The 136,715-nt window shown below is 36.5% G+C and overlaps 2 protein-coding genes across 3 annotated transcripts; both read left to right on the forward strand.

The window, feature by feature from the left end:
• The first annotated feature begins 2,114 nt into the window (after positions 1–2,114).
• Positions 2,115–3,725, forward strand: LOC122139501 (exportin-5-like). The gene is made up of 4 exons (XM_042737665.1): positions 2,115–2,375; positions 3,247–3,368; positions 3,452–3,527; positions 3,684–3,725. The coding sequence occupies exons 1-4, from the start codon at positions 2,187–2,189 to the stop codon at positions 3,723–3,725; spliced, it is 429 nt and encodes a 142-aa protein (XP_042593599.1). The 5' UTR covers positions 2,115–2,186.
• Positions 3,707–112,832, forward strand: LOC109069047 (exportin-5-like). Of its 2 annotated transcripts, none has more exons than XM_042736308.1 (26): positions 3,707–3,766; positions 34,347–34,529; positions 34,672–34,698; positions 44,455–44,640; positions 66,112–66,188; positions 66,946–66,975; positions 67,076–67,169; positions 67,258–67,341; positions 67,433–67,555; positions 67,636–67,726; positions 69,233–69,361; positions 72,364–72,479; positions 72,577–72,732; positions 73,451–73,492; positions 73,578–73,667; positions 73,813–74,012; positions 74,165–74,264; positions 74,371–74,552; positions 74,714–74,814; positions 75,173–75,269; positions 75,385–75,521; positions 78,217–78,314; positions 85,417–85,463; positions 110,171–110,274; positions 110,359–110,418; positions 112,735–112,832. In XM_042736308.1, exons 1-24 carry the CDS (start codon positions 3,761–3,763, stop codon positions 110,196–110,198), a joined length of 2,424 nt encoding a protein of 807 aa, XP_042592242.1. In that variant the 5' UTR covers positions 3,707–3,760; the 3' UTR covers positions 110,199–110,274; positions 110,359–110,418; positions 112,735–112,832. The 2 variants fall into 2 exon arrangements, with proteins under 2 accessions (XP_042592242.1, XP_042592243.1); XM_042736309.1 differs by having other exon boundaries at positions 72,406–72,479.
• The last annotated feature ends 23,883 nt before the right edge of the window (positions 112,833–136,715 follow it).

The raw sequence follows: 136,715 nt of genomic DNA on the forward strand, positions 1-136,715 counted from the left end.
AAAATAATTGCTTTGGCATATTTTTATCTACTATGAAAATTAGTCATTAACTTCATTGCTTTTGGACAAAATAGGGTGTATATGGGTCCTGTAGCCAACATAATGTTTAATTACTTTGTATAATTTTTAAAAAGGTTTTTATTTAATGAAAGTATTAAATGAAATATTATTTATAACCTTTTTTTTTTCATTCTTAGGCCTGAAATGGAGGAATTTTGTTCAATATTGACAATTAAACAATATTTTGATAAATTATGTGCTTGGTTAAATTTTGGTTGGTTTAGTCCTGTCATGGATAAATAATGATGACAATAAAACCACCAGTAGGTGGCAGCAAGCCCTTGTTTTGATAAATTATTTATTGAATCTTTCAGATCAAATTACTTCTATTTGAAATTTGATATTATATTTTCAATACTATTTAGGGCAGACAGGCTGGATAGTAGGCTATGCACATTGGGACACAGGGAAGTGTCCATCTGAATGGACCTTTAATCACTGTCTTTAATCACTTTAATCACCTTTAATCACTGTCTCACTTGATTCGTTCAAAAACTGATTAATTCAAGGAACGAAACACGGTGTTACTACTTTTTGTACTGTTGTATAAAATAATAGCATATTTGTGCTCGCGCATGTAGGCCTACTGATATTCAGAAAAGTACATTGCTTGTGCACTGCAGTGAATATAAAAACATAAAAACTCATATATGGGTATTTTTTCTATAATTGCTTGAATTATATGGTTATTTTACCTGTATTTCTAAAAGGCTTCATCACGCAGTGAATGATTTTGGACTCTCAAGACTTGTTTTTGTTTGGTTTTTGCAATGTCGATGACTTGATAATGTCAGCTTATCTCTCAATCCACATACAGCACAGTAACATTATGTCAGGGAAATGTTTTTAAATTCTAATGACAGAAAAATAATACCTTTTCTGTTGTCTTCTTTTTAAAGAAATTCAAAAGTTGCGACTGAACTTTTGCGATTGAACCCCCCGCATCCCCCCTCAATTCGAGCCCTGGGTACAGATGCCCTGAGGGGACTTCTTAATCAATGTCTAACCTAGTGATTAACAAATATTTAATTAATGTTATCTGTGTATTTAATTTAAAACAATTTCTTGGGTAGTATTAATTCAATTAAATGTATTGTGGAACGTATATGTGATGAGGATGTTTGTGACAGGATGAATGACAGGTTGGTATGCAGTGATGGCACACTATCCCTTCGTCTTAATGTTTATAATATCCATCCTAAATAGTATGTGAGATGTGTGTCCCAAAACATAGTATGCTGAAAAGAGTATGCCAAAAGTCCCCGGATGGTCTACTATTTCAGGTCAGTTTTTGAAGTGTGGATCCATGCACACTCTAATGGCTAAAATTGCCCACGATCCATTGCATTTTTGCAAAGGAATCGGTCCAGAACTACAAACACGAATAAAGAGGTTTACAAAAAGGGGTTTGAGTTACTAATAATCAACATTTAACCTGGTAAAAAATATTTATTTATTTATCCGTGTTATATTTAATCTGCAAAAGCAATGTGAACTTTTCTAAGCATCCATTTGGTCATTAACTTTTAAATCCATCATTATGCAGAAAATTCGAGCAGAGTTCTCCGCATGAAAGACCCGCGACTGGCAGATCAACGAGCTACATGTGGAGGATGTTAACTGTGACAAGATGATTGACAGGCCAGTTTACAGTGACAGGGTGCGTGTAACAGGTGCGACAGAGCGGTCCTTTAAAGACGCAATTGTGTGACGTAGTATGTCCCAAAGCTTGCCCAGTCTTCTACTACACACTCAAAAGTGTGTACTTTTTCTTCACCAAAAGAGTACATACTTTAAGGGCGTAGTTAAGTAGGCACATTGAGACACGGGGCGGGCACAGAACACATTGGTATGTCCCAAATCCTGCCTCCTCTTTGCTACAAAGTATGGGCTCAAAGGTATATACTTATTCACACAAATATTAGCTACATACTGTTAGGGCATATAGGCGAATTGGGACGCAGTTTGGTATTTAGAAACGGTTATGTTAACGACATTTTTATTTTATTATTATTATTATTTTTTTTTAAAAACTACAATCCCCATAGGTCAAGTAACTTCCGCCATCTTGATTAAGGCGGTCCACAGACAGTAGGCACCTACCACGTTTTGTTTAATGCTCGCCTATGTATGCTGAGCTAGTAGTAGAGTGTGCAGTACATTTTACAGATCTACTGGTGTTTTACATTCCATCTACTGGACGTTTTAAAGTCATGGCTGAACCGATACGTTCGTTGTGCGATGAGCTTATAAAGGCTGTGAATGTGATGATGGAGGCAGAATCAAGCCAAACATACCGCCTGGAGGCCCTAAAGGTGAACTATCGTCTAATTTCAAATATGATTAAAAGGCTATTATGGATGCATTGAATTATAAATTCATATTATGTAGGTCACGTAAGAATAACGGTTTGGCTAACGTTATTCCAGTTAATCGTGCCTCCGTTTCATTCCCGTTTTTTTTTTCTTCAAAAAATTAATACGCGCAAATCGTGATCTTAATAAGTTTTGATGTTCTTGTTTGCTGCCTTATCATAGTAATCTTATCAATATCTATCAAGAAGCATGACGACGGTAGGAATAGGCGACATTTATTTAAGTAACGTTATCTCGCATACATAAAATGTTGCATGCCATGCGCCTTTACATCCTCGCATTTACAGATGCAGAGCATTCGGTACAGTATGCACAATGACACAAACGGTGCATGTTAACAGACACTGAGGTGAGGTGTGCCACACAAATATCCCTCTTCATGTGAAGCTCACAGGAGACGATATTATTTCTAGCTGATCGTATCTGAAGTATGGAGCTCCTCACTTAGGAAAAAATACAATAAAACTACAACCGCTAACATCTTCCCATGTTTTTGTAATCTGTAAATAAAATGCAGCGATGTCTCAGATTTATTACAACTGATATGTTGCTGACTTATTTTGATTTTTTTTTAAACAATGTGCATATAAAATTTGTTGTGTTGCCCCCATAATTTAATGTAAATTTAATTTGATTTTACTGTAGTATTGTTTGTTTACAAATAATTTTTTTTCATGAAATAGTTTTTTTTTTCCCTTTGCTGTTCTGATCAGTCATTTGAGCTGCACATACTAAAATATGAATTATATGTAACGATGCAGTACAACGATATGCTGTTAAATTCTCTAATAGGTTTTTTTTGTTGTTGTAGTTTATTGAAGATTTCAAAGAGAAAAGTCCCCTCTGTGTTGAATGTGGTCTTCAGTTAGCGGAGAAATCACAGACTGCAGTGGTCAGACACTTTGGGCTGCAGATACTGGAGCATGTAGTCAAGTAAGCATTTTAAACCCTTTAGTCTGTACGTATACACCACAGTGAATGCTGAGCATTAAGCTGAACACATTTTTTATGAACAGGTTTAAGTGGAATGACATGCCACCACAAGAAAAAGCTCCAGCTGAAAAAACTGCACTATGGGGCCTGTTGTCAGATGTAAGTATTTTGGAAGTCTATCTACTAAATCATCTTATTGCGTGGTTTATTGAAATTGCTTATTCATATTATGTCTTAATGTCCCTGTTTTTAGGGTACACATCCAATCATTCTGCAAGAGGAATGTCATGTTAAGGATGCCCTCTTCACGCATAGTTTGAGGATGATCAAGAGAGAGTGGCCGCAGCACTGGCCTGACATGCTTAAGGAGTTTGGACTGGGCCCTTACTGCTATGGGGGTATCTCAAGATTTTTGGCTTACATAAAGGGTGATGTTGTAGGACTGGGGTGCTAGGTCATGCTCCTGAAGATATGCCTTCATGTCAGAGTTTAGTTACAACCCTCCTCTTAAGGGCAGTCGTGGCCTAATGGTTAGAGAATCAGTCTTGTAACCCGAAGATTGTGGGTTCAAGTCTCAGGTCCGGCAGGAATTGCCAGGGGGTGGAGTGAATAACCAGCTTTCTCTTCCACCCTCAATACCATGACTAAGGTGAGACCCTTGGACCAACGGAAAATTAAAAGTTTCGATTTTCTAGGCCGATATGGTTAGGTACTATACTCTCATTCTGGCGTAATAATCAAGGAACTTTGCTGTTGGTTTTAGTACACGATGTAACACGTTGTAGCCTATTTTCAAAAATAGTGGAGTGTTCCTTTAATGTTGGGCCAACACTTCACTTAATGTTGGGCCAAAATGACTAAAAATCTTCATTTCACATTAACGATATATATCACAATGTCAGGGCTGTACTTTTTTTTTTCACATAGGACTGGTGCTACAGAGGTTGAAAAGTTTTGTAGTACAGGCCAAAAAGTTGTAGCAACAAGTATAAAAACGTCTGTTATCATGTCTGAAAACAAACAAACAATAATGGAGGTCAACACTTAAAGAGGCACTGATGTTCCATACAGAGCACAAAAAATACAAACCATTACAAAAATTGTTTTTAGACAACGTTTTCTTAATTTGCTAAAAATGGAAGAGTGCAGAAACATAACAAACATAAATAAGAACGAAGATATACATTACAAATACACATAATATACAAATAAAGCAAACAGTTCTTTATTTTTCAGGTGCAGTATTTAGCAGTAACATTCAAGAAACTGAATGAACAAATATTAAAATAAAACACTATATACATACACTATATACATCAATTATACTTTTGTAAAGCAACTGACTGGTAAGTTCATCAGTTAAGAGCAGTGAGTGATTTTTCTCTGTTTTGTTGTTTTATTAACATTAAAAGAATAGTTCACCCAAAAAGGAAAATTGTGACATCTGTCTTCAATTCTGTCATAGTGTGTTTCATTTTTATACCATCATTTACTCAAGTTGTTTTTAAACCTGAATTAGTTTATTTCGTCTGTTGAACAAAAAAGTTTTATTTTTTTGAAGAATGTGGGTATCCAATCAGTTGCTGGTCCCCAGTGACTTCCATGGTATTTTTTCCTAATTTCATAGTCAGTGTGGACCAGCAACTGTTTGGTTACCCACATTCTTCAAAATATCTTCTTTTTTGTTCAGCATAAGAAAGAAATTAATACATCTTCATGACAACATGGGAGTGAGTAAATAATGGCAGAAATTAATTTTTATATCTTCTTTTTTGTTCAGCATAAGAAAGAAATTAATACATCTTCATGACAACATGGCTTTAAGAGCTGCACGCGTTTTTCTCTCTCAACTGTTTATGTTCATTTTAGACATAATCAACTGTGTTTATATGTAAACCTTGTAGGGCTGGAAAATAATTCAATATCGATATGTATCGCTATAAAAAAAAAATCAATAACGGTGATATGGTTTTTAAACTACATTTCCGATATTTCGATATACCAGTGTTCCCCATACATTGATTTATTTGTGGCGTTTTGACTTCGTTGAATAAATATGAGACTGTACGTTTCAAAATCAAAACATGTCGCGGTGTGTTATATGAATGTATCTCGAAGGGAACCGACTGTTTCAGAAAAGTTTCGATGGCATTTTCATTTTATCTTGATAAGCGAAGCTGTGATGATAGCATAGGCAACCGATGGAGCTCTCTTTGATTATAGCCGTTTTACTGGCGAAACTTTTTTTTTTTTTTTTTGGACGTTGGTTGGTCTATTTTTTTTTTGTTCTCCTTACTCTCACAGCGCCTCCTGCTCACAGCGACTCCTGTGGCAGGAAATTTTTGCATTTAAGCCCGGCTCCAGCACACATTGTTTTTTTTTTCATGCAACAACTCAAGAGCACTCTTTATACTGTTAAAGCACATTTTGTTTCCACATCTATATCCAAAAGTACTGCAAAAACAGTTAAATTTTGAATATTTTAACTATTTAAAATATACTGTTTAAATTTTTAAAATGTAGTTTATTCTGTGATCAAGAGCTGGATTTTCAGGCTCATTACTCCAGTCTGACATTGATCTTCAGAAATAATTCTATTATGCTGATTTGCTGATTATCAATATTTAAGAGAGTTTGAGTACTTTTTTTTCAGGATTCTTTGATGAATAAAAGATCCAGAAGATCAGCATTTATCTGAAACAAAGCTTTTGTAACATACATTTTGATTACATTTTGATTTTGATTACCCTATTCACATTCAAAAGCTTTGAGTCAGCATCATGTCTTCTCTTTCTTTCTTTTTTTTTGGAAAGAAATTTTTATTTAGCAGAGATGCTTTTTAAACTGATCAAAAGTGATGATAAAGACCATTTAATAATGTTAAAAATATTTCTATTTCAAATAAAGGTTTTCTAAACTTGTCAATGGGGGCATGTCAATCAGAATGCCTAACCAGCTGATTTCAACAAATTATTTTGCAGCAGCAAATCGGAATATAAGAATGACACATTTCTGAAGGATTCATGTCATCAGAGTCATGATGCTAAAAAATAGAGCGTTTGAAATCACAGGAATAAAAATACACTTGTAAAATATTTCCAAATATTACAAACAGTTTATTTTAAATAGTAAAATATTTCAAAATGTTACTTTTCTTGCTGTATTTTGGATCAAATAAATGCAGGCTTTGGTGAGCAGAGAAGAGAATTCTTTAAAAAAGACATTAAAAATCTTACTGTTCAAAAGCTTTTGACTGGTAGTATATATTAGCCTACAGTTTGAAGTTAAAGATGGTTAATTTTAAAATTATGGGATGACTGAAATGATTTTATGACAGTGATTTCACATTTATTGTTTGTATTGAGAGGCTTAACTCCCAAATAGTTATAGGTGTTTTTTTTTTTTTTTTACCAAAAATATTAAATGTCTTTAAAGAGGTGTCAGACTTGGCAAGATTCATTTTTCATAAAATGTATATACAATGAAATCGGGTTGTGGGGCGTTCTTGGCAGTTGTTACGAGGCTTTTTTATAAGTGTTCCTATCGATATCGGAATTATATCGTATCGAACCGAAATTAAGAAATATATCGTGATAGTAAAGTAAAATTTTGGCCATATCGTCCAGCCCTAAAACTTGTGTGTTTTTGACAGTATTATATGCGAAATAAATCAGATGCGAAAGAAAATAATCCAGGGTCTTTTTGAAAGGCTCCTAGTGTGAAAAAGCGTGTGCAGTTTTCAGATGTGAATTAAATGTTTAAACCGGTATGGCTTTAATAAAGGCTAGATGCAAATAATGTAGTTTTGTGCATTGCGCAGTTGCAGTGTGCAGTGGTCCGTTTGAGAGTAACTCTACTGCTGAGCTAACACTGATGTGAATGTAGTGTGGCGTTGTGCAATTATAGTGAGATGAATGGAGGGGCGGCGCAGAACTGGCAGCTAAAAGAATGTGCGCTGTAGCATGATACAAAACGATATATTTATTTTTAAAACAGACAGTGGAGACATTTTAATTGTCCACACATCAAAAATAGTCATACTCGCACCCCCCTAACAATCAAAGTAATAATCAATCTCACAAACACAAACAAGCACATGAAATCACTTCACACTATTTAAGTGGCTGTGTTTGTGAACGTGCAAAAACTGTATCGCATGTGTGCTACAGTCGTAAATTTATTCATCGCTCAGACCAGTTTTTTCGTAGCATGTGACATATATGTACAGCCCTGAAGTTATTGTTCTTGTTGCTTTGTTGTTTTGGTTACTAAATAAAATCAATAGGACAAGTACTATAAAATATCATCCTGTGTTTTGATTTTTTAAGGGTACCGTAGGTCTATTTAACCATAAACATTTAAGTAAGAAATAGTATAAGAAATCAAATAATTAAAGGTTAAGGTGATTTACCCTTTTTTAACGTTTAGTTGGTGTGTAATGTTGCTGTTTGAGCATAAACATTATATCTGCAAAGTTACGACACTGAAAGTTCTAAGCAAACCGAAAGTTCAAATTTGGCAGTTTTCATGCCTACATTTATGGCTCGTAGGGTCTACAACGAGTTACTTAACCGTTTTGGTGACATCAAAACCCTGAAATTTACACAACACCTGCCCACCCGAACATGCAACAAAAGGGGGCGGTTTCATGTTGGTGCTGCTATTAGAAAAAGAGGAAGAGTTTTTGGAAAATGCCGTCAAACCTAGGGGCACACAAACAAATCTGTTCATATGTTGATTGGACGATTCGGGTCTTCTAACGATTCTAATGGATTCATAAGCTTTTAAAATCAGTGTCCTTAAGCCAGCGTTTACTTAATCCTGTCGCTCGTGTCCCTCTGCTCTGCATCTCTCCTCTCTCTCTCTTCTCCTAAGCCCCAGCCTGATTCAGATCATCCAGCTCAGCTTCCATCACGAACTGTGTTCCAATTATACACTATATGCAGGGCTTGACATTAACTTTTTTGCTCACTAGCCAATGTGGCTAGTGGTTTTTCAAAGTTACTAGCCCCACACCATTTTTACTAGCCACATTTTTGGTGTTGAGAAAATTACATGATAAAAGTTGACTATGGCGTGCTAATATTTACTTGAACTCGATTTACAAACACCTTTTAAATGTAAAAACCACTGTACACACCCAAATCAAGACTACATACCACATGAAATGTATAACACTACAGGTCATTATCAGATATTTGGATGTTGTGTGTAATGTTTATTTTTATATGTGATTGTTGTGTGTTTAGCTCTTTTTATGTTGTGTGTTGTGATGTTTTAAGTCATAGAAGGAGTAGCTTCTTATTACATATAATAAATGTGGAAAACTTAAACATGAAAAAAAAAAACACCTTTAGCATTAGAAACACTGCCCGTGTAAATATCAGAATCAGACTCAGAATCACTTTATGGAAACACGCACTGGTAAATTCTTTGTTACATAAGTTGCAATGGAAAATAGGTCAGTCTCGAAACCTCACAGAGAAAATACATGCCATTGGTTCGGACAAAAGTTGCTTGTATCGTCATTACAATTTTGAGGGGAACTTCCTCTCATCATAAGGAAACACATTTCAGTTTGTGTCATTTTTGTGCTCAAGGCACTAATAATGGACTACTGGTTAGGTTGCAACCCTCCTACGGACCACCTTGGCAATTGAATCGCCAGTGGCTAATAAAATACTTTAGTTTACTAGCCAAGGACTGATGTGTATTGTGTGTGTAATTATATTTATATATATATTTGTAAAATTCGCCATTTTTTTTTTAAATACACTTTTTAACATCAGTCATTCCAAGCTTTAATAATAATCAAGTATTATTTACTATAACTTAAGTAATTAGAAGTAAATTTGATAAACATGTTGTGAATGCATATTATAGTCATTTAACTACATTGTTAACTTGAGAGGTGGTTGTTTTTTATGTCATTCAAGTTTCTGACAAAAAAAAATTGGGAAAAAAAACACTAACAAAATACCGATAGGATACTAATGATAAACGATTCTAATAATAAGACAAACTACTAAAACCACTAAGGGCTTACTAAGGAATTAATAGCTGCTGGATACGTGAATATTAATCAGGTTGTTGTGGCGTTCGCTCGAACTGATTTGCTGAAATCAAAAACAAGTGGGGATAATAGGTGAGTTGCCAGCCAATGAGGATTACCGTTTGTCGCATTAAACTCCCACCCACTACCAGGAAAACCTGGGCTGTTCTTAAAAGCTGTTATTTTGACAGGAAAATACAAACAAAGAATATTGTTTAAATGTAGTGAGTCAATCACTCTCTCCTCTCTCTCTCTCTCACTCCATTCTCTTCTCTTCTGCGTCTTGTGTGTGAGAGAAAGCAAACGGCGATTTGTGTTGCCGTCAATCGACACTAGAGTTTACGGTACCAACAAATACAGGTGCGCTGTTGTAATCCATTGAGAGAAACTGAGAAATATCACAGATCGCTTGATGGAGAGAGAAACTCTGAAAGCACTCACGTCAGAGTCAGAGTGCTTCGCGAGTGAAAATATACTCTGTGGTTAAACTTATACTTAGCCTCCCAAAGCACACACCTGGCCATTATTTCAACCCGCAAAAAGTGGCTAGTTGGAGTCACTGTGTTTACCCGCTACGAGCGCAAATCCACCCGCATTTGTGGCTGGTTGGCGGTGTTAATGTCAAGCCCTGACTATATGTGTATATAAGACAGATAGATTAGGCTATTTTTCCGCATAGTTTACGAGACAGCATTATAACATGCACGTGCCGTAGTAGCGAAGCAATACTTGTTGGCACACACGTCTTACTGTAAACAAAGTAAAACAATTACTTTACAAAAATGCTACAACGCAATCATGTTTTATGCTGTATTACAGCTTTAATCAAGGATAAACCATACATTATATTACAAGGGCACCTATTATGCCCCTTTTTACAAGATGTAAGATTGGTCCTGTGGTCCCCACAATGTGTCAATGATCCAATGGCAATCATGCATCCTGCGGTATAAGATTTCATCAGGATGAAAAAAAAAGTCTATTAGAAGTACATAAGCAGTAGCATTTACAAATACATCGGATCTAAAAGATGAGACAACATAACAAACAAAGAATCACACCATTCAAAACGGTATTGTGAGAGCGTGCTTTGCACAGGTCTGCGCATCCTTTTCACTAATATTATTGGGTCTCGATCGGGCTTAAATGAAAGCATATTGATGTGCCATTGTTTACCAACGTCCTCTTTTTCTTTGTTTGATTAACATTAAGGAAAACAGAAGGAATAATAGGCTGCAGTCACGATAAGACACCGGTTATGCACAGAAGCAGTAGATGGACTGCTTCAATTTTTCTTCCCCTAATTTTTGGTCTGTGTTTATGTTAGGGATGCGCATATTGACCGCTAACCAAAAGTAACACTTCTACCGATTATCACTACTGCTAAACGGGTTAAATGCCGTGGTTTTGCACGTTTTTTTTTCGCTCAGATATTTTTGGTTTCTGCATGTTAAAAGAAAATCATGCTTACATATTAAAGTATTTGTTTACCTATGGGCACGTGGTCGGCTACAATGCAGCGCGTATACAGATTACATATTTCTCTGGCAAGCACCTGCTTCCCCTTTTTACTTAATTAACTGATGTAGTATACGTAACACAATGGCAAGTGGCAATATTAGATAAATGGTTATCAGAGAGTGAATCCGTGAGTGAATGTATGTAAATTCTGAATGGATTATATAGTGCGCAATGGGCGCACCCCTTATAATCACTGGAAATCTGTCACTCATCTTACTGTAGATCATTGCGATCTCACAATTAAGTTAATTAAAATTAATCAAAGAAGCTTTACACCCGCGACAATTAATCTGTTATTTATATAATTCTCACTTTCCTGTTTTAATACGATAATTGGTGAATGTGTTGCAGAAACTCAGCAGAACTTCACTGAACACCGGCATTTTGGGTGGTGAGTGGATTGTATTTATCGAAATCAACAGATATGTTCGTGATTGGCTATATTGCTTCAAGCTGCTGCAAAACATGCCTTGAAGCTAAGGAAAACATGACCAGTGGATGAAAAGGCCATATATCCCGTGAAATTTACAGGATTTTTGTGATGGTGCTTTTGTCGCCAGATCTCACAGTTAACGACGCAGGTCCCAGTGCTCCAGGCTCCATCTGTATCTGTGGCCTACAGCATGTCGACATGTTTAAAAAACAAAAAAAGAAAGAAACGTACAATGAGATGGGCAAATATTTTTTATGTCTGATGGGAAAGGAAAAGACTGCCGTTCTTAAAAGTGCATGTAAGATTCAGTGTGTTTTTAGTTTTGTCATCTTAATTTCTTAATTCATTTATTTGATATATATTTTAGTGTAGGTTTATTTATTTATTTATTTATTTATTTATTTATTTTTTTTTTTTTTTTTTTTTTTATGATTTTATTTATTTTTTATTTTTTTTTTCTTTTTTTTGAAAATATTATGCATTTGAATTGGCATTTTAAATTTGCAAAGTTAAGCTCGTAATTATTATCCAAGCTAATGGGCCACACGCAGGTTGTGCATGGTAGCATCATTACTCCCTGCTGAGAAAAAAGCTGGAAATTCCTAGTTTCCATTAAGCCATTACAAAATTCCTTTTTGTTTTTTTGGCGTGCGTGGCCAGGATGTTGTTCTATTGGTTTGCCATCTGCTATATTACATCCCACCAATAGAATCTGGGCATGAACATACATTATAGTTTACATTAAAAACCAATACAATTCCATTATATTTTCGTCCATTCAATTTCAGTTGGGTTGGTAGAGGAGGTTTGTAATAATAATATATGTATATATATATATATATATAATTTTTTTTTTTACGACAGACAAAGATATAATGGTAACTTCTTTTGGGAATTTTGTCCTGAATTTCACTGGAAAGATTTGTTTTATTTGCTATAAACCAGAACTGAGATCGACGTGGGTTTTTTCTGGCCTGTGGTGTTTGAGGTCAGGATTAATGATAAACGCATTTTAGGATGATATCTTGAAATTTTCCCCTCATTTTGCATGCTAATTGTCACGCTAATAATAAATTGGGATTCACCAAGCTTAATTTCTAAACGTATCATCATTTGTGGTACCGGTGGTGCTCGAATATTTAATTTTGTGCACTGCACGGTAGTAAATAAAAAAATATCAGGTGCCAAACAAATCAATAAATGGACCAAGTATTAAATATATAAGCAGGTATGTACCTGTATATAAAAGTCAATCCATTTATAAAAGTTTTAAGGCATTTATCAAAGCAGGGAATTTTCAAGTTTTTTGGAACATAAATGTAAACTTAAAATATACATTTAAATAAAAATAAATTTTATAAATAAAAAATCAATTAAACTGAAAATATAAAAAAAATAAACATATATAAAAAATAAATAATAGTAGTGCTGCCGACTTACAGCAACCAACAACATTGTGTTTGGTATAAATGACACAGAACATCAAGAAACTGAAACCCCTTTGAATCCTTGTGCTTTAAGAGCGGCAGTCGATATTTCCCCATCAGACATAAAAAATCATTTTATCTCAGGTGTTCTTAAGCTTTGTTTTTTTAAACAATAATGGAGCATGCGTAATTTTATACAGATGAATGGGCACTATACCAACTGTAAGATCAATGAAACATATCCACAAAAATCCTCATAAAAGTACTGGAATATGGACTTTTCATCCACTGGTGTATTTATTCAGGAGGCATGTTTGCATGGTGAGCAATATAATGAAATCCACAGACATATCTATTGTGATTTCATAAATGCAATCCACTCACCACCCAAAATGCGATTGTTCAGTGAAGTTATTTTCCCCCTCATTTGCATGCTAAATTGTCACACTAATAATAAGTGGATGCACAACATTTCTAAACGTATCATCATTTATTGAGAACTGTTGCGATTTGAATTGCGGATTTTAAAATTTGCAAAGTTAAGCTTCAATATTGTCAATAATGTGCAGCACAGTATGAGTATCATACCTGTGAGAAAAAAGCTGAAATTCCTAGTTCCATTAACACTATTACAAATTCCTTTTTTGGTTTGGCATTATTCCAATAGGAGTAATGTGTTCTATGGTGCCATATGCTATATGTACATCCCACCAAGGAAATCCATAGAAATATGGACACCATTATAGTTTACATTAAACCAATACAATTCCCATTATAACCTGAAATCACATTCATTTTCTAGTTGGGTTGGTTTATGGGTTTATATATAGACTATAGTATATATATATATTATCTATCTATACTATAGTATATATATAATATATATATATATAATTTTTTTTTTTTTTTCGGCAGACAAGATTATAATGGTATAACTACTTTTACAGAAATTTACATTACAGAATTAACTGGAAAGCAATTGTTTTATTTTTCATAAATAAGAACTCGAGAGCGACCGATATGGGTTTGTTCTATAGCCTATGCCGATGTTTAGAGCAGGGTCAGCGATGGTCCGATATGTGCTGCCGATCTTTTTTTTTAGGGCGATATCTGAATTCTCCCTATCTATTGACTATGCTAAATTGTCACCCTAATAATAAAGGGGTGGACGCACACATTCTAAACGTATTCATCATGTATTGAGCACTGGACTTGAACCATCTCTCGAATCTTAATTTGCGCACTGCACGGTATACAAATAAAATAAAAAATATCTAAGAGTTAACCAAACAAATCAATTAAACTGACCAAGTATTAATATATACAACAACAGGTATCCTATATATATCTTAAAAAGTCAATCATTTACAAAAAGTTTTAGAGCATTGATCAAGCCAGAATTTTTTCAAGTTTTTTGGAAAATAAATGTGTAAAATTAAAATAATTTAAATAAAAGAAAAAAAATTTTATAAATAAAAAAAATCAATTAAACCTGAAAATATAAAAACTAATTATATATAAAAAAATAAATAATAGTAGTGCTGCAAAACACACTAGAAACCAGCAACAATTTGTGTCTGGCTTATAAATTGAAACCGAACATATAAAGGTGCATTACTAACTTCCAACTACATAGCATCTGTTCATTACTTTATTAGATTAAGTACAGTCAACCAGAACAATATAGAACGGTTACACTGGTCAGTCAAATCGACCGTAGATACGAGTCAATCTGCTGTTATGGAAAGGACGTTTGCTGTAGGGGCTGAAGAGGATCCCCCGTCATAGCGTCTGTTTACATGGTAAAAAAAATGGGGCGCAAATATATAGTTTAACTTCAGAAACATTGCGAATAGGGAACATTTGGAAAATGCACAGAAGGGACGTGAGCAACAACCTCCAAAAGGGCTCTGCCGGTATCAAATTTTCCTGTTGCGATTTAATTGATAATATTTTGTCACGGTATACTGGTGCTTAATCACGGTATTAACTTTGTGTCGTCTGCAAAGAGGTTTTAAATACACTTTTGTATTATGAACAAAAATATGGTTAGGCTGAACATTTAAATACAATAAAGCAATACAGAAAATTCTATTTAAAGTTAAATAGTTTTCTACACACTAAAGTGCAAAAGAAAACTGTCTATAGACCAATAGTATTCACTTTACAATAAGACCATTGTGAAGCACAACCTTAGTTAATGCATTAACATCAAGGCAAGCAAGTGTAATTATATGAGCAATAATAGTGTGAACACAAGGTTAATTCCAATGTGCTACATATTTAGCTTGTTAAAAAAAATAACTCAGAAGAAAAATAAACACATAATAGAACAAGGCAATTAAGAACTTTTGAAATGATACAAAACGAAAATTACTTAACAAGCGAATTTCAAGAAAGTTTACAAATACTCAATGATTTTAAATAAAATACATGCAATACATAAAAATATATGTTCTCAGTTTGGACATCGCATAGTGAGCTATGCAGTAAATGCACATGCTATACATGAGCAACTAGTAAATGTGCTATAGAGCTATTAAAAGCTTTGTAAAAAAAATACATAGCTTTAGTCATGTTAAACAAATTAAGAATAACATAAGTTGTTTTCTTTAATTGGGCTACAACAATGTGTTACTAATTAAAGGGAACCAGCGGATTGGTTTATGTATTTATTTATTTATTGGCAGTTTGTTACAAAAGCATATAGGCCCCAATGTAAAGTGGTGAAGTTACACTTTAAGTGTATAAACACTTAAAACATATCCTAGGGCAGTTGTGCCAGAAAAAAAAAACAGAATGAAAAATACATAGCTAGTTAAGTCGAAATATTAAGTATTTGCTCTGTGATGAACCACCCCCAAGCTAAACCGAAAATATGTAGGACAGTGTCAAAGTATTGCCAAACCAGGTTTCAGCCCACCCGCAGCTGCTTTATATGGGCTTTACAGGCTAAGGGCTGCATTTTAGCCGCCATCTGCTGGTAGAGATAGTGAATGTGGCGTTTCAATCAAGCGACATATCTCACATGTCAATACTTGTTGCTTTCTCTTTACGTGCTTGTTTACCTCAGAGCACACGATTCTTTCAAGCAGCATACAGCGGTGTTGTGCATTTTTGAAGCAGTTGATGGGAAAAATCTTCTTAAAATGCATTCCAAATCTGAATAATTTGTAATATATAATTATTCACGAGAGTCTTAGAAGTGCCCACGCTAAACAAATCGTGCCATATTAATTACCGTGATATATCGCTATTACGAAAATACAGGCCCAGTCTACTTCAAATAATCTAGCCAAAACCCGCGCACAGCTAGTCCTGTCTGCGCACGCATGCACTGTCACAATCTAATGCACTGTAAATGCAGGATTTTTTAAAAACAAATAGCTTACCGGAATGCAAAAATTCAAAAAAATCGAACATTTTGCAGAACAGGAATCAAATAAAGTACGGTCCATTAATACCGCATAAAATGTTTAATGTGAAAAAAGCGGTTCACTGACTGTGCAGCACAGCCACATGCGCCACAGTTACGTTTGGGATAATTTTATATTTAATACTTTAGTGTCATTTGAAAACATTGCAATTGCGTTTTAAAATACAAACAACGAGCACACACGAACCATTTAAAGAGGCGCATTCAGCGGTTTCCTTGACGGGAAAAAGTCAACAAAGTAAAAATGATATCAACGTACAGCACGCTCCCTTCATTTTATCAAATGATCATAATCACATATTCATTTTACAGTCCTGCTACTAGCATTTTATTCGGAATCTAAAACCCCTTTAATTCAGGAGAGAGAAAGCTTTTTTTCCGAGTGGCTTTTGCACATAATAATACCGCTGCAGACGCATTTTGCAGCATTAAGCTTATTCATTGATTGTTATTTTAAACGACGATAGATCATGGAAATTATCAAATATTGACGTCCCTAAATGCAAATGAGTTGGATGGAAACCTGGCTATTGTCTGCATCAAACCATGCTTCTGAACAAATGTCATTCACCGTTCTGTGCTGCTCCAGGACAGCTGTCTCTCCGAGAACGGTGCTGTCTGTGAGCGGGCGGGAGTAATGTAGCCCTCAATCACGCTGCAGTGTTTCTGAGAGCTGCCACCTCTCCCACTCCCCCATTTACAGAGTGAAATTCTCTGTACTACCTTTATCTCCCAGGACTGTTGTTGAATCTTCCAAAAGTTTTGGCTTGGGGGCCTTCACATTTGCGGGGCAGCAGCACTTTCCACCGCACCAATAACACGGGGCTGCCCGCCGCCGTGCCTGAATTTAAATCGGCGCTACTAAACATGGATATCGGCCGATGCGATATATTAAAAAATGACAAATATCGGCCCGATATATCGGTCGACCTCTATAAAGAACTGTATTTTCTTTAGTCAATTATTAAAGTATTGCATATGTTACATTGTATTTGGGATTTTAAGAGCAAGTGGAAAATGTGCTGAATGTTTCATTTCATCCAAGTGAAATTAGCAAGCAGTTAGACTGAATTTACATTTGTTTTAAACGCGGAGCCAGGTGTGAGTCGACGCAGGTTTCGCGCATGCGTCAAGCCTCATCCATACTGCCAGATGCGCTCGTGGAGATTTGCGGTGCAGGTCTGTGCGAGAATATAACCGAGCGTTACGAAGCAGGCTGCGTGAGTGCGGCAAATATGAATGGCTCGTCCGTGATGCGGGATTCGCACCGCGTGGGGAAGAGAGGAGTATGAGAAGAGCATTCAGAGACATAGGCTGTGGTGCGGCTTCTTCTGTAATTGGGAATAGCGAAAAGCAATAAGGGATGCTCTTGATATGCATTGTGACGCAGCTCTTGCAAATTACCTTTTTGTGTTCATTGTCTGTTGTTTCGAAGCGTAAGTTACATAACGTGTTTTCTTTAGTTTTAATTTGCCTAACTATTGATCTGACCCTGTAGAAGCCATAATCCCACTCTGTCTCTCTCCCGCTCTAGTTGTTTTTTTGTTTTTTTTACGGTGGGTGTTTACACAGGCTTGGCTAGAGCTGTGCTGATTGGGAGAACGGAGGTGCGCTCACTTCTTGTTAGTAGCTGTCACTCAAGGCTGCAGTCATATATAGTTCTGGAACAGCATAATATCGCCATCCACATCGCAGGCTTTTTGCAACTCTCAAATCGTGATTTCGATTCGATTTCAAATAATCGCACAGCCCTATTTCCAATTCGCTAACCCAGCAAAACAAAAAAACGCAAAAACTACTAGCCTTATGAATACAAGTTCAAGGATTTTTAAAGACAAGTGAAAAGTCAGTAATAAGAACAAATGAAACAAAATTAAGAACAATAGCACAAATAAATAAATAGACCAAATATGCAAATTAAATAGTACTTTGTTTTAGGTCTGTTGGTGTTCCGGTACAGAAATCGAATAATCAAATGTAAAACCAACAGCATATTTCTTCACTGTATAAATTAAATGTAGATTAATAATTTTTACACCAACAGCAGCTTGTAGATTAGGTGCTGTCACTTTTAGACAAAAATGAAGGGACCAATACAATGATACACAACTGATTTCGTTTCTCAACTGTTTACGTTCACTAAGTCATAACCGACTGTTTTTTCGGAGGATTCTCGCCAAGTCAGGGATATTTTGATATACTTTTGTATGTATATGTCCGTATTGTGTCTGAATATGCATGTTGCCTGAGACACGGCTCTCTGTGTGCGCGCTTGCTCATGAAAGCACTCAGAATTAAAGTTATGTACGACTTGTGCTTGAATGCTTTGCATTGTGGGTTGTGACAGTGAAGACATTTTCCCACCAGTTAATCGATGTGTGACAACACCAGGAATACCGGTATCACCATGGGATATTGTAGGTGTTCCCTTTTTTCCTCGCTTTCCTTCACTTTTAGATAGCTTGTAAAAGTGGCATGCTCTCATTTTACTTTCACGTTCAAATAGTGGCAATTTGGCTTAAAGCAATTGTTCATTTTTAGTTTGTTTGAATATTCCCTCTTTTTCTCGCTTTCCTTTGCTTTTAAATAGCTTAAAAGCGCTGTGCGCATTTTCGTTCACTTTTCAAATTAGCCGCAGTTTCGGCGGTCAAATGCTTGAACAACAAAATACAACGTCAAACTCACTTAAGCCTGTATATAAACACATAACTTTTATTAACAAAAACAATAAAAATACACCATGCTAAAGGGTAGGCTGTGCCTAATATCAAAATAACAAAAAATTACATCAAGTTTAAATAGGTATACAAAACTCGAAATAGGCTAATTAAAAGTCAAACTGGCTTTTCAAAATCCAAAATATTGGCCAAAAAGGCGCTTTTGCATTTTCATTTTAAACTAAATCATCCGCCATTGTCTTGTCTGTCTCACCTCACTCTTGTCAGTCAGCTCGACTCACTCTCTTCACTGGATTTTTCCCCCCTTCTGGTCTATGCATCCCTACCTCTGCTGAATAACTTTTATCCCCGGGGATAAAAACATCATGCAAACCCGCTCTGACGTCCAGATCTGAAAAAATCAAATGATTCGCGATACGCGATTTTCCGATTGAAGCGCATCGAACAGTGAATCATTTTGCGACGCAATGGTTTAAACTGATTTGGAGTTTCAAAAAGCTCCGTTGTGTTCTTTGCTCGCTTTCTCTATGTAATTTGTTGTTTGAATAACCGTGGGACATTAAATCATTACAATTAATAGGCCTAACGTAGGCTTACAATGTTTTTATTAAACTGAGATCACACTAAATACAATTTCCATCGTATTAAGAACATTTCATAAAATTTTTCAAAAGCACCCCCCCCCCCCTCTGTTTATTTCACAAATCGCACCCTGCTTATAACCCTATGCTAATAACGTAAATTGTCAATAATCTCACATTGCACGTTTCTGGATGACGCTGTCCTGTATACTTCCTAGTTTGTATCGCCGTGATAAACAGTCAAACAAACGTTTTACACATCAAAAATAAAAATAAAAAACACTACTACAATATGGGTTGTGTGTGATTTTAATGCAATTCTGGGTTGCAATAAATGCTAAATATAACACACACACACACACACACACACACACACACACACACATACATATATATATAGAGAGAGAGAGAGAGAGAGATTACATTTATTTTCCATTATTTGTTCATTTGTTGCTCTTTAAATTTGCTTTAAGTTTTACTTAGTTTACAGAATGCTGCTGATGGATGCTCCCAGCACTTTTTATGTTTGTTGTTATTATTAATATTAATGTTGTTATTATGAACAGTTCTCAGAATTAAAGATGTGTTAAAATAATTTAAAGAGAGTCTTTGTCAGAGGGCCTTTTTATTCTTAATTTTGACATTAATTTTCATTTTTTACACTAGACACATATCGGTTTCAAATATCGGTTATCGGTCTCCTTGATCTGTAATAATTGGTATCCGGCATCGGCCCTGAAAAATGGCATATCGGTCGATCCCTAGGCTGCATGTGTGAGCAAAGATAAGCAAGTGCTATAACAAGTCCCAGTTTAGCTTGAAGGCAGTACACGTAGCAAGGTTTTTTTTTTTGTTTGTTTTTTTTTATAATAAAAAGTAAACTGAAAGTATAATAGAAAGAGAATAGAGCAAGCCAGTGTTAGAGGCCTTTTTTTTGCTTTTGTTATCTTTATTATAAATAAAAAGAAAACTAATAGATAGAATATAAAAAGATTAGAGAAGCTTTTTTTTTTAAGAAAAAAGGCAGTTAGTAAATGAATAGAATGCAGGTCTAAAAAGGGCAAGTTTTCAAAATAATAGAATTAGGATAGAGAGTGCTAAAGTTAGAGGTTCAAATGAAGATGGAAGAGATGTGTTTTTAGCCGATTCTTGAAGATGGCTAAGGTCATTACAGGAGGGTCTGGTATGGGCAGGAAGGAACATTTAATTTAAAAGTCTGTGAAAGTGATTTTGTGCCTCTTTGGGATGGCACAATAAAGCATCGTTCACTTGCAGAACGCAAGCTTCTAGAGGACACATAAGGGAGGTCTGAAGTAATGAATTTAGTTTAAAGGGGTTCTTCCCTCCTTTATAGCAATCAGTCTGCTCTTACAATCTAATTAGTATGGTAGTGATTTTACCTGACTAATACTCATTCACACTTTCACATGTGCTACTGATATGATTAGTCAGTTAATGTTGGCTGGTTATTTTGTGCCAGGAACCAAAAAAAAAGTGAAATTTGTGTTTTTGTGAAAAGTTGATTTTTTCTTTTAGTAATTATATCAAATGCATCTGATCACTCTACACAATAATCTAGAAACAACGTGAATGAAGACCACAACAGCTTAAGCAGTAAACTTTGCCAAATACACTGTATGTCAAAAACTTTTGACCATGTCTGTACTCACGCGTTGTGTTCTGTGTGAACAGCGCACACAGACAGTCATGTCTCTGACACACGTGGGCCGCCCTGAATGGGGTAAATACATACAAAAATAGCCTATGTCAAAATAGCTGTGAAAAATAATCTGAAACTTAATAATATGAAATATAAAGGTGAAGAGTGAATATGCAAATGTTATTTTAACGCGCTTTTTTTTTCAATTTCTGTACCTTGAACATCTACAAACATAAAAACCTAAAGCGACATTTTCATTTCTATCTTTGTGCCATCCACCCTTTTTTCCTGACGTAAAAATGGGCGCCGCCATTTGTAAATTCTATGGGTCTATCTTCCGGTCCTCTCATTTGCGTCCAGCTATTTTTTAGATGTACAAAACAGTTTGTTTTGCCACTTGATATTGACAATTGATGTGTCCTTATCATATTATTTTAACCTGTTTATTTAATTAAGAACACACTTGTTTGTATTGCAAACAGTTTTACCATTTACTGCACATTGTTATTCTCGTTATTTACCTATAGCAGCTAATGAAATGGAAGTCTCACCGAGAGGCTTACTTCGGGTTGAGAAAAAGGTGGATAGGCCTATATTTAATTGTGCTATTACTTTTAAATTTGTTCATGTGTTCTTATTTACTGGCTGTTCACTTGTCTTTTTATAATGTTTGAATTTTACAATTATTTATAGCTAGTGGTTTTGCTGTGGTATCGAAATTAAAATCGAGAATTGTAAAATGTAATTGGTATCTAAAATATTGGTGTCATATAAGCTCATTTATTGTAATACAAGATAACAGAAATCAAAAACAATGATGATAGCAACTATTTTATTTTTTGTGGCAGTGCCAGTGAAAATGTTGGCAGGGCAAGTAAAAAATGTAGGAGACCGGGTCAGTAGAAAAAATCCTTAACGTTGAGCCCTACTAAATAATGTCTGTCGTTAGTCATTGGCTAATACATTTTTAGATTTCACTTTCCACTGTTTAAGATAGAGCCTAGTTATCTTTGTGTTCCAACTGTCCAGGTTTTATGATCATGACATCAGCTTTTTTTTTTTTGCATTTTAGCATTGGTGTCTGTGATTTTCAGCAAGTGCAGCTCTTTTATGGACATAGCTTTCTGAAGGTCACTGTTTGTTTTATTTTTGATGGAAACAAGGTGTTCAAGGTGAATATTGAAGTTTTGTCACTTTGCTGCAGTAGTTCTGTATTATTTAGACATAGTCGTTCTTAGTGTTTGACGGTCACTATTATGGCTGCATGATAAATCAAAATGACATCGCAATCGTGACTAGGCAAAATCTGCAATTGTCATGTGAATCTTGTCAGTGAGGCATGGTTCTCTGTGACCAGTAGTAAATCTCCATCCGAAGGCTGGAGGGTGCTCTCGTGCAGAAACTCCATATGCCCTGCAGAAGAAATCCAGGAAATCCCTGTAGTTGGATTTAACTGCTTTCATTGATTCAACATGACTAATAAACACAGGAATACTTACAGGAGTTCTTATTATAATTATGAATGCAGTTTTTGCTTAGCTTGTCCGTGAACTACAGCTCTGTGTAGTAAATGATCTGAAAGCACGTGATGGAAGTTTACTATTAATCACAGATAAGATGCGCATGACAGTCGCATTCAAATAATTGTGCACCCCTAGGCACGATCATCAGTTTTCTATCACTTTTCCTCTTTGCTGATGAATTCCTGCCATGCTTTGTGTACACTGTTGCTCTGAAAACATCAAACAATTGGGCTGTTTAGGTTACAGGTGTTTCTGCTAAATGGGCTTCCATGATTTTATTTTTTTATTTTTTATTTTTTTGTAAAGTCTGACAAGTCACCCATTTCACGGAGTGATTGTACTTAACACTGCTGAACACAACTTATACAGTAGGCAAAATATTTATTTGATCCCCTGCTGATTTTGTAAGTTTGCTCACTTTTGAAAAAAATGAAAGGTCTGTAATTTTTATGGTAGGTTTATTTTAACGTATAGAGACAGAATACCAACCAAAAAATCCAGAAAAAACACATTATATAAAAGTTAGAAATTGACTTGCATTTCAGTGAGTGAAAAAAGTATTTGATCCCCAAGCAAAACGTGACTTAGTACTTGGTGCAAAAACTCTTGTTGGCAAGCTCAGAGGTAAGACAAGAGATTGTGGGTTTTGTTTTTCTATAAAATCATCAAAAAAAATTCTTGTTTGTTTGCAAAGATGTTTGCTTCATCTGGATCCTGCTCTTTGTCTTGTTTCTCTGAAGCAACCACATTACACAGTCGAATGGAATGGTACCCGATTTTCATGTCAGCATCTTGAGTTTTTGTGTGTTAACTTCTGTATTTTACAAGAGCGTTGGCATACCATTAAGAAACTTGATGTGGGCTTCAGCAACAGTTCCTAAAGCAAGCTATGAGGTTTTGGTCCAGCGACACCTAGTGGTCACGACATATAACAATTTACAAATGCTTACAGTTTTTGTGAATTTTGCCGTTGAATCTCACCTCTCTCTATTTGTTCCTCATAGAATCCAGTTGTATTTATTTTTGACAGCTAGCCATTTTTTTTCATCTGCTATGTGATTTAGGTAAAAAACATGCTTTTGTTCACTTGTCCTGAACTCATTTGTCTGATCTTCACCAAAGGCCTGTGTACTTTGCACCCATTCATTTTTCATTTTTTTAACCCAGAAATTAAATACAAAAAATGCATTTTCTGTAATGGCTCAAACTCTGATGACTGGAATAAGCAGACACAAACCGATTTTTATTGAAAATTAGTTTTTCATTACATTAAAAAAAAAAAAAAAAAAAAAAAAAAAAATGGATGGCCAAAACACACACCACCAAATTTCACACAGCTCATCATCACACCATGCTGGCAAAAATGTAATTCTTTTTGAATTCTCAAACCACTTTCAACACAAGACAAACAAGACCTGCTAAAAATTTAAAAGCTATGTATTATTTGGGATTGGTCAAAGGGCTCTTTATCGCCTTCATAAGCAGGGTATGGTCTGGTTTTCTGATGTGCATGAAGTTTGGTATGGTCATTGCCAGTAGGTGGAAATACCCAAAGTTCACAGGGGGGGACTCTAGTTCATGGTTCATTGGCTTGTAATCATAGGGCAACCACTTTAAAGGGCCGTACACACCGGGACGAAATATCGGCGCGCGTTTATTCGCCAGCGTTTTTCAACGCGTTTTTTGTGTTCACACCCAAGCGATTTTCGCTGACGATGAGCCGAGTGAACATGCAAATTCATTCCCTGACATTAGATGGCGCTTAATGTAAAACAGAAATACTAGAAATACTAGTTCTCTTTTATCAAGATTTTTGTAATCGCTGTCGCGTTTGTCATATAGTTCTTTGTCGTTCCGACACCAACGAGACCAGCAACTCTACATTCATCTTGCCTTGCATCTTCTTCGTCTTATTTCTTCCCGGCAGTGTAGACGCTACTTGGCGTATATCTTCTTCGCCGTTACGTATGTGTGCTCAGCAAGACAGTTTTGTGTTTGAGCGCCCCCAAGTTGTGTTTTTACTGTAACTTCAGAAGCTCCAGACACGTGTGCAAAAAGCGAGCCATTCTCATTGGTCGTATAGTTTTTGACGCGGGGCGTCAAACCAAAAAAAAACGAGCCTGAGGCGTTTTTAAAAAAAATTACGCTTTTACGCGTGCTGTTTTGCGCGTCGGTGTGCACACGCCACATTGGCGCCCTTTGTTTAGTCACGAGGCGTTAAACGTCGGCGAATATCGCGCATGCGAAATTCGTCCCGGTGTGAACAGGCCTTAAGTGCTAAATAGCATCTCTCTTTAAAGGTGGTATGCACCTTTGTCAAATGGTACTATGAAGAACCATAAGAGAAACCCCATTCTCCTCCTTAGATTTTAGATATGTTACTCCACTCTCATATGTTCGCTATGAATGTGAATTTACTACAATGGCAAAAGCTGTTGTGAATCACTCTTATGTTTTTCTGAGATCAATAAGTCTAATTTGGGGGCCCTGGAATATTTCCTTATGGGGGGCCTTGGGAGCAAAAATGAATTATGTGTGGCACAAACAGAACCACAGAACCCATGAGAATCTCTGCTGGGAAATAATTACCTGTGTAATTCTGCCCAAAACTGTAGAATGTTTTGGATGGCTACATCTCAGCTGTATTCCCTGTTTACTCCCCATTTACACTAGTGCATTTTCATTTTAAAACGGCAAAGATTGATTAATGGAAATATTGTAGAGCATGATATTATGTTATTATGATGTTTCCGTATTCAAATAAGGTAATTTTGTGCCCACATTCAAAATAAAGATTTTAAAATGCAGGATAAGTGTCACTAATTAAACAAGTATATGTTCAGCTAATTGTCAGCCTCTGACATGTATGCTTCTCAAAAACAATTAGAGGATATGCATATAAACAGCTTTTTAATTAATGGAGTAGAATAATCATGGCTGATAGTAATACATGCAAACAAAAACAACAACAAAACAAACATACTGGATGCAAGAACAGCTGTTACTTGCCCTACTGGTTAAGGAAAACAAGGATATAATCAAAGGAATATTTGGAGTTGGGGTAACCTCTAAAACCAAATGTTTCAGCCATTTTAGGAATAGTTTGTCGCTTGGTCTTAGTGACTTTGGAGTCCTCTTGACTACCCCTAACTCACAAATTTGGGAGCTGGTTTCAGAGCTAAAATGCTTTGTGAAATACTCTTAGAGCTAAAATGTAGGGGTCCTAAATTTAGGATTTACACACTCATTATTTTTTAAGATAATCCTAAATCGGTGAGTCATGAGGTACTTTTAGCCTAAAGATGTTTTGTGAATACAGGCCCAGTTTTCAAAAAAAAAAAAAAAAAAAAAAAAAAAGACATGCACTGTAAGTCCACCTTTTATTTACCATTTATTTACTTTTGTTTAAAAAAAAAAAAAAAAAAGATTGTTACTTAGACTAGAGCATGGGTGGGCTAAAGGGGCTGAAGCCCCGAATGTTTTCAGTAAAGCCCATATTGTTTTATTACTATGCCCTGTAGGCATCATCACTGAGTTTTCATGCACATTAAAATAATTTCTAGAACTGCAGATTTGTTCTCTGCACATTTACTAGCATCTACTAATACATTGTCATTTACTCCTGACAAGAACCGCCTACTGAGGCTTGTACCTCTAACTGACACGTAAACTAGCCAACCAGCGATAAAAGTTATGCCAGCTGCTTCAGGTATTTGTAATTTACTGTATAACTTATCGCTATAATACCAACCTTGCTAATTTTTTACTGAGGCCTGTCACTGTGAAGCAATAAATATAAATAGCCTAGCTAATTATATGTAGCCTCTCTCTACTCTTACAGTGGTGAGAAAGATGAACGCAAGTTCTTCTCCATTTTGATGTAGCTCTCACTCATTTTTGGGAGATGCATGATAGAGGGTATACAACATATACATAAATACTTGGAAGTGGTTGTCTTCCCTGTTCTCCTTGAAAGTATCGCCAACTGCAAGTTCCTATCTGTGGTTACAGCAGTTCTACACAATAAGATCTGGGTAAAGTTGTTTCAGCTGGGTAGAGACTCCAGATACCACGGCCTTACTTGTTTGATGCACCATCTGAAGTGAAAGAGGTCTAATTGCATTTGAGAAACTCAAATGTTCACTGACAAGCTGCGCAAAACGTGTGCAAAATATGATTGTGGTTTAGCGCAGCTTGTCAGTGAACAACAGCTCTGTGTTGTAAATGCTGCTCCACCTGAAACCACCTCCACACGTGTAGAGATTTACAGCAGATTACAGAATCGGCTTTACTGATTGATGCGCATTCATGCCAATATTTATCGTGCATCCCTAATTTATACTCCGATAAACTCACATATCACAGCCTTTTCTGGACTGAAGCACACCTCCCAGAGTAAAATCATTGGCCTCCCGGAGATCAGCTAAATCCTGCATTAAGCTAAAAGGCTGCCAGTTTTTGGAAATCACATATGCAGTTCTGAAAATTTTGTTTGTGTTCCAAATGTGCATTCTGTCTTTGAACACCTGTACTTTAAAGTGCCCCTATTATGGGTTATGAAAGGTTTATATTTTGGGTTTTGGGCGTCCTCAACAACAGTTTGGGCATGCATGAATCATTCAACTGAACACTGAATCATTCAAAACACGATTGAGTGTTGCTGTGAGATGCGCTATGTTTGTGATTCTTTGTTTGGATTCATCGGATCTATTTTCACTGCTAAAATAGACATTCTTTCATCATTATTTCGTCTAAAATGTAAGTGACTTATATTATAAACTTGTTTGTTGAAACTGTCATATCAGTGTCACATTTTGAATCGCGAGGTGATGGTAAATTAAGTGATGGCCAATTGTCAGCTCTCTTGGTCGTCAGGTCGTGTGATGTATGTTGCTGAACTGTATTCAAATGTTATAAATATAAAAACACCACATTTTGAAATTTAACTGCAGTATGTCAATTTAGTTTTTATTTGGTGTGCTGCGCTCATAGACTTTAAAAAAAACGGCGCTCATTTGTTTGATTTCTCCTCGAGAAGCTGCGCAAGCCTCAAAAGTTTAAGGTCCTTTCACCCTGACTGAGTCCGAAACTGTCGTATTCGTTTTTTCATATTCGTCATTTGGTGGCTCTCAATTGTCAAAAACACCCCTCAAAATAGTTGCTACGGATCCGAAAAATGCAGAAAATTGAACCATCCGAATTAATTTTTATGACGAACGGAAGTTTCAGAGGCTTCAAACGTATACAACGTGAGGTCATATTTAGTTTTTTATATATATGAACGAATAAACTAGTCAGAATATAGGCTACCGTTTAAAGCTTTCCTTTAGTTTTGTGAAATGCTCACACGCACGCACCGCAGCCACGCACACACAAACATGTTTAAATACATTTATGTTGTTAATAAATAACAATAAATGTGTTGTAACAGCAATATCTCCAAGTTTTTGTTTTTCACTGTAAAAATGTCATGATTTGCTAATGCAAAGAGAGTACCGCCACCTTTTCCCCCCATTTCAAGCACTGATTATAGCACAAACAAATCATCCTCCTGGCGACTTTTTTTTTTTTGTCAAAAGTGACAAATTCAGCATCTTTTACTGGTGTTTTTGGAGACTCAAAAGCACAAATCACTCTGCAGTTAGGCCTACTGTGCTCAATGAGCAGCGGGTGCAGCCATGAGCCCCTCTCTCGTCCAAAAGCACTCACAGGCGGTCAGTCTCTCAGTAGCCTCGCGCAGCAGTCCCAGCCTGCAGTAAGAGCAGAGAGGAGACACACACGCCCCTCCGCGTCCAGGATGCAAATTAATCGCGCATGCGCATGGCCGCCGCAGTCCCGCCCTGGCTTACAGAGCGGGGTGTAAATGTAAATGTTCACCTCACTCTCACACAAAAATAAATCACTGCATTTAAATTGACTCACGACATAGCTCTCCATTCACTATAGTCTAGTCTCTTGCCAAGTTCGCTTGTGCCAGCTCTCGCTAGTAAGTTATTAATTTGATTTACACAGGCCTTTACTACAAAACCCCAACAGTCTTTTTAAAGACTAAACCCACAAACATTCTCTTTAAAGATTAGATCAAATCTCTGCCCTAGCCAGTAATTTTTTTTAACTGCTAGGCAGTAGCTACACTTAGCTAAAACTACCCACCAACAGTCTTTTTAAAGACTAAACCACAAACAAACACACACACTGACGAGGACTTCAATCGTTTTAAGTATTAAAATAAAATCTGAATTGTCTTCAAAATAATTATTTTGTTCGTTTAATTAAAGATCGTGCCTAAGTCCCGACTAATTAGCCCCTGATACGTCTCTCAACATAGCCACACACACAGTTACATATTGCCTAAACTTTATTGTAAACACATAACAAAAATGGAGAAATTTCTTGTGAGGACCAAAAAGCCAACCGACGCACCCCCAGCTGCAAAAAAGCTTCGAAGGTACGATGAAAGCATACCTGCAGTTTCGGGTTTACAGTCACGGCTGATCTGAGACCTCAGTGTGTCGTGTGTGCCGGGTGCTGGGCAAACGACAGTATGAAGCCCTGCAAATTAAAAAAAGACACCTCCGAACAAAGCATGCTGGCATTAAAAATAAACCGGCTGAATATTTTAAAAGAAAGCTTGATGGCCTCCATCAGCAACAGGCAACCATTTCAGTACACAGCACTGTGTCTAAACAGTGTTTAGAGGCATCGTATGTAGTGGCCAAAAGAATCGGTAAACTGGGTAAACCTCATACAATCGCCGAGACTCTTATTTTGCCAGCAGCGCAAGACGTGCAGAATAATGATAGGCGATAGTGCAGCAGCCAAACTCGGTGCAATACCCCTGTCCAATGACACAGTCACTAGGAGAATTGTAGACATGTCCAATAATATCAGAGAGCAACTGATAGAGTTTTGTAAAAAAAGTTTTCCTTACTATGCGCTGCAGCTGGACGAATCCACTGATATTGCTGGCAGGCACAGCTCCTCACCTATGTCAGGTATGTCATTGGAGCCCCAACTGCAATGAACCAGGCTTTGGGGGGGGGCCCAGCTTGCAAAAAGGTTGAGAACCCCTGTCTCTATAATATGCATTTATTTTTTTACGTTTTTTTTTTGCTCAACAACTCCCAAACGATTTGCTCATGATTCATTTTCCCAAACCCCTCCTTTACATGACCCTAATCTGCTGTGATTGGTCCTTTCATCATGCCTGTAATGCCTGATTAAGCAGCAGTGAGTGCAGTTTCTGCTTTGTGTACAGCCATTACCAGGGAAACCGTGCTATTTTACTGCTTCCAAAAAGCTGGGCATCTAGTGGCAAAGAATGAATTAAACATTTTCATTCAGACCATCGCGAAGCTCGATACTGATGGTCAAGTTTTCCCAGGTCTGCGTGCCCGCAGTATGCTGTTTCACGTTTGAAGTTAACATGAAACGGCTTGGCATTTGTTTTGAAAATGATTCCTTTAAATGATTCAAGTCGACTCTTTCTTTTGAGAGCAAATAACTTTATATCTCACAGTGCACTTTCAGATTTAAAACTTTGCAGGATATTTTCATTCACTTGGAGCTGTTACAACACTGCATGAAATGTAATTTTCTAAAATCCATAATAGGGGCACTTTAAGTAACCTTCCTTTGCTTTTCTTATGATTTCATCTGTAGTCTTATGTTCATGGCTTTCTCCATGTAGTCAGATTTTCCTCCGCAGTGATGGCAGTTGCACCTCCTATGTGACTCCACTACAGTGTATTTAAATTGCGCCACCCTTTGTGTCTCCACTACTGCATATTGTAAAGTCCAAAAATGATTTGGCCAACCTTGATCCCTGCATATGAAGGTGTAGTCCAAGACTTCCTACACTACCATATGTTGTCACATCCAAGCTTGCCATTTCTGGTTCTGTAGCTATGGATGCCCTTTATAGAAAAAAGCTTTTTGCTTCTCTGTCCAGCAGCTTGGGAAAATACAACCTGCACTGCTGGAAGTTCCCTGATCTTCACTTTCTCTAGACTGTTCAGGATTTTATTTATTCTGCTTATTGGGGATTGGGGAAGTCATGGCCTAATGGTTAGAAAGTTTGACTCCTAACCCTAAGGTTGTGGGTTTGAGTCTCAATACCACTACTAGAGGTGCCGGGTTGAGCGGCAATGCAGGTTAAACCCCCAACTGCTCTCCGGTACGCTGTTCATCTTTAGGGTGCGAGTGTGCTCATTATATCACGATGTCAGCCTGGTTTTCCTTAATCTTCTTTAAAAGCGCAAAAGGAGCAACCGTAATCTAAAAAAATGCTAGAAAAGAGAGCAGTGTCCACTCGTTTCTGTTACATAATCAACTTGTTCTGAGTCTATTGGATATGGTGAGGAATTGAGATAAATCAGGAAGATTACTTATAAAGCAGAGCTATTTTGTGGTAGAAGTGATGGTTCTACCATACTTGTAACAGGGATTAGAATTTACAGTTTTAGCTATATGAAATTTGCTAAAGGCTAGATAATGAGCTTGAGATCATCGCTTGGCTGGCATAATTTCAACACCATCAACATCAATTCCATGTGACGGTATTAGGTAGAGTATGTAGAGTATGATTTTGACAATGGGTAGGTCCTGACACGTGATTTTGTCTAACCCCAGTAGAGTTCAAAATGTATTAGTTTTGAATAAGCGAGCAGATACTGATTTAGCTACTTGCTCTACGTTTGTTTAAAAATTAACAGGCAAGACAACTAGCAGTGAATGTGCTTTCCATTAAATGAAATCACACAGTGAACAAATCCTTAACAAAAAAAAAAAAAAAACGAATCTTTGGCAATGAACGTGCTTTGTTTTAAATAAATCACACACAGTAAACAAAACCTTTTAAAACCAGTAGGCTACTTGTAACAAATACAGTTTTTCCACATATTCTGCACACAGGCTCGATCAAGATTTTCTTGTTTTTCCGTTGCCATCTGGTTAAAACCCGAAATGTGCCCATATTTATAGGCGATGTAACATTTTTTTTTCGCAACGAGATCCATCGTTTTACCCTTTCTTCACGAAGCCGGTGTTCCGTCACCCAACCCTCTTTGGAATAGCCCGGAACACTGTTCGCGTCCCTAGCCGACGTTTGGATCCGTGAACATTTTTTATTGGATCCGGCCACCTCAGTCCTATGTCAACTATGGGCAATTAATCGCCTAAATTAAAAAAATTTAATAATATTTGTGTAGTTTTAAATGTTGTTATCGATAGAGATACGCATATGGGGTTATTATTTCATCCGCAACCACATCAACAAAACTCATCATCCGCGCCAACGTTTTTTTGAGCAAATTGTCAAAGCCGCACCCGCCCGCCCCCCCCCCCCATCCGCTGATTGTTTTGCGGTCTATGGACGATGTCCAATGCTTTGCTGATGCGAGCCGCGAAAAAAAAGCCTTGTCTGTTCTAGAAAGGATGCAGCAAAGATATTTTAATGCTAATGTATTAGGCATAGGCCTACGCTGAGTTTCATTTACGATGAGATGCGCTCTAGTTCACAGTGCAGTGCAAGTGAACGCGGTGCGCTGACGCTTCCATGTCACGGTTATCATTGTCTGCTATATTTGCTTTTTATTTATAAAAATACATGCAATTGGTTGATGAAACATTTATTAAAATTAAGATAAAATTTGTACAAAACGAAATTTGTTTTTAAGAAGGGTTTTCTACAAAAGCAAAATTTAATGAAGTGGTAAATATCATGTTCTGACTATTTACAAAACTTCATTAAGTGGTAAAAACCATGTCTCCCGATATATTGCGCATCCCTTATAATCCTATCTAAAAAATGAAAATAATTTTTGATAAAAAATTTTGTATGTTTGTAAAAAATATTTTAATGACACGGTTTTGGCGGTTATAGAGTTCTAATGACGGTGTTCAGCTGTTATCGCGGTTTTATGGTTACCGTCACACCCCTAGCCAGCACTAACTCGGATAGAAAAGAGCAATTCTTCAAATCAATTCTGTTATGGTGCCCTGCTGGCTGTATACAGTAGCCAGTACAAACATCACAGGGGATTTATCATTCTAACACTTGTTTCTCTGGATAATGTTATATGAAGCACCATTTCTTCAATCTGAAGCCTGCCCTCTGAGAAATACTGAAAATATTATAAATTGTAGCAACACCTTCCCCTTTACCTTTTGGATGCGGCTCATGTTAAAAAAAAATATCTTGGTGGTAGACTCATTTAAAATAATGTAATCATCTCGTTTTAGCCAGGTTTCTGTCAAACAGAGCACATCTATGTTATGATCAGTGATCATATTATTTACAAAAAGTGATTTCGTAGAAAGGGACCTGATATTCAATAAGCCAAGCTTTATCATTTGTTTATCTGTATTACATTTGTTTTGTATTTGCTGAACATCAATTAAATTGTTACTCTTAAATTGGTTTGTATGGTTTTTTTTTTAATTTTCTAATTTGGGGAACAGACACAGTCTCTATAGTGTTATATATAGGTGAAAGAGTCTCTATGTGCGTGAGGCAGCTAGCAGACGGTCAGTTTAGCCAGTCTGTCTCCTTCCTGACCTGGTCCCCAGTTAGTCAAGTGTAAACTCAAAGATTATGTGCCATATATCTAGATAGAAGAGCGGCACTACCCCAGGAGGGATGAAGATCATCTCTTTTCAACAGGTCAGGTCTGCTCCAAAAACTCGTCCAATTGTCTATAAAACCTATGTTATTCTGCTGGCACCACTTAGACATCCAGCCATTAAGTGATGACAGTCTGCTGTGTATCTCATCACCACGGTAAGCAGGGAGGGGACCAGAGTATATTACAGTGTCTGACATCGTACTTGCAAGTTCACACACCTCTTTAATGTTATTTATTGTGACTGAATTAGTATGTCATCAGTTATAATTAAACTTTAAATGTTATAAATAGTTTCCTGTTTAACAATTAAATCTTTGTCTATTTTTGTAATAGTTTTTTTTTTCTTCTTTGTTTTATAAAAGTATTATCAGTCATTGCGTTCACTAGAAATATTTGAAGTGTGTATTCACATTCGGTAATGTAAATGTATTGAATGACTTTAATCTACTTGTTGAATCAGGCATTATGAGGAGTAGCAAAGATTTGGCACAATTTATATAATATTCTCATTAACCTCAAGAAGCTTTCATTTTATCCTAAACACATTGAACAAAAATAAGCTGTTGGATTGATTTTGCAGCCCCCTGAAGTGTCATGTTAGTTTATTAGAATTTTAGTAATAATAAATTTGACAAAAGATGATGCGTACAACTAAGCAGTTGCCCTTGTGAAGGTTAAAATTCAAATATAAATATCGCCCCTTAATGAAAAGGTTTATTTCTCTCACTGCTATGAACTGACCACCACACAGAATTGAATATGAAAAGTGTTGGGAGTCAGCTAAACACAACAGCCAGCCAATGTTCCAGCACAAGACCTTGTTATGACCTTGTCCAGTTATCATTATTGATTTTTTCAATATTGCACACAACTAGTTTTAACTAAGCTCTGCAGGCATCTTCAGGAGTCAGAGTGTGGACATTTTGTTGATCTGCTGCTTAATGACCCTTTTGCATGCAATTTTAGCAAATAGTAACTTTAGCAAATAATAATCACAAATATTGTCTATATAAATTAACAGTCACATTCTTATTTTCTTCAGGACGCTCAGACGGAACTTGTAATGCTTGTCCTACTGCGGTTAGCTGAGGATGTGATCACATTTCAGACATTACCCACACAAAGACGGCGAGATATCCAACACACCCTTACACAGAATATGGACAGTATCTTCACCTTCCTGCTTGGCATACTGCAGCTCCATGTGAATGAGTACAAGAAGATGGTTAGTTCTTGAGATAATCATGAATAAATGACAAAACAATTTTTTTTTTTTTGGTATATTTATTTTTTAAAGTTTGGTGCATGCAACAGAATACTGTCATGGTCCTATAAATTGACTGAATGGATTTATTGTTGTTTTCTAGAACTGCATTGCTGGTCAGGAATTGAAGGTGAGTGAAGTTCATGGACACCTACAGTATTTAGGCTTTTCAGAATTTTGAGTCATCTCACAATTTTGAACAATGAGTTCTGTGTACATTTCACACTTCTGACTTGTTTCCACCACTGGGGAAAAAAAAGGTTGATGTGAGATTTTCCCCACAGTTCTGTCTTTTCATTACAATTGAGTTTATATCTCAAAATTCTGATGCAATTATCTTTATTTTTATCCCATGCAGTGTTTCCTCTAGGTTTACAGCTTTGGTCTCCTAAGTTGAAAAAGAATCAGAATCACGTTTATTGCCAAATACTGTATGTATACATGTACAAGGAATTTGTCTTGGTAAATTGGTGCTTGACAAAGACAAAAGAAAAACAAGAATTAAAAATAGAACAATGAGATAAACAATTTTAAAATAAGACAAGTAAAGGCTATACAATAAAAGCAGGAAAAAAAATCAGGAAGATAAAAATATAAAATACAAAATAAACAAACATTAACTCTACATTTGTGCAGAATACATAAAGTGCGGGTGTGCAGATGTTTACAGTTGAAACTTAAATTGTACATTCCTGAACATACAGCCAGCGCAAAAGCTTACAGTCTAGGATGTGAGAATAAGAGAATATAGTAGTTGTGTGTGTTAATGTAAAACATGTGAAACAACACGTGTGTATATGGTGTTCATTTATTTATTTATTTATTTATTTATTTTTTATGTCAAGTGTAATGTCCATGGGCATTGGAGGCAGGAGACATTTACAAACACACTTGTTTAATTTATCAGAATACATAAAGTACACAAGGTTTTTAAATAATTTTGCTTCAGACTCTATTTTAATAAGCTAATTATGTAATTATTTATAGTCCTATTAAATTGTATGTAAATTAGGTATTTGATGGTATCAAATTTACATTGACGCTTTTGTCACAGTATATGGTTTTTAACACAATAGCCTATATAATTAAGTAAAAAAAAAAGTGTTGTCCTCTTAACAGGATAAATAACTTTATTAAAGGTTTTTTACTAAAGAAAGACTTAAAAATACTCAAATATAAAGTAAACAAGTGTTTCAAGATAAGTATAGATAGGCCATGTTTTAGGTAAGATTAAAAGAAAAAAAGTTTAAGTTTGAAAATAAATAGCTTAAGTATTAATTATTTGGTGCTATGGTGAAGACTAAAGTGAATATTAATATATTTTATTACTTAAGTTACATTCACACTGCAAGCCCTAGTGCTCAATTCCGATTTTTTTCTCAGGTCCCATTTTTTTTTTTTTTTTATACTGTACAGTAGGTGGCCAACCAGAATGAGCTTTTTGCCACTGTGAGTGCCGCGTCTGCAAAATGCATTTGCAGCTTTTGACCGCTGAGTGGTGCTTTAACCACAAGTTATCATACAAGCGCATCAAAGCACATTTTCGCAAATAGCCATCAGCTTTGCCTAGCCGATGTGTTACATTTGACTGCTGGAGTCAAGGAAAATGAAAGAAAAACACTGTAGTTAAAATATTTAAAATTCACAGATGAAAGTTTAGTACTTATGAAGTTATGCGCGTTTCTTAGAACAAATTCAAACAGGATAAATGTTAAGCCTATGAGCCTGTGCTTATATTTTCTCTAAGCTACACAGTATTACACCATATTTTCGATTTGAAACATTTAATAGGTGTGCAGTATTATTTATATAATATGAATTGTGTTACATTATCCTAAAGAAGTGGTAGCCTATGTTAGTGAGGTAGGCTACATGGATTTATATGCAAAATGTCAATATTCTCACATATTAGGCCTATGTTTGACACATTACCTGTCCTTTATTTTGAAAGATAACTTCTTGGAAAAAAGATATCTGTCTGTACACTAAGAAATTTATAAATTATTTCCTTTATTTTAGTAAAACGTGAGGCACTGTATAATTTCGCTCCCATTATTTAGGCCTAATTAAAATAAGAAATGAATAAATTAAACCTGCACGATTTAGCTAAATCATTGAAACTCTAAAGAATGGATGGATTAATAAAACGTCCTCACATTTAAACTCAAGTTCTCTCATTATAATCAACAAAATTGCACACAATGTAAAAAAGAGCTTCATTAATTGACAATTTCAATGATTTTAAAGGGAGCCTTCTTTACTTGCTTTCATACAATTTAAGTAAAGTGAAAAAAAAAATGCAGCCGCATTTAAATGCAGGTGTGTATCATATTCCTTAAAATATCAGAGTGCAAGATTTGAGCGGCACGCATGATGCTGAGTGCGACGCGCAAGCATTTATTCTTAATTGTCTACATATTTTATCTTCATTACAAATCTTGTTTGGTTTTATTTTGGATAATTGCATGTAAAAATTATTATCTTTAATGCATATGCAAAATGTGAGACTGCCATCTTTTTCGCAGTCTATAGCATTTTATAATTATTTGTACAATAATATTTAACTTAACCTGCTTCATATCTTTATTATTTAATGCAAAAGAGATTTATTAAAATAAGTTTATAAGAGTCATGCATCCGTTTAATCATGATCAAGAAGAACTAATGATCAACGAATTGGAGAGACATCGGCCGTTAGATCATTTTAAAACGTCAAATAGCCTTCATTTTGCAGGTTATAACTGCATCTGTCTCGGTTATAGACTTATAGATTATTTTTTAATGCGGATCCCATACTGTAACCTAAAATAAATGTGCTCTATTATTATTCATATTCAATGGTTTGTGTGAAAATTATTAATGCGTGGTTCATAACAGGGAGGTGCCCTCTCGATCACTTAAATGTTTTCTTGATAATGAAATATCTTAAAATTGGGGTGTCTCACATACAAGAGTAATATATCTACAGAAAGCTTGAAATGTCTACATTTAAACGAACCAATTAAAAACTAAAGCATTATGTAATCTGTGAAGGTTGCATTTCTCATTAAAGGCGCGTACAGTATACTGTGGAGATGAGTCACCACTGGGAATTTCATCTTGCAGCCGACAAGAAAACATTAGTTTATTAATAAATAATTAAAATGTCTCCTTTTTCACAATTATTAGGCTACTTCTGCCTTTGCTTTGTGGCAAACTTAATGCATGTGCTTGAGCGTGGAATATATTAAGGCTCATTATGGTTTACAGATGTTAATTTAATATAAACATGCAATTAGTTGAATAATGACTTAAATGAATGACAACTATTAACTAGAAAAATCTTACGTGGGGTGCAGACCTATTAAATACCCTTTAGATATCCATAATGGAGAGATGCCTTAACATTGATTTTTCCTCTGAAACAAAAAAAAATTAAATTTAAATAAAATTTATATTTTATGTTTTGAGAATGGCCAACCCTTCCCCATTCTGCAGATATTTTTGCTTCTGGTTTGTGCATTGTAAATCACAGAAAGTCTACAAAATATATTGTCTCCCAAAAACTCTGGTCTTTTTTGTCACGTCCGTAACGCATGTGTATTTCCCAAATCTAAAATAGCCTATAAAACATGTTCATAGATGGATACTTTTCTGATATCTGGACTCTGTTTGGGATTTAGAAAAAAATAAAGAGATGGTTCAATATACTGGTTACGAATAGGCTACATTCTGTGAGAATTTATATTTCACACTCTAAAAAATATTGTTTGGATGCAAAATAATAATAATTAACGCAACAGTTTTCATCATATATATATATATATATATATATATATATATATATATATATATATATATATATCTATATATATATATATTATATATATATATATATATATATATATATATATATATATAATTATATTTGTTGTATATTTGTGTGTATATATATATATTATATATATATATATATATAATATATATATATATATATATATATATATATATATATATTGTTCTAACTAAGTTGTTCTAAGTTGCTTTTTTCACATTGATTTAAATTTGATAAAATCATGGACACTAGTTACAGACACAACTCAATTTTTTTTTTTTTTTTTTTTGATGATGAAACAATACTTAATGCTGCAAGGACACCAATTTTCTTTAGCACTTTCAATCAAATGCCTTCTGATTGAAACAACATACAAGACAATGCCCAGTGAGTCTGTTTTCAACCTAAGCAAACACTCTACTCTTCAGCACAATCTCATAAAAACCACCAACATAACAGAAACACTTTTAAATACTAAAAGAACTGAACACTGAACATTAATAAATCTTCTCCTGTTCTGATCTTGAATAGAAATGCATAAAATATGAGTTTATTTCTACATTACTGCTCATTATTTAGTCACATGCAAAGCATGCTGGGAACCTGAAACGTGAACTTGAAAAAAGTTATGGAGCTAATTAAATTGAGTTAGTACAACTTTAATAATTTTTTAAACAAACTAACACAGATATTTAAGTTGAAGTTACACACAGTATTATGTTGATGTAATTATCAACATTAAGATGTCAGGACAACTCATTAAAAAATTTTAACACTTAAAATTTTAATTAAATCAATAAATTGGAATTTTTTAACTTGCAGTAATACATTAAATTATGTAGTGGCAACAGATCCACTGAATTATTTTTAGAGTGCAGGGGGCTGGATTCAAGAAACATTCTTAAAAAGAAATTTCTTCTTAACTATTTTCTTCTTTTTGAACTTTAGAAAAAAGAGTATTTTGTATTCCCAAAAATTCATCTTAAGAATATTCTTATCTTTTTTCTTAAGATTGTTCTTAAGACCAAACCAAAGAATTCAAATTCTTGAAAAGAATATTCGTAAAAATCTTTGTAAATAACTTCTTAAATTTAGGACCGCCCCAGACTTGTCTTAAATCCCAAACAGTAAGAATGATTTAATTAATTTATTGGGTTATTTTAAATTAATATGTGCACTGTTTTTATTTTAATTTACATGATTCCCAATTATTTATGTTCACGATTTCTAATATTTGTACAGACTTTACATTTTTATTAGTAATTAGCAATTCATTTAATTTTACATTTGAACAGATTTCTTACATGACAGCATTAATTAAAGTTTTTTAAGGGTCAAGCTCATGTTATCTGCATCTCCTGTGCTCCATCAAGCCACTCCCATAATAGCTGTCATCACTTGAATTAATGCATGACTACATTATCTGTATGGCATGTGTGTAAGACTCTAATACTATTATGAAGTAATTATTTTATGATGAATAAATCTTTCAGTGAGTAAAACTGGCTGTGTTAAAGACTACATAACATTATTATATCATCTTTACATTTTTTTTTTTATTTTTTTTTTTTTTAATTTTTTTGTATGTGTCATTAGTATGATGTTGTTGTAATGAAGTATGTGTTGTAGGGGAGATTTTTGAGATATTCTCGAGCAGGTTTAAGCTTACTGACCTGTTGCTATGACAGCAAATCCAGGATGAGCTTCGAAGAACCAAACTATCCAAGATCATGCCAAATTATCAACAAACAAATCGAGCTAACTGAGTTAGCGACATACGAAGAACGGGACCCAGATCATGGTTCTGAACTGACCCACGTATGCAAAAGAACGACACGAACAGGGTTTCCAGATTTTTACAACAAAACCTGCCTAATTCTTTCTCATTACTAGTCCAAAACTAGTCCAATCATGTTCAGGGAGGTAAACATCACTTTAGTGGGGTTGCGTTAACATCCCGCGGATTGTGGATTTTGGCAGCACTTGTGCAGAGCGCCGTCATACGAAAGTAAACATGGAGGGTATAAAGTAAGTGATTATGGGTTTATTTATAGTGTGATCTGCCGCAGAAGCCAGCAAAATTATGTACAGGCAATATGAAAAAATAAAAACAAGGATGTGACTAAAGAAAGCAGAGTTTTGAATCATTTATGATACGAGCCCTTATGTAGGCTACTTGTAGAGATGTCACTGTAATACACATGAGTTCTGACACATGACACTTAACACTGATAAGCTACCTTTTGTCTTGATAACTTTGGGTATGTAAAATCTTTTAATCGTCTCCCTTCAGCGCGGAATTATGACGGATGTCGATCTAGAGTGATGTAAAAGCTGCATGAAATCCAACATGACCGTTCACACTGCGGTCACATTGCAATACATCTGACATGGATTGGATGTAGTAGCACATATGGAAGTGGCACAAATCAGAATTGAAAATATCAGATTCCATGTGGTTTGTGCTGTTCACACTGTCATAACAAAAACAGATCTGAGTCACGTGAGCAAAAAGATCAGATTTTGGCCACATTTGCCTGCAGTGTTACAACAGCGTTTTAGTGGCAAGTTAAAAAAAAAGTAAAAATCTAAGATTACGATATTAAAGTCGAAATGTTTTGAGAATAAAGTCGAAATGTTTCGTGAATAAAGTCAAAATGCTCCCGCAGGACCCAACGCAAAAGAGTGCGGTGCGGGTAAAGAAATGATGGGCGAGTAAAGGCTGTTAGAGACTTGTGTGTGTGCGGCAAATGATTAAAAAAAACAGAAATATATAAACATAAAATATTTAAAAACAAATAAATTGTTATTCATCTATTGCACAAAAGCAACAAGAACTAATGTAAAATAACAATCAGAGGTGTTAGAATCCATTTACCATTCAAAATGCAAAATGTTCCTGCGCAGTGCTAAAATTTGCATGCCAATGAATCCTTTTATTATAACACAATTTGTACATATTATGAAAGATTCTTTATGCATATAGTCCTATTCATTGTGTTATAACAGAGCTTTGTGAGACTGCGATGAACTAAGATAAAGGGAGCGCATTCTGCCGTGCCAAACCATGTACGCAGCAGCCTATGCTTGCATGTATTTAAAAACAAAAGTGGTTTGTGAATGTTGATGATTTAATAACAAATATTTATCGGGAGCGTTTATGCTGGCATGTTGTGGGTAGGTGACACAACTTACTATTTCATGTAAATTTCATGGATGTACAGAAAAAAGTAACGTAACTAGTAATGTAAATAATTACTTTTGAAATAAAGTAATCAGAAAAGTAACTTGATTACTTTTAAAAGGAGTAATCCATAATTTAATTACCTTTCCAGAGTAACTTGCCCAACATTGGTGTTCAGCCACCATTAAAACCAAAAGAAGAAGAAATGTGCGTGCATGATGCACAAAAACCAGTGAGGTCTGTTCTAGCTTATCACACATGTTTGAGCTTCCCTGTTTAGTGTATATGATACGCACGTTTGTAACAATCATTCATTCATTTATAGTTTACTTAAAGATATAGTCCACCCAAACATGAAAATTCTGTCATTATTTACTCCCCTCATTTACTCCGAACCCGTAAGACCTCCGTTCATCTTCAAAACACAAATTAAAATATTTTTGACCCTGCTTGGACAGCAGCACAACTGAAATGTTTCCAGACACAGAAACAGAGTAAGGACATCTGTAAAACAGTCCACGTGACATTAGTGGCTCAACTTCAATTTTGCGAAGCTACGAGAATACTTTTTTCTCACTTTTGCCACTCAGAAATGTTCACGCAATCATGCGGCACGTATCAGAAGTTCCATGCTCCAACACTACATGCATACCGAGCCCAACTGGGCCACACTCTGGCCCACCTCTTCCAACTGAGCCACGGATGGCTAAACGAACCGCGGCACGGAGTGATGACACTAGTCAAACGAACCGGGCTTTGAGGGTCAGATGCACTCGGGCACGGTTAAGATTGCCTAGTGTGATACACCCTTATCCCGCACACACAAGTCTCTACTCCCCTGCTCCCGCACTCACCCATAAAGTGTTGTCCTGTGCCGCAATCTGTTGCGTTGGGTCCCGCGATGCAGGTCTCTACTCTAAAGGCGCCTGTTACAATGTTATGATCGAGGCTCTGGAATCTGAGCATGACTTGTCTTTCTATGTCAAACTATAAAATATTTTCTATAAAAATGTTAATGCCCTGGCAGTGGCAAATAGCTTTGGTTTTTATATTTAATTTGATTACATTAATGCTAAAAGTTGAGATTTACAAGAAATATTTTAACTGTTTCTATGTAAAAGGAATACTGCTGTAAAAAAGCACCTTATTTGATTAAAGTGTTTACAAACCAAATGGTATTGCACTTTTGTTCATATAGCAGTACTTTTACATGAAAAAAGTGCACAATACACTACTTTTGAATTAATTATTTAATTTTGTGCATAATGCGATTATTTGCAGAAGATCATGCAATTTATTGCAATAAAAAAAATGTAATTGTTGCCCAGCACTTAAGCTTCCTCTTAAAATTAAAGAAAAGATCCTAGTAAAGAAAAAGAGTAATTCAGAAAGCATCTTAACCCTTAAAAGAGCTCTAAAGGTGCAACATTGTTAGGAGGACTGACGAGGACTTTTAAGAGGCTTAAGAGTTTCTTTAGCAGTGGAGAAAATCAACGAAACATGAAGAGGAAGAAGAAATGCATATTTGCACACAATGCATGACAGTGAGTTAAGACATTACACATTAGATCGTGGCGTGGTCGTGTTTGTGTCCGATATCATTAGAGACACGCTAACATCTCTGACACAGTTTAAAAATGGCATGGCGCCAGAAATGAAAGTAATCACTCCATTAACTACTTTCCGTACCCACTGTGTATATAAAATATATATTATATATATATATATATATTATATATATATATATATATATATATATATTATATATATATATATATATATATATATATATAGTGTAATGTATGTGTAAGGGAGGGAATATGGTAAAACAGGAAAAATTACGCCTGTAATTTCAAAGTGAAGGCTTATAAAAAAGCCCCGCCTCCTCACTAAGATGAAAGTTTTTGCCTTTTCCTCGCTCAGAGTTGCTCTCAGATTGGTCCTGAATTGCTTTTAAGCTAAGACTCCTACATAGAAATTTTTTTAAGCTAAGCTTAGGAGCTCTCTGAGAGGATTCTTAGAATCTTTAAGAATGCAGGCCCAGGGGCCCTGGAGGGCTGGTGTCCTGCAGAGTTTAGCTTCAACCCTAATTAAACACCTGAACCAGCTAATCAAGGTCTTAATGGGTAAACTTCCAGACAGGTATGTTGAGGCAAGTTGGAGCTAAACTCTGCAGGACACCGGCCCTCCAGGATCAAGTTTGGTGACCCCTGCTAAAGACTATATAGATGTGCCTATGTGAGACTACAGTTTAAATTATTACACTTTCTTTGCATGACACATTATGCCATTATCCTGAACATTATATAAACATTTATTTTGATGCGTCATTCTTGGGAGTGCAAATCTATTTGGCAACATTCTTGTCACGGCCTTCACATAAAAATCAGTTTATAGACTTTCATATTTTTTTAAATATATAAATATATGAAAAATTCTTAAATATAGCCTCTTTAATTTGTAACATTCACATGACAAAAGTTTGAAAGTAAGTGCTTAGGGCAGTAACTTGGCTTTTGGTGCCTATGCCAATACAACCATAACGAATTTCCCATATTACTTGTGCTCATCAGATATACACCAAATATGGCTCTTATCATCATCATTTAGACCATAATAGCTGAGAGTTATTAAAAGGTTTTCAATATATTTTAGGATATGTTACAATGCTAAAAAGTATCAAAGGCTGTTATGCTTTGGCCTATATATATATATAATTTTTTATATATATATATATATATATATATATATATATATATATATATATATATTATATATATATTTTTATATATATAATTTTTTTTTTTTTTTTTTTTTTGGTACATTTTCTTATTCTGCTCTGCCTAATATTATTTGCCAGATTAAATTTCCTTTTTCTTTTCCTCCAGGCAAAAGCTCACTGGCGAGTTGGTGTAGCCACTCTCAATACTCTAGCTGGCTACATTGATTGGGTTGCTCTGGTCCACATCACCAATGATAACTGCCATCTTTTGGAGATCTTCTGCCTGTTGCTGAGCGAACCTGAGCTTCAGTTGGAAGCTGCAGAGTGTTTGCTAATTGCCATTAGTAGGAAAGTAAGTGACAGTATTTAGATCATAAAACTCTTTTCAGCTGCTTTTCCCATAATATTCCTTAATTTTATTTATTTGTTTATTTTTGTTTAATTATTCTGCAAGTCACTGGAGTCAAATTCACATATACCTAGGGATGGGTATCATTAAGTTTTTAACGGTATTACTACTCTTACCGATACTGCTTATCGATCCGGTACTTTAATGGTATTCTTATCAGTACTTTTTGTTTTTTATATATATATATATTAGTGCTGTCAAAATCACCATTAATCGCATCCAAAATAAACGTTTTTATTTATATAATATATCTGTGTGTACTGTGTATATTTATTATGTATATATATAAATACACACACATACAGTATATATTTTGAAAATATTTACTTTTATGTATTTATATAGTTTATATTTAATATATAAACGTAACATCTTTTTCTTAAATATATACATGCATGGGTGTGTATTTATATATACATAAATATACACAGTACACACAATGTAAAATATATGTCATTGATATGAATATAAAACATCAATTTGTAAATGCGCCAGTGTGCAGACATTTTAAGTTTTATATTCATTAGATACAGTAAGAACATAAACAAGGAAACAAAGTAAAACAAACTGACAAATACAATAAAGCAAAAATACAAATTAAATAAATTGTACTTTAATTTTTTCATGGAGGTCTACTAACATTACTGTTCAGGTAAGTAATATAGCCTTCTAAAGAAATCTAATAAAATAACCAATAGTAAAATAACACTGCATAGTTTTCACTGTATAATTTGATAGATTAATGCTTATTAAAGGTGTTATTCAGATTAAGAGCATTGAGTGATTTTTCTCTCTGCATTTTGTTGTTGGCCCAATTGTCAAAAGGTGACTGCATATACAGTATATTTGCACACATCAGATTTTCTCCCATCTGTTCCAAGACTTAAACCCTGTTTAAGTGAATACTCTTCAAGCTGGCAATTTTGTGTTTATTTGATCGTTTGGATTTGCCTGATGCCGAAGTGTAATTTGCTTGTCCGTTTTGGAGCGTGCACACAATTCAGCCTGGGGAACAGAATCTCTCACAAGGATTACTGTGCTTTCAACGTGCTATCAAACACGTTCTGCAATTAAGCAACAGTAAAGACTGCATTTTACAACAATAACCGATTGTGCTGATTCTGATGTTACATTTGGGTTTTAGGGAGGAACGAATGTGCGCTGCTGTGAAGGGAAAGAAGTTGTGCTAGAAGAAACGCGGATAGTTTTTAATAGTTTTACCTCATATTTTCTTTTTTATGGTCCTTGGGAACCAAAATCGAAATTAAAAATAAAATTGGCTTTATATCACAGCCACAGGCCTAGAGTATAAGCAGTCATTTGAATGTTTAGTTCTTTTTCTCTGTCATCAGGGCTTTAACGTTGTGCACTCCTCTGCATGAGCGTGATCTCTCTTTTGAATTGTAAATAACAAAAATGCATCAGACAAATTTCCTAATATTATTGCAGAATATAGAAACAGCTGGTGACTTTGGCTGGATAGAATTTGCAAGATAATGTCTATAGCCTAACAATAATAAATGTATTTGCATTTTCTTAATTTCTCCAGTACAGATAGGAGAACCATTAACGTCGGAGCTTAATGATACAGACTGACAGCACTACATTGCTATAGTTTCCGCCCTCAGCAGTTGTACACTGTCCTCCATTTTCTCCAGTCTCGAGCAGCTGTAACATCAACAGTATCTCGTAAACAATCCTCGTGCTCTGAGTTTGAATGTAAAACTGAACATAAGAGTCTTCATTTTCTCCCAACATCTGAGCTGCCGAGGACGCAGTTGGATTACATAAATTTTTCAAGGTAATGCACCTGAAAATCTATCAAAATATGTTTATCACTCCATACGTTATCGAAGTATTTTAATTGATCATTGCCACACTTGTGAAATAGGTCGTGCTGTGCTGTTCGTTCGGGACCGAACCACATCGATGACCGGTCAGCGTGAGCTCTGTAACATTGCGCTGTTTCTTCCCATTTTCAGTGCATTTGGCTTCCTATAACCACGGCTGAACACCGGTTCTCTCGCTCTGTTATGTTGCTTCTACCGGCCGTTTATTGCTGTAGATATGCAATGTAGAGAGACTTATTTTTTGTTTGTGAGTTTGTGATGAACTCTGAAGTGCGTGCACCTGAAAGTATTATGTGTGCAGCAAACAGCCAATCACAAGTAAGGTGGAGAGCATTAGCAAAACGTCAGTTGGATTCACTTCTCGCGAGAGTCAGCGCAATTCACTTTTGTGATGAGGATTAAGAGATTTTGTCATTAATAAAAATGTTATACATTTAAATGCATTTACAAGGCAGGAATAAGCAATTCTGCTGCAGCAAAAGTTATAGGTAACACTTTATAATAACGTTCTGTTATAAGTCATTTATAAATTATTAGTTAATGATGAGCTAATCATTTACAAAACGTGACTATACATTCATAAATGATTAATAAGTAATAAGTTAACATTTTAGTAATGTTTTATTAATTCAGTTATAAGTCACTTATAAGTTATTGGTTAATGATGAACAAATCATTTTACAAAACATGACTATATGTTCATAAATGATTAATGAGTGGTATGCTAACGATTAAAAAATGTGTTGTAAGTTATCTTAAAAAAAGTTCAAATCATGAAATAAATCAAACGGCTCATTAGTAGATGGTTTATAATTTATTAGTTGATACATTATTTATCACTTATAAATCATTGAAGTATTTATGTCAAAATTGTTTTGTATAATTATCTCAATAAACAATTGTTAATCATGAACAAATGATAAATAAACCATTAGTAAATGATCAGTATATGATTTATTGGCAAATTTGTTAGCTGGTCCGTGTTCAAAAGCACAAGCATGCAGGTATGTTAAAGCACTATTTTTAAGAGGAGTAATTCATTTGTTTTGAAGTTGATAAACATTTATAAATGCCTTAGTCAGATGATTCCAGTGGCTTGTGTTAAATCCTTTCACTCATCAGCACAGACTTGTGTTCTGTGTGGAGTGTGTGGATCTAGTGATGAAGTGAACCCCTTCCACCGAAGCTCACATCAGGTGCACAGACTCCATGTGTGTCAGAGAAGACAGCTGTCTATACCCTCACCAGTCAGTACTTAGTACACACTACAAAGTGTTCAACAACTGTTATAGATGATGTGTAAACGCATGAATAAATAATTTACAAAGCTTTCTGCATCCCCTAATCTAAAGTGTAAACTATTCATCACTTGTAAATGTGTTACATATCATTTGTAGATCTTTCTTACCTGTTACACATTATTTGTATATGTACACAAGTCATTTATAACACTTTCTGCATCCCCTAATCTAAAGTGTAAACTATTCATCACTTGTAAATGTGTTACATATCGCTTGCAGATCTTCCTGTTACATGATCCATCTCATTCCATCACTTTACCCAAGCTTGAACTTAATTTTTTTTAAATAAATAAATGAACACTCTGTCACCATTTAATCAGCACTTAATTGTTTATTTTTTATTTCCTTTCGGACAGCTGCTCACCATAACATGTAAACGCACCATAAACGTAGTCCATTATTTTGTGCATTTTATTCCAAGTCTTCAGAAGTCGTAAGATACCACCGTGTGAGAAAAAGATTTGTTTTCCGTAATATAATCATTATACATTAACAACAGTACATAGCTGCCGTCTCATCTGTTAAACCTTTCAAAATTGTGCGCTTTTACACAACGACACTGGTTTGCGGCATTGACGTCAAACCTCGCTCCTTATTGGCTGTCACTTGTGATTTGCGACCACCATATATTGTTTGCGACATGCCAAATTGTGTTGAGTGAGATGCGGCGCGACGCTTTGAAATCTGGAAATGTAGATCAGGAGAATGTTTGTAGCGATTAAACACTTTAATTTCATTCTGTAACTCACACAAAAATTGTTTTGCTGTCAGATCACTGGTAATGTAACACCGCGTCGTTTTATCTGCTTCTTATCTGTGCTTTTTGTAATGTTTTAAATAAATTATTGTGACTAACGTACATTTATCTGCCTGTTACACTTTGTATATTGTCAAAATGGTTATGTTTAAGATTATATGGTGGAGTAGGGAGCTTAAAATGATCTTTTTTATACAATAGTATATTAACTAAGATAATAGTCACTGTCAATATATCTATATTGCTTTTTTATTTTTGTGAAGTGGCTAAAACGTCGTGTATAAGGGATGTGTTAGGGGCTCAAATATATCTATATAATAGTCAAATATATTTGCATAAAAAATATTTATAATTTATCATATAAGGGATTTGTATAGATTTGTATATCCTGTAACTAAAAGACATACCACAACCTTTGCATATGGCAAATACATGGTAAATTTACCAACTGCAGTTTGTACATAATTTATAAAGATCTGCAAATGATATGTAACACATTTACAAGTGATGGACAGTTTACACTTTAGATTAGGGGATGCAGAAAGTGTTATAAATGACGTGTGTACATAAACAAATAATGTGTAACAGGTAAGAAAGGTCTACAAATGATATGTAACACATTTACAAGTGATGAATAGTTTACACTTTAGAATAGGGGATGCAGAAAGGGTTGTAAATGATTTATTCATGCGTTTACACATCATCTATAACAGGTGCTGAACACTTTGTAGTGAGTACTAAGTACTGACTGGTGAGGGTATAGACAGCTGTCTTCTCTGAAACACATTGAGTCTTTGTGCACCTGATGTGAGCTTCAGTGGAAGGTATAACCAGTTCACATCACTAGATCCCACACAGAACATAAGTCTGCATTGATGAGTGAAAGGACTTAACGCATTGCAATCCCCTGACTTTAAGTCATTTTAAAATGTTTATTCATTTGACAACTAATAATTTATTATTCTTAAAAAAAAATAGCTTTAGCATAATTGCATTTTCGTGGGTTTTAACCAACCAACTTACAACCTTAACGATGCATCAAATATGATATACATATCGTTTACTAATGTTTTGATCATCATCTGTTCATGATTAACAATTGTTTATTGAGATAATGGTACATTGACATTTCAGTGATTAATAATATATTAACTAGTTACTTCATAACCATTTACTAAGGATCTGTTTGATCCTTTTATAATACGCTATTTATTTTAAAGATAACTTATGACAGATTTGTAAATTGTTGCGGGCTTATAACTTAATAATCATTTATAAACGGATAGTCATGTTTTGTAAATTATTAGTTTATCATTATCTAATCACTTGTAAATAATTTATAACTGAATCTACAAAACAATTCAAAAAAGTAACAATTTATTGAACATTTATGATACGTATAGTAATTTTTTGTGAACGATTAGTTAATCATTATCTTATTACTCGTAAATTACTTATAAACTGAATCTGCAAAACATTAATAAATAATTTACATATCACTTATTAATCATTTATGAACACATAGTCATGTTTTCATAAATGATTAGTTCATTATTTACTAATCACTTGTAAATGACTTGTAACGGCATTTACAAAACATATATAAAATATTAGCATGTCACTTGCTAATCATCTATATGTTTTGTAAATGATTAGTTCATCATTAACTAACCACTTATTAATGACTTACAACTGAACGTTATTATAAAGTGATACCAAGTTATATATTATATATTAAAACTTATCTATATGTATCTATATTTAATTATATAATTATATAATTATATGAATAATTATATGAATTATAAACAATTATAATTAATATAATATAAATATAATAAATAGGTAGCTGCACAAGTTGGGCAATTTTGTCTCTAAAATTCTTTGACTGTAAGCTGCTTTAATTTGGAGCAAGAGATACAGGGGGTGGCTTCATCACATCAGATATATGTCACTTTGCTCACAGATGGTTGGTCCAGTTTGGGTTCGTGATCTTCAAACCAGAATAAAACCTGCTCTGGAGCAGGGTAACAGAGTACCATACATTACCATGGTGACGAAACCGGCTCAAAACCAACCCACCTTCTTGAACCTGAAAACTAAGGGTTTGCTCAAACTAAACGCCAACTTACCTGGGTAAAAACCGAAACCGGCTTTGTGCAACAGGCCTCAGGGGGGGTCAAATTAATTTCCTGAAGCACCACTGTCCTGTCCACCAATTAAGCTCCAACCCTTATTAAACATGCCTGAACCAGTTAATCAAGGTCTACAGTATTACTAAGCATTTTGCACACAGAAGATGACAATGGTCTTTAAGTGCCCTCAGGCGACCATAAGTTCTAAATTAGAATGGGCTGCCTACAGGTAGTAAATTAATATTTTTAATTCACCAAATTATCACATCTCTATTATCTTTTGTAAGTTAAAGAGCACATTGTGGGTTATGTTTTTTACAAAGTAAATATATATAACCAAACCTATATATGAAAAAGTTAATGCAGGATTTAAAATGACATGAAGGCACAAATTTAGTAGAAAAAGTGACAGTGTCTTTGACAGGTTTCAAAAAGTTTTTTTTTAATTTCATTTTACGTCATAAGAGGGAATCGTTTGCCATGCTCTACACTGGCTCAGTGCAGAGTAGGTTGGTATTCAGTATGAGCAGTCATGAGTCAGTGTGTTTTCGGTAGTTTTTGTATTTCAATTTATTGTTGTCATGGTAAATTATTGTTTGTGGAGGTTGCACAGGATTCCAGCCTGTCAGGACATAGAGTCCACAGGTTTACTAACAAGAAAAAGGACTGTGTTATCTTCCGTGCCTAAGTCCATTATGTGCAGGTGAAAAGACTGGACTTAACTTATGCATCTGCTTCGTAAAACACAGTGGTGTGTAGCGACCGCTATATAAGTCGGCCCGTAGCACCATTCATCAGATCAATTCTCCTTCAACGATGAGGATCATCTCTTCGCTGACTCTACTGCAAGAAGAAGAAGCCGTGGAATAAGCTCCAGCTCTGCTCACCGCTGTGGAAGAAGCCGAGGCAGCGACGTGAAGCGATCCCTGCAGGCATCCGGAGCAGATAATAGCAAATTTGTAGAGCAATCCAGCGTGTGTTGTTTCAAATGTCGTGCGGCGAGTATGGGTCATGCAAGGAGCTCTTGCATGATGAAGACGGACACAGCGAGTGTGCCGCCTGCCTCGGCCGTGCCCACACAGAGGCTGCACTCGCTGATGTCTTCTGCTCCTTCTGCGAGAGCATGAGCCTCTCTCGTCTATGCTCACGGATCGCCTTGTCCATCAAGGCGGTCCCCCCGCCAGGCCCTCCCGTCCTTCTCCTCTCCTAAGAGGAAGAAACAGCGGTCCCCGTGTCCTCACGCCGGTGTGCCTCACAAATGAGGACCAGCGCCCCTCTTCGGCTGAGAGCGCACTGGTCTCATTCGTCGCGTCCGAAGAGGACATTATTATCGATGATGTCACTGCCAACAACTCGGTGTCCTTGGTGGCGTCAGAAGCATAGGAGTCGGGAGATTCCGGCGAGGAGCCTGAAGCAACCCCTTCCCCTCAGGTGCCGAAGCCAGACGTCCAACTTATCCGCGTCCTTGAAAAGGCTGTGGAGGATCTGGGCTTTGAGTGGTCGGCTCTGGATGAACCCATCCATGGCTTACTGGATGAGTGGTTCCTGCTAGAGACCCGCCAGCAATCCTCTCGCAAGCACCGTTCTTACCAGCCGTCCACGACGAGCTCACCAAGACGTGGCGTGCCCCCTATTCGGCACGGGTAAACCCATCGACTGCACCAGCTCTCCGTTGACGGCGCGACGAGAAAGGGTACACCAAACTTCCCCCTCAGGTGGAAGCGATCACCGCACGTCTGTGGCCTCGGCTTAAAGGGCCATGCAGCGCATCCATCCAAGCCCTTCAAGACCACCTCGGCCATTGCCAACAGGGCTTATGTTGCAGCCGGACAGGCCGGCTCAGTGCTGCATACGATGGCGATCCTTCAAGTGCACCAGGAGGCCTTCAAGGAGCTGCGCACAGCGACAGATCTGGCTCTGTGCGCTACATAGGCTACAGCGGAGGCGATCGGCAAGACCATGGGCAGTCTGGTGGTGCTGGAGCACAACCTCTGGCTAACGCTGACAGAGATCAGGGACGCCGAGAAAATGGACTTCCTCAACTCACCAGTCTTGCTGAAAATGGCTATTCGGGTCTTTTCTCGAAACACTAGATGCCCTGGCCCACGACTGGCCCAGGGCTGGCCTGTATGCATTTCCTCCGATCGCCCTGATTCCCCAAGTCATCAGGTGAGTCATTGAAACCAAATGCTCCCTCCTCTTAGTGGCTCCACTCTGGAGGAACCAGGCTTGGTTTCCAGAGCTGATACAGCTCATAACGATGGCCCATCCCGTTGAGGAGGGACCTTCTCTCGCAGCCAAAAGACATGATTTGGCATCCCCGCCCAGAACTGTGGAGCCTTCATGTCTGGTGCCTCGACGGGAGTCTGATAGAGACCCAGCGAGAGTAAGTGACACCATTCTTGAGGCAAGGGCGCCGTCTATGAGACGGCTCTATGGCCAGAAATGGACAGTATTCCTCAATTAGTGCTCTGCATGGCCATTGGACCCATTTTCAAGTGACGTGTCCTACGTGCTGACTTTTCTGACAATACTCCTTAATCCTCCTCGCCCTCAGACAGTGCCGTGTTGGGACTTATCCATGGTCCTAAGGGTCCTAAAAAAAGGCCCCCATTTGAGCTGCTCAGTTCGGCTGGCTCGCGGCCCTTATCACTTAAAACGGCCCTTCTCCTTGCTTTGGCGTCGGTTAAGCAAGTGGGTGACTTGCAAGTGCTGTCAGCAGAATGGAAAAAGGAGATTTTCCCATACATAATGCTCATTCCCATATCTCAGTGAACCGAGGTTACGTTGAGTAACCGAAAGCGTTCTCCACACTGTGGGACATAGTGCTTCAGTGAGTACACTCAAAATCAGACTGAAAATTCTTACATCATTTACTCAGTCTCATGCCATAATCCATCTCTGTGAGACAATATAATGCAAATTGAAGCTAATCACTTCAGTTATCATGTAAAGGGATCATGGTGGTAACATGTACGATCCCAGTGGATGAATCATTGTCTTCTGAAAGGAAACGTATATGAGTGTACAAAAAATAAAATAGAATGAATAAATAAATAAATAAAAAATAAATGGGAATCTGGCTAATATAGTCATAATTCTTGGCTCTATTAAGCACTTTAACATGGAGGGTTGGTACTGTTTTTCATACACCAAACTATATGGGTTGTTGACTTGACATGGCATTTTCACTGTCCCACAAGATAAAAATGTATATAATTAATATTGTCGTTATTTAAAATGCAGTAAATCGTTTGACATATCTTTGTCATACATGCATCTGTTGTCATAAAAGCTGCAGTGTTATTTGATTTTTTTTACATTTCTGAGCCAAATCTCAAAATTGTCCTATGGTGTGACTGTCTCAAGCATGGTTCAATAAATTGCATCTTTTATAAAAACTTTTTAAAAGAAAAGCATAAAAATGTTAATAAATAACTCCGGCATAATTGTACAAGTGTCTGATTTAGTAAATGGCAATATTTTTTTCATCCATATAATTCTGTAAGCGTAGGAACTTGATACATTTTGTCTCTGAAAACCATGTCCTATGGTGTGACACCATATCCTGATTTTAAACTGGCCAATTCCAGAGGAAACTTTAATTAGTTGAAGGACCCCATTCATGATCATGTTACTGAAGCCCCCTGTCAAGCCCATGACGTGCACATGGTAAATTTTTGTCTCAGAATCGTTTTTTAATAACTTAATAAGATTTTTGTTTTTTTGGAACCACTACAAAAGTGTTACATTTTGTTGTCCTTTGGTGTGGCAAATTATATTTTTTGATAAAAAAAAACTGCATATTAAACTACATTAAACCTTCAATACCATGACTGAGGTGCCTTTAAGCAAGGTACCGAACCCCCAACTGCTCCCGGGGTGCCGCAGCATGGTGCTGATGCGACCGTCATAGTGACAACAGCCAATCACATTAGTTTTCTGTTGTTGCATGAACGCGATTTGCTAGCGTCTGCACCGGGGTATTTGCATAAGGCGATCTGATTGGCTGACGCCTGTGTTGGCGCTTAAAAAGTTGAAAAGTTTGTAACTTCTGCTGTGAGCAACGGACCCACAATTCATTTTGGCAATGCTTGATGTCACTCTATCAAATTCATTAATAAATCATTAACAAACATTATGTAATGCTTAATGACTCATTAGTTAATATATATTCTAATTTCTAGAAATGTGTAATAATGTGTTTGTTAATATTTACTGATAAATGTATTAAACATTACCTAATAATTAACATTTCATGTAAATTAAATGCTTAAATGAATCATTAAACTTCTAATTCGTATGATCATGCACATCTTGAAAATCTACAGATGATTTTATCAGGTCTTGTGCATGATTAAAAGCTTTTTTAAATGAACAATACTTGCTGCTGTTAAGGTGTGATATGGGTAGAGTTAGGGACAGGTTTGGTAGTACGTGAAGGTTTAAGGTTGGTTAAGTGGTAAGCAGTGTAAAGGGTTCAATTTGATAACTGTAAGTGAACACGATTCAGTCTGTTTATATTGTATTGTTTTGATAAATGATAAATTGAGTATTTTCTTGAAGATTAGTCTCCCCGCCACCCCTGTCTGTTGCTGTATGATTCAAGGAATATCCTGTTTAATAATTCACAGTAGTATACCAATTTAAGTGTTGAGGCAATAAAAACATGTTTTGCACCCAAATTACAATGTGTGTAATGTCTTTACCAACTTTTTATCTAAACTTAACTAACAACCCTTTACACAAATGTTGTTACAGTAGCTAAAAGTCCATTGCCAATAAGGATGCTAAAAATGATTGATAAATGTTTTGTGAAGATGTGAAAATGGGGTGAATTCTGGTCATTAAAAGAACCACAGATTTGTTTTTATCTCAAAATATCTGGAAAATAAAAAATAAAAAAATACCTTCAGTATATCTCCAAATAGGGGAGATACAAATATCACTCCTCTTATATTGGTATAATTTTCAGCAGTTTTGAATGGATTACAGCAAAGTTTTTGTCATCAAAGTTTGTCTTGAAATTGTCTTGAAATAATAATTAGGGCTCAAGCCTGGAGGGCGAGAGCCCTATTGTTTTCCTTAGGATTATTTATTATTATTATTAGGGCTCAAGCCTGGAGGGCGAAGAGCCCTATTGTTTTCCTTAGGATTATTTTTGTGTATCTGGTCTTTGGTTAGTTGATTTATTTTTTTTTTTTTAGGATTATTATTTTTTTTTTTTTTCTTTATTCTTCTAATTTTTTTCCAAGGTTTCGGGGGCTTTTGGGGCCCTTAACATGCTCAAAAACTCTTGAAAATTGGCACACACCTTGGAATCTGCGGCCATTAGGGTCAGGCAGAGACTGATACACGGGCGTGGCACAGGGGCTCTACAGCGCCCCCTGGAGTATTGAGGGCCATATATCATGCATACTTGCACGTATACATATGAAACTCGGTACACATGTAGATCTCATCAAACCAAACAACTTTCGCACTGCATGTCATAAGCTCCGCCCAACAGGAAGTTGGCTATTTACAGTTTTGTGAAAAAAACACATGCTCTGGAATTTGATATACTCCTCTGAGGAACTCCACCCGTTTGCCACAAAACTCGTTGAACATGATCTCAAGACATTGGGGATGCTAAATTGCGAAGATATTTTTGATATCTCGAACGGTTTGTCCGTGGCGAGGCGTTTGAAATTATGGGGAGAAATGAGAAACAGGAAATGTCTAATGACATCAACATACACTACCTGAGTTTGATCAAACTTCATCGGTTTGTTCGATGTATGATGCCGATCGCATATATGTGACTATTAGGAGTCAAAGGTTACAGCGCCACCAACTGGCAGCAGGAAGTGTGTTATTTTTAAAATGCTTTGAATTCAGCATGTTATTTTTACTCGATTTGCTTCAAACTTCATCAGAATAATGATAAAACACGGCTGATGTAAATCTGTTGTGGGGATATTGATATCTAATATAGTGTTGCCATGGCAACGTGTCAAACTTGAATATTCTGTTCTGGTGATTTTGAGGCAGATAACATGCTAAGAATTACATAAAACTCAGAACACATATCAGTATTAGTGACAGCTAGACACTGGCAAAAGTTCATAAGAGGGCGTGGAAGAGGCACTCTATAGCGCCACCTTTTGTCAAAAGTGAGGGGGTTAGTTTTAGCTACAGACACCAAACTCAGTACAAAAATTGTTCTTATCAAGACGGACAACTTTCTAATTCACAGTCATCAGCTACGATGAACAGGAAGTCAGTTATATTGATTTGAATATGGATTTTTGGAAAAATATAGCTGTGAATTAATGCATACTGCTCAGAGGAGAATTACAGTATACACACCAAACTTTGTCTACATGATGCCAAAACATTGAGGAACTTAAATTGCGATTGGATTTTGGATAGCTTGGACGGTTTTGCCGTAGTGATTTATTGAAATAACAGTAAAAAAGTAAACATGAATTGTCTTATATTTCTTAAAGTGCAGCTTCCAAACACTTCAAATTTTTTATATATAGAGGATAAGTCATTCTGAGCAAATATGCATAGTTTCACGACTTTTCAATGCTCTATGGATAACAGAAAATTAAAAAACTGTCAGTCATCTGATCTCACTCTCAGGCCACTCTCTCTGTGTGAGAAAAAGGAGGGGGCTGAGTCACTCTGATGACTCTGCCATTGCCCTGTGAAGAATGTGTGTGCGCTGAGTGTATTTGTTAATCGTTTTTGATGTTACAAAGGTTATTTAGTCAGAAGCAGTGAGCACTTGTATTTTTCTTTGACAGCATTAGATTTATTATTATGCTTTCACTTTAAGGACAAATCACGGGTTTAATATACACATGCCTTTTATTTCTGAACTGTTAACGTTAAGACATATGCCTAACTGACTGTGTTTACTAGGATATTCCCCAAAACGCGCAATTAGATGTAATTATGTATTTATTGATCCATGCACAAAAAAAGCGGAAGATAGCTCAGTTTAGTATTCGCGAGTGCGGCTGTCTGTGTGCATGCACGCGCTTCAGATGTGTGCGGTGAAAACGTCTCACACAGCGCTCGACTGTTCCGCGAACAATCCCGAGCGTTTTATATGCTCACCTTGTGCCTTATACCGAGTCCTAATCGGTGAGTTTGAACGAGAATGCAGCCGTTGACGGACATTATGTGAAAATGTAGACAGTGCCAAATAAGCTGCCTATTTATATAACAGATATCTATATTGTACGTGTTCTATCGATGCATCGATCCATATCGATTAATCAATACACCCCTAATATATCAAATGTAAATAACTGCATAGACATCACTGTTTAAAACTAAATATAGATTAATCGTTTTTGATGTTACAAAGGTTATTTAGGTGGGGTTTTTTTAGGTGCTATCGATGCATCGATCCATATCGATGAATCAATACACACCTAATATAGGCTGTGTGTGTGTGTGTTTCAATATATATATATATATATATATATATATATATATATATATATATATATATATATATATATATATATATATATATATATTTCAATACTGTCATAGGTCAGTACTTAAATGAGTTTGAAATTATTATTATTATTATTATAAACCTATGCAATTATATATATATATATATATATATATATATATATATATATATATATATATATATATATATATATATATATATAATTGCATAGGTTTATAATAATAATAATAATAATTTCAAACTCATTTAAATACTGACCTGTGACATGACATTTATCTGAATTTACACAACTCATGATGTAACAGTAAAACAGATAAGCTCACAGATGAAGACCAAGCTGTAATGCCGGCAAAAATATTTCACAAATGCTTATAGATCAATAAAATCATTAAAAATTCTTTGCACGGCGTGCATCATTATTAGGCACTTGATATTCAGATGATATTTTCCAAGCACATATATATATGCCCTTTTGGATAAATGGCTCTTAACCAAAAATAAAAATTTTGCTTTTTGGTCAAAAAATGGTTCCTGAACCCTGTTCCAGAATCTGGCAGTAAGTTTGGGGAGCACATTTTTATTCCATCTTCTATTCTGAAAAGTCTTAATTCTTAATTCTTTTACAGTTAACTTGTGTCTTTTCTCCACCTTTTTTTTTTTTCAAACTCCACTGTCCCAGTCAGCATTTTTTTGTCCAATGGTCATGTCGAAATTTTGCAATTTCTATATTGCAATAGTTTTGAATAATTCTCATGGGGATTTAATAATTTTTGACTTTTCAGTCCGAGTTAAAACTCTTTTTTGGCTCATTTCATCTGTAAAAAAAAAGCCTAATAATTCTGCACACCTGAATATAAGGAGTTTTTCTCGTCCAGCCTTCATGGACAATTATATATCACTCATAAATGATTAAATACAAAATTAATGGTAGTTATTAAGATTGATGTAGTTGGGAATTGGTAAAATGTGCTTGGAAAAAAAAAATCAGAATATCAACATGCCTAATAATTGTGCACACAGTGTAATTCAATAAATGTTTTAGTAACACTTTATAATAAGGTCTAATTTGTAAACATTAGTAAATGAACATGAAAAATATATTTTCACAGAATTTATTAATGTTTGTTGATTTTCGTTCACAGTGCATTAACTAATGTTAACATATATATATTTTTTTTTAAGTTTTGACTATTAACTGACATTGACATGCAATATAATTATTGTTCATGTTAGTTAATCTTAATAACTGAAACCTTATAAAAAAGTGTTACTAAAGTATTATGTATTGTTCTCTGTGTGTGTCTTTCATAGTCTTGATGGTTTGGATTAACCCTTTAATTGCCGAATCCTTAAAACCAGACTGCCATAGAGTTACAGTAAATGCATGTGCTCGCTGGGCACAGTTTTCCTGATGCCACCGGTGCGGCGTTTGCACTGATGGCTTGAGCCCGCCATCGCTGCTTGCAGCTATATTTATTATTATTATTATTATTATTCTTTTGCGGTTTTTTTTTATTATTATTATTATTTTTTTCCAACGTCTCGGGGGCTTTTGGGGCCCTTAACATGCTTAAAAAGTCTTGAAAATTGGCAAACACATTGGAACCTGCGGCCATTAGGGCCGGGCAGAGACTGATACACGGGCGTGGCACAGGGGCTCTACAGCGCCCCCTGGAATATGGAGGGCCATATATCATACATACTTGCACATAGACGTATGAAACTCGGTACACATATAGATCTCATCAATCCAAACAACTTTCGTATTGCATGTCATAGGCTCCGCCCAACAGGAAGTTGGCTATTTAGGGTTAAGTATTCTTATTTTCTGTCAAAGTTTTGGGGGCTTTTGGGGCCCTTAACATGCTCAAAAACTCTTGAAAATTTGCACACAACTTAGAATCTGTGGCCATTAGGAGGCTGCAGAGGCTGAGACCCGGGCGTTGCACAGGGGCTCTACGGCGCCCCCTGGAACACAGTCAGAAATTTTGATGTATAGCTCACACATACTTGCACGTATTCATATGAAACTCAGTACACATATAGATCTCATTGGGCCGAACAATTTTCGTATTGCATGTCATAGGCTCCGCCCAACAGGAAGTCAGCTATTTAGAGCTATGTAAAAAAAGGGCATGCTCTGGAATTTGATATACTTATTTTTTATATTATTAAGAGTTTTTTTTTTACTTATTTATTTTTAATTACATTTAGCTATGTTACACCATAGGGTAAATTTATGGTACAATTCAGTAAAAATGTATTTAAAAAAAAAAACCTATAAAAGAATTGACGAACTTAGTGACCCTTCATATTTTCTCAAAGATCAGACTTCACACTGCATAAATATATGCATTTCTTCTTCAAAAATGGTCTTTAGCCCTGTTTGCACAGTAATTGTTTCTCAGTGGGACGTAAGTGATTTTCACCATTTACAGGGGGGTAGTCGGTGATTTATTGCCATCCGAATCCATGATGTTGGTGTTTTTCTCTCACCACCCCCGTAAAAATCTCCGGCCGAATTACCTACTGTTTTTTGACAAACACCAAGGTTGTGCGGTAATTTAACTGCCGTCCGAAATCCACATCTCTGAGTTTACAAGAAGAATTCGATTCAAAATTCTGTGCTTAAGCCATTTTTGAGCACTCCCAAACACCGTAAGGTACATTAACTGTTGTACTTCATTGTAATTTGCATACATATTTATTTTTTGAAATGCTGGAAAGTATTTAAAAGAATAATACTTCATAACTGCTCACAGTGACTGGGAGCAAAAAGAGAAGAAACGCACGCAAACATGCAATACAGTTTTAAAATGTGTATTATAAACAGCTATATAGTTTATATAACTATATCGTGTATAATTATATACAACTATAGCGCATCTTTTTAAACAGGAGATTTAAATCAAATAATAAATAGGATTATATATTATAAAATATGCTTGGAATAATAAGAATGCATTTTACTCAATAATAAGAATATATTGTAAATAAAATTCATTTTATTTACAGCAGACAATTATGTGACTGGTCACATGAGCAGGGTGTTCCCAGGTTCGTAGGATCACAGAACTCACTCCTCCTCTGTGAATAGATCGCCATCGTAATCCATGAGTTTTATCACTGAGGTGATATATAAATTTATTTTTACAAACGTCCACATGAGAAACAATTACCTTCCAAATCGGGCTTTTGTCAACAACCCATATATATATATATATATATATATATATATATATATATATATATATATATATGTGTATATATATATATATATATGTATATATATATGTATATATATACGTATATATATACGTGTATATGTACATATATGGGTTTTGAAACTCAAAAAATAAATAAATGAGGTTTGAACATCTATTAACAGAACATTATTTTAGCACTTCCGTTAGTGAACAGACTCGCATAGAGAAGTTGTCTTGTCAAAGTAGAATAAAATTAGCACATTGAATGCCATATGAAATAAGGGGTAGGCTAACAGCTAGAGGCTATTACTAAAATTACATCAAATCAAAGCTTTGAAAGAACTTATCACAAATATGTGCAAATATATATAATCAAGCATTATGTAACAAAGAATTAACTTACAGATTATGCGTTTACTAACACAAAACAAAATTGCATCCAAAAATCGAGAAACTGACTGCATGAGAAATGTGCTTGACTCTGAGCTCACTTTGCGTAGAAACTGCCACTAGGTGCCACCAAACTTATAGAAGTGATAAAATTGGAGCAGAACACCAACAGTAAACTGATGCCTCGTTCTTTTTATGATGTGCTAGCCCAAAGTTAAAATGATTTTCAGTGGTCGTTTTCTTACGTCCAGTGTAGACAGACTCACCCTGTTGTGACGTGGCATGACTACTGTTACATGTCACACATAATATATCGTTATTAAAGTCAAGTCAAGTCTGCTGTATTGTCAATTCTTCCACATGTACAGTACATACATACAGAGAATCAAAATTGTGTTACTCTCAGACCCCCGGTGCATACAGATAACACTAACAGTAGAGCCTAAAAATCTAGATCAATATAAAATATAAGATATAACTATACAATAAGGGTATGTAAAAAAGACATATAATAAAAAATAAAAAATTAAAGTTAAATAAAAGCAGCGCAAGGCACATGGCAGACAGAGTGCAAACCAGTAAACAAACAGGGGGGTGGAAGGACCTGGGGATGTGGGATGTGGGATCTGGTGGGGGTGGGGGGTGGGGGGTTCATAGTTCAGTGGTGCCTGGGGCAGAAGAGGGACGGGGGGGGGGCAAGTTCGGGAGCGAGTTCAGCTTCCTGACAACCTGATAGAAGAAGCTGTGTGACGGGTGAGTGGGATCACTTGCGATGCAGAGGGCTTTGCGAGTGAGACGGGTTCCATAAATTTCCTGGAGGGAGGGGAGTGAGACACCAATGATCTTCTCAGCTACTCTCACTATGCGTTGCAGAGTCTTCCGGCAGGACGCATTGCGGGCGTTATACCACACAGTGATGCAGCTAGTCAGAATGCTCTCGATGGTGCCTCTGTAGAAAGGTGTACTTGATGGGGGGTGGGGCTCTGGCTCTCCTCAGTTTGCGGTGGATGTAGAGACGCTGTTGTGATTTCTTGGCCAGTGCTGCGGTGTTGTCGGTCCAGGAGAGGTCCTCTGTGATGTGCACACCCAGGAACTTGGTGTTGCTCACTCTCTCCACAGTCGCACCGTTGATGGTCAGAGGAACATGCTGAGTGTGCGCTCTCCTGAAGTCAACAACAATCTCCTTTGTCTTTTCCACGTTCAGAGAGAGATTGTTGTCACTGCACCACCCGGCCAGGTGGCTCACCTCGCTCCTGTAGTTTGTCTCATCTCTGTTGCTAATGACACCCACCACAGTTGTGTCATCCACAAACTTAATGAAGAGGTTGGAGTTGAGTGATGGTGTGCAGTCGTGGGTCAGCAGAGTGAAGAGAGGGGGGCTCAGCACACATCCTTGGGGTTGCCCCAGTGTTCAGTGTGATGGTGCTGGATGTGTTGCTGCCGACCCGTACTGCCTGAGGTCTTCCAGTCAGAAAGTCCAACAGCCATTTGCACAGTGAAGTGTTGAGCCCCAGCTCGATCAGTTTGTGAATGAGCTGTTGAGGGATGATTGTGTTGAATGCTGAACTGAAGTCTATGAACAGCATTCTGACGTATGAGTCTTTTTTCTCTAGATGTGTGAGTGCTGAGTGGAGGGTAGTTGAGATGGCATCATCGGTCGATCGGTTGGACCGATATGCAAACTGGAATGGGTCCAGGGAGGGGGTGGGGGGGGGCAGACTTGATATGGTGCCGTTCAAAGCACTTCATGAGGATGGGAGTAAGTGCAACAGGACGGTAGTCATTGAAGCATGATGGAGATGGCTTCTTTGGGACTGGAATGATGGTGGTAGTTTTGAAACATGTGGGAACAACAGCCTGGGACTAAGTGAGATGTTGAAAATGTCTGTGAAGACATTAGTGAGTTCTGCTGCACAGTCTCTCAGTACATGCCCAGGGATGTTGTCAGGACCCGGAGCTTTGCGTGCATTGATCCTGCTGAAGGATCTCCTCACGCTGTCCGGGGTCAGCGTCATCAACTGGTCACCGGGAGGAGGTGGAGTCTTCTGTGCATTGGAGCTGTTTTGTGCCTCAAAGCGAGCGAAGAAGGTGTTCAGCTCATTTAAGCCAAACGTGTGATCACTGATGGCTTAAATGTGCGACTATAATAGCCCTTTTAATAATAATAATAACAATAATAATATAAGGAAGGAATAACTGACAATGTGCCGTTGAATTACAGAAAGAAGGAAAAACAAGGTAGCCTACTGTCATGAAGTTCTTGTTTGGCAAAATTAATATAAGCTATTCTGTGTCTTAACAAGTTAAGTTAGAACAAGTTCAATAAAACATTTTTTTGTATTTCTACAGGCAGAGGAGAATAGCCAAACCAAAAAGAAACAAAGAAAACACAATGTAACATTCAAAAAACTGTAGACAATGGAATGCGCAAGTGAGTGGGGCTAGTGCAATCTAGTGGTCACTGATTTTCTTTGGCTCAGCTGCGTGTGGATTGCGAGCTGTGTGTGTGTGTATTGGGCAAGGCTAAAAGGGCGGAACGAAAGTCTCAAAATTCAAATGAATCAAACACACGTCGCCTGATCCACAAATGCACATTGTAATCGCTACATGCAAAAATTATGATAATTTAATACAAACTATAACATTTGTATTCACAAATATGTCTCTATTTGAACAAAATGCTGCATATAAATATAATTCTAAACTCTGCAGACAGCGGTTGAAAAGCATTTGTTCCAGTGTAGTGACGCACATTTGCAAATTTTGAAAGGCATTTGTTTAAAGTTATGCAGTACATGGATAATTTTGCGTGCATCTATAAATCATTTTGTCTAATTTCATCCCATACATGCCCATCCCTACACCACTGATGGAGAGGTAACTTTAAGAAATTAAAATGTCGTCAGAAGAGGCCATTTGCACCAGCAGTTTGTATGTTTTTCTTTTCTTTTTTTTCAATCTTGAATATGTACTTTAGAGACCTGGATTTCAGCCCGTAAGGAGATATTTAAATTATTTATTGAGTCAGTTTCGCAAAGATGAAGTTGGCGATCCTGACTCGCCATCTCCACTTGGATGTGCCTTTAGAGAGAAATGCATATTTACAGATTACAAATTGAAAGAGTTTTTGTTTTTTGAATGATTTTGTTTTATAATAGTAATTTAAAGCTTTCAATGAATATATTTCTATAGAGTTTCAGGTCAGTTTTGTGAAGCACTCCTGTTTGTTTTATTTATTTCACAAAAGCACAACGTTTTGTTGATATTGTGAGTGCATACAAGTAAAAGTAGACACTTTTCAGTTCCGGGTGATGTATTACTCTTACCTTTATGAGCAAAAAATTACTGCATATTTCTACTTGTTTCTACTGTAAGAAAAAAAATGCAAGTGATTGTGAAATGCATTTATGTAGGTTAAACTGTTTTCTATCTATAGATTTTATTTTAGGCAAGTCGTGATGATTTGAGAAGGCTTAATTGATCAAACATAGGCTATGATCAACTCACTGTCTGGTGCTGGTCGCTTGGTCATTACTTGGTCATATTAAAAAAAAAAAAACTTAATGAACAAAAAATGCTTTTTCTAAATTGACTTGATGAAAAACTAAACAAATTATAATCACTTTTTCATATACAAAACTGAACCATTTTAATAGCTGAAACAGTAGTGTAGGTTTTTTGGAAGAAGAGGAAAATAAGACGGACTCGGGTCAGACTCGAGCCAAGAATTCTGATAAGCTGTCAGACAAGGGCCGGGCTAGGGCATATATTTGAGCCTTGTGCAGGATCCTAATCAACTTCATCAACGCTGATTTGTTTTATGTGGTTTGAATCAATGATTGAGAGTGCCTCATATATAAAAAAAAAACAATGTTAGCATGACTGAATGGAAATCACACAGATACAGACAGTTGTGAGAAATTTATGATGTCTGTTTTTTCAATTCATTCATCCTGCTGTTTTATTTCTCTCTCCTTTTTAAAATTATTTTATTGTGCATGTTGTGTTAACCTCGGAGTTTGTCATGTATAGGGAAACTCAAAAATCTAATTTTCAATTGTTGGCTGCATTATTTATTAAGACATTTAGTTAATCAGCAAATAAAAAGCATCAATCCATCATTGCATTTGTTCTTGTAGTAAAATGTGACAGAATCAGCTTTAACAGGATAAACTGAACTTATTGAAGGCTCATTTAAATAGGCCGTAAAAATCATATAAAGCTTGACTGGCAAGTTCTTTTAATAACATTAATGGTGCAAAATAGACAACCAACCTGTTCTGTACTTTCCACAGGGAAAGTTAGAGGAGAGGAAGCCATTCATGGTACTTTTTGACGAAGTTGCCATGAACTACATCCTGTCTGCTGCACAGTGAGTAAACGTCTTGCTCTAAATCAGGGTTCCTAAATCTGGAAGGGCACTGTCTTCTAGGTTTTAGCTCAATCCCAGATCAAACTCACTAAAATTTTTTTAGTAACTCTGAAGTCCTTGGCTGCGTCCAAAAGCTGAAAAAGGCTTACTTTTCATGTGACATTAGGAAGGCAACAAAGCATGTCCAAATCCAATGATTGTGTCACATCCTGTGATGTACAGTATAATACAGTATGATCATTTTTTTGAAGGCAGCATAGATGTATCTTTCACTACCTGTAATGTCCCACTTTCCTGTGCATGTCATTCTGTGACGGTTGAGAATGAATGAATGAATGAATTAAATAAAAGTGGCATCTGAAACTTGTGACAGGTATTCAGTTGTGTGTAAATGTTTTTGTTTAACTTTTTTCCAGTTTTGATAACTTTCTAGCAATAAATAAATTTTGTAATAGTTAAATTTTAACTTGGTTATCATCAAACCATTTTCTATTTCATTGTAGATCATTAATTTTTAGAAGCCTCTCCTAAATCAGTTTTGGGAGTCTGTGCTGCCTGGCAAGTCATTGCCTGATAGGGCAGAAAGGCAACAAGTTAGAGCGGCTTTTGGGCAAAGCCTTGATCTTTTTTCAGGGTTGGCACTAAACTCTGTGTCCATCCAGAGCCGAATTTGAGGAACCCTGCTCTAAATGACTGTTTACTATTTATATAACTACACACTGCTCTTTATTTATTTATTTTATTTTTTTTAATATAGGTCAGCAGGTGGTGCAGCTCTCTGTAACCAGTGAGTTTTCTCATTTTCTCCTGAAACTGGCAAGCTTAGTTTAGAATAACTGAGTTTACTTCTGTTAGTTAAAACTACAACTGTCCCTCTTACAATTCAGATCATCAGGCGGCATTGTGGAAAGAAGATACACTTTTTTGAAGAGGCTGTGTCAAGTTCTCTGTGCCCTGGGTAGCCAAATCTGCTCTTTAGTGGTGAGGTTAAAGCATATGCATCACTGTTTTGAAGCAATCTTTTTCTCTCTCATGAAAAATACTAAAATATTTTTATATTTCTCTTTAGGGTTCCGATATTGAAGTACAAGTTCCTGTTAATCTGGATAAATACATGGAAGCTCTTTTTGCCTTCACTACACATCCTAGCCAGGTTGAGTGGCATTATAGCTACTAATTTTTTGCTAAATTTGGTCTACTATGCATTCCATATTTATTAATTATTTCTATATTATTTAAAACAGTTTCTGAGGTCGTCCACGCAAATGACCTGGGGAAACCTATTCCGACATGAAATTTTATCAAAGGATCCTGTAGTTGGCCAGATGGCGATATATTTAAGAGCAGCAAGGATCAATCTTGTTAAAGTAAGTGTCGTGTATACCAGACAGAGCAGACTTGAATAATGCTTCATATCATACTTAACTGCTCTGTTTGCTGTTTACAGACTGGATTTCCCTCCAAGAATGATTGTCCAGGTTGTGAATTCTCTAGAGTGGACTTTGATAGTGATGAAGATTTCAACTGCTCCTTTAATTGTGAGATATAATTAGTTAGTAACTAATTAGCTTAATTTAATGTTATTACATCAGTGTGCTTAAAAAGATTTTTTATTATTTATTTAAATATTTATTTTTTTAATTGTTGACTGACAAATACAAACGTTTTTTTACCAACATAAATTTCTTGGTACTATTCTTTAAATATTTTGTCCAGTTGTAATTTTGGTAATCGAATGCACACGTCTAGGGCCCAGTGATTTCTGTGATGCGGAAAACGCGGACGGAATTGCAGAATCCAGTCATAAAAACGAAATTTAATGTATAGCATGCAATGTCATGGAATTTTTCAAACTTTGAATGAATTAATCAAAAGTACAGTATTACACTTAAATCAAATCGTGATATGGACTAGTATCTGTGAATATTAACCCTCAAAATTACTATTTAAATATGAATCCTGTATGTTCTGTGTGTCTTACTCTGTGAATAAATGGCGAACACCGGCAGTTTTGTTTAATACATGCATACTGAAGCGTGTGCGACTTACAATGGTTTCAGTGTCGTCTCACTAAATGAAGACATAAATAAATGAAAAACATCTTCAGAACTGCTCTGAGAGTCAATTCACGACCATTTCACCATTCATTTGAGTAAAACTAGCATCATATCATATATACACACAGAAATGTAAAGGTATTCACGGCAATCCTTCAAAATAAAAGTTTGGTTTAACTTGAAGACATTGTGCCAGAAATATATTACGGTAGAAAGTAAATACTACTACTACTACTATTATTATTATTATCACTACTACTACTACTACTACTACTACTAAAATTATTAAAATGTAGTAATCACACCAAATTTATGCCATGCTTTAATTAAAAAAAAAAAGTTTTTTTTTTTTTTTTTTTTCCCAGTAATTAAAGATTAATGAAATGAATGTTTTATGCTTTCATTTGATAACCAGAAAAATTTAAATACACAACACAGAATTTCTGAGAAAAAAAAAAAAAAACATTTCAAAAGGCTATTTTAAGAATGAACTTTAATAAATTAGTTTTTATGCATTCGAATAATTAGACATGCTAAAACAGAATTTGGTAACAATAAAACATATGCAGGGAAAATATAAAACGTCATTTTTGTTAAACGTTTATTAAATTGATGTTAAGTTTCATGATTTTAATTAATTAGATATGCTTTTTGATTAATAATATTTAACCATTAAAAATTAGCAAATAAAAAAAAGCAAAAAAATGGAATCCAGAAAAATTTAAACTGAAAAAAACTTAATTTGGAAATAATAAATTAATAAAACATCATATAATCTACACATTGTATAATCAACCCAGCTGATTTGATTAGTGACATGAAGTTACTCATTAAAATGCTTTAATTTCAATGGTTATTCAAACATCAAACAAATTACAGAAAAAAAGGCAAAGAACAAATTATTTAAAATAAATAAAACTGCATTTACAATGGGTTGGCTAACCCCTGAACAATTTATTTATTTATTTATTTTTTTCCCATAAACAGCTTTCAGGGCTCAGCAGGGAGAAGCAGTTCGTCTGGCTTGTAAAATTGTCCCATTTGAGGCCTTCCGTATTGCAAGGGAATGGGTGCAGTATCAGATCTGCACACCAATAGATACTGGAAATACAACATGTGAGTACTATTAATAGACTTTATCATGGTAGGTAATCTTTCATCTGCCAAACGTTTGTGCAGTTTTTGGAATTGTGCTGCGATTTTTCTCATTCTATATTTATCTCATTCTATGGTATTATGATAAATACCCTTCAGTATATTGGAAACACAGATTTTTCAATGCAAAGATTACATAATGTTTGACCAAATAATGGTTGTGTACAGACACAAAGCAGATAATTCTTAAACCTCAAAAAATGCCAGATACCAAACTTTATTTAACCCTCTGGTGTTTGGTCATTTTACCCCCCAAAAATTTTAGGATTTTTAAAAATCATAACTTCATTGGAATTTGAATGAAATTTGGTGACTTTTACAGCACTTGCTATGTGAAAATAAAAAACTAATTGTGGACTCTATTTGAAAAAGCTAAATAGTATAAACTAATATATAGTCACATTTATGTTATTTATGGTCAAAATGAACAGCGCAGGAAATTAATTGGAAATACGTAAAAAAAAAAAAAAAAAAAAAAAAAAAAAATATATATATATATATATATATTCCTGTTTATTTTTGTTGGTTTTTTTTAATTGAATTTTGAGGTTTAAATTAGATTATGGGTAACAAAAAAATCTCTGTGTTCTAGGGATGTAATGATATCAAAATCTCACGATAAGATAATAAGAATAATATATAATATGCATTTTTTTTTTAAAGAATATGCTAAATTTATTGCATTTTTTTTAAAGACATGAAGAATTTGGATTATTTATTTTTTTTGGTACATTTTTAATTTAAATTATTCTATCTAATGCACTTTATGAGTTCAAAATTAAGAGCTCCATCCCATGTTCTTATCTAAGAAAACATAAGTTAGAAAAAATGTCAGTGAATTGGCTTGTACCAAAACTTTAAAGGGGACTCAACCCTCTTTTTATTTGTGGAATACTTTTTCAGTCTAAATTACATTCACACTGGTGTTTTAGGAATATTAGAATTAGAATATTATAATAATAACAATAACAACAATGACAGTATTAGCCATATATCGTAAAACAGCTGCACTGTCAAATAAATAAAAATGAATAAACTGGCAGCACATGCAGTAATGGAGTTCACTGCATTCATTCACTGTGAAGCTGTTCTGAGGTGTGGAAAACAGCGGATCATGAGCTGATCACCTGAACAATGTGTGCACTTCACTTTGAAATGCGCTGCGAAAACAGGCTTGATGAAGGGCTTAAGACATATTGTGCTTTTGTTTTGGTTTATTTGACAGATACTGTGCAAAAGCATAATGACCCAAAACACTTTAAAGACCTTTTATGTTAGAATAAGCAGTGAAAATTTTTGTTTAACTTATTTTTTTTTTTTTTTTTTTTACGTAATATATATATGTGCAGTGTGTATATTTATTATGTATATGTAAATACTCACACATGCATGTATACATTTCAGAAAAATGTTATGTTCATATATTAATATATAATATAAATTATATGAAAATATATGTAAATATTTTCAAAATATATATACTGTATGCGTGTCTGTATTTATATATACACAATACACACACATATTATGTAAACAAAAAGTTTTATTTTGGAATCAATTAATCATGATTAATTGTTTGACAGCACTAGTTTAAATATATTTTAAAAACTACACTTTTTGCCCGGAAGACCTATCATTTCAAACCATGTGACCATGATAATATTGAGACTATTTGCTATTACAATATCACGTTATTGATAATATTGTTATATCCCTACTGTCTTCTGGTTTGACTGTAATCATAATGCAAAAACTGACACTTCAAAATAAATAAATTAATTAAAATTACATAAATGAAATAAATCTAAACTTTGGACAAAACTAGTCTTTGATAATCTCTATATCCTAGTATAAACCTGCATATAGCTGCTAGCAGAAATTAAGAGGCCAAGCACTACAGAAGCAAGCAAGGCAGCAAGCATCAGACCAACTGCAAAAATTAGTTACTAAAGTCATTTTAATGCAATTTTAGTCAGAATGGCTGAAAAATCATAAATATACTGGTATAATATAATTAACTGGTTTATTGCTTTTGACCAGTAGGCAGTGCTGTTAACAGATTGATGTAATGCAGTGTGAGGTAACAATGACATGCTCTAAGTTTGGTGTCAGTATGTCAACGCTTTGTAGACCCTCAGATGCAGTTTGGCATCACGGCATCAAATGAATTAATGAAATCGTTGATATGAAATCCATAACTTTTTGTTTTGGAAGTTTTGTAACAATACACCAGTGTGTTTTAAAGTATGTCCAACTTCAAACATGACATGGGTAATAATGGATATCATTCGACTCAGTGTTATGGTTAATTTTAAGACTGTCCTCTATCTGTGTACCAGATTTCATAACTTTTCTGCAAGTGGTTCTATGGGCTGCCATACTCTCAAGAGCAGAACAAAAAGAAGAAAAGTTTTAAGTAGAAATAAATAGTCCATAATTACAATTAATAACAGTGCAATTAATAATTACAATAACAATAGTTATAAAATACAAGTTATATTGCATAATATAGTTTCCTTGTACCAGTAAACTGCAGAATTTACCTCTTCAAAAGACTGCCATAAGATTTACCATTATAATGCAGAATGTTATCCATCACTTGTCCTACACAATTTCAGTGTGTGGTTGCATTTATAATTTGGGAATTATGCTTTGACTCCTTGTGGAACAAGATTTAAGTTTGACTCCCATGCTGAACTGAACAGATTGTCATTCACAATAATAAACAAAATGTTTGTTTGTAAATATGTCTGTATTCATTTTTATTCATGGACTTAAAGCATTGATATGTTCACAATTGAAAAACCATTGCAATACAAACTAAACTTTACCAATGCTGGCTACCACAGACAATAAACGACAGATGGTAATCAACATAATGCTGTAAATTGTGTTTCTGGGACTTGTTTAACCCTGGAATGTTCATTTTAACACTGCTTAATTAGTATTGTTATCTACTGAAGCTAAAACAGAGAAGGGTGTCTGTTCTGCTCTGTCTCCGTCAGCGGTTCAATGGGATGCCATGACATTCTTCACAGAAAGTGTGTTTGGACAGCTCTTCAAAATTCTTGAAAAGGAGGTAAGACCAGTTTCTCTCATGGTACAGCAGTGAGGGATTTAAAGAGGTGTTCTGTCATTGAGATGTTTTTTTTTTTTTCCTCCTCCCATTGTTGTAGAAAATTCCCATAGATGAGGGTATGGAGCTGCTGCAGATGGTTGTACACTATGAGACAAGTGATCCTCTCATTCTGTCCTGTGTTCTTACCATCATATCCACTCTCTTTCCCTTCGTCACACACCAACCACACTTCCTGCCTCAAGTACTCTTTAAGGTGAGATGTATAATCTGTCATATGAAAATGTGAATAAATGTCCAGTCACATGTACTGTTGCTCAGTGAACTTTTGCAGACAAAATTTTGTCATTCCAATTGGAGTACACTCAATTGGGAGTTTTGTGTGTGTGAGGTCAATTTAATTATTCATTTTATTATTATAATATTTCTTTTTGCCTTTTTTAATTTTTTTAAATTTATTTTCATTTTGCCCTGCTGAATAACTGAAAGCAGCTTGATCAGAAAGTGACTTCTTTGTGAGAAGTGCTCAATACATCACTACACTATTAAAATGGGTTATTTTTATTTTTATTTTTTTTAGTTTTGCTAATGTGTCTGCACCTAAGTGCATCTAAAATACTGTCTAACCACTGATTTAGGGTGTCAAATAAAATTTAAACATGATTTCTCTCTTTTTTATTTTTTTAAGCTGTTGCAGCTATACATTGCTTCTCTAATCTTCTAGATCTTCTAGTATCAGTCAATCAGTATGATGCTCTAACATGTTTAAATCTGGATTCTCTCCTTCTCTGGATTTTCTGTTCTCACTCTGCTATTGTATTTATAAAAAGAACCCTGAAACTTGTCTGACGCACTTGAGGATTTTATTTATTTATTTTTACACTTATCAGTAGCATGTATGTCATTAATTAGTGCATGATAGATGTGCTAAAATCCTATCATCATCAAATATCTTTTTTTTCACTTGCATTTAGATATTTCCTTCAATCACATTTGAATTGGTTGAAGAATGCAAGGTAAGGTGCCCATACTTATAAATGCATGTCATTCACTAAATCAAATCTAATCAAAGTCTTGTTGATGTTCTGTGCATGTATTCAGGCACCTCGAACGCGAGCTGTTAAGAATCTCAGAAGACATGCCTGTTCTTCCATCATTAGGATATGTCGAGATTATTCAGATTTTATGCTGGTATGTTGAATCATGCATCTATAATACAGTTCTTTACAGTGCAAAACATGATATTTAATTTTTGTTATGGTCCTAAAGAAACAGGTTATATTAGCATTCCCTTCTAGGATGCTAATGATAATAGATTATTTTTCTTGCATTGTAGCCATGCTTCGACCTGATGTATGAGCATGTGAAAAGGTTGTTCTCCAATGAGCTGCTGCTGACACAAATGGAGAAGTGTGCTCTTATGGAAGCCTTGATATTAATCAGCAATCAGTTTAAAGACTATAACAAGCAGAAAGCCTTTCTAAAAGAACTCATGGCAGCTGTTACTGCACAGTGGCTGTCAGAGGAGATGAAGAGGTATGAATGGATATTGTTGCCCAGACAGGTGTTTACTGAATTTAAACAGATATTTAACATGATAATTATATGAAATCACTGATATCTAGTTTATGTACATGCATCTGAGGCTGTCTGATGTCTGAACCTTCCTTTAATTTTGTATTGTGTAGTGTGTTATTGGACCCTGCTACCTTCTTGGCATATGTTGGTGCTGATCAGGTGATCAGTGATGCTGACACAGAGGATCAGATGGGTATCAACAGGTCACGGGTAGGTGTCACCACTTCTCAAATGAATGCATGCAGTCTAATGTGTTTGCATAGCTGTTGGATTTTGTTGTTAATCTCATCAGTTTTGCTTTTGTCTTTAATGGCAGATTAGTTTTTGTGTGAACACCATACTTGGGGTTGTAAAGCGTGCTCGTTGGCCTGCTAATCCTGAGGAGGCAAAAGCAGGAGGCTTTGTGGTCAGCACAACCTCTGATGGGGCCCCTATCTACAGAAACCCTTGTGCGGAGCCCCTGCAGGCCTTGCTGCCTAACCTTTTTGCTCTCATCAGGTAAATTCCTTTCCTAGAAAAACAGACATTTGATATGGAGTATTATATGGTGAAAAAAAAATCATAGATAGTGTACAGGGATATGCTGTGCTGTTCTATGTACTGTTTTTTACACTATTGTAACAATGTTTGGAATAATTTGACATTCTTCATCCTTTCAGGACTCAAAATAGCTTGTTCTTACCAGAGAACATCAACCGGCTTGGCAAAACTTTTACAAGGGTCTATGATATTATGGATATGGAGAAGAATTTTGCTTTAGGTAGGTTTCTCATTTGTCCTGTCCTTTTATGAACACCATAATTTAGGTTTTGCTGTGACTGGTAAAGTCAAATCGAGTCTCATGTATTTCTGTAGTGCTTTAAACAATATAGATTGTCGAAGCACCTTCACAGAAATTAAACGGGAAAATAAGGGTGATGTTGCAGATTTCCTCAATTATAAAACAAATTCAATTTCAGCTTTTAAGCAGCTTTGCGGAAGGCAGGAGTGTCATTATCTAGCTCAATTCAGTTCAAAATTTGTTCTCATCTGATGGTGTCAGTGCAGTTAAATCAACATTGCCTTTAAAACCCAGATTCTTGTTATCTTAAAGAAATAACTCCTGTTGTTTCCTACAGGAATTCCTCAACCACTTTTAGATGCCTACGACTCTTCAGCATACAGAAACATTGCTGAACGCATGCAAGGCTTCTTCTCCTCACTCTATGATAACTGGTTGGAGCAATCAAGTTTAATAATTGTTTTTTTTTCTTCTTTTTTGTTTGTTTAATAGAAGAAAAAAAATCCTGATTCTATTTACCCTTTTCTTTTGTGTCCTTTTTTTTTAAAGTTACCACGTGCTTGGGAATGCAGGTCCCTGCATGCAGCAAGACTTTTATGCAATAGAAGGCTTGGCAGAGCAGATTGTTGGTTCTGCATTTACCCATCTAGACAGTGTTCCAGACCACAGGCTCCGCCCCTTAGTTCATATCCTTTATATAATTATTTTTTCTTTTAACTATTTGTTAAACATACTTAAGTTGGTGACATTTGTTGGTAACACTTCATAATAAGAGTACCTGAACCCAGTATCTTTATTATTACTTCAAAATGAGCTAATGATTAGTGATGGCATGAACTAATCAAGAATGAATAAACAACTACCCTTAAATATGAATAGGTTTATATGGATTCATTCCTAAATAATGACCACCTTAACTACATGTCAGGGTTAGGGTTAGGCTGCATCATAAACATAATTGGATGGCACAGTACTAGTTTGCAAATATTTATAGTGATTCTTCCTATCAAATGTGGAGAATACTAATTGCAACTACCACCCATAATTTGATTTCAGTATATTTTGTGTGATTCTCACGAGACTCTCCTTTAAATTCCCCCTGCTGGCTTATAAGCCTTCATCCAAAAATTAAATTTGTCATCATTTACTCACCCTTACGTTTTTCCAAACCTGTATGGAAATTCAAATGCAGATATAAACATACTATGGAAGCCTATGGCTATCAGCCACTGTACAAATAGTATGTTGTGGCACTACCCTGACTAAGGTCTATACCCAGCTTTATAAACACAAGAATTGTTTTATGTATGTTTGTATGTATATTTATGCATATATACTGTTGAGCCAAAACATCATGACCACCTGTCTAGTAAGGTGTTATATAGAATATACACTGTACCCAATCTGTTGTTTGTCCTACTTTGGACCACTGCTGGTAGGTTCTCACAGAAGCACCCCACAAGTCTCGCTGTTTCAGACATTAGGGATGGGTGCTACCACTTACTTTATTTTTGATACAGTACGATACTTTTAAACTCAAGTATCGTCATTATTGATACGATTCTTATAAACTGAACTTTTAAGTTATGAAATGTATTACATTTTTAAATTACTATGAGCAAAATGGGTAATGATACCCACTTAACTTTATATTTGACATGCATTTTCAGTGCGCCTTAATTGCAACTTAATATGTTATATTCTTGTTTACACATGGTTAAAATATGTTTACTGTAGTGGTAACCATGGAAATCTACAAATACTATAGTTGAATTATGGTCACCTTAGTAAAACCATGACAGGCTGTTGCATGCGTAAATGCAACCTTTTTATTCTGACGGTGTATGATTTATATTAACATTACAGAATAGAACATGATCAGTATGAACTTTTAACATTCAATTTAAATAAATGTAATAGCACAAATTATTTAGGCTAAAATTTCAATTTGTATATTGTGAAATAACTCAAACATATGTTTTTTCTTTCCTCTGATTTTTTTGGGCTGCTGCTCCCAAAGGCATCAGTGCTTTCTTATGATACTTTTGGGAAATGCAGCCCTGTTTGAATGCACTGTCAGAACTAAGTGAACGCTCTCTGGGATTGATTGGTTCTGTCTTGATTCTGATTGATTAGTTAGCTTGTGTTCAGGTGTTCAGGTGAGTGGTTATATAGTTCGAAGTTATTCGCTTATTAACATAGGTTATTTGTCCAATTCAATGCATATTGTACACAATTTTTTTTTCACTGGTAAAACATCTTAGTATTAATATTTTTTAGTATCGACATTTTCGATACTAACATCAGTATCGATATATCGATACTTGAGGATCAATATGCCCATATCTATCAGACATGCTCTAACATAGTTGTCTGGCCACAACAAACTGGCCCTTGTCAGTCACTCAGATCTTAATTCATGCACATTTCTTGCACATTGACTATATGAATTGGTTGTTCATTTACCATATAAATTACCCAGACCTTCACATGTGACCTTGTTAGGAGATGATTAAAAATATTCACTTTACCTATGGGTGGACATAATGTTTTTGCTCATATAAAGAGTTCTGCAAAAAACACAAGTAGTTAATTACTATGCATATTGTAAAATAAATACATTAAAAAAATACTATAATTGTTACTTCAGTTTACCAAAGCAACCAAAATTTATTGGATAAAAATGCCTGCATTAATATAGTAATACAACTATTTGTTATACAACTGTTTTTATGGTGCACCACTAGGTACACTCAAGACTGGTTGCCAACTGAATCTAAGCATGGTTGAGCCTGGTCAGTACCTGTATGGGAGACCTCCCGGGAAAACTAGTGGCGCTTTTCCACTGCGTGGTACGACTCGGCTCGGCTCAGTTTGCATTTCCACTGCAGTTTAGTATCGCTTTAGAGTGGGCGGGATTATTTACATGTCGTTATAGTTGCGCCACCTCTACTGCCGCGACTCCTGAAAAAAAGTTTTAATTCCACGTAGCCCCGTCAAGCTCTCGCTGGATCCACTCCTCTGCTATCAAAGAGGAAAACGTCTGTACTTCCTCAATACTTTTTGGTTGTTAAAAAAAGGTGCGCTCCAAAAAGTAACTATCAAACATGTACTCACATGAAGTCGTTATTCAGGCATGAATCCATCTTTATTCATTCGTGATTAGTTCATGCGTTCACTAATTATTAGTTTATGTTAAAGTAAGTTTTAATTTGGGTAATTAGTACATGATGATTTAGGTACCCCTTATTATAAAGCTTTATATTCACCTTGGTTTATGATTATGGAAGTGACATCACTGTCATTAGATTTGGATTCTTGTGGTTGACTCTGACTCATGAATGATGTGCAGTTTTTGTTGTTTTCCTTAATGTCTTTCACGTCTGTTCATGAAGCAGCTGGTGATGTCCTGTCCTCGTGATTATTATGACAGCCTCCTCAATCCTTTGCTGGGCCCACTGTTTACCTATCTGCTGCAGGTAACCTTAACATCATATACAATATCTGGAAGTATGTGTTTAACAAACCAGAGCATGTTTTTTTTTTTTTTTTTTTTTTTTTTTTTTTTTTTTTTAATCCCTTAAATACTCAGTCATACATTTACTACTACACTGTGTAATATGTGTTTTTAAATTGTGTAATCTAATACAGATTTCCCAATTTGATTCATAGATAAACAAAGAAAAATATGCTAGCTTAAGAAAGCTAGAAGAAATGCATAATAATGTCATTGCAGACAGACTGGATGATGATAAGATCAGATATCTGTGTGGAGCACTGGCTGTTGTCAGACTCGTGCAAACAAAAATCGCACTGGATTATTACAGTTAATGGCAAAATGAATGTTTGAAAATGTAAACTGATATTTCCTACTTACACACTACAGCAAAAGATGCACACCAAACAGAGAGCTCAATGAAATAGGAGCACAATAAATCTGACAAAATGTATAGTTATAATATACTGTGGTGAACAAACACTTGTGTAAAAAAAAAAAAAAAAACAACGTCAAATCACCATTATAATAGTCGATGGCAGCAGAGCAGAGTTTTGCTCTGCTTTTTTTGTGTGTGTGTGTGTGAATGAAGAAAAAAAAGTGCTATTTGCTTATAAATGTGCAGTATGTGCTCATATTCACTGAGGTTGTTGGTCAGTTCCATATAAGACTATAGAAGAATAATGGTACATTTAATAAGAGTACATTATATACCTTTTCTACATAAAAATTTGATTTTGCAGGTTACTGTTGTTAATAAAATAGATTGTGTAAGCTTCCCAACTCAAGCTTTCCATCTAAGGTCATATCTATATAGAAAAGCTATTAAAAAAGCAGCGGAGCTTTGTAAACAGCTCAGAGTTATCACGTCATCTCCATATGAACGATATGATTGCCAGAATAAATTTACCAGGATTTTTGAAAAGGTCCTGTTCACACGTAACCTCTTAACAGTAATTTATCCATGAAGAATGTATGTGTGAAAGGGCTTATCTCTTCCTGCACAGCGTTCATCTGGGAAAACTCACTTGATTTATAATGTAAATCATATAAACCTATGCCAACACAGGAGAATACATCATCATATTTTTAAATATGCGATTTATAGTACATCATAATTTCAAAATAAAAGTTTCTGACTTTGCATGTGGCCAAATATTAAAATTAAATGGATTTAAACGTTGTTGAATCACACGAAACATCACCAGGTCATTGCCGCATATATTTAACAGTGCTGTTCAATAAAACCATAAACTTGCTTTTGATACTTTATTTTAGGCCAATTATTGTTGCCTCATCGTTACTTTATGTATAAATATAGTCATATTAAAGCCTGTTTTTCCACTTAGTTCTTATTTGTATTACTAAAAAATCTCAGATTACTCACTTGTCAAAATAATCAGTAGATTACCTGATTAGCAAAATAATCATTAGTTAAGCTCTAGATTAGTTAAAACATTTCAAAATACAACTGCATTGTTTTACTTTTTGTGATTAAAAGCAAAATATATTGTCATTTTAAAATTTCTTAAAGTATTGAAACATTGTCTTGTTCTAGTGAACAAAGTATCTGCATTTTGTCTCGCCTTGTGAGCTAAGTGTATTGTCACACCCCTAGTGTCTATGAGTGTGATAATGCTCATAATTTCCACATGTATGACATAGCTTTTCAATCTTCAGGTCAATCATATATTCATGAAGAAAAAATCTGTCTGAAAAAAGCGATAAATTTGGCATAGTATCCTTTCAAATGTTAAAGTTGCCATGGTCATTGCATGTGCTGCACTTTATTTGTACCATTTTCTTTTCTTAGTTTATTTATTATAATTTGAAAGATAATAACAATATTGCTTTATAAGTGAGATCTGATTTTAGTCCTTGAAAACCAAAAAAGTAGTGCAAATCCTTGAAAGTCCTGGATTTTTATTTTGCAGTATCTGTATGAACCTTGTTTAAGTTTACCAGTTCTTGGACCATATTAATGTTTTTGCTGTTGTTAATTGAACTGAACTGTAGATTTCTGTAGTAAACTGGCTTTGTGTATTTCCTATTTTATATTAATTTCCTAGTATTTAAATTTCATGTTTTAGATTGTAGGTCATCTTGTACTCTGAAAAGGACAAAGCTAACCAGCAAAACTTGATATCAAAAGCATCCTAAATGTTACATGTGTTTGCACCATATTGTAGTGAGTAACCTTTCTTGGTATTGCCATTTCAAATATCCCACCATAATCTGTAGTCTGAGACTGTCAAGGGCTAATGGCAATGGCAGATACGTTACTAGTTAGTTTCAAGGCAAATAATTTTCTTTTTTTTGTTTGCCAAATAACCCTGTGTATGTGTCTGCACCCGCAACCCCTAGAAAAAAGTCCAGGTTCAGAATTTTTTTTTTTTTTGCTTTAAAGAGCAGGTCATGTGTTTTTTTTTAAGTGTCCTAATATTGTGTTGGAGTCCCCTACAACAGGTTTAAAGGCATCTAAGGTAGGGCTGAATGATTAAATGCATTTGTGATAATATCGCGATATGAAAAAAAAAGTGATTTTTCAATTACGTTTGGTTATGTGACACGTGAGAGTAAAGAGGTGTGTTCGACTGGACTTGAAGATTGATCGAGACAAAGCATGAGACGTCCGCTCTCTTATAGCTCTCATGGTACTTTGATGACATGATTGTCATCAATTGGGCGGGTTTTGTTGTGAACCCTGGCATGCTACATGCGGAAATGTTTGAAAGAGTATATGATATGAACGTACTTCAAAACGGCATATTGAAATTACTTAAGCAGTAAGTGTTACGGTGCATTGCATTACTGAAGACTTCGACCTTAAAATAATATATGTGTGTATGTGTGTATATATATATATATATATATATATATATATATATATATATATATATATATATATATATATATATATATATATATATACACATACACACATATATTATTTTAAGGTCGAAGTCTTCAGTATAAGGTAAAAATAAGGTAATATATATATATATATATATATTCTTTTTTATTTATTTAAAGTCCTTTTTAAAGCAGTGGTTCTGTGGGGCGCACAGTATTGCAGGGGGCTAGCGGGCCATCAGCAGAAAAATACAAGAATATACAAGGTCTACAATATGTACAATAACTATACAGATAAGTATTATGGACATAATTTACAGATTTTAAATACTATCAGCATGATATACAGATAGGTGTACTATGAACATACTATATAGATGGATTATGTGAAAGTTTATGTACACTATAGGCAGAACTATGAACATATGAACGTAATTTACACTATTGCAATGGTCAGTAAAGTGCATAGAAAATATTTCAGTGTGCAAATGGATTATTCAGTGTGTCTGGATGAACAGACAGTAGTGCAAGTAATAGCGAGTTACTGTTTTTTTGCTTGTTGTAAATAAATAAATAATAAATCGGTCAGATGTAGTGATGAAGTGGGGGAAGAGTCTGTGTGTATGGTGTGGGGGTGTCAGAGGGCAGAGTTCAACAAGGAGACAGCTGTAGGGAAAAAGCTATTCCTAGATCTGCTGGTCTTTGTCCGGAGGCTCCTAAAGTGCCTCCCGGAGGGAAGGTGGTTAAACAGTCCATGGTCAGGGTGAGAGGAGTCCTTAAGAATGCTGCGAGCTCGACGTAGACAGCGTTTTCATAATACAACTGGTCAGGATGCTCTTGATCGCACACCGGTAAAAGTTCACCACTATGGCTGAAGACAGTTGGTTCTTCTTCAGTGTTCTGAGGAAGAAGAGGCGCTGGTGAGCCTTCTTGACCAGGCTGGAGGTGTTTGTGGTCCAGGACAGGTCCTCCGAGATGGTGGTTCCTAGGAACTTGAAGCTGGAGACACGTTCAACAACCATCCCGTTAATGTGGATGGGGTCATGCGTGCTTCCTTTCTTCTTCCTGAAGTCCACAATGAGCTCCTTTGTCTTACTGGTGTTAAGGAGCAGGTTATTGTCAGCGCACCATGTGGCCAGGTGCTGTACCTCTTCCCTGTAGGCAGTATCATAGTTGTCACTGATGAGGCCAATCACTGTGGTGTCGTCTGCAAAGTTAATGATGGAGTTGGATCCATGCACAGGCTTGCAGTCATGGGTGTAGAGGGAGTAGAGGAATGGACTCAGCACACAGCCCTGTGGTACGCCGGTGCTAAGTTTGATGGTGGTGGAGCAGGTGTGGCCTGACCTAACATGCTGAGGCCTGTTGGTCAGAAAGTCCATGATCCAGTTGCAGAGGGAGGTGTTAATGCCCAGGTCTCCAAGTTTTGTGGTCAGCTTGGAGGGAATGACGGTGTTAAATGCTGAACTGAAGTCAACAAACAACATCCTAACATATGTGTTGTTATTGTCCAGGTGTGTGAGTGCAGAGTGCAGCACTGTGCATACTGCATCCTCTGTGCTCCTATTTCTATAGTAAGCAAATTGGTGTGGGTCCAGTGTGGGTGGGAGGCAGTCTTTGAGGTGTGCTAGGACCAGTTGCTCAAAGCACTTCATAATGATGGGTGTGAGTGCTACGGGGCGATAGTCATTCAGGCACATTGGCGATGAGTGTTTTGGTACTGGCACAATGGATGTGGACTTAAAACATGTTGGCACAGTTGCTTGGGTGAGGGACAGGTTGAAAATGTCTGTGAAGACCCCTGCAAGCTGCTCTGCACATGCTCTAAGCACACGTCCAGGAATGCCGTCCGGGCCAGCAGCCTTGTGTGTGTTGATCCGGCTCAATGCAGTGTAGACATGCACCTTTTCATAAAACAATAATATAGTGCTCCAATCAGTTCTTAAAATAATGACATAAAAACATTTTAACACCTATGCAAGTGAATCGTGCCCACAGCTAAAGTTTAGCTGCTAAACTGTAAACTTTTAAAACATCATAATGGTGGATTCGTTAGCTAAGTGCTAACGAGACTAACTAATGAAACAATACAGTTTGAAAACCAAAGTATGTCTACTGTAATGTCTGAAGAATGACAGACAAAAGACGCTCCGTGTCTTAACCTTTAATTATAACACAGAAAAGCTGTATCTCATGCGCACCAGCCTAACTAACTCATCTCTCTCTACCAGGTCTTTTACTCCCTGCATTAACCCTATAACTACATAAACAGCACTTTCACAATAATTATAAAGTCTGTGCACTACACTACGTTCTTTATTATTAAACGAAGTAGTTAGAACAATGACAGTCTACATTAATCGACACATTCTTAGGAAATAGTGGGTTCACAGCGAATTATCAGAACTATTTCAGTAAAACTGTAATATCGTGCTTTACCTGGAAACCTAAAGCTGCACTAGGTATACATCATGTTAGCACAAAAAAAAAAAAACCTAGAGCTGTGTCCGAAACCTCTCCCTATCTACTATATAATGCACTATATCGGGTGTCAGCCCATTTTGTAGTGATGTCCGAATTCTGAGTGAAGGACTTCATTCCCTACATTCGTCCACTACTTTTTACCCACAATTCATTCTGATTTTGAGGGTACAACTGATGTATACTCGCTGAAGCACTATTTCCAGCAATCCAATGCGGAGAACCGATGAGTTGGAAGCGAGAGCGAGTTTGAATGAGAGATGCCGTTTACATCTTTATTATTTCTGTTTTAACGGTTATTTCATACAATTATTTATATTAAAATGTGTTATTTTTAGGCAATAACTGTGGCATCGTTGTTAACTTACAAAAATGATGATAATTTGGTATATAATTAAAATATGTAAAATTAACGGTCGGCTGAGGGCGCTCTACCACTTAATATTTTATATGAGCTCAAAACACTGTTCGGGACAGTGTCAAGATACTAAAAATAATAAATACATAAAATTATGAACGTGATAATGTCTGTTTATTTTTGTTCTTTTTAATAGTATTTAATGATTATGAACATAAAAGCATTACAAAACAAATTAGAAACATACCATATAAGAAACCGCAAAGCTGACACGGAGTTATGTATAATTACAATATAAAGTAATTTTGAGTGTTATTGCTATTAATATTGTTTTCTAAAATTAGGTACATATAATATAAAATAACATAAGACAATGTTTTTGCAACCAATATTTGTCTTTGTTTTTGTGTATGCGTCATCGTAGTATTACGTTCAGTTTTTTGTTCGTTACTTTCTGATTTAGTTCATTTGTTTGCTATTTACTGTATATTTGTTAGTGAATGAGTGAACGAGTGAGTGATTTCGGACAAACTTCACACGTTTGATGGTTGTTCTGTCCTGAACACGTCGATGCCCATGTTCTGTTATAGTCAGCGCTACCTTCTGGCAACAGGAAGTGTCATGGACTCCTAGGAACATATTAAAAAGCATTAACAAGTGTTAAATAGGCAGGCAACATGCTAGAAACACGCTAAAACATGCTGTTAATGCAGTGAAACAGGAAGTTTATGTAACTCGGCATGCAGTGTCCAATCTGTCCCAAATTTAACAAGTTTAATAAGAGTCCTGTCCTGAACACATCTACATGCCCATATTCGCTTATAGTCATAGCCCCACCTAATGGTAACAGGAAGTGACATGTTTAACACTGTTATGGACTCCTAGCAGTCTATCAAAAAGCTGTGAAACAGGAAGTTTATGTAACTTTATGTAGCATGCAGTGTCTAATCTGCCCCAAACTTAACATGTTTGCTGAGAGACCTGGCCTGAACACATCTACATGCCAAGATTCAGTTATAGTCATAGCGCCACCTGCTGGCAATAGGAAATGACTTGTTTTACAGTAACTTAAACATGCTATGTCCAATCTGCACCAAACTTCACATGTTTGGTAAGTTTGGTGAAGACATCTAAAGGCTAATATTAAGACATACCTTGTTCTTTATGATTTTTTTGCACCACACAAACAAAAGAGAGACACTACTCTGATATGTCATTAATAACTGGTTGTTCAGTTCAGTTCTGTGCACACTGCATAGAATTGTTGTATATGCTGGTGTGACTACCTGAATTTTTTGGAAGTAAGTCTGGTTGTAGAATGCAGTTGTCACTATTGACTGCAGTACAGGATTTGTCTAATGTTATCTCCTATTTTTTACTTTGTTGAAAACAGAGACTGAACTTTCGGTGGCAGATCATCAACCAACGGACCAGTCTGTGGTAAGACATTTTAGTGTTTATGATAATGCTATCAATATTTGTATGTATACTGTGTTGTTTATAGTTGAAAATGTATATATTGTTTTCAAGTTGACAAACAACTTTTCACATTTATTGTGTATACATTTTACATAAACCCCACCCCCGGGAACATATAACAAAGGGGGCAAGGCTATGTTGCACTGCTTTAGAGAAGAGTTGCTGCCTGCCATCAAAACTAGGTGTGCTCGAAAAAATCTATTCATATATGAATCGTGATTCTGTCTTCTAAGGATACTAATGCATTCACAAGTTTTCAGAATCAATGTTGTAAAGCAGAAGTTCTTAATCCTGATTATAGAACTGATATTAGAAGCTAACATAAGCCAAGCATTTACAAATAGCAACGTATCTAAAAGTATGAGATGACACAGACAAAGAAATATAACATTCTGAAACATCCTGTAAAAGCTGTGCTTGCACAGGTTTTGTGTGATTCTCTTATTCACTAATATTCTTTGGGTCTCAGTTGGGCTCAAATTGAAAAGCAATATTGACGACGCCATTGTTTAAAATAAAACACCGGAGCAAATGCCACTGAGGTGAGGGGTGTGAAGTTTCTGCCCACGCACTAGGTGGTTTAGCGAATCACAGCACACTAGGCCAGCTAACCAATCTGAGCCCATTGCCTATTTCTGAGGGAGGAGCTTCATATAGTGGGTTCACAGCGAATTATCAGAACTATTTCAGTAAAACTGTAATATCGTGCTTTACCTGGAAACCTAAAGCTGCACTAGGTATACATCATGTTAGCACAAAAAAAAAAAACCTAGAGCTGTGTCCGAAACCTCTCCCTATCTACTATATAATGCACTATATCGGGTGTCAGCCATTTTGTAGTGATGTCCGAATTCTGAGTGTGAAGGACTTCATTCCCTACATTCGTCCACTACTTTTTACCCACAATTCATTCTGATTTTGAGGGTACAACTGATGTATACTCGCTGAAGCACTATTTCCAGCAATCCAATGCGGAGAACCGATGAGTTTGAAGCGAGAGCGAGTTTGAATGAGAGATGCCGTTTACATCTTTATTATTTCTGTTTTTAACGGTTATTTCATACAATTATTTATATTAAAATGTGTTATTTAGGCAATAACTGTGGCATCGTTGTTAACTTACAAAAATGATGATAATTTGGTATATAATTAAAATATGTAAAATTAACGGTCGGCTGAGGGCGCTCTACCACTTAATATTTTATATGAGCTCAAAACACTGTTCGGGACAGTGTCAAGATACTAAAAATAATAAATACATAAAATTATGAACGTGTTAATGTCTGTTTATTTTTGTTCTTTTTAATAGTATTTAATGATTATGAACATAAAAGCATTACAAAACAAATTAGAAACATACCATATAAGAAACCGCAAAGCTGACACGGAGTTATGTATAATTACAATTTAAGGTAATTTTGAGTGTTATTGCTATTAATTTTATTTTCTAAAATTAGGTACATAAAACCATGAAATCATCTGAGCGCTTATCAGAGAAAGGGACAGAGCTGTGTAGAATACAGAATAAATCCATGAATGTGTTTTACAGATTAATCTTTATAAGAGCACTTGACATCACAGTAGGCGATTACACCTACTGATTGGCAGCGTTACTGTTAACCCTCTGGAGTTGATTCACGCATATACACATGTTGAGGCATCTTCTCCTGATAACCCCGAAAATAACTTAAATTACACTTTCAGTTTTGATCGTACAGATAAGAGAAATACATCAATCGAATCTGTAAAGGGTCTACTTTTATTTGTATACACACATAATAACAACAAAACTTTGTGCATTTATAATATAAAGAAAACAAACAAGGTGCGCTGTCTGCAGCCTTGGTCTGCAGTGATCTTCATTTAGAAACGTGTCATTAAAATGAACTGTAAACAGTGTCCATCAAAATAATGTTAATAATGCAGTTATTTAAGAGCACATAAACAGTCATTAAATATAAGGCCTACATATATATTATATATAATAATATATATATATATATATATATATATATATATATATATGTATGTATATATGTATGTATATATGTATGTATGTATGTATGTATGTATACTGTATACACACACAGATTAAAAGCATTAAAGCATTAAATGTTTTCATTTCGGTTCATTCTTGGTTTAAAAAAAATCTTCAGGTTTCATATGCAGAGCGAAAAGAAAAAATGGTCCAGCATTTAGCAATAATTATTATTAACTCTGTTATTATTCTTGATCTTTCAAACTGCTAAGACTTAGCATTTTTGAATTGTGCCTTTACTGTGTGACCAAAAATTGAGTATTTTCTGTTTCAGCTGTTTGATCACCTGGAGCCTCACGCGCACATATTCATTGGAAACAGTCGTTCACCGTGCCATACGGCGCCAGCAGCGGCCCACTTTGGCATATTGCTAATTATGATTTTTTTTCCCGTCGATACTGAAACTCGCATGAACTACAAAGCCTATTTTATAGGGCTGCCCCCGACTAAAGATATTCCTAGTCGACTAGCACTCCTGCATTTTAGCGATTAGTCGAATAATCGTTCATTTATGATATTAATATAAAAACTTGCGTATATACAAGGAAAGGTATAGTCCAAGTTGAAGTTTAACACTTTCATATGACAGAAAATGCTAAAGCATGATATTAGCGCGTTCAAAATGAAAATGAAGCGCTTAAAACAGAATAGTAGAGCGTTTTTTAAAGTATACAGTTAAGGAAAATTAACAAAAAAATTTAATAAATGCACATGGCACATCGCACAACGCCAAAACTTAGAATAAAAAAGAAGGCGGCAAACAAATCAACAGCCTAAGTATTTGATTAAATTGTTTAGAACAACTATATTTAAGACAAAATGTGGAACAAATAATTTAAAGAACCAAACACTAATACAAATCAAAAATATCAGAGCAAAGCTGGCAAACTGCCATTAAGACGACGGATGAGTTTTGACCTGAAACAACAAATTGCAAACATCAGACTAATTTTTCTTACAGAAGAAAAAACAGCCTATAGCTTACCCGTTATAAAAATACCCGGGTTTTTTTTAATATAGCCTAACAGATAGCAAACAGAAACACTACAAAAAGGAAATTAAGCATTCTTACCTAAGCTTCAGTTCGATTTTATTTTTTTCATATTATGTGAGAGGAACACCAGCTTGTCCACATTGTTGGGAATGAGGGAGCTTCTCGACTTGTTCACAATGAAGCCGGCCTTTGAAAAAGATGCGCTCTGAAGTGCGCTTTGGTATACCGCGAGGCACGAGATCTCGTTGATCTCTCGTTGCTTTGATGTCATGTCATACATGAATAATGGTAAATGCAACCACTTGGGAGAAATCAGACATCAGCATCTTATTCTGTATCTCAATTGTGTATTTATTTAGTAACATATTTTATCTGTCATAAGTCTCGTCTCGAGAGTTTAGCTCTGCATAGCATGACATCAAAATATAATAATGGTTTTTTGTTTTGGGAGCTTTTATAAAAATAGAGTTATTATCATTCATTCTAAATGTGACGTATAGGATAGGCTACTGTGGCTACAAATAAACAGAAAACAGACTCGACTGAATAAGAAGGCTCATTTTCATAAGCGATTTAAAAATAAAAAATAGAAATACATTTATTCTGTGTGATTAATTTTGAGTCCTGATAATTGAATCTTATGATCAATGTATCACTTATAGTAAAACATTGATGCTTTTGAATTTAAATATTTAACAAAGCAGGCAAACAAAAGGCCGCTGTTATCGTGTTCGTTTTGTGATCGCGCTAGTTCCAGTGACTTATTTCTCATTAGTTTTCTGATTTGTTGATGGGGTTGCATGACGTTGTTCCTGAGAGGCGTGTAAAGGGCGGGTTTTAGTGACGCGCAGCGGAGCTTCTGGCCCGACTGTGGAAACGCTGCACTATTCTGGCCTCGTGCTACTGGCCCAAGGCTATTAGCCCCGCCCGGCCCGTTTTAAGCTGCCCTGGCTCGCACTGGCCCGACAGTGGAAATGCGGCTACTAGCGAGAAAATAACACCGAAATAAAAAGAAGTACAGCTGCTGTGAGTGCAGGCATGTTTCAACCCAGTACACATGGCAACACACCGTTCCTCACAGCCCAAAAACAGACCAAATTCAGTTCAGCTGGAGGGGGTTGGGGGGTAGTTCTGTATAGCTTGTCGGGGTTGATATAAATGTGTGAATCTCTTTGGTCTTTCATATGCACAGTGTTTTATGAGGGTTTCAAAGTTGCTGAGCAGGTTTAGATAGGACTCGTCATTTTGGTTTTAGGACAAATTTGAACGAAGGTTTTGATCCACTTCAAATGTTGATTACTGTATAGCGCAATATAGTTTATTAGTTATATTAGTTATTATATTAAATTTCAGAGGAAGTTGCCTTAACTCAAAAAAAAAAGATGCAAACTGTTGCATTTATTTTTATTTTGTTTCGTCTAAACAATATTTTTTAGACTATGAAATATAAATTCTCACAGAATGTAGCCTATTCATAACCAATATATTGAACCATCTCTTTATGTTTTTCTAAATCCCAAACAGAGTCCAGACATCAGTAAAGTATCCGTCTATGAACAAGTTTTATAGGCTATTTTAGATTTGGGAAATACACATGCTTTACAGACGTGACTAAAAACATTTTGGAGTTTTTGGAGACATTATAATATATAGTTTGTTTGTTTTTGTTGTATTTACAATGCACAAACCAGAAGCAAGAATATCTGCAGAGAAGGGTTGGCTGTTCTCAAAACATAAAATATCAATTTTATTTCAATTTTTGTTTTTGTGTTTCAGAGGAAAAATCAATGTTAAGGTATATCTCTCCATTACAGACAGAATTTATGCAAACGCAAAGCAGAATTTATGCAAACGCATATAAAATGCTTTAAAAACTTTAACAGAGATGTCTAGAGGGTATTTAATAGGTCTGCCCCCCACGTAAGATTTTTCTAGTTACTAGTAGTTCATTTGTCATTATTCAACTAATCGCAGGTTTATATTAAATTTACATCTATAATCCATAATGAGCCTTAATATATTCCACGCTGAAGCGCATGCATTAAGTTTGCCACAAAGCACAGGCAGAAGTAGCCTAATAATTGTGAAAAAGGAGACATTTTTAATTATTTATTAATAAACATATGTTTTCTTGTCGTCTGCAAGAGGAAATTCACAGTGCTGATTCTCTCCACATGGACGCGCCTTTAGAGAGAAATGAAACCTCCACAGATTACATAATGCTTTTGTTTTGAATTGATTCGTTTAAAAGACATTACAAGCTTTCTGTAGATATAGTTCTCATGTATATGAGACACCACAATTTTAAGTTAATTCATTATCAGGAAAAAATTCAAGTGATCGAGAGGGCGCCTCTCTGTCATGAATGCGCATTAATAATTTTCGCACAAACACTTGAATATGAATATTAATTCACATTTTGCATATGCATTACAACGTAAATTATTTTTTACATGCAATTATCCAAAATAAAACCAAACAAGATTTGCAATGAAGATAAAACAAATAAGAATAAATGCTGCACGTTGCACTCAGCATCATGCGCGCAGCGCAAAATCTTGCACTCTGAAATTTACACACCTGCATTTAAATGCGGCTGCGAATTTTATTTTTTTACTTAAATTATATGAAAGCAAGTAAAGAAGGCCCCTTTTAAAATCACTGAAGTTGTCAATTAATGAAGCTCTTTTTTACATTGTGTGTATTTTGTTGATTATAATGAGAGATCTTGAGTTTAAACATGAGGACGATTTATTAATCCGTCCATTCTTTAACATTGATGATTTAGCTAAATTGTGCAGGTTTATTTGTTTCTTGTTTTAATTAGACCAAAATAATGGGAGCGAAATTATACAGTGCCTCACGTTTTACTAAAATAAAGGAAATAATTCATAAAACATGCAACAATTTCTTAATCAGTGTGCAGGCAAATATATTTTTCCCCAAGAAGTTATCTGTCAAAATAAATGACAGGTAACGAAAAAAAAAAAAAATGCATGTTGTTTTATTAAAGGAATTTTTAAATATAAATTAAAATATAGGCCTTATATATGAGAATATTGACATTTTGCATATTCCTTCCTGTAGCCCAGCTCACTAAAATAGGCTACCACTTTTAAGGCTCCGATGCAAAGTAAACCACAATTTCTTTTGAATAATATAACACATAATTCATATTATATAAATAATACTGCACACCTATAAATGTGTCAAATCTAAAGTATGGTTTAATACCATGTTAGCTTAGAGAAAAATATAAGCTCGGGCATAGGCGTGACATTTATCCGGGGCTTGAATTTTGTTCTAAGAAATGCACATAACTTCATAAGTAACCCAAACTTTCATCTGTGAATATTAATATTTTAACTACAGTGTCAAGTTTTGTCTTTCATTTTCCCTGACTGCAGCCGTCAAATGTAACACATCAGCGAGGCAAAACTGACGTCTATTGGGAAAAATGTGCTTTGATGCGCTTGTTTGATAACTTGCACTTTGCAGACGTGGCGGCGGTAGAAACCACCGTTTTGGTTGGCCACCTACTGTGGGGTTGTAGAATTTTAAACCTACAAGGCAAGTGTATTTGTATGATAGCACTAACTGTAAAAAGTAAGGGGTAATCAAAAATAGCCTTTTTACTCAATTAGTCTGTGTTTTTTGTTATTTTAATTTTTGGTTTATTAACTAACTTCTGCTTTAAAATGATTATTTTTGTTTTAGATTGCAATGTTACAATGTAATGTGATTTTAACCCTTTTTTGCACATAATATATGCTTAATCCAAATACAAAATACCGAGATATATAGGCTGCCGTATACCGCAAATCAGCCAAAACATACAGAGATATATATTTTTGCTCATGTCACCCAGCCTTTTACAGATGTGTACTGGAGTATTTTTTTATTTTTTTTAATGGCATAAAAAAAAAAACTAAATATCAAAAATTAACTGCACAGTTATGTTAAACAGTTAAAAAAAAAAAAAAAAAAAAAAAAAAAACGTAAACTGTTTACCCCCACTCCACCCACCAAACACCCCCAGCCCGCACGCCTGCCATACTGATGGTACTCAAAAAAAAAATTTCCCCAAGGTTGGCAGGTTCTGCTCTGCATTTAACCCATCCAAGTGCACACATCAGAGCCCGGGGAGCAGTTGGGGGTTCGGTGTTGAAGAATTGATAGGAAAAGACATCCCAGATTGTACTTCTAATTTGAGGCCTTTTTATTTAGTGTTTAATTTGTGATGCACCATCATGGCCGATTCAGATCAGATTTTTTTATTTTTATTTTAATTAGGAAATTGGTTGATTCTGAGACTGGTTGCTGAATGTTTTTTATTTTTTTATTTTAAAGCAAATTTATTTATTGGCATATTTGCTTTATAACAAGCAAACTGGCATTAAACTAAAATATCTGTAGGCATTTGAAAATAGAGGCAATATAACCACTGCTTCATATCTCGTAAAAGATGATGCTACACACGTTGCATAAGCATGTGTTTTTGATTTGAATTAGATTGTACAATTTCAGGATTTAAAGCAAGAACAGAAATGGTCTGACTTGAGCCTTTTTTTGTTACATAAAACATTTGCATGAAACAAAAAATCTTTATGTGACAGATACACGAGCACTTTCGCGGCGCGACCACAACAGCTTTAAGTTGTCTAATTTGCCACGGTCTCCCTGCTGCAATTATAGTAGTAAGGCTTACATATGTGTATACATATCCTCACAAGTACAATTTTAGCTGTATTTTTGTGTCACCTTCAAAAATTGCGCTTTGTTTATTGTCCCCTCCAATTTCGAGTTTTTTTTTTTTTTTTTGGAGGAAATTTTTCGTTATCACTGTCTAAGTAGATCCTGAAAATAACAGAAAAATAAAAGTACAAAAAAATACAGTACGGGAGAATGGTGAAATCTATGCTTTTTGTACTTGTTTGCCTGTTATTTTCAGGATCTACTAGGACAGTGATAAAGATCTACCAGTCGATCGCGATCGATGGGTTGGCGACCACTGCTTTAAATAAAAAAGGTGTTTTTTTGTTTTTGTTTTTACAGCAGTATTAATTTTACGTAATAGCAGTTAAAATATTTATTGTAAATCTCAACTTATAACATTTACGTAATAAAATTAAATATAAAACCAAAGCTATTTGCCACTGCCAGGGCATTAACGTTTTTATAGAAAATATTTTATAGGTTTGTTATAGAAAACACGTTATGCTAAGAGGTCCAGAGCCTCAATCATAACAGATATAACAGGCACCTTTTTGAGTAGAGTTCAGAGTTCAGGGGATCCCAACGCAACAGAGTGCGGCACAGAACAACACTTGATGGGTGAATGGCGGGCGAGTTAACAAAATGGTGCACTTCCCTGTGCTGAGCGATAACGCTTCTCTGCTGTCTTCACATGCTTATCGGAAACCTTCCTATTTTCCACTTATGAAGTCGTGTAGCACTTCATGTGTGCACTGCTGCAGTCTTAGGCCCATCCCAAAAGGGCCTACACAGCAGCATTTAATTTCTTAATGCTTGGAATAAATTGGGGTAAAACCCATTTGGCACGTTGAACCATTGGCCATAGGTGCGTCGGATTTGAAGCGGCAACTGCACAGGACCAATCGATGTATGACATCAAAGTACCGCTGAGAGCGATTCAAAAGCATGCAGAGTCTCTGCTCTCTATAACTCTTGCCGTACTTTAATGTCTCACACACCGATCAGTCTGATGGTGATGATCCACTTCAAGTCGAACAAGACTAATAATTCAATGGACCATTCATAAAGAACCATTCACTTAATTCCTGAATGAATCAGCCATTTGAACGAATAAAATGAATGAATAAATAACTCTATGACTTAATCATTAAGGCATTTACCACCACCTACTGGCAGTTTTAGTTTATTATTTAGAGTATCATTCCATAAAAGGGGTCATATGACGTGGCTAAAAAGAAGACTACTTTGTGTATTCGGTGTAATGCAATGTGTTTATATCATTAAGGCTAAAGGTTAAAAAAAAAAAAAAAAAACATTATTCTCCATATAATGTACATTATTGTTGCTCCTCTATGCCCTGCATTTTTGAAATGCATAGATTTGTACAAAGCTTATCGTTCTAAAAAAGTATCAAAATATTTGTTATTATTTCAAACAAAACACTTGCTGAAGCTACTTTTTGTAATGTCTGTTTGATGCTTTACACAACAATGACTTTAAATTATCTTTTGGGAGGAATTTCTCAGCCAAATTTGATGTGCAATTAATTAGATTAATTAATCACCACGTCATGTAATTAATTACCAGCCCTTATCCAGTGTGTGTGTGTGTATATATATATATATATATATATATATATATATATATATATATATATATATATTAGGGCTCAGCAAGTTAATGCGTTATCGAGTTAATGCATTAATTAACGCAGACAATTCTTTTATAGCACATTACGCAGTTATTATTATTATTATTTTGAAAGCCTGCTGCTCACTGTTGATCAGTACTGGCTTGGGATGGGCGTCATCACGCATCTCAACCAATGAGAGCATTTGGGATGGGACAAAAGACTGCTGCATCTCTCACATGAACACTCCAGCAAAAATTATATTTTTAGACTAAGCATCAACATTCACAAACCACTGTTCACTGTCATTTTTAGCAGAAAAAGTAAGCATGGAGTGCTGCGTGCAAGTTTACAATGACCATATATGCACAATGAAATCTTCCATAATGTCTACACTTTGTGTGTTAAAATGAGAAGATTCATAAGCGTGCAATTTTCAGCACTGCTCAAAAACTTTTGAGCAGTGAGTGAGTGGATTCTAACTTAAACACCTCTGATTGGCCATTGCATTCCTGAAATCAACAGATATGTCTGTGATTCTCTGCATTGCTCAACGCGGAAAACGTGTTATAAATAGAAACTGCCTATGCTGCGCATGTTAACCATTTTATCAGGGGCAGAGCACCAAAGGTGCGAAAGCACCTATTGTATCCGTTGGCGTTATTATTATTATTCTTCTATTTTTTCTTCTGCTCTTGAGTCTATGGCAGCCCATTGGAACCGCTTGTGGGAAAGTTGTAATTTGGCAGTAATGTTTATGTTAATAACTTTGAACCATAAGGCATAGAAGGAAAACTAATTTTCTTCTGAATCCTTGGCTCATTCCGAGTCGAATGAAGTCCAAAGTTTAAGAATCATAAGGTTTTCGCTATTTTGAATTGTTCGAAAAAAACCCACTTTTTCGAACTCATACTAGACGGACTTTGTCTGATTTTCATCAAAATTGGCTTAGATCATCTTCATACCATGCTGGCAGAAAGTTATGGAATTGAAGTTTAGTCAAACTGTTCTTGAATAACATGCAGACTAATTCTACGAAAAGCACACAAAAAGAATGAGGCTATATCTGCAATGGTTTGGCGTATGGACTTTATCGCACTTCCTATATCTGGTAAGTGAGCAGTGTTTCGCCACTTCAGGCCCCATCGCAACACAGTCAGAACTAATTGGGAGAATCCTCTTTTTCCTTTCTTTCACCCATGTTACTGCAGCGTACCTGACTGCTTTTATACTAAACAACGACACACTGCCTCAGTTTTCAAGATTTCCTGACACAACATGGATTAGATGTGGTGGGATGAATTAAGGTCCTTCTAAAATATTAAACAGGAGCATGTTCACATGGAGTATGCATTTCAAAACTGAGGATGTTTAGGGTTACATCTCGTATAACCTGCTGAAATGTTCCTATTAATATATTTCCCTTCCAAATGTGCATTTCTGAATAAATACATTTATTTCCCCAACTAACCTGCTTAAGTCAAGTTCGTCTTCTCATTAACAATGTTTTTCTCATACTGATTACTTGAATATTATATTAAGATTGTTGGCATACGTATTACAAACAGTGGAAATAACGGTCAATGAAAAATTACTAAAATTTAATACAAATTAATCAATGTTAATTCTGATCTTATTCATCAGGTCTCGCACACAATACAGCATCGCAGTCACTATTTAAACAAGCGCTGACACAGTGTGGTGAAATCGATAAGTTATGTTGGATTAAAAACTACAAGTTCTGTTGAGTTTGGAAAATTCTGTGCACAGTAATCATCAGAATAACTCTTTTAACTGTCTCCAAAAAATGTCCAGATTTTGAAATCATCCTGCAGATGCTCATTTTAACAGGCTTTTATTCAACTAGGTCAGTGGTTCTCAACCTTTTGTAGGCCAGTGCCCCCCTACCCAGTATTCAGGTCTTTCACTGCCCCCATCAAATAAAACATAGGCTAATTGTCTTCACTGACTATTGAAGTTGATTATTATTTTGTGTTTATAATGAGGACTGTTATTATATTTACAGTAGCATTCAAATTTATGGGGTCATTACTTTTTTTAAGAAATTACCTTAATTGAAGGATCAATTAAATTGATGAAAAAAAATGAAATGACAGTGAAATACATTTTTTAAATAAATTATTTGAAAATAAGTGCAATAACATTTATTTATAGAGTTTTTAAGCATGTTGGTGATTTTCATTGCTACAGATGTTGTTGCCCAAATTTAAAAAGACTTGATAAAAATTCCTGTTTAAAATATATCCACAGGGGCATATTTACAGAAGAGATTTTAGTTTGTTCTTCTGTTCCTGGCAGAGTGAGTGGAGTGGCGTGATTTTTGACTGGTGCGAGTATTGGATTTGAAAGTCAGAGCATTGTAGTTTTCAGTCGCTCCAAGAGCACTCTATTACCGCTCCATCACAAGCACAATTAATGCCAACAGTCCATAATACAACTGCATTTTATCAAGAACTCAAGCATTAAACATCATTAGCTATTTTGACAGATCTGTGGATCACTCAAATCAGAAAGAAGGTGAAGGTTATAATGATGGCGATGGACAAGTGTGGGAGGTTATATCTCAAGCATGTTTGTTTGTAGCATGTGGATACTCAATTGTTTGGATGAATTCATGTTTTAAACAGTTTATTGTACAGGAAGTTAATTACAACTGCATGCACGCACATAACACACAAGCTCGTGCACAACGTACAGATTGTGCACACAGAAACATTCAGAAGTGCAAAAAATTGTCAACACACTGTGCTGTGATTTATCAGCTTAAAGATGGAAAAGTTACAGCATATTCTTCATATTCATTCATATTTGCTCCACATGCAAGTGAGTTAAGCAGTAATTTAATATTAAACTAATCTTCTAGTATTGTGTATTTATTCTTCATTTAATAGAACAGAATTTCAAAACACTGAAATACTTTAGCCGTGGAGCGGCATTTCTGATCAGTTGAGTGAAGAATGGGAAATGGTGATCCTGGAGCGGAGCTGGAACGGAGTGATTATTGAATGCTTGGAGTGCAAAGGAGAAATTGTTGCCGCTACACATACTCTGGTTCTTGGAACTCTTGAACACCCTTTTTACTGTTGTGATATGTTTGGATGTTTTCAATTAGCTCTCAGTGAAAAATAATAATATTGATCTCTTAATTTTAGAAGATACCATTTTTGAGAATATATTGAATTTCCTTTTTTTTTCTGAGATAGTGGACATGGTAATTGTGGTCAGTAAATATACCACATTTATACATGCAAATGGAAAAAAAGTAAACCCTCCATTACTATATTTCATGATTTTGTGAGAATATTTAAATGTTTGCTTACAAATACTTAAAAGAGTATAAAATAAAACTAAGTAGAAAGATAGGATACATACCTGTATGCTACTCATTTTCAAAATCGTTAATATTTTAGTGTTGTCCTGATTTATCTATTTCATTAGTTCCCAAGCAGCAAAAAAGGATTAGTTTTATAAGTTGGGATATATTTTTGAGTGTTGAATCTTGAAATTTGGCATTCAAACCAACCACAGCCAATCAGCAAACAAAAAGCATTCATATAAATTTTTCTAAAACAAGGGAAAAAAGCATACTGTGCGTTATCGTGTCTAAATGTTTGCTATTGGTTTTCACATGTGCAGGATGTCTGGCAGCTGCGCTAACAAGTATGGAAATGATAGTTTAGAAGCCGTCCGGGGTAGTAGGGATCATGGCGGTATTAAATTTTCATGTTGCGATAATTGATCATGTTTAAGACCACGGTATGCGGTATTATCACGGGTATTGAAATTAAGTTTTAAAAAAAGTGGTCATAATACAGTATAACAGGTAAAACTAACTTTTTTCTTATAACAAAAAATAACTGAACATTTAAATACATAATAAAGCAATACAAAAATATATTTAAAGTTAAACATTTTACACCGATTAAAGTGCAAAAGAACTTTAAAGACCCATAGGTATCACTTTACAATAAGACCTCATTAGTTAACCTTAGATAACAATACCGTGCATATTCATTACCGCGATATATCGCATTACCGAATACCGGCACAAGTCTAAGCGGTAGTATTGGTGTAAACTAGTGGCACTAACTAACACTACTACACCAGGCGTGAACATTGCGACACGTTGCGTCAAAGCACACAGATCCAGATTATAATCAGTGGTTCAGTATCTGAGCGTGAGTGCTACATTAATGGCTGCCGCGCTCCACCCATTTGTGCTACCAACAAGTTGACAAACGGATATAGAAAATGCGTTTTGATGCATCCAGTGTAGAGATGGCATTAGGATGTGGCAGTCCATTGTCTTTTGCAAGTTTCAGCTCATACATCTTTGGTGTGACTCACCTGAAAAATATACATAACAGGAAGAATTGATACACTGCTTCTACGGGCACTTCCAGTAATCAGTTTCGCTGTGATAAAGGTCCATTGAGAACAAATTTAGTGTCTGTTATAACAAGCATGACCTGAGGCTAACTGCAAATGCACAAATTTTACGAACGCATTGAAGCATCATTACGAAACTTGGTATGCTTCTTTGACACCGTGCCCTAATGGTAATCAAAAAGGTTGGGGGCAGAGCCATCTTGTGGTCAAAAGTTATAATGAAATTTCTAAAAATTATAATAACTTTTGGTTACGTTAGCCTATTGTAATGAGACTGATGTTGATAGAGTCCTTTGGATCATGCAGATAGTATCGTCAATACCTATTATGCCAACATTGGCCGATCTTCCTGTCTGCCATTTTGATTAATGTTGAAGACCTACTTTTTCTAAATCCTCCAAGACCATTGGTCTGATTTTCACCACATTTGACCTGGAACATTCTTCAGACCATGCTGGCAAAAAAAGTAATGGATTTCGTGTTGATAACACAAAACGATATTTGTTTAATGCATCAGTGAACTTGGTGGAAAAATGCCAGGCTATATCTGAGGCTGCTATTTCTGCAAAGCTTTGACATATCGACCACCAAATCTTTGTATGTGCCATGTCCTCTCACACTGGCCATGCCAAATTAATTTGGTAACAGCGGCACCTATTGGTAATAAAACCATTCACTATTCAATAATACTGAAATTTCCATAAATTCGAATAACTTTTTATTGCATTAGCCCAGGGATTCCCAAAGTGTGGTACGTGCACCCCCAGGGGTACGCGAGCTGCCACCAAGGGGTGCGCGAGAGGAAAAGTGTAATGGCGGTCTGTTTTTTTAAGTGGGATTTTTCCATATCATTAAAAAAAAAAAAAAAAAAAAACATGAACAGTAAACATTTCCTTTGTAATCGCTTTTATTTTAAATAAAAAAAACTATAATTTATTAGTTTTCAATAGAAACGTAGAAGAAGACAGCTGCTGTCTTCTACCGCACTGCTCTTCTTTTAGCAAGGCAGGCTGGCTATATGCGTGGCTCGCAACTCGTTTTCATTCATTCATAATATATATATATATAATAATATATATATATATAATATAGTAGCATATATTATAAATACGCTTAACTGGCTGAAATTAGGGGGAAAACTGTCAAGTGGGAGTCTTTTGATAAAGTTGTTGTCACGAAGGAGGAGAGGGATCAAGAGAGGGGTGAGGAGGGGAAGGAGATGGCAAAAAAGAGGTGATGAGGGTGAACAACACCAGATGGGGAAAAAAAAAAGAAGGAAATATGATGACAATTATCTAGGTCTGGGCTTCACTTGGATCGGCGATACAGATTGCCAGAAGCCCTCAGGCTCAGTGTGTGTTGTGCAGTGAAGTTCTAGCAAACAGCTGTCTGAAGCCGTCTCCCAGAAAAATCTCCCGTCGTCACCTGCACACGAAACATGGCAATTTAAGTCAAAAGCCCCATTACATTTTTTTAAAGCAAAGTTGGAGGAGTTGCAGAAAAGCCACAAAAAAAAAAAAAAAAAAATTCCGTTTCATTCATGCGTTGGGTCTACGAAAGACGCATTACGGGCTTCATATCTGCCATGAGCCTATGCACTTTGTTACTTAATTATGTTGTGGATCGTGTGTAGGCTAGGGCTGTGCGATTAATCGAAATCGTAATAAAATCAAGATTTGAGCATGCGCGATTTCTAAATCGCTTTATAGCATGATTTTACGTAATAAGTCCCGACCTCCCGCAGTATGCCATCCGATCTAATCAGAATGCAACGCGCCTAGTGCGAGAACAGAACAGACTGGGCATATGCTTAACTCCAGGTTCACACACTGTCTCTGTGATGCGTATTTTTCCGAGCCCATGTTAATGGATCAGAACGTTCACACTGCACGCGGTAAAAGATGTGAACAGAAAACGTTAGAAATCGAAAGGTTCGAAAAGAATGAATATCAACGCGCTATGAGCATAAAGCGGGTTGTGACGTGAGTGTGAGTGAGAGGAGACATGTTTTAATATTGCGCGCGCACTCTCTCCGGATGAGAGCAGCGTGTATCTGCGCACGCTGCGTGTCTGGGTTTTTGTGACAAAGCAAAGGAAATCTGCGTGCAAGCGTGGAGATTCGCGCTCGCGCATTATTTTAATGTGCTTTCGCGTTACAATAACGCGCTCTCGCTGCTGCTTTCTGAAACTGCATACACATACTGTACACGCACTGCGAGACGGGAGTACGTGTGATCCTTGGCCAATAAATATATTTCAGCACCTGAGGCACCGCTACAGTGAGCTTTATGACCAATGCATGGCAAAAAAAAACGGGTTTATATTTTGCCATATGTCTAGACATTTTGTTTGACATCTTTACTTAGTGGGGATTCGGTTGGGGGTGCGCAAACCCGGTTGGGACATAGAAGGGGGTGCGCAGGAAAAAAAAGTTTGGGAACCGCTTCTGCATTAGCCTATTGTGATGAAACTGGTCTATAAATATCATTGGGTCATGCTGAAAACACAGATATCTGTTACACCCAGGTGTACATCACAATACAGAATATAAGCTCTATTGCTATCTTCATTTTATTGTGACTCTAAATTAGGGATGTCCCCCTCCATTTAAGCCATTAGTCAACTAGTAGCACATTTATGATATTAATAAAATAATTTAAATATATACTGCTATGAGTTTCAGGCCTGGGAAAGAATGTTATAATGTTAATTATATGTTAAATCCACTCAAGCATTCATAAAGCGAGCTGCAGTGACACTGCCCACCAAAAGTGATCATTTAAAATGTGTCAGAAAAAACAAGGAGACTGGCTGAAATATTTTAAATTTAAATAATATAAAATTGTATTATGTTAATAAATATGAAGTATCATATGTTACCTCATACAACTTTCAAACTTGTAACACACAACACAAATAATGTTTTAAATATAAATAAAACACCTTTTAGTATAAGTCAAAATTAAGCGAGGAATGTTTATTTTTAAAAGGAATGATGGGAAAATGATTTGAAATGATAAATGATGGGAAATATAAATTATAAACAAACAAATAGACATTTATACAGCAAACTGAAAATCTTATAAAAAATATTAGTGCAATAAAAGTAGCCTCAACTTTCTCACAAACAAATTATTTAAAGGTGACCTATTATATACCTGTGTGATGCTTCTCGTGGCTTTCAGTTTGTTTGCCAGCTACTAATTTCTGACTTTCCATGTGCCGTGCCTCTGGCACAGAATACAATAACTATGAAAATTGCTGAGCTGCTTGTTAGCTACTAATTTCTATATTTGGGTCATCCTCTCTGCTTTATACCATCCTGTGGTGTCGATGCTTCAATGCTCGGCGAAGGAACTTCTCCAGCTTCGCCTCCGTCAACTTTTACGTTTTCATCCAGGCATTGTTTACCAGCCATGTCGGAAATACACTCACCATGGATTCCAGCGGACGTACAACATCAATGATTCATGCCCAAAAACGGTCATTCTGGTCATCCATCCCTCGTCCAGCATGGAGGTCTGCATGGACTATGACCCACTTCTGTCGGGAGCCTAGGTAAAAGGGCAGCAATTAAAGGACAGGGTGATTGATGATAATTAGCGGGGAGGCAGCTGACTCGTCACATGTACTCTCCAATCTGGCCAAATCTGCTGGCTACCTATGCTAAAATTATCTTTTTTTGGATTATTCAGTATATGCTCGCTCTCTAATAAAGGACCCCTGTTGCATGATGTGCTGTCTGACCGTAAGTTGGATTTCCTGTGTTTAACTGATACCTGGCAGAAACATGACTACTTTCATCTCTTAACCAGTCTGTTCCTCAGGGATATACCTTCATTTTGTAAATCCTGCGCTACTGGTCGGGGAGGGGATCTAGTGATACTCTATAAGGAGAAATGGAAAGTATCTAGGTTAACCGTGTCTTCAGTCTTCTTTTGAAAGCAGTGCCTTAAACGGGGCAATACCTACTATTCTCACTACTATCTACACCCCCCCCCCCCCCCAAAAAAATCCCAAAGTTTTTAACTGACCTGTGTTCTACTGTATGTCTCAGATCATAGATATGCTGGGTGATTTTAATATTCATATTGACAATGACAGTGTAACAATACAACATTTTGTATGTCAGGAAGGAGGAGGCGGGAAACCGCCCGAACATTTACATAAAACTTTAATAACAAAATAAACACAAAACAGCACGACAGGCCCTCGCGGACGACTGCCACACACAAACAAAACCAAAACACAAAATAAAACCCAGGCCTGGTCTTCTCTCGTCCTTCGCTGTCGTAACTCCTCCCTTTATCCTTCCGGAGCTCCTCTGTGGGACTCGAGACCAGTGAGTGGCGCAGGTGTCGCTCATTTCCAATTACTCCACCGGCCTCGCTCTGTTCCCACGGCTTTCAGCCCCGCCCCACTCGTCACGGACAGCAACGCAAGTACAAGTGAATTTTTATCTTGTTTGGACAGCTTTGGTTTGCAGCAACTTTCAAACTTTCCTACTTACTCTAAAGGACATACCCTTGATCTAATTTGTTGTTCTGGTAAAACTCCTTATAATTGCACTGTTTCTGACTTATATCAGACCATTTTCTGATGTCCTTTTGTGCTCAGTTGGCAGTTCAAGTTAAACACGTGTCATTCTATCACATTCCGAAACATTAAGAACATTGATGTGCCTAATTTAAGCTGATTTCTCCACTGCAGATGCTCTGGTTTCTTAATGTAATAATGGATTAACTGAGTTCTTTGCATCTTTTGCACCTGTCAACATCAGACTGTTTCTTTTACTCTCTCTGCTTACTGGTTTACCTCTGATTTACATCTAAAGGCCATAGGCTAGAGCATTTATATGCTAAATCCGGTCTTACTGTATATAAAGAAACTCTCGCTGATTCATATCCATCATTATATAGAAGCATTGTCTAAAGCAAAATCTGACTACTATTCTAATATAATTGGAGCTAGCGAAGGGAACTCTAGATTTCTTTTTTTCTGTGTTGAAATATTTTCTGTCTATCCGACACTCTGCCATCAAGCTTGTGTTCAACAGAACTTTGCAACGGTTTTATGACTTTCTTTGAGTCTAAGATTAAAAAGATCGAACAGCAATTACTTTAAAGCAAATTAGATTACGATTCCAGTTATCAAGTCTCCCAAGTGACTGTGCACTCTACGTTTACTATATTTTACCAACTGCTGCAGAGATATTGTGTCATTCGGAAATCTAAAACTACCACTTGATTGACCCACTGCCTACTTGCTTAGTTAAAGCCTGTCTACCATCTCTGTCTTCATTAATTACAAAAATTATTCACTTGTTTCTGGTTCTGTACCTTCTTCTCTTAAAACTGCTATTATTACCCCTATTCTAAAGAAATCAGGGACCGATCCATCAATTTTTTAAAATTATCGACCAATTTCTAATTTGCCATTCATTTCTAAAATCTTTGAAAAATGTGTTGTAGCTCAAGTTCACAATCATCTTTCCAATAATACATTGTTTGAGCAAATCCAATCCGGTTTCCGTCCCCAGCATACTACAGTGATTGGTCTTGTCATAGTTAATAATGATTTGTTATTGGCAGCTGATTCTGGTTTATTAACAATACTTGTTCTTCTTGATCTGAGTGCAGCCTTTGCCACGATCTCGCACAAGATACAAATGGACAGGTTATTTTTCTATAGAGATCACTGGCACCCCTAGTACTGGTTTAGGTCCTATCTTACCAGTCGCACACAGTATGTTCAAATAATTTTTTTTTAAATCAAGAACATCTACAGTTACTACTGGTGTCCCTCAGGGTTCTGTTTTGGCCCCGATCTTATTAATCATCTTTTTACTTCCCCTTGGCCATATTTTCAGGAAATATGGTATCCATTTTCACTGCTATGCCTACGACACCCAGCTCTACCTGTCTTCCAAACCCTCTAGTTCTTTTGCTCCACCTTTCTTGACCAGATGTTTAGCTAAAAATAATAACTGGCTTTCAGCCAACTTTCTAAAACTCAACAGTAATAAAACTGAGGTCTTACTTATTGGTACAAAATTTTATTTGACTAAAATCTAATTGTTTTACTATGGTTATCGATAATAATGCAATTTGTCCTTCTCAGCAGGTCAGGCATGCAATTTGTTTGGGTGTCATTATGAATAGTTTTGTGTCTTTTGTAGATAATGTTAATAATATTGCGTATTTTGAGTTTTTTAACATTAGTAGCATTAGTCGCTTTCTTACATCTAATAATACTGCAATTCTTATTCATTCACTGGTTACCTCACGTATCGACTATTGTAATGCTCTCCTCACTGGTGTTCCTTCTCAACTTCTCTATAAACTCCTATTGGTTAAGAACTCGGCAGCTTGTGTTCTTTCTAAGACTTCATCAATCAAGCACATTTCTCCAGTTCTTCAACATTTACACATTTAAAATTTTTGCTTCTCACATTTAAGGCACTTCACAACCTTGCTCCACTGTATCTTACTGACCTTCTCCACATCTATACTCCTCGCACTCTCAGATATTCACACTCAATCTCTTGTGTCGTCGTGTATACGTTTAAGCACCATAGGAGCAAGAACTTTTAGTTTTGCACCCCTCACCTATGGAACTCTCTTCCCCCCAATATATGTAACAGTAACAGCCTTCATACTTTTAAATCTCGTCTTAAGACTTATCTTTCTATCTAGGCTTTCTTATGATTTTTTTTCTTATAAAAGTCTTTATTGTTTTTATGATGTATGCAGTTGTGTTGTTGAATTTTTTTAATGCTGGCAGGACTTGTTTATTTATGTATGCAGTTGTGTTGTTGAATTTTTTTAATGCTGGCAGGACTTGTTTATTTATTATTGTTTTTACTAGTTTGCTTGAATTATTATATTAAATAATGCTAATAATAATAAAGATGGCGGCTTAAAAACACTTCTGGTGGCTTCACTGCCTTAAGGCAATTTAGAACGCCAGTGAGCAATCCAGTCATTTTATACTGTATAGATCACTGATGGCTAATAGAATCACAAATGGCCAGGATTTTTTTCCCTACAACGACATCATCATAACTGTTTCACTCAATCAACAGGCTGCTTTAAAAATCACAGCCTCTCTAATGTTCCTGCTTCAACTCCTTCAACCTTTTTAATATATTTTTTGGAGATTTTTAGTACCAAAATTGATAATATACGTAACCACATTATCAATACTATACTTCGGCTGCTTCTGTTCCTTAAATATTTCTGCTTTTTCTGGGACATTTCTCTCTCCAACTTTGCTGTATATGTTTCCCAGTTCTCTCCGTAATATGGTTGTGAAAATGAAAGCTATCACTTTCAGAGTTGATCCTGTACCATCCTTGTCTGTTCAAATCAAGTTTTGATTCTCTGTGTCCTGCTTATTGTTTTGAGTATCATCAATGAATCTCTGTGCACATTGTGTGGTGCCAGCAGCACTTAAATCGCTGCTGTCACCGCTGTACCAAAAACTAACAACACTTTCTTTAATAACCTGAATAATATTCATCCCATCTCTAAAATCTTCATTCCTCGCCAAAATTGTTTTGAACAAACAGTGGCTTCTCAATTGCTTTCTTTCTCATCTTTCTTATAATGATCTTTTTGAGCCACTTCAATCTGGATTCCGTACAAAACTCCACAGCACTGAAACTAGTGTTAGTTAAGGTCACTAATGAACTTGTTAATGGCTTCTGATTCTGGCCATCTGGTCTATACTGATTCTTCTTGATCTTACTGCCTCTTTTGACACTATAGATCACTCTATTTTAAATCACCCGTTTAGATACTTTTTTTTTGAGTTTCTGATTCTGCATTGAAGTGTTTTAAGTCCTACCTCTCTGATCGCAACGCAGTTTGTTGTGATGGGCAGTTGCAGGCCTGAGGTCGGGTGTGGTGCACTCTGGTGTTCCCCAGGGATCAGTTTTGGGCCCTTTACTTTTTAGTATTTACATTTTTCCACTGGGCCAACTTTTAAGAACAGTTGCTCTTAACTTTCACTTTCATGCCAATGAAACTCAGATCTACATACATTCAAAAAACCTGATGTCAATATGCCTGTGTCTTTTCTTTCTCAGTGTTTTACTGAGATTAAAAAATGGATGTCTCTGAAAATTTTCTCTGTCTAAACTGTGACAAGACTGAAACGCGTGACGATCATTGCTTCACCTCACCCGGTGGGAAGAGGGGAGAAAACAACCAAATAAAACAGAACTACTAAAACACGTCATTATACAGACAAATGAATATTAAAATATCTTTAAAACAGAAAAGAATAAAGGCAGTCACTTTGTGTACTCTTCTTTGAATTTTCAGTCTATATTCATTGTTTGCTGTGTATCACAATAACCTATCGTGTGTCATCACGTTCCATAATCAGACGAATAGCTGTAATCAGCGCCCCTATTCATGCATATTTCATTTGAAGAAGACGTGATATGTGCGCAGTATGTGGTGCTGGTTCATGTTTGGAGCATGAGAGAATATGAAAATATGAATGAAAACACATTTGCTCTGAAACCTGCTCTCTCTTTGCGTGCTTCATCATGTTGTCAAAAATATAAATATTGTTACAGTTGTGTTTAAGGTGAAACGACAGCGCGGAAGGTTTTTTTTTTTTTAATGAGATTTGAATTCTCCGCTGTAATACAGCCTCATGCAAAATACAGCTCAGTGATCGGATCATAAGACTTTCATTCTCATGAATAATACTGAGCCACAGCTCCGAAAAATTTCTGACGTAGATGCGAACTCTCCAGCCACGGCAGCCAATCACCACTGCAAATCAACGCATATAACAAAATTGCTACAAAAAATCTTTTACCATAATATATATTTAATAGAACATAATTAGTGGGTTATGATTGTTTTCACTGATGTGCAACCCTGTTACATTTGTGTTAACATCCAAAAAAAAAAAATGTGTTTTAGTATTTCTTGACACTTCATACAACTCTGCTAAAAACCATGGTGAATCAGGCTTTCCTTCAGTGGCTCACCTAAATTGAGGAATTCCCTACCCTCTGAGATTGGGAATACAGAATCCCTGTGTTTTTGAAATCGTCCCTTAAAATTTACTTTTTTTATGGATTTATGTGATTACTTTGTCTCGTATGTTATTGGGCTTTGTATTGTTTTGTGTTTGATTATTCTTTGTATTGTTTGTATTGTTTTGCGTCTGCTGTGAACTCAAGCTATACGCTCTGTCTTGCTGGTGTAGAAGGCTGGCTTGGTCTCTGAATTTGTGAGTGGGACTGGTCAGTTCCTTCCTCACTGGTGTTGAAGACTTGTGTTAGTTCACCAGCACCCATTCCACAAAATCCGCGATGGTCCTCTCGAGACACTTCCCTGGATTTCCACCTTCGTAGTAGGTGTTAATATCCGTCGTGTGGGGAAATTGAAAATGTCATCGTGCAATCAATCTGGCCAAATGAGTGCATTTGGCGAGGTCCAAGAAATCCTGTGTACTGGTCCTCAAGGGCGTCACTCCCCATTGGGCTCAGCCGGAGGTGGAGAACAGCTGGATTGTCCCAACGCACGGAACACAAACTCACACACAAAAAACTGCAGCTATATATTATACAATTATGTGCCAAGCACAGAAGGTGCAAAGCCATCTAATATATTTTGTTTAATTTCCTTCTTCTATGTCTATCCCTTTAAGCTGTCACCCCCCATTTTTTTTTACAATATGCATTAAAGAACGATCATCTATCAACTTAAAAATATGTTGTAATTTATGAACACATTTGAATATAAGACCCCCCCTGAGGTTTGGTCTCTTTGCAAAGAAGAAAATTTAGCAGACTTTTGGCAAAAGGGGGAATATTTTTTTTTTTTTTTTTTTTGAAAAAAATTAAAGTATCAAAAAGTTATAGAAGTTTAATATGTACTGTCCAATAACAAATGCGCTATAATTAATTTTATTTTAATTTTATTTATTATAGAATTTTTACATAAGCAGGTTTTACTCTAAAATTGGGATAAAATTAAAGCCTTGTGTCTAAATAAAGTATATGTTCCAAATTTGAAGTTGATAGTGAAAAAAAAGAGGTTCCTGTGAGATTTTTATTTAGGGGGGTGTCATACCACAAACAGCCACTGGGGCCATCCAAAACAAAACCTTTGAATTTTGTATAATGAATTTTTCTCTAGCATTTCTCTGTCAATTTTACATTCTAGACTCAAAAACCACCAAATATGGAATCCTGAGACTTCAACCTTTCCAATGATAGGTTTGTTGCCAAGATTATAAAAAGTTTTGATTCTAAACACCGTAAATGCCTTTTTTTGTACATAGGACACTTGACACTGCCCACTAAGGTGGAGGAGACCGCCATAAGAATTTAAAGTACCATTTCTATGTTAACGCAGTGTCCGGATTTCAAAATGTTTTTTTCCACAATATGAATCTTGGGCTTTCTAAGCTTTCAAATTATATAATAATTTATAGGTTACTAAAAGATAGTAACACCCCAAAAAGAGCACCAAGGTGGGACGGTGACTAAGGGCTAAACCAGCCTATGGCAGCCACTAGTTAAGATTGTGAACTTTGGCACTCAGACATGAGGAAAGTTTAGATATTCAAGGAATAGTTTTCAATTTATTATCATTAAGTTGATTGCGTGAGTCCCAACTGTCGGACTCTTGTGTCACTCTCACCCCACATACGACCATCCCAGATAATTTTGGTGGTCGTGATAGTGATAATCAATGACGTTACCGTTTATAGTATTTGTTTAAAATTGGTCGATGCCACTGCCATTTTTGCTTACTCCCTTGTTTGCCTCTTTTGTGTGCTTGGCCCCTTATTGCTGCTTGCAGGTATATGTTATTTTTATTTTATTCTTGTCTATTGCATCATTTTAGTGCTCGGGAGGAGGATGAGGCTTACTAAGAGAACCTTGTCACTCAGGAAGTGGTGGAAGAGCAGCTGTTGCGGCTGGTCACACGGGAAGTCATGGACCTTCTAAGTAAGTTACCTTTATGCATGCGAAGCTTTTCAAGTTTGATTACATTTTTTATACAAAAGAAAAAAAACTTTAACATGTTTCCAGGTGTGACTTGCATTACAAGAAAATTTCCAGAGCTATCTGCAAACAAAGAGGAAGTAGATGGTGAGTCTCTTCCACGTGTCCTTGTTTTTTGTTTTTTGCTGACGAATTTAAAGAATGGGAAATATTTCAGCTATGCTCAAAAGCACAGGGACTAAGGTGCAAGAACAGTTTTGTAGCAGTGCCAAGGACTGGTATGTCAATTTTCAATAATGTAGCGCTCTGGAGGTAGAATAAAACAAAAACTTCTGTTTATTGAAATAGGGGCTGGCTGGCTAGATGCTATAGGTTTTTGCAGGAGTCACAGCTACATGGATTAAAAGTTTTCCGTGGCTTCTGATTTAGATTTCCGTCAACTGCAAAAAATGAGGGAAAAGAAACATGTAGTGCGTTGTTGTTCTGCCCCAGCACAGTACAGCAGAAATCAATAAATCAACATTGTTTCATTCATTTACATTTTACATTAAGTCATTTAGCGAACACTTTTTAGCCAAAGCGACTTAAGAATTAGGGACAATGAAAGCAATAAAAATCAACAAAAGAACAATGATACACAGACGTGCTATAACAAGTATCAGTTAGCTTAACATAGTACATACTAGCAAGTTTTTTTTTATTTTATAATAATAAATTAAAAAAACAGAAGGCCGTTTAGAGAGAGGCTTTTTTTGCTTTTTTGTTAATTGTATAATAAAAGAAAATAGATAGAATACAAACAGAATAGAAGCTAGTGTTAGGTTTTTTTAAAATGTAAATGAAGTAGAGGGGTGCAAGTCTAAAAGTTTTTTTTTTTTGTTACTGAGAATAGAATTAGAATGGAGAGTGCTAGGAGTTAGAGGGTCCAAATCAAGATGGAAGAGATGTGTTTTTAGCGATTCTTGAAGATGGCTAAGGATTCAGCAGGTCATTCCACCAGGGGCCGAATTTAAAAGTCCATGAAAGTGATTTTGTGTCTCTGGAATAGCACAATAAAGTGACGTTCACTTGCAAAATGTAAGCTTCTAAGAGGGGAGCGTAAGTCTGAAGTAATAATTTAGGTAAGGGTACAGAGCCAGTGGTGGTTTTGGCCAGCCAAACATCAATGCCTTCAATTTTATGTGAGCAGCTATTAGTAGCCAGTGCAGAATTGATAAACAGAGGTGTGATATGCATTTTTTTGGGCTCATTAAAAATGTATCTTTGCTGTGGGAGTCTGGATTAATTGTAAAGGTTTGATAGAACTGCTGGAGGACCTAAAAGAATGAAAGTGTGTTTGTGAAGAAGGAAACTAGTGAGTCAGTGATTCATGAGAACCATACCCATTCAATAAAACAGTCACTTGCTTCATTCCTGAAAATGAATCAACCTTTCAAACGAATCACTTGAATAAATGATTCAGTGATAAAATCAGTGACTTTACGCCACCTGCTGGCGGTTGAATTTTATTTTTAGGCGTATAATTTATTTAAATCATTTAATATTTCTGTATTCAAATTTTATACTTAAACATTAATCTCCACATGAATTTATAAATGTAATTGCACTCATCCCACCTCTGAGACTTATTAAACATCTGAAAATGTACCTACAAGCAACTTTTGTGTTCTTCTGTGCCACCTAAATAAACCTGCTGGTGTCTTTCATTATACAGTGAAGACTATCCAGTGTTATTTTACAGTTGAATAGATTATAGTTAGACTACCTTACTGAAAACTATTTAAGTACTGTTAATTTAATTTGTATCTTCTTGTTGTTTTTTTAGTAAATAGTCCTGCTACCACAGCTGGAATAAATCCTAGAGGAAACACTGCATACATTAAATAAAATTAGAAAAATGCATTTACAAAAGTAAAAAGAAAATTCCCCTGTAAATCACCTTGAGTCAAATGTCACCTCGTATTAGGAAGGCTAATTTTTTCATCAATTTTTTATTTAATTTTTTAACCCTCTGGGGCCTGAGGGTGTTTTGGGGGCCTAGAGAAGTTTAGACATGCCCTGATATTTGTGTTTTTTTTTTTCAGTTGCTTATAAACACATAAAAGGCTAAAGTATAATAGCACTGTAATCAGCACAAACTGGGCTACAATAATATGGTGAGCAGCATGTATGTACATGATTGTGTTTTTTGAGAAAGCGACGTTTATGCGTGGTTAGTGGAAAAACGAAAATTTTGAAGTCACTGAAATAAGGCAATAAAACACCAGGAGAACATTTGTTCACAAGACTTTTGAGGACAGATTTCCTTTTGAAGCCTAGAGTTTTTTGCTTCAAAATGGTATGTGGCAATCTTGATTACTCGCTCACTAGAAAACAATATATTGATTGTATTTGATTGATTGATTGTATTGTATTTTTTTTTTGTTTTTATTTTTATTTTTTTTTTCATCTTCTGTTTTGGAGACGAGGAGATGGTGTCTATGGACTCCTCACAGGGAATTCAAATGAATACACCTTCAGATGAGCTCTCAGAATTGGGCAAGTGCCTTCTCCAGAATGAGTAAGTTAACATTTCTTTGTGCTCTCCATCAGTTGGCTTCTTTACTTGGGCTCTGTGAACAAAGTAAAATGCCTTTTCACCCTCCTTTTTTTTTAAAGGATATATATATGACTCTCCTGACCATATGTTTTAACTCCCCTTCCTGAGACACTATAAACTGTCAACGGTGTGCTAGTATGCTTTGTTGCTGACCTTATGCTAAAACAGGTACTGATTTTTTTCTCTCTCTCCCTCTTAGTGATTTTTTTTTTTTTTTATCTAGAACTGACAATTCTCCAAAATATTTCTGTCAGTTATCATTAGAATTGTATTCTAAAAATGACAGTTTTTTTTTTTTTTTTTTAATCCTTTGCATCAGCATGAAAATACTGTGTGTCTAATATGTGAATTAATTCATTTTGCAGGTGCTTGGCTGTAACCTTTCTCCGGATGCTGTGACATGGCCTACAACCAGTGTACTGAAGGGTCTGCAGATGCATGGCCAACATGAAGGCTGCAATGCTGCACTAACTCAGCTGGCCTTGCTCATCTACTTATGAGTCTCTAGTCGCCATGCCAGTTCAGCTGTCAGGATATCTTGAATGTGTTTTGGGAATCACATATGTCATTTGGCAGTCGCAAAAAGATAAACTTCATTTTTTTCACTCCTTACTAGCTATGATAAATTAAATAAATAAAAAAATACAGCTCTGGAAACATTTAAGAGATCACGTCCAAATTTGTATTGAATCAACATCTCTATGTTGTATGTCAGCCATTCCAGTGTCTGTTGAATTCCAACATAGGCACACCTCATTCTGCTTAATGAAATACTAATCAGGTGATCACCTAAACCAAATCTTATTTTAATGAGGGGAAATGTATAAAAACCCCTGCTGTGGTCATGGCTATCCTCTATAGCAAGAGGACCATCTGGATAGGCAAAAACAGTGCTAGTGTGTACCTCAAAAGTAAATGGAAACAAATAATAACGACTGGCCATGCCAAAAACTTTTAAAGAAAAGTTTTGAGTGGGGAAAAAAGAAGTGTTCAATTCTGGCTTTACTGGCAGAAGGATACAGTGAGTGTCAGGTTGCTTCCATCTTTAAAATTTCAAAGATGGGGTTTAATAAGAACAAGGTCAAGCTGCAGGCGTTGTGGAAAGCAAGTCTACAGACCAGAAGAGGGGTGAAAATGACTCTCCATTGACTGGGATGACCACCAGCTCATTGAATGTCACTCTCAGCAACTGTAGGATGACATCAAATGACCTGCAAAAAGAAATTGCAAACAGCAGCTGGGGTGAAGTGCACGGGTAAGGACGGCTCAAAAAAACTCCTAGGAACCTAGAAGCCAGGCTGAGGTTTTCAAAAGGACATGAAAGGATATCAGATGTTAATATATCCAAAGTTCATCAGAGATGTAGAAACTTGATGGCGTGTCTGATTAAAACCTGGGACAGATACCATCCTTTGCTTTCTTTTTATTTTTAAGTTCAAGATGATTATTCATAGACAATTCCCATGGCATGGAGATGGACAGATGTTATTAGATGGACAGGATGAACTGGATGGTTTCGCGTGTACAAGATGTACAAGATGGTCTTAAGTCACTACAAACAGTACAATAAAAAGAAATCAAACTCATAATTCATCAACAAACATATCAACAACATACATATATACATAATCCAAACAATAAATTGGGCAAACAAACTTACTTAACGCATCCTAAGGAAAAGACTCAAAGGACATGGTTGGGTGGGTCCATTCCAAACCACCCACACCTCACACAAGAGAGAAGAGAAACAAAAGGAAGGAAGTAGAGGTCTACCTATAGACCTTGACCAGGAGGTGTATGGGTAATGTAATTGCACTTTCATGGGTATTGTAGTCCTGCTTGGAATTGTGGGATACGTAGTACAATATATTATTTATATATATATATATATATATATATATAGATATAAATATATATGGGAAAAAGACAGGAAAAAATAGAAGAGAAGGGTCAAAATTCACAACAGCCGCCCCCGAATACAGTCACGTATTAAGCTATCACATCACTCTATTTTAAGGTAATGGAATCAACTTAGCAACTGGGACTACATAGGTCTTTCTCCATTAATAACCATCTCAGCTACTCCTAACACTCCCATCCTGACTAGGTAAGAGGCGATACTACCCTACCCACTGGGTATGATGCTCTTGGGAGTTGAGATCAAAAAAAATAACTAACCACCGAACAGCAGAGTCCTTTTAGATTAAGGTTGTTCTTGGTTCCATTTTGGCGGAGCTGCTGACCTGGTAGATAATATCCCGGATTAAAGGATGTCAGGAACTGGCCAAACGAGGACCTGGCTATGTCATGAATCTAGGCTGGAAAGACTTAGTGTTTGCATAAATCCCCTGAGGTAGAAAGTCTCCCTCGCTGCCCCATTAGGGAGGAGATTTGGAGTGATAGGGTCGAGAATCCTGCACTGTTTGAAGAGAAGTAACCCAGTGGCTTCGAATTTAACACTCCTTCAACTTCAGTCAAGAGTGTTTGTATGACTTCCGCTGATGCTGTTCTTTGACTGCCAAGTACCTCACCGCAGAGCTGTTTTTAAAACTGAAGCGGACCTCTCTTTCCCATGATGACCCCCCCAAAATGAGGGAGCTGGTGGTGGATTAAACTTGAATTTAAATCTGCTGACTTTCCAACTTGACTTGCAGCTCAGTGGTAAGATTTTGGGAGAGCTTCCAGCTATTTCTCTTGCAGCTCCACCGGAAATTACTTCCTTGATCACAAAAAGAGAATCTCATAAGACCTTCCTCTCCTAGATATGAGCGGCATTAGGGCCATTAGAAAGCTTTCCACATTTAAACTGCTCAACAAATCAAGAATGCAGACATCGAGTGGTCTGGCATTTTAAACAGAATGCCCCCATCTCTCCCCTTCCTTTCTACGGCCAATATTGACATAGAAAGGGACCCAAAGCAGTCCATTCTGTGGACCCACAATGGGATGTTTAAACAGCGGAGCTTGGAGCTTGGCAGATCTGACCATAGAGGGATAGCTGACTTAGCTCTCCACTTTCTATTTAATAAAACAAGACCACTGATGATGTTTTTTACGGCTTGTCTCCCTCTGGTATCAGTAATTGCATGAAGTTCTGAAAGCCTCTCTCTGGACCAGGATGGAAAAGTTTCTCATCACAGTCCTTGATAGTCGTGGATAATGGATGTGTTTGCAGGGGTCAGTACAGTGGATGAACCATTCCAGGTTCCATATCCTCTACACGCCTGAGCTTACCTCCCACTACAATGGGATCCTGTTTCTTCGGTAGATTCAGGAGAAAGTGTGAGAGACAACTTTGAAATTTCAATGGAAACTTTCCTTCCTTTAAACACTGATGCAGGGAAAACTTTGTTGCTGGGCTTCTCTCAAAAGAAGGTTTTGGACTGAAGAGGCATCACCAGGAGTCCTCCCTATGTTGTAAGCAGTAGCGACTTTATTGCGGATCTGTAGCTCTGACAGTGATTTGAAGCTGGCAAGGATCTGGGAATACGAAATCATCCACTTGTGTTACGCCACAAAGAGTGGCTTGCGGAGAAACTCAGGATCAGGACTAGGCAGGTCCTGGACACTCGATTTTTTGTGTGTCCCATTCATGTGGAGGGACATTTCAGAAACATTGGCCTTGTCGCCATACTATGAGCAGGTTTGGTAACTCAACAGAGTTTTACCTCGTAGTACTGTCATCTGCTGGATTTGTACAGAAGGAATATACCTCCACGAAGAGGGATCAGTAAGTTCAGGGATTCAGTGACTATATTAGCTACAAAAACTGTTGTAAGGCAGGGAGAGGAATGCAGCCACGACAGAGTGTTGTTAATCTGGACCATAGGACAATATTTGTCAACGGATTGATCAATTCATTCTGCAGGAGTTTTACAAAGCGGTGCACTATTAGAGCAGCGCAAAGTTCCAACGAGGGATGGTAGATTGGCCTTTTAGGGGCAATCTGAGATGTTGCATGATGAAGGAGTATGTTACCACACCCTTGTCATTTTCCATCCGCAAATAAGCTACTGACCATATGCACTCTCTGAAGGCGTCACAAAATATATGCAACTCTCTAGATGTATTTGATTGAAAGGCAAGGTTGAATAACATCTAGGAAGCTGTATCAATGACAGATCAGGGAGCTCGTTTTCCCAAGCCTTCCAGGCCTGTTGAATAGGATCTGGCATAAGGGATCATCCCAACCCCTGGACTTCATCCAGCATTGTTGTATGATGACCTTAGCTCGCGTTGTAAAGGGGGAGATATAACCCAGAAAGGGGTCCACAATACTGACTGGCGAGGACTTTATATATATTGCGCAGGTTGTTGCTTTATAATGTCCACATTTCGGGATCGATACCCTAATGAATCAGAGGGACAGTGCCAACTCAGACCCAGAGCTCCTTCTGCATTTTATGGATCCAAACGATCTTTGATTGCATCCACAGTTCAGCATCTCAGAACCTGGCTTCAGGAGGAAGATTGTGTCTGACACTGGGCATCAGGCAGGTTACTTTGGCCCACTGTCTGACGGTTTCAAATCCTCCACTCATCAGTAAAAGGGAACGCATTCTGGGTTAGGAAGATGACGAAGACCGGAGTAAGACCCAAGTAAGGAAGGGCCCAATGTGGACCAGGAAGGAGTTGACGTTGACACCCTTTTTTTGCGCAGTTTGCACATTTTGGGAAACTAACCTCTAAACAGTTGGTCCCATAGAATGGACTGAAGTACAGAATTCACTATATCTTCAATATCCCTTCTTTGTGATCATGGACATGCCTTCCATAGTTTTCTTCCCCCCCCCCCACCTCGTGGCGAAGTCGTCTAAGATTAGCGATGGTAAAAAGACACTGCATCTCATCTGTTGTAGGAATTGGCATTTGGGCTTGAGTACCCAGCACCTAACCTGGTCTGGATTGACTGCTGGAGATTTTAGGAGGCCCAAAATACACCTGGATCAATTGGGTTTATCAGGGTGTGGTAGTCTGCCACCAATAAGAGATAAGTGGTTGGACCATTTAGCTGAAAGCTGGAGGGTAAGTCCCCGAAGGATGTCTGAACGTCTCTGTCAAGATCCAACCGGATACGTCTGTTCTGCCAGTCCCAATCTGGTGGCCAGCAAAAGCTTTGACAAATGGAATACTCCTTTGCGGGATTGTTTTTGTTCACCACGGAGGATATTTCAACGGTTACAGACAGAGCCTTACAAGTCGCGAGGAAGTGTCTTGGCGTTGCAGTTCTAACGATTAGGGACTTCAGGAGTTACCCATTGAGGCCCAAATAACTCAGATGCTTGAGATAGCAGCATGATGCGTTCTGATCCATCATTACAGGGATGGCAATAGGGCTTTGCAAGGATCTGCCTTTGTAATGGAGAAGTACTTCAACAATCTCTTAAAGCAGTACCTTCACAGACACATCCAAAGGCGACTTAAGATAAAATGTACCGTTATCTGGTCGCGACAATTAACTCCATTGAAAGGAATACCAAGATGTCTGCCTTTGGCATCTGTGGACGAGGCTTTTTCCGGAAGTCACAGTGGGACGACTAGATGTTTAAGCCCACATACTCAACCTACTTTTGCTCCTCTCGTAATTCCATGCATCCTTCACCGCTTTCATCTAAAGATCTAAAAGAAGGGCACCAGGCCAATGAAATAGTATCTACTGAACACTATGTATATGAATACTTGGCGACTCCATATCTAATCATCTCTCATATGCTGGGGTTGCTTAGCTGTGGATCCTTGATCAACAGAATTACCATTGACGCCGTTGCACAGAACTGTTTGTGTATGTTAAATCGGATGTTTCCAGTTTTGCCAACCACCTGAGTAAGTATGATGGTTACCCTGAGGAGCGCTACCAATCCACCGTGTCACAAAGCACCCAATGTTAAATTTATTTTGGGATTGGTGATGATGGTGGTGGTTGAGGGAGAGAGCACCCCCACGCTGATTGTAAAGTGCTTTGGGTGGCCACTTGCAGCGCAATAAAGTGCTATACTCTTAAATGCATCATTCATTCATTCATGATCTGGGGGTGCTTCAGCAAGGCTGGAATCAGGCACAATTGTCTTTGTAAAGGCATGAATCAAACCCGCGTGCAAAGTTGTCCTGGAAGAAAATAGCTCCTTCTGCTCTGACAATATATGCAACTCTGAGGATTGTTTTCAACGGGGCGATGCTCTGTGCCCGCTGATCAGACCGAATCAAGTAAATGGAGAAAACCATTTTAAGCCTCCTCCAAGCAATCTCTCTTACACTTTTACCAGCACTCACATACACCATCAACAGATCTTTCCTCACTGGCTGCTTTCAACTGCGGTCAAGCAGGCTTAGAGTGGCCCCACTGCTCAAAAAACCACCACATTAAACACTTCACTTGAAAGATACAGACCTGTCTCTCTCACCTTCCATTCCCAACGCACCAGCCTCGAAAGAGTTGCTTTCAACCAGATATATAATTGTTTCTTTCACAGAACAGCAAACTGAAAGCTAACCAGTCAGGTTTCAGGAGTGGCTATTCAGCTGAGACTGCACTTCTGTCCAGTCATGGGAAGTTCTGGCGGATTGCAAAAGCTTATTCCAAATCATCAGCGCTCTTATTAGGGCTGCTTATCTATTCGCTTTTCGCTTTTGACACTGTCACCAATCATCAGATCCTCCTACTACACCTCTCAACACTGGGCATCACAGGGATTCCCGCTTCTCTGCCATGGAACTTATCTCACTGGTAGGTCTTTCAGGGTGGTTTTTTTTTGAAGGAGAGGAGAATTATCCAAAACACATCAATTTGTCACTGGGGTTCCTTTAGGATCAGTACTTCTTGACCCCTCCTCTTTCTCCATATACACCACACATCACTGGGTCCCATCAGCCTGAGCACATGGATTCTCCCTACGGTTATGCTGATGACACACAGCTCTATCTTTCATTTCAACAAGATGATCAGGCTGGATGGATCTCCAGGCTGCCTGAGGACATCTGACATGGATGAAAGATATCACCTACAGCTCAACCTGGCAAGACTTGGGTTTCTTGTCTTCCCCTGCCTGCACTCTAACTCTCACGGTATGATTTCTCCCATCCAGCTAACCGGAGAGCTGATAACCAGCTGACCCCAAAGACCATAACTGCAAAGACTGCTTTCGATCTTGCAGGTTTGCGTGCACAACATCAGAAGATCAGGCCCTTTCTAGCGGGCATGCTGCACAACTTCTTGTCCAGGCCCTTGTCATTTCTAGGCTGGACTACTGCGTACTCTTCTCTTCTGAAAGCTGGACTTCCATCAAGGCGCCATCAAACCTCTACAAATGATTCCAGAATGCTGGCGGCACAGCTGAGGTGCTTCAATGAAAAGGCCCCAAAAGAGCCCATGTTACATCTCTCTTTTCTCCTTGTGCCCGGTGATGAGACATACAGCCAAATAGCCTGGTGACCCATACTCAGAGTGCGTGCTCTGCATTTAACCTATCAAATTGCACACACAGCCAGTGAACACACACGCACCATGAACACACACCTGGAGCGGTAGGCTGGCCATTTTATGCTACGGTGATTGCGAGGGGGAGCAGTTGAGGGTTGATTGCCTTGCTCAGGAACTTTTTACCTCAGTCATGGTATTGCCGACCCGAGACTGGTGTAGAACCTTAGGGTTGGGAGTCAAACTCTCTAACCATTGAGCCCACGGCTTTGTAGCGCTTGTGCTGCTACCAGTTTACAGCTTGGCATCAAAGTTCAATACATTGATAGATTCAAGATTCAAGACATTGGGGGGCAGCTGTGGCCTAATGGTTAGAGAGTTGGACTTCTAACCGAGGGTCACAGTTTCAGAAGCCCTGGGTGCTACAGCAGGAGTTATAGGAGGGAGAGGGAGTTAATGAACAGCCGCCTTTCTCCCACCCCTCAATACCCTTGGCTGCGGGGGTGCGCGCCAGATCCAAGGCACTTCCAACCCCGTTGCCCTGAAAGCCTCTGGATATAGCTACCCACTGCTTCGGGTGTGTATTCAAAATGGAGCTAAAATGCAGAGCACCCATTCGGTGTATGGGTTACCATACTTGGTAAATGTCCACCTAATTTTCACTTGATGCTTGCATATAGAACATGCACAGGCTCAGCACCTGCCTACTTCCACTCACTATTACGAATCTACACTGTATTGTGTTGTTTAAAGCTTGAACCTGTTTTTCTTTGCATTATTAGAGGTCTGAGAAAACCCCTACATATTTTTTTTTGATATTGCGACCAGTTGTTATTTTCTGCAAATAAATGCTCTAAATTACAAATGTGATTGTCAGTAGTTGTCAGTACAACAGATAAAAATGTTTTCAGTAGATTATATAATAAAAAAAAAAACATGTTCATTTTACTCAAATACATATACCTATAATTAGTAAAAACAGAGAAACTGCTAATTTTGCAGTGGTAATTTTTTTTTTTCCAGAGCTGTCTATAAAGTCTTTACATATTTGTTGTTTGATAAACACCAAATACAAAAATTCAAGTGGCTGTTTGAAAACATGTAAACACTGTTTGACAACTCTGTGACAAGTGGTGTCAGAAACAAAAAAGTTGTCCAAAAGCAGCTTTGCATTTACAGAGGCAACAGGGAGTAAGCCAGCTGCATTTTTTGCTTATCCATAAGCACCACCTGCTTGTCAGAGAGTGAATTTGGATTCTCATTCAGCCTTTTTTGTTTACACCAACATACTGTTGTACTGGTTTAACCCTTTGATGAAAAAAGAAGCTATGTCCATTTTAAAACTCTAGACAATACGGTTTCAAGAATTAACATTGCAGTCTTTTGAGGTGCTCTCGCGATACTTGATGCCGCATTTATGTTTATTACTGCAATATATCCGTTACTAAATACCAACAGCTGTTTATTCCTATGTAGCTGCAAAGTCCTTTTGTAGCTTTTTGTTCTACAGATGCTTTAAGGATGATTTAATTGAACTGTATTTGAGGTTTAAAATCCCCTGTTTAGAAGGGGATGGGTTTAGACTGTTCAATACTGAGACTTGTTTAATGTCTTATAAAAGTTTAAAGCCACACCAGTGGTTTCATCACATCTTTAAATATAGTTTACTGTCATTGGCCTCCCATGGTTCCTTATCTTGGCTGTAATTTGTGGCAGCCAGTAACAACGTCCATCAGCAAGGAAGGTGTATTCAGTAGCCCAGTGTTAATTTATAAAAGTATTTCACAGTAAGAAATAATTGTTTTTGTGAAGTCATCTTAATAGTGTATATTCACAGAAAATATGAAGACTATCATGTTTATATATATATATATATATATATATATATACATACAGTACAGGTCAAAAGTTTGGAAACATTACTATTTTTAATGTTTTTGAAAGAAGTCTCTTCTGCTCATTAAGCCTGCATTTATTTGATCAAAAATACAGAAAAAAAAATGTAATATTGTGATATATTATTACAATTTAAAATAATTGTTTTTTTAAATGTATTATACTTTAAATTATCATTTATTTCTGTGATGCAAAGCTGAAATGTTGCTCTCTATAACTTTATAACTCAAGTCAGAGGCGATCATACTGATCCTCATAGATGACAATGAGGCATGTAACACTACTGTGGTATGTTTTACTTTTAGTACATAAAGAACAATTGATGTTAACACAAGCTAAAGTACCACTGAATGCACCTTTAAGTGATTATGGTAGCGACTTAAGGCATTGGTGAGAAAATTTAATTAACAATGATTTAGGAGTTTTTCATTCTTATATTTCTGTACAGAGGCCTCGATACACTGAGCTGCGTTTCATCATGAATCAGATCCCTGATATCCATGTTGAGGCCCTGGAGCAGTTTGATCAGAAGACCACAATCCACTGTATCAAAGGCAGGAGAGAGAAGAAAAAGAAGGAGCAGTTTAAAAGGCTCATTGCAGGCACTGTTGGGGTATGGCCACTTTTCTTTTTCTTTACTTTCTTTACATTTGTCAACGTGCTCATCATCTGATCCAGTTATTTTAAATTTTTTGATAATATTGTTTGACATTATTGTATATTTTTCCTTAGTTCCTTAGTCAAGGGTAGTACTTGTATTCTGTCCCTGCTGCAAGTAGGTTGCACCTCGACAGTTAGTTAAACAGGATCAGGCCTGAAGAAAAAGTCAAAACTGAAGTAGTTATTTTCCAGTGTTTTACTTGCAATCTTAAGTTGCACAACATCGTTTTTTGTGAAACTATAATGCAAACACAAACATACATTAAGTATAAAGTATGACAAAGTAAATTTTAGGGAAATAAAACAGCAAATCTAGCATTAATACGAGAGAGAAAACAACAACCTTTTTTTTTTAAATGCACCACAAATGTTTCTTTTTAAATGGCATGAAATGCTTATTTTTTTAAACATAGATGAAATTTAGTAAACCGTTAAACTTACAGACGATGGCCTTTGGCACAAAATAACAGAAATATAGCTTTTATCAGGGAGACATCTGCTGCTGCATCACTGCTGTTGTGAGATTAAATCTAAGATGGCTGCCATGACCTTAATCACATGATGCATCTTAACCAATAACATAAACCCAAAATTAAATGACTATTTAAACAGTCAGAACAACTTGTATTATGGGATATAGAATTCCATGCAGACCTTATGATTAATTCAAAACACAGAATATACATAATGTGTACATAATGTGTAAATTTGTGTGCTGTAATTTAATGTGTGCATACTGTGTATATTTATTATGTATATATAACGACATACAGTATTTTAAAAAATATTTGCATGTATATATTTATAGTCATATAATTTATATTGTATATAAATATATTTAATATATAAACAATTTCAGGTCAAACTTCACTCTCTTGGACATGTCATGTTAACTGGGCTATATGTTATAAATATAAAAACTGTTACATTTACTGCAGTAAGTTTCCTCAGTGGGCGGTTTAATTCATTTGTTTTGATTTCTTCACGACATTGTTTCATTATACAGACAGGCTTTGTGAGCCTGGCGTGACCTTGTTCTTACTGTTGATTATCCATCATCAGTTTATTACATGCACCAAATGTAATAAAATTAGAATCATTCTTGCCTCTAAAAGAATCGTGCTTCCCTAATTAGATGTTTTAATCAGATTAGTTGTCCGGTCATTCTCTTTCACTAGCCCCCTCAAAAATCCACATGTCTTACACAAGCATTGAAGGTGCAATAGGTGATTATCTTCAGAAACATTTTTTGTTATGTTGGTTAAAAGTCTCTTTACTTTTAGGTTTTGGGGTAAATTCGAACATGGCACTGCGCTATTACGCCACATCTGTAAACATAAAGTTGTTGTCCCGCTACTAGGCTATCGCGATGTGAGGATCCTGCAGGTCATTTATGGCCTTTCACACAGAAGATAATTACTTTGATCATTTTGATGATGGATTGTAATCCAGAAAGGATTATGTGTTTATGAAACACATGTAAATGAAATTAAATTATATTCCAGTTTTAAATGTGTATCTGATTACAGATAACCTGGGATTACACAAGATGTGTACAAAATTTTATTTGGGTCATATATTACAATCTGTGATTATGTAAGCAGAAAATATCCACACTTGTGAGGTGACTGTCTGCCACACAAATACTCCTCAGAAAAAAATGATTTATCCACACTGGAGTCGTGCCGAATTTACACAAAATATAAATGAAAATGTATATCAATTTTAAAACAATTGTAAAAAATGGAGAACCTTAAAAGTCTTAGTCTCTTGAATTATACAGTATATTGATTAACCTCCTTAAGGTGATGACATCTAAAGAGCAATACCCACCAATTGAATGATCTCCCTTCTTTCCTCAATTGCTTGTCAATCTTTCTATTAAATTCTTCCACTTCACTGAAATAGTTATCAGGAGAACAATCACTTTTGTGATAACAGAAATATCAGAGGCGTCGAGTAGCAAAATGGCGCACTAGGCATTGTACAAAAATAATTCATATTGTACTCTGACCTGAAATGATAATCTGGACCAGAAAGAAAGACCTGCTCAGCCTCCTGCAAGGACAAATTCGTCGGAGGGCAGCCAGGGCATATATGATGGCCTATGAAAAACATTAATATAAATATACTGGTATAGCACTACTGAACAGCAAGCTATTATTAAACATGGGTCCATACACCGAGTAGCACCAGCATGTAGTTTATACAGTAGCTTTTGTAAGTGCAGGATCAGGACACAAACAAACACATTACATCCAGAAAAAGAACATCACAGATGAACTGCACTTCATCTGTGAAGCTCAGTTCTGTTGGTGTTCTATCCAGCACTCCTCTCAGATAAGAAAACAAGATGTACTGCTGTTCCTCACAGATTTACGTAACAGCATTGACTGGCAGTGGATACAGTGGTAATGCAACTGTGGTCGGCAATGTAACCTACATCTGTGAAATGGTATACCCTATAATGGTATCAACAAGAACATAGAATAGATCATATATTTCAATTTGTAAATTATGTATACCCAAAATTTGAATTAGGTGTTTGGTTTTCAAAAACAAATCAAGAGCTTTGGTTCACTGCTCAAATGGAACTGATCATAAAATACATTCTGCTTTTAATGCACATTTTAACTCCAATTGCATTTCCTGAGGGGAATGTTTGAACACTTTACCTTCATGGATAACTGCACGATTGAAATGGCTTCTCTACATAGGTTCTGATCTTGCTCAGCTTTGATGGGTGGAACAAAGCTGAACTACAGAAACGGGCAGTGAAAGTCCTTGCAGCATGTGGTGCATCTCTCTTCAATTCGGGCAGGGATCTCCCTTTTGGATTGTTATATGCATCTTGAAAAAGAGAGAGCCTACTTGTTAGAATATTTTGAGATCATGAAAATATCCCTAGTGCCTTTTTAATCATCTGTCCTACAATGAGCCTAACCAAATCCATAAAATCACTTCATATTGGCCATGCAGAACATGACAGAAACTCATGATAACAATGGATTGTATGTGGAGTAGGCCTGCAGATTAGGCCAAATTGTAACAAGCTATTAAAACTGCCAAATGCCTCATTCATCATTGCAAAACAATTCCAAAACAACATGTTAACACATAGTGCAACTAGGCAGTCAGTGCAGTTTAATTATGAAAGATATTTTATACTTAAATATGGTAAAACAACGAGTATTAAGCCAGTATTCACACTAATACATTAAGCTGCAGGTAAATCTAATTCAAACCTTACATCAACCATGCTCTTGTCATCTGATAAGTTTAATTAATGTGCTGGCTAGATTCACTTATAATAGTTCGCCATTAAAACTCAAGGATTTATGAAATCATGGCCACGTAATTAACGCCGTGAGTACTAATAAAATTATCTCAACTAATTCTTAATTTGTGGGAATTAATTATTAATTCATAGTTAGCAGTTCCTCACTATGTAAACTTCGCACCGCTTTAACGTTATAAAATAAAACTTAATTAAATATCGGCACTCACCGTCCTGATTGCTGTCCCTGTCGTCCATCTTAATTAGTGTTGATCCAGTACGGTAGGTGGCTGTCACAAAAAAAACTAGGGTCCTAGAACTGCGGTCCTGAAACTGCAGACTCCGGGTTGTGCAGGAATACACTTCTTGATAATTTAGCCCACAAGCCACAATTGCAGGTTTTCAAACAGAGATGGTGACAAAGAGGCAAAACTGGCGGACTGCAGCTTTAAGTGGTCTAAAATGTATTTACATATTCTGTGGAAGGCATAGGACCAAGAAATGTTTGTCCAATCAAAATCTTCAGTCCCAACATTATGAGATGCTTCCTCCCTGCCTGTCAATATATGTGTTTGCATACTTCGCGCAGACTCCCTGCTTGTGCAGACAGGATACATCATCAGCACGCTCATATACACTACTATGCAGACAGTTGGTTGTCTGGTCTGTGTGCATATATGTGTTCAGGATGCGCGGCTTTGGATGACGATTTACAGGGGAGGGTGGGATATACGCTATTAAATGCTATCAGGCTAAAGGTAAAGTACGGCTGTACGTCCTACTGCACCTTTAATGTCTAGCTCTGTTACTGTATATAAAATTCTAACCAGCCAAAGTCGCTAGTGGAGAAACTGTGTACCTCCGTCAGCTGCTGAAATCCATACAATTTCACGACTGGCTTAACAATAATGGCCAATGACTATGTTTTGCCTGGGCTACCACGCTGCCCAGCTTAACTCTAATCAGATTCCAGCACAATGTGTAATGTCTTATTAGAACCCCGAAATTGGCACACTTTCTTGAGTAGTGGCAAATGCTTCATCTGAACTAAGTGCTGCAAAATCATTACAGCCAGAAGTTACCAGGCTTTTAGCCCCATTGTTGTTTTGGGAGACGTGGATACTTGGTGTGCATTCAGCTTAGCCTTGAACTCTCATGATGGTGCTCTTGGTGCTTTTTATGAACTGGATAGCTTTGTGCTTTTTACACTTTCACCATTTGTTCAGCTATTTATTTATCTACCTGTGACTGAAGAACTTGAATTTGAAACCGCTGATCTTGAACATCTGACTTTTTTGTGCCTCTGCATTTCAACATGCAGTTCTTCACATTTAGAATCTTTACTTGACAACAGATATGTCATCAAATCATGCAGCTCATACAACGCATGCACAGTCAAAGCTTCAACCACCCATTCGTAGGGATGCTTCTGATTTGCAAAGCATCCCAATCAATCTGAACGCTCTGCATTATGGCTGCCGCTATGCCCGCCATCTTGCCCATATCATCAATGCCGCCCATAGAAATCCATGTTAAAATAGGTAAAAGTTAGAGGACTGAGCTTAAAAAATGTTTTCAGTATAACTAAACATAAAAAATATGTGGATAGTTTTCATTGCGCTGCTGTTGGTTTCCCCACAGCAATGGCATTAAGCTAAGAAATACCTTTCTTTAGCAATTGTTCTCTGCCCACCAGATTTGTCCACGCCCTGGAAGCCAAAGGAATATTTGCACAAATTTTGTTAAAAATAATTATATGCAAACAATGGCATAATGTGCAAACAAAAAGTGCTCTATCATTCTGTGACAAAATCTCATGAACTTCTGCTTCCTGATCAGGAGTATATGGCCTTTCACTGGTGTGGAGAACATGATTTTTAAAGTGAGAACCCAGCAATGTTTTTTGCTAGCTAGTAATAGTAACTAATGAGGGCGGGTCTTTTGAAAACAGCTCCAAAGGTTAAGATTACTGCCAAAAACATTTCTGCAATGTTTCCCTTTGATTTAATTTTTATATTGGCCAATTTACTGTCTACCAAGCAACCATTTTAGAATCTAAATTTTTCTCTTTACTGCATGCACCTTCTCCTGTTATATATGATGTGTATGTGCATGATATGCAAACACACATTTATAAGGGATGGACAATATTCTACTTTCAAATTTTTGCATTTAGGATAGGTTTCTCAAAACATTTATTCATGCATTTGCACCTTACTTTATAACAGGTATTGGACACTTTGTAGTCTGTGTACAGCAGTGCAAAAGCCACTGGTGAGGGTATGGAGACAGCTGTCTTCTCTCAGGACACGACATGTGTGGAGTCTCCTTAACTCTGTGTGTGTGGCACCTGATGTGAGCTTCCAGTGAAGGCTAAACCGTTCAGAGGTTCCCACTTATCACTAGGATCCCACACACCCACACAGAACAGAGAAAGTACTTAACACAAGTCGTCAAGTCAAGTTCAGTGGTGCCTGAGGCAGAAGAGGGACGTAAATGGCTCCGGGAGCGAAGTTCAGCTCCTCTGACAGCCTGATGGATGAAGCTGTCCTTCAGCCCTGAACCGGCCTGGAGACCTCGCAGCCCTCCCTGGATGGCAGCAGACTGAAGAGAGAGTCTGTGACCGGTGAGGTGGGATCACCTAGCAATGCAGGAGGCTTTTTCGAGAGTGAGACGGGTTCCGATAAATAACTCTGGAGGCAGGGGAGAGAGACACCAATGAATCTTTCTCTCAGCTGCTCTCACTATGCGCTGCAGAGTCTTCCGGCAGGACGCGCGTTGCAGGCGCCATACCACACAGTGATGCAGCTGGTCAGGAATGCTCTCGATGGTGCCTCTGTAGAAGGTGTACATGATGGGGGGTGGGGCTCTGGCTCTCCTCAGTTTGCGGAGGAAGTAGAGACGCAGCTGTGATTTCTTGGCCAGTGCTGCAGTGTTGTCGGTCCCGGAGAGGTGTCCTCTGTGATGTGCACACCCAGGAACTTGGTGCTGCTCACTCTCTCCACAGTCGCACCGTTGTGATGGTCAGAGAGGAACATGCTGAGTGTGCGCTCTCCTGAAGTCAACAACAATCTCCCCTTCGCTACTTCTCCACGCTCAGAGAGAGATTGTTTCACGTATCCCCGGCCAGGCGGCTCACCCGCGCTCTGTAGTTTGTCTCATCTCGTTGCTAATGAACCCACCACAGTCGTCGTAAGCCATCCGCGAAACTTAATGAAGAGGGTATAAACATATACCATTCCGACACCCAATTGGTTTGTACGCGATCCATCACACCTGCACATGACACAGATCACATCACACCTCCAGTAAGGGCATAGCCAGTGTTGGGTTCGTATATCAAAAATATATTTCTTAAAAAGTAGGTTTGGGGTATGGAACCGGTATGCACCGAACCGAATAAGGACGATATTTCGCAGTGCCTCTTAAATGCCTGAGCGATCGATTGAAATGTTTGTCCTGAGGTTCTCCGAAATGTAGGCCTACACAAGAAGCATGGGTGTCGCTAGGCTTTTTTATAGGGCTATATCATTTAGCTCCATAAACCGTATACTCAACCTCAAGCGACGCCTCAGGGAGTCAGTCCTTAAATTTCATAAGGAAAAAATCAAGCCAGACCGGTTCACTCTCCGCCTTTTCAGCGCGCTCTTCAATCCACAGACGGCAGTGGAGCAGCGAAGCGCATTAAACAGAAACAGAGGACACAAGGTGGGTGTTTATCGATAGGATTGTTAGAATATCTGTATCTGTGCAGTTCTTTGTCATAAATATAGCTTTACAAAAGGTCACGATGGAGCAGTCGGTTTCTGTAAAGTTTTCGCTATCACTCACTCATCACACCTACAGCTGTTTCCCAGCGGCGCGACCCAGCTATTATAACACATATAAACGAACGCATGCCTAAAATTGTACTTATTTAAATATACTGAATTAAATCATCGCATGTGCTTTATGGGCCATGCCACACTACTGTGTAAAGTCTTAGGGTATCGCAGTGTTTTCACCCCAAAGAATGGTGTTCGACAGTTATTTTTATATATTTTGCTGTAGTGTGTCAGTAGAAAATCAGTTTACATTTCAAACATTCATTTTGCCGTTGTCAGACTGCTTGTGCATTCAAAATCACACTAGGTTATTAAAATTAATGGCAAAACTGATATTTTCCTACTGACACACTACAAGCAAAAAGATATAAATAAATGGTTTGAACCCGCACACAGGGGTAAGTAAAAAATAATAATGTGCCTAAGACTACCCCCTGGTATACTATCACCTACAAACGACATTACAGCTGCCGCTATTAAAGAATGACCATACGGTCATTCACAGAACTGCCAAGAACAGTGACAGACGCCACTCATTTTAACTGATAATCAGAGTGATTGACAGAGATACAGTAGAAACATTTTGGTGTGCTTTTTGTAATTTAAATAATGAGCTAGATTGTGAAATACATTATAATGAGTTCTGAGTGAGGGAAGCACAACTTGGCAAAATAAAGAGCATCCAAGGTGAAGCTGTGGATTTATTTTAAATACTTTATGTGTTCTTTATTGTTAATCCGGTTTGTGGCTCTTTTTTTTTGAAGTATCGTTTCAGGCACCCGTTTAAGGCATACGATTTTTTTCCATTTTTTAAAAGTAATGAAATGGCACTGGGACCTACTTAAAGTTATTGTTTTATAATACTGGCTCATTTATCAAATGGTCTTTCTCTTCTCCTCCGCCAATTTAAGATACTGTAGGTAGTCGTAACTAGACGTTTGAATAATTAGCTTTGGCATTGACACCGAGATTGACAATGTGAAGTCTGACATTTGCCAAGTATGGTAACCCATACTCGGAATTGGTGCTCTGCATTAACCCCATCCAGTGCACAACACACAGCATGAGAAGTGAACACACCGGAACACACCCCCTGGAGCAGGGTAGCTATTATCCCCAAAAGGGCGCAAACAGCCCGGGGAGCAACTGGGGGTTCAGTGCCTTGCTCAAGGGCACTTCAGCCATGGGTATTGAGGGTGGAAGAGAGCACTGTTCGTTCATTCACTCCCTCCCACCTACAACTCCTGCCAGCACCAAGACTTGAACCGGCGACCTTCAGGTTACAAGTCCAACTCTCTAACCATGTAGCGAATACAGGAAGCTATCGATCAAGAAGGTATTAGGATCATGAGTTATTTTTCATTTTTATTTTTTGATTAATCACTTGGATTAATCATTCATTTTGACAGCACTAATGTTTATTGTAAATAGACAACCATACAAGGGTAATTGTTACTAAGCCTGCCCTGGGTACACCAATTTTCTTGTTCATTGCCCTCGCAGATTCCTGCATCTAAGCTTGGATGTACATTAAATACATTCCATTAAAGGTTATTGATGACATGCCTCTGAAGTTTGACTTTTTGCACCATTACAATACTTGTAGGCAACTAGTCATCATTATCTCTAGTTCTTTAATGTATTTGCATTGTACTAAAGTGTGTTCATTTTCAATGGGCATATATGCGGCTGAAACAGGTAATCTAGTGCATCCCAAATTTTTCAACATGAATATTTTAATATAACATTTTTGAGCAGGTGGGGTAGTGCACAATAGGCCCCTGTGGCGTGACCTAATTGTTCAGCTTCGTTCAGCAGAGATGTTGCTGTCACAGGTCGCTGTGAGGGGCTTGTAGTCCGTAATGGTCTGTATCCCCTGCCACAGGCTCCGAGTGTCTCTGCTGGCTGAAGCTTGATGGGCTATCCTCCTGGAGTACTGTCTCTTAGCCTCTCTGATGCCGTGGGATAGGTTCAGCCCTGGCTGTTCTCAGGCCCCCTGGTCTCCAGCTCTGAAGGCGGGTTCCGGCGTCTCCAGAGGTCTGTAGACTTCCCCCTGTCATCCGGCTCTGGTTGGCCGGACGGTAAGGGTTTTGTGACTGTTACATCCTCAATACACTTGGTGATGTAGGCAGTGACAGTCTCCGGTACTCCTGGGTCAGTGGGTTATTGTAGTGGCAGCCTGCTTAAGCATATTCCAGTCAGTTGTACAAAACAGTCCTGAAGAGCGTCAGACGACCCTTCTTGCCACACTTGAATCTGGTTTCTGAACTGTTTGGTGACTTTAGAGCGTCGGATTGCATGCTTAGCATGACAGTGTGTTGTCGCGGCCCCCGGAGGTGGGGAGGGGGAGGGGCTCACCTGACTAAGGCAATTCATAAATGAATGAATTACTCTTCTTAAAATTTTAAAATTTTTTGGGGTTTTTTTTGAGCATACGCTGCATGTTGTGTCTTTTTGAACACAGACCAGCTTACAATTCATATACATCCGTATACATCATAAATCATATCTGTCATTTACTAATGGTTTGTTTCATCATTTTTGATGATTAACAATTTTTTGAGATGATACAAAACTATTTTGACATACATACTTCATTGATTTATAAATGATAATGTATCAACTAATAACTTATAAACCATCTACTAATGATCTGTTTGATTTATTTCAAGATTGGATTCGTGCCAAATGAGAGAGTAAGGAAGAAGATTATAGGGCCAAACAATAATAATAAAAAATCTCCAGAATAAAGTCATTAGCCTATAATGCGAGATTAAACTCATTAAATATCCAGAAAAATTTAGATATATAATATTGAGAATAAAAATAATTAAATATAGAGAATAAGTATGTTCATTAGTCAACTTCATCTTTGCAGCCGACACTGACTCAGAAAACAGTTTAGTAATAAGTAGCCTATATAAAATATGTTCTAGCTATTTATGCGATCTGCTTAAGTGCGGAATAATAATAATAATAATAATAATAATACAAGGAAGGAATAACCGACAACGTGCCGTTGAATTACAGGAGAAAGAAAAAAACATGCTAGGCTATTGTCACAAAGTTCTTGTTTGGCAAAATTAATATAAGCTATTCTGTGTCTTAAGACAAGTTAAGTTAGAACAAGTTCAATAAAACATCTTTATTGTATTTCTACAGGCAGAGGAGAACAGCCAAACCAAAAAGAAACAAAGAAAACACAATGTAACATTCATAAAATTGTAAACAATGGAATGCGCACATGTGAGTGGAGCTAGTGCCATCAAGTGGTCACTGATTTTCTGTGGCTCAGCTGCGTGTGGATCGCGAGCTGTGTGTGTGTGTATTGGGCAAGGCTAAAAGGGTGGAACGAAAGTCTCAAAATTCAAATGAATCAAATAAAATTGACTCAGAAGATGATGTAAATGAATGCACACGTCGCCTGATCTACAAATGCACATTTTAATCGCTACATGCACAAGTTATGATAATTTAATACAAACTATAACATTTGTATTCACAAATATGTCTCTATTTGAACACAATGCTGCACATTAATGTAATTCTTAACTCTGCAGACACAAGTTGAAAAGCATTTGTGTCAGTGTAGTGAAGGACATTTGCAAATTTTTTAAATCATGTATATGTTAATGAATTGCACTGGGCCTTATTCGCAAACATGTCTGTATTTGTACAAATCGCTGCACAATCATTTAATCCCAAATTCCACAGACTCATATTTAAAAGGCATTTGTTTTTGGTTAGTAAGATACATGTATAAAAGTTATGCAGTACATGGATAATTTAGCGTGCATCTATTAATCATTTTGAGTCTAATGTCATCCCATATTTCCACACTTAGCACGATGCAAAAAAGCGAGGCGAATCACCGACTTAATGGTGCTTTCATTGACCGAATCCTTGAAACCATTGTTTGCCTTCTGCTAACTACACCTGCACTTAGTGGCCACCAACAATGCATTTTTCCTCAGATATGGATCTCGTAAATGGTTTTAACATAATCCACTGCTCAATATACAGCATTTAATTAAGATAAACAAGGTTCTACACCAGAAGCAAACTATCAATAATGCTTACAAGAATAGGCTACATCCTAAAATATAATTAGAAGTAATAATTAGCATGAAGTTAAGCACTTGAAAATATGTGTGGAATTATATTAATGTCAAAAACCCGCATGTACCCACTAATGTATTCACACCTACTTTAAGCCATCATTGAGTGCTTGTCATAACTTCCAGTTGTGATTCATAGTTGATTTTGATTAACAAGCAAGACACATACGTGCACTTCTGTATGTTTAATAACGCTACTACTCCGTTAATATTTGTTATGTACATCCTTTTATTGCCATAAAAATACCTATGAGTTTGGCTACAAACACATATACAGAAAATATATTCATAATCATATGCTCCATTTGCTTTCATATATATTTTCATGTGTAGAAAAAGAGTAAACGTGGCCTGGACTCATGACACTCACACTCACATGGAAGAAAAATGAATGGTGCTCCTACAGATCACATAATTCAGTGCGGGACACTAATAGGTATGTTATTCTGTATAAAGAACATGAGAATAAATCTGTTCTCAAATACCAACAATAACAAGAACTCAGCATCCGCTTCTCTTCTTATCTGGATACTTCTGTGTTCGCTACACAGGTTTTGAAACAGCACCACCACTCTTTGCCTTTTGTGCAACAGCAGCCGTCATGTGATCCTAGTTCAAACCTTATTGATGGTCCATGCTTTCGCTTAAGTAAAACTGAAAAGATTTGTCAGATTGTTTCGAGAGAAAAAATTGCATTTTCGGTTTTATTCAGTTCCATATTCCATCGCATCCGATATTCGCTAGTTTTTCTGCTCAGTGTGGAAAGGCTTCCTACATCCCCTTGCACACACTGGACAGTTGTGGTGGCTGTATAGTCAACCTTGAAACAAAGCATGGCTTAGGGGAGACGGGAGCCTTGTGTCCAACATTGCTTTCTAAAGAATGTCCGGCCAACAGTTACATCACACAACATTTTGACTCTCCCCCTCTAGAGTCAGCATCTTTGTTGTCTTCTCTGGGAACATAATAAAATCCTGTCAACTTTGCTTTTCTTTCACACAGGACACACAGTCATTTTGTGCCCTAGCTGCTGACAGTAAAACACACCAGTTCTTGTCTCTCTTGATTTTTGGCTTGTGTACACTGGTAATGCGGCCCAGCTGAAGGACCTTGTAAGGCCCCAACCCCAGCAGTGTTTTTGCACAGGTACCTTAGAGTGGGTTGATGGCGTGGACCTCTACGGTGAGCATTCCGCTTGTTAAAAGAGCTGCTGCTAGTCCTGAAGTCCATAGTTTCTGTTACATCATCAAGTTGTTCTGAGGTTTTGGATATGTTAAGGAATTGGGATACATCAGGAAAGATTGCCTAAAAGCAGTCTTTTGTGGTAGAAGTGATGGTTCTACCATACTTGTAACAATAAGTAGAATTTACAGTTTTAGCGCTATATGAAGTTTTACTGCAAAACTAAATAATGATCTGAGATATCATCGGCCCGGCTGCATAATTTCAACACCACCATCAACATCAATTCCGTAATGACAGTATTAAATCTAGAGTATGATTTTACGATAAAAGTAGGTCCTGAGGAGCGTGTTGTCTAACCCCAGTAGAGTTTAGAATGTCTATAAATGCTTTAATCCCAATGCATCTTTTTCATTATCAACATATGGATATTAAAGTCTCACCAACAATTAAAACTTTAGCTGCAGCCCGACTTTAAATCGGACATTAAAATCAGCCAAACTCTTTAATAAAGTCTGTATATGGTGCCTGGTGGCCTGTATACAGTAGCTAGCCAGTACAAACTTATCGCGGGGGATTTATTATTAACATTTGTTTCTATGGATAATGTTATATGAAGCACCAATACTTCAAGCGAGTTATACTTGGAGAAGCCTGCCCTCTGAGAAATCCTTGAAAACATTGTTATAAATTGAAGCAACAACCTCCTTTTTACCTTTTGGGATACGGCTCATGTTTATAACAGTAATCTTCTGGGGTGTGGACTCATTTTAAAATAATGTAATCATCAGGTTTTTGTTTGGTTTCTGCTCAAACAGAGTGCATCTAGATTATGATCAGTGATCATATTATTTACAAAAAGTGCTTTCTCAGGAGGGACCTGATATTCAATAAGCCAAGCTTTATCATTTGTTTATCCAGATAGCATCTGTTTTTTATTTGTTAGAACTCCTCAGTTAAATTGTTGCTCTTAAATTGGTTTTACTGGGCGTTTTTGTATTTTTCTAGCCGGGGAACAGACAGTCTCTATAGTTTGATATCTGTAAAAAGTATCCTCCCCCTAAAATTGTGCATGTACATTCACTTTGTGGCTCTTCGCCAGAACCTGCCTCCCGTTGCTCATATGTGGGCTGTGGAAAAAATGTTTGATAAATAACGGTTGTTGTCCCATTTTATACAGGAATTGTTCATTTTAAAAATAATAAAATTATATTGTTAGTTTCATGGTAACATGGAATCAAGGTCTTCAGTTACTATACAAGATACAAGTTCATTTAGGCTATTTAACATGCACTGTGACATTTTCATCCGTTTCAGCTTATAAACTCCTTGATAGTATTGAGATTCAAGTTAAAAAAAAACCTTAAGGTCTATGAAATGTCAGTCAATAAAGCATTTTTTGCTTTTTGAACTAAAAGTGAAAAAAAAAAAAAAATGTGAAAGTGACGTGACATTCAGCCAAGTATGGTGACCT

Source organism: Cyprinus carpio, chromosome B13 (genome assembly GCF_018340385.1).
Source record: "Cyprinus carpio isolate SPL01 chromosome B13, ASM1834038v1, whole genome shotgun sequence".
Classification (NCBI taxonomy): domain Eukaryota; kingdom Metazoa; phylum Chordata; class Actinopteri; order Cypriniformes; family Cyprinidae; genus Cyprinus; species Cyprinus carpio.

Coding starts and splice junctions, on each gene's coding strand:
- LOC122139501 (XM_042737665.1), top strand. CDS start 2,187: ATGTATGCTGAGCTAGTAGTAGAGTGTGCAGTACATTTTACAGATCTA. Junction 2,376..3,246: donor ACCGCCTGGAGGCCCTAAAG/GTGAACTATCGT, acceptor TTGTTGTTGTAG/TTTATTGAAGATTTCAAAGA. Junction 3,528..3,683: donor TATGGGGCCTGTTGTCAGAT/GTAAGTATTTTG, acceptor CTTCACGCATAG/TTTGAGGATGATCAAGAGAG.
- LOC109069047 (XM_042736308.1), top strand. Junction 74,013..74,164: donor CTGTCAGAGGAGATGAAGAG/GTATGAATGGAT, acceptor TGTATTGTGTAG/TGTGTTATTGGACCCTGCTA. Junction 74,553..74,713: donor AACCTTTTTGCTCTCATCAG/GTAAATTCCTTT, acceptor TCATCCTTTCAG/GACTCAAAATAGCTTGTTCT.